Source organism: Citrus clementina, unplaced genomic scaffold (assembly GCF_000493195.1).
Source record: "Citrus clementina cultivar Clemenules unplaced genomic scaffold, Citrus_clementina_v1.0 scaffold_7, whole genome shotgun sequence".
NCBI classification, from domain to species: Eukaryota; Viridiplantae; Streptophyta; class Magnoliopsida; order Sapindales; family Rutaceae; genus Citrus; species Citrus x clementina.
The window spans coordinates 8,611,926-8,732,908 of record NW_006262075.1 but is presented as its reverse complement, the minus strand read 5'-3'; the positions used below and the strand labels follow the sequence as shown (position 1 = coordinate 8,732,908).

Here is a 120,983-nt window from a genome sequence, read left to right as displayed (position 1 = left end):
GACATAAAATCTTTAAAATTAAGTTAATAGAGAATCTTAATTTATTATCAACTTGCTCCCATTTAACTTATGGCTAGTTAGCATATGAATAAATTAAGATCACCCATTTTCTTATCTTTTATTATATTTTTTTACTTTTTTTTTTAGGTTAAAAGATAAATATATGTACAGTTAATTTATCCCTCTTCGGAGTGTGTGTGTATAAAGTTTTGGTGAATATTAACATTAAACTATGTGACCAGTCGAATTATTAGTTTGAATATTGGGTAATAATCATATATACAAGAGTTTGGTGTTAAATAACACTGAAGTTTAGGTGAAAGTTCATAAACCCATATTTGGAGCAGCAGGAGGTGATAATTGGGTACATAATTGATTGTGAGAGGGTATTGTTCTGTAATTATGTTGCACATGTGATAAAAGTTTTACATACGAAAAATGACAAAAAGAAATAATAAAACATAACGAGATACTATTTTACAGATTTATAACCTCTGTTGTGCCGACATTGTGGGGTAAATCGTTGAAAGAAGAAGACTCTACAGTCTTCTTGGAGTTGAAAATACTGCAGTACCGAAAATTATGGGATTGACAATTTTTTACTCAAGAATTATCTTCATCAAACAGTAACAGATTCTGTTCTGGCCGTGAATAATTAAGCTCAAAAGTGGGCCCACAAATTGGATTAGAAAGATCTTAATAGTAATAGTATATACTTAAGAGGGTGCGTTTGTCATATTGTATTGTGTTATATTGTATTACATTATTTTAATATAGTTGTATTGAATTAGAACTGTATTAAAATAATATTGTACTGTATTAATTTTTTTGTGATTAAGATAAATTATATATTTAGAAAATAATATTTATTAGTACCTAGAAAAATAGTAAATATAGAAGTCTTAAATTTTAGAAATTTAACATTATTTTTTAGTATAAATGTTAAAAAATATCATAACTTTTCATAAAGATGAAAGCTTATAGCCTTATATTCTATTTTCAGGATTTTCTAAATATATAACATGTGAAATAAAGATCAAAATAAATAATTTAATCGAATAATCTCTAAATAATATCATAACGTAATGATATTTTATATTTTTATTTTTATTAGTATTAATTTTAAATTAATATTATTTAAAATTATTCATATATAAATATTTGTTATTAGTTATATTAAATTGTTAAATAATAATCAATTTTTATATATTAATTACTATAATATAATAAAATAATGTAATATTATATTATATTCTTATTTTTATATATTATTTAAGTACTTATTGTTAATTATATTAACTTATTAAATATTAATCAATTTTATACATTAATTATTATATACTTTAGTAATATTTTTAATTTAATAAAAATTTAAATATGACTAATAAATTATTAATTTATATTAATAATTATGATGTAAAAATACAAGAAAATAAAAATTAATATTATATTAAATTAAAAAGTTATATTTATTTATTATTATAATAAAAAAACAAAAGTAAAAAAAAAAAAAAAAAAGAGTTGCTGCATTAGCATACCTCTTAATCCCATGCAAATTTTTTTCTAAACATTGTATTGGTATTAAGCTAAAGTGAACAATATTATAATATCCCATAATCCCATATTCCAAATACACCCCAAGAGCATTGAACACACCTTTGATATCATTGAACGTGTATATAATTCGTTAAAAAGCTTTTCATTTATTTTAACTTCGTAATTTAGTGAATAATAATGTCCATTATAAGTAATTTTGGGCGAATTAGAATTTTCTATCTTCATTAATTTAGGGATAATTATATGTGAATAAAGTTTCATATCATTGTTTAGAAATAAAGTATATGGTACTATATCCTTACAAGTGATTCGGTTTTTAACCGATATTACTTTAATTCTTTTAAAAAAATAGTGAAGACCACTCATTATAATGACAATTGGACCCATCCCACATAAATTTTTATTCCCATGCTCAGGACATCAAATTTGATACTTTTAATTATTATTTTTCAATTATTACCATCCACTGGTTTATTATAATCTGGGATCTACTAAAAATTTAGATAGATACATAAATGATAAAGCCTAGAGATTCACTAAGCAGAGCTTAAAAATCTACTACCATATCAATCTTTTGGAAAAATCGACACTTCTTTTTTTTTTTTTGGTCGAAAGGAGAAGAGCTCCGATGGGAGCTCGATCCGATCGATTTTGATGGCATGCTTCCACTATTAGTCGACCCTAAAACATTTAAATATTGTTAGATTAAAGAAAAAGAATTAATGAATAGATATCCAAAAGAATACATCATCATATTTAAATACTTAATAACAATTATTCGGTTGACTAGTCTTGATTATTTGATGAATTAAATATTTTTCATATTTAGCATATGGGTTCTCTTTTGTGCAAAAGCTAGGGTAATAAAGGTTCAAGTTGGTAGAAGATAGTGACTAGCTTGACTTGTTTTACTCCTCTCACATATCTTTTTCTACAATCATTTTATGTCAATGAACGAAGAAAGATGGTCAATCCCTAGTCTTAAGAATTTGGATTCATATTACATCATGTCCTTGGCATGAATCACAATGATTGGGGCTTAGCTATAAATTGACTAATTTAGAGTATAATATTAAAAAAAAAGTTGTACCAATATTGACTCATAATGATATCAGTTCAGCACTTCAAATGAATAATTTTCTGCCGAGAGAAGCAGAAAATAGCCTGTTTAAATGATAGAATGATGATAAGGAATGAATCCCCATTTAATACTGGGGCAAAAATGTTTTAGACGGAAAGCCACAACGCTTGATTGATTTGTATGCCGAATCAGGCCCTTTTATACCATAACACTAAGTTGATACAGCTTTTCTTCTTCCTAATACAGTATAAGTATCATTGACTTGAAATTTTTGGGTTGATTACACCATGCCGCTGCATGGCAATTACAGGTTCGTTGCATCTGGAACACCGGAATGATGGAGATGCGGCACAGCGCGTCCTAAGGCAGTAATAACAGTACCTGTCAACAGGAAAGAATCACTAATTGTAAGCAGAGTCATATTGGTTTCTATAAGTCAAAAAGAATGTGGAGCTGTGCGAAAGATAATTCTGCAAATAATTTTTTCACATTGAATGTGTTAGTTCGCAATGAAGTGAGAAAATCAGGCTGACAATAGGATGTTAAGTAATATACCTATGTTGACAGGGGAGGGCAAGAAATGGAGTGGTTGGACTTGCTTGGCAGATGGGACAAGTAGTGACATCCTCTTCAGAGCTTGAAGATTTATCCTTTGAAAATGGGCCAAATAAGCCTTTAACAGTTGACGAGTTAAGAAGAGGAAGAAGTAAAAGTAGCATTTCCTGCAAATCATAGAAGAGGAAAAACTGAGTGAAAATAAATTACCTCAAGTATTAATCCATAACTGGACAAAATTTCTCCCACATTGATTGCCAACATGCAACCTGTTAACTGATTCTAGATCTTCTACTTTCAAATCCTTTTGATTGAGTAAATTGACTTTCAGATGATGTAAAATCAATTAAGAGAAGGGAAAACAATTACCGAAAACTCATTCCACACTAACTGGCGATTCATGTACTCGAAGCTAACAGCTCGATTCATATTAGGGGTCCCATAGACAAGCCTTGCTCTTAAAGCTCTTTCAATGAGGTTCCTATACCTGCAACAGAACAAGACATGTTCAGCCATTCCAGAATTAGTATGTCATCTTAATACCCTAAACATAAGGCAAATAGGTGTAAGAGGCTACAAAATTGTTTAGAAGCTTGTGCATGCAGTCCACAATCCAATATTTATTTTGATAGTCTTGTCCAAACCCCATTAAGTGGGTACATAATTAGCCATCCATGAGAATTCTATCCTATGTGGCTATGGACCATGTTAGAATAAGGCTAACCATATATCCTTCCTTGAATTGCCAAGAGATATGCTTGAAATATATAATTCCTAACAGAAATATTATTCAAGCATATTCTACCTTGTGAGATCAGTTGACAATTTTCAATTATATCAGTATCCTTAATATCATCCCTTTACTTATATGGAAATAATGGAGACAGTCCAACAATCATTGTTCATATTTCTCACTGAACATGTAATTGAGTAATCAACAATCAATGAAATGAAAAATACATCATTAATGGTACTACTGGAAATCCTTCTGTCAGCAAATATGTAAAGGGAAATCAATAATCACTAATATGAAGAAATTACTGTTAAATCAGCCAACTCTAACTGGCGTTCTCTCTAATAAATAATAGATAACTTCATCTCCATAGTACTAATTATATTCATAAAATAATATATCATATAAAGACGTACCTTCCGGTGTAAAGAAATATGAGTAGGTTGCCAAATGAGGCAGCCTTGTAAAGTGCTTCAATCCGCTGTATTAAAATCCATGCTCGCCTAGCCAATGGCCTCTGAATAACATGTAAAGAAAATCAGTAACCCATACCTCCACCATCATGCATGTACCCATACAAACACACAAATCCTTCCTTCTAGGATAACAGTGGGTAGGTAAATTGCTAATATAAGCACTACCTGCTCAGAGTCTCCCCATCTGCGGAAAGCAGAGAATGATTGTAAACGAGCCCAGAGGTACTGTCCACCAACAGTGGCAATGCAATACCAAATCTTCTGGGCATTCGTAAGTCCAGGTCCCTCCAAACCAGTTCTGACTGCAAAAACAAGTTTGAACTTAGTAGGTTAGGTAGCTGAGCAAAAGACACAACAAAATAAATGGTTATTGAGGAAACAAAATTTTTCTGTTCTGGAATATGAAAACATGAAAGAAATCCTGGTTGTTATGATACCCACTTACTGGGCCCCTTTTGACTTTTTTATCTTGAAAGAACTACTTTCTAGAACGAACAAAAATACTGTTTATATATTCAAATGGCAAAAAGCTCATTTAGAAATGCATGCTTTAATTTTCAAATTTCCCATTTGGGCCCAAGGATTGAAACAGATACTATTCTCCCAATAACTATAGTCTATTCTGAGAAGGTTCCAAAACAAACAGCAAATAAAAATTAACAGTCATATTCATCCATTACATTCGTCTCAAGAGCATCCATCAAACTCAAAGGTTAGAGAAGTTCTTTGCAAATATATTTCAATCAACCAGCAACAAAGCCCATGACAAGAAATTATAGGCGGGAAGCTTCATCTTTAATTAATCATCTCAAAACAGTGAATTAGATGACATAACAAGTGCATAACCATCCTTCCTCCCTAATCCCTATAAATCAGTCCCAAGGTCATCAAATATCTCCAATCTACTTAAGATAGAAGTTTTGAGGAACCCAGGAATCTCAAACTGTCAACAAGAACTATCACATTAGACAAAGAGACAATTATAGGTTCAGACCTTACCTTTTGCTCTTGTTTCCACAGCACGTTCATCCCTGTACCTCAAATTCATTAGAGCATTTCCAGGAGTCGGCTTATCCACCCAAATTGAAAACCGCCAAATTAAAAACTCTAGAAAAGCATCGAGCTCAGGTTCATATTGAAATAACATTCCTGGCTAATCCCAACAAATTAAAGAAACATAATTAAGAAAATCGACCAAGTGAATGCTAATTCAACAATACACAATAGATTCCTTCAGAAACACAACAAAGTACCTTCATCAGAGAGAAGACCTTAACCAACTGTTCTTTTAACATGGCTGACATTTCAATGTCCAATCTTCCAGCGTCAAACTGATTAACCCTCGATATCGAAATGGGTATAATTGTCTGTCCAGATAACATATACATGAAAACCCAATTGCAAGGTTAACATAATTACTCAATAATAAATTTCATAATGAAACATATGATTTCTCAGCTGCCCAGAAAACAAAATCAACTAATTTTGACTCTGATAACATGCGAATCAACATAAAATTAGCATACTCAGTCTCAATACAAGTCAAAAGTTTCAAACTTTGCTACAAAAATATCCATCAGCTAATTCAAATAAAGATAAATTACATTTCTTGGGGACATTCGCATTGCATTTTAATTAAGCTAAGTCAAACTTATTTCATAATATTCATCAACCAAAAAAATTTCCCACCGAAATTTTCCTATAAATTCACCACCAGAGAAATGAAACACAAAAATGAACAAAGTACAAAGCCCTAAAACATAGGTGACAGGAAGCAAAAGTTAAGGGAAATTAAATAAACTTGAAAAATAAGAGCTCAAATTTAAAGGGCAAGTCATATCAAGCTTACCTGATGAGAAAGAGCAAGAGATTGCCAATGAGGAAGCAGTTTTTTATATGTATCAATCCATTCATCTTGTGGTGGAGGTATTGAGGCCATTTTTTCAGCTTTTTCTTTTTGCAGATGATACAGATTGCTAGGGTTTCTTCTAAAGCTCTAATTTTTTTATTGATGAATCTTGTTAAGAGATATATTAAGATTTGCTTGGTTCAAGTTCTGGTCACAAACAGAAACAGTTGAAGTGGTGACCGCACCGGGGAATTTGAACTAAGTTGCAAATTTTGATCCTTTTTTTTTAATTTAATTTTTAAAAATTAGACAAGCCTATGCCTACGAAATACTCTGAGCAATTTTTGGCTTGATCAGAGGGTAGTTTGGTCTTTTGACGGGATCTTGATTCCGAGGATGATGACTTCAGTGTTCAGTTTTTCAGAGATTCTCAATGCTCTCGCTCGCTCAACCCATCATGGGCTGTCTCTTTTTCACGTCACAACCCATTTAACTAAGATTGGGTTCGGGGTCGAGTTAGGCACATCCGGCCCAATAATAACGGTCCAGCCCAATAAAATTACTTTGATAATCTAGTAATTTACAGCCAATTTGCTAATCCTTGTCCAAAATTTAAATAAACAAGAAGTTTGCAAAATCCATCAATTAAATCTCTTTTGTTTTTCTTTTGTCACTTTTGTTGTTTGACTATTTTTGTCACTTAAGTTGCTTGACCATCATTGATTGATATTTTCAATTATTTTTAAACGAACTCTTAATGACAATATTATAAGAAAATCAATTAGTGACACGAATGAGATGATGATACGACAAAAAGGGTTTGAGAATATGAACCATATTGTGATCTTTCACCTCACTGCGATTCATTTGATTGGAAAAGTTATTATTATCTCAAACTGTTACTTGAATTTACTAATCAGACTTATATTTGATGTGGTGACAAGAACAGTGGGTATTTCGGTAATTTCGGATACTTGTAGCCCATATTATAGTAATTTTAGAAAGTTCAACAAAATGGAGAATTCACACTCTATACATCTATAACATAAATTACAGAGGATGATCAAATTACCAAAAACTTTATATAATACATAACAAGATAATGAATTTTACACACTCAAATTCTCCAAACTACCCCCAGGAACCCAACAAAATTCCCTCTCAACCTCATTGGCCAACTCCTCTTCACCAAACCTCCTCAACCCCTTGCTCAAAACCTTACCCGCATACTCATCCACTTTCCAACTACACCCCACCCCACTTCTTTTCATCAGCCCATAAATCCTGACCGTCGATTCCTTTGACCCGGCCTCAACCACAGCCCTGACCACCCTCGACAGACCCCTTCCATCACCACCATCGATCTCCTCCAACTCGCCGATCAAACAGTCAACCTCCCCTGTCAAACCGCTCTTCGCCAATGTATTGATCAAATCAGCGAGCAAACCCAAGTCTTGCTGCTGGTACTCTCTCTGGATGGTGGAGAACACGTGGACGGCGACGGCGCACTCGCCCTGGCGGATGAGCTCGCGGAGGGCGGCGAGCAGATCGTGTTTGATGAGGCGGGAGAGGGGTGGATAGGTGGGATTCTGGGGATTTTGTTTGTGGGCGCGTTTTAAGAATTGGACGGCTTGGATTGCTTCCGTGCTCAAGATTCTGCCTTTGACTAGAGGTCCGCGATTGCTTCGTGGGCCGCACCGTATGGGAAGACGATGATGAGTGGTGATGATTGTTGGCTTGTGTTTTGGAGAGTGGTGTGATGGGAGAAATGTTAGGTTTGAGTGAAGAGAGGTCGCCATTTTTGCCCCCCAAACAAAAAAAAGAAATTGGTGGCGGAATAAGATAACACTTAACCGTTGGATCTTCTCGTAAGAGTGGGATAATTTCAAGATGGTCCCATTCTTTTTGATAATTCGCCGTTTGCATGGAAATTGAGGGAGAAGGCCAGAAGGGTAATGTATAAAATGGGGAAAAAAAAAAGTGTTTCAAGCTCGTCGACAGCAGGATTCGAACCAGCGCAGGCGAAGCCCAACAGATTCGAGTCTGTCTCCTTAACCACTCGGACAAAATTAACAAAATTGCACAAATTGCTACTTGGCTTTCATTTTGACATCTTTAACAAGGCCCATTTAAGTTGGATTAAGAATCCACAAGTCATAGTAAACTAGCCCCATTTTCAGATTCAAAGATTGGATTTAGAGTAGGGATTTTTGACACCGATCTCAAGTACTTGTAATACCCCTTTTACTGGAAATTACTTATATGTCATAACACAAAATTAATTGGCTTTGAATGAATATTCAATTACCTAACACCAATTAAATTAATTCGCTTTGAATGAATATTCAATTAAACACTTATATGAATTATTCTTTTGATAAAATTTTTACACTCACCCATTTCAGAATGTATATTTAAATTCTAAATTTTAAATGAATTTTTTAAAGAAAATTATATGAGTTCAGAAGATAAAAAATTATATAATAATATGAAAAATTGAAGATAAATATAATATTTAAGGATTTGTACAAATTTAAAAAGAACTTTTTTGGGTAAAAATTTATCGGAAGATGGCTAATTTTGATATATGGACGTGTATTTTATCAATTAATGTTTTTTAGAAAATAATATTTAAAAGAAGCGTTATAAAAATTTAGAGGGGTTTTTAACACTCCACTCTTGGACAAATCATTATTACAACACCCACGTCTTTTTCTTTACAAAGTAACCTCATTAACATGGCAACTTGTTCAAGGTAGTGGTGCTCAAGTTTATTTAATATTTTATAATTTATATATTGCTGATTAATAATTTCGTTGAAGTTCATATTTCTTCATTTCGGACCCATTAATGATTGTGGGCTCTCAATTTTTGTGAACCATTTCACATATGGTTTTATCGCTTGGATATTATTGAATATTTATTCTGGAAAAGGTAGTAATAAAAGAGGCTGGTCCTTTGTTAGCTACCACTTAAATTTGCAGGCGCAGCAGTTCTGGCATTAAATTAGGTGCTGCCTCGTTAGATAAAAATGGAGAAACAGGCCCATGCACACTTTAAGGTCAATTTTTTCCAGAAATATGATAAGATCAGATGTGCAATATAAAGCCTGGACAAAGAAATTCCCAAAATGATTGACTCCTCATACGGTTTTGTTGCCACAAACATCCATGACTAGAATGTGAGATTTCTAAAATATCAGCTTTTTTTTTTTTTTTTCCCAATCCACAGAACAAATGAAATGCAGCTGCATGCAATTAATTAGGTGGTTTCAGTTCAATTAATTAGGACCGTTGTTATTTATGCAAATGATGACATTTTGAATGAGATGGGGTTTATCTATCTAATTTATTCTGCTATACTTATCACAATATTCTCATTAAAGACTATTTGGAGACAAACACTTGTCTAAATTCAATAGTGGTACTGGCAAGATTTGTGGTTTATTTTGCCTGGAATATACATGCCACAATTTCTGATACCTGTATGCAATTATTAGGTGTCCATCATTATCGTAATTAATTGAAAAGGCATTAAGGTATAAACGTGATTTCTCATTAAATATTACAACTACTGCACATATATTCCTTAATAGGCACTTTGGTTCATTATTGATTTGCCCACATTGAATGACCGGACAACCAACTATTATTCAAGCCTAGATTCTTGATCTGTAAATTCTTTTTGCCATATCATCAACGTCTTCCCTCTAGGTTTAAAAGCTTCACAGTGCTTGCTTTATTGAAGGCCTAATGGCCCAGTTTTAAAGGTAAAAAGGTCATCTTGATATTGAAAAATCTTTCTCAATGTACACCCCTTATGATCATTTTTATAATTAACTGCTGTGGCCTGATATAAAAGAGCATTAGCACATAACATATTCTTGGACAGAAAAGACTTCTACACACTAGAGAGAAAAGAATTATACACACTGTCGCACTATGCCAATTATACATTTACTATACAATCTGTAGACAGGTATTCTTCAAGGCCTAGCACTTAATTACATCAACATCAGATACCAATAATTTCAAAGTGATCAGCAACTCATTTTCCAATTCTGCTAGTTAGATTGACATTCACCCAATTGTGTAACGACAAATTTGGTAATTCTTTTTTATGATATCGTTTTCACTTTTGAGAACTTCCTGCTTAAAAATTCTGAAAAAATAATCCCACTGAAAGGAGGATATTATTGATCATGTGTTAACACGGCATGTAGATGACATAGGATTTTGCTTTTACGATCAATAAAAAATTAAAAATAATAATAATAACAACCAAAAAGGCTAGCTTTTACAATTTGGGAGGACCCATTAAGCTATGGTTGCCAATGAGAGTGGAATTTGATTCATTTCAATAACATTTGATGTGTGATTAAGGATGCACTAAATGTGTGCATGGAGAGAAATATGCATTCAAGATTCCAATCAAGTATGGAGAAAAGCTCAGATTGTGCCCACCATGAAAAGGAGAAATGACTGAAGTTTCATTTGAATTGAAACCGCAATGGAAGGTGAAAATTGTTTGTTAGTTTATCTGTGGTTCTCATTAGAATTGTACACTTTTTTCTTTTTTCGAAATATATTACAAACTACTGACATTACAATCAGGGATCTATCCAAAATTTAAATTCCGACAATTACATAGCTCGAAAATCTACCCCAAATAACGGCAAGATATCATCATGTTGTTTAGCATGCCATTATTTTCATTCTCCTACTGCAATATAATTAGGTTTCCATCGTTGTCCTTGAGCTTTTATGACAAAACATGCTCTTTCATTGGTCAAAATGTGAGTTGTGGTTCGAGAACTTGTGGTTAATTGATTCCACGTTAAATCATTATATTGGAGCTAATCACTCTCAAACTCTTAAACATGTTACTCATTTAATTTGCAATGTGATATATAATAGTTGAAATAATACAGCTGTAGCCATGATGAATCGTATCAAGATCTACTTTCTGCAAAATTGAAATCCTATGAGTATCATCTGGCTTAGCTCAAAAAGGAAAAACAAAGATGTTTGGTTATAAGCATGTCTGATACGTTTTTTCTTATTCTTGAATTAAAAAAAAGAAAATGGCAGAAACATTTGAAATCTAACTCCGTGGCAGCTAATTTCTTGGGACCTACCATCATTGGTTTCCTCTGCAGCTTCAGCTTCACCAATAATTCAATTCTAACTAACAGTGTCATGCATACAGATCAACCACAAGCACATGGAGTATCACCAGTCCTGTGGGCTTAAAGGGTACATGAATGTTGAAAAAAAGAAACCAAGAAGCCAAGTGATATCGAACACAGAGATGGCCAAGATTTCAAACTTGTGTTTGGTAATGCTGTGGCCCTCTGTGTCTCGGTTCTTTATCTGCATATCTTGTTCTGATAAGCTGTAATATTCATTTTGGACCCAGAATTTGCAAATTTACAAACTAATGATAATGTGTTCATAATAAACAGGCTTTACGAATTGTCACACTTGCACGTACAAGTTTTACTAATGGCTAATGCTTGTTCATGCATGGGACATTAACAGCTCCAAGAAGCTTGGATTGATTATTTTATCACTTGCATTATTATTCTGAGAATCACATTCTTAAGCTCTGCAACTCCTACGAGTAGCGATCAAATAAAGAAGAAAAACACCATGATTTTTTTTTTTTTTTCTAACGGAGCTAATGCTTATTTTAATCTTCAAAGTGACTTGAATAGAATCAATCAATCAATATTCAATAGCGTGTTGGAGACGTTTGTTTAAGCGAATTTGGAACGATAATGGTTCCAACATTATTTAGGAGATATGTTAAATAATTTCCACATGTCTTTGAATCCGAATTTTGTCTGTCTTCATATTGTTCATTGATGGAAACAACTCGGAGAAAGCTTCAACACTTGGTAGTAAGCTACAAACGAGTCCATTGTTCCAACTTTGAATTGGAAATATGCTTTCCGGATTTTACCTTATCCTAACATTTTATACCTAATAATTCAACACGTATTGCTTGTTTCATTTGGGACATGTGAAAGTTTTTCCAATTCATTATAATGACCTGCCAAATTAAATTCATTTACTTGGCCACGTCATGACAAGATGTCTGCTCTATAATTCAAGTTTAACGTGTCAGATTATTAACTTATATATTTTTATATATTGATATAAAATTCAATGTAAATCTCAGAATTTTGAACCCAACCTATTAATTCTGTATTACATTTGCATCGGTATGATAAGTTTGTGTCACAAATGACCACATCTATTGGTTGTTGTATCTTTGTTTCACTGCTTTTTCAGCTAGGGTTTGATAATGCTCCTTATGAACCACATCTTTTTTGACCTTTTTCATCACAACAAAGTGAGAATGTTAGCTTGGCTTCATGACAAAACAGAATTTTTTAGATGGGGATATTGGAAAGCAACTTGAATGATGAAATCTCTTTAAGATCATCGAGTTAGATGCAACTTGTGCTCACTGTAGCATTGGTGGGCAGCAAGTGAGACCCACCAAAGCATATATATCAACACTTTAAACACATGATTTATAAATAGAAAAAATGAAAAAAAAAATAAAAAAGACTGAATTTTCCTCAGGTTTGATAAAGATCCTGATAAACTTTATTTTCTTTAAAATTTGCTATAGGAAGTTGCTCTAAATTTAACGTTAATGTGCAAGGATTAACTGACTTTTAAGGGCGGAATTTTTTTTAAGAGAAATTTTAGAATACACTAGATGTATTATGTTAGAGATACAATAAATAAATAATATTATGATATGTGTGTATTTATTTTAAAAAATCATCATATAAATAATGATTATATTAAATTCAATTACACATGTCATGCATGCATTAATTTATTATAATACATGATAGGTATTATATAATTTTTCTTTTTATAGGCGGTGGGTGTCCCTCAATCAAGAACACGTGCCCTTAATCCTATTTAGATCTTTTGTGGGCCGATATCTCGTGTCTGGCACATCGCCATGTGGTTCCCAGTCCATATCAACGGTGATCTTTAATTCTTTATTTAGCTTTACACTTGTCAAGTCAAACAAAGTTGTGATGAGAAGGTCTCTCACTCTCTCTTACTGGTGTTGTGCAACTGAATAACAATTAAATGTTTTGTGTAAAAAATAAATATTTTTCATTTTAATAGGGTTAATTTTAAATTATCATTTGTGAAATCATATTTTAAAAATATTTTTAAATTATTATAAATATTTTTATCTTTATTTTGTAAGAAGATAAAAAAAATTTCATCAGCTCGCTTTTATTTTTCTCTTATCTTTTGAAAAAAAAAAAAAAAGAAGGTTGAAGATTACAATAATTTGATAATATTCTAAAAGTTATTATATCACGATAAAAGTTATTCTAAAAGTTATAATTTGATAATCTGAAATGTATTCTTCTAATATTTATCAATTAAATGAATCCCTATTTCAATTTTTTTTTTCATCTTAAACATAATTGTTTAGATGAGACCACTTGCGTATGCATTGCACTATTTTTCCCACAAGAAGTAATCCTCATGGAGGGACCGAGTTTTTATTCTTTGTAATTAAAGTGGAAGTAGGCCTATTCAACTTTTAAGTGAGGCGTGGGAGACAAATGGGACACCTTGCCCATTCATTAATTCAACTTATTACTGCTAATGCTTGTCTTTGCATAATTTAATCTCAACAAATAAAACATCATATGGATAAGAAGAGAATGAAAAAAAAAAAAAAAGGAATCGATCGATAGCGAGGTTACAACTCACCAAGGACGACAAATTGGAGAAAAAGAAATGATTAAAAGAAATAACACACAAATCATAATCACATACTATGAATATACGAAATGTGATTATAGTAAACAACCTAATTTATCGGTTAAATATAATAATACGAAGATTGAATTGATCAAGGTAAAGCTAGCTAGCTAAAATAAACAAACCCTAGCAACCAAAGGAAGATTCTTGAAATACTCAACCGAAGAGATGAAAAATTAGCCACAATTAATGGATATGAATGAAGTTCACAGTAAGCCATGTGGGTAAAGAAGCGAGTGTGCAAATTGGCATAAAAAAAGCAATAATAAAAAGTGAGGTATTCCTTTGGCCATTTGGTGCATAATTTAATTTACATCTTCAATTTGTCTATCACATTCTCATTTTTTTTTTTAACTTGATCCCAAAAATATTTGAAACCCTTTAAGTCAGTGCGACGAGATTTTTTTCATGAACTAAAGGGAATTACTATGTTAGAGGTGCTATAAGTTAGAGCATCCATTATAGTCATTAGATCTAAGGTTGAAATTAATATTAGTTCTTTCAACTTTAGATCCAATGAATGCAATGGATGCTTTAAGTTAGATCATATCCAATATAGCTGGATCCCTAAATTAAAAGAGAAGTATATAATTACGGTTCAGAAGTCACTAATTATATGAATAGATAAAGGTAGTTAAATCTTAACAAGATCTATAGATATATGCATGGCATCTAATTTTTTTAAAATTAAACAGATATAATCATCTAATTATGAGCATGAGCAGGTTGTAATTGAACATCACTTTTAATGCTGTTAACTACCAAAAGAGTTATGCGAATTAGGAAGCCTAAAAACAAGTGCTTACTCGTAACTGTTAATGATTTGTCTTTTATATCAATAGAAAAGGAGCTTGAAATTGAATATAAACTCCTCTTTAAAGATAAGTGCTTAGTACCCCCGCAATCAATTGTTACGCGACAAAGAACGAAGAGCGTCCCCAACAATGAATTATAGTCTTAAGTGCTCAATTTGTCCATCTATTTTGTCAAGGGGGGAATCAAAATTAACCCAAAAATTTATTCTGAGTAATCATATTTTTAAAGTTATAGTTGAGAGACACTATCATATCAAGGTGATTATAAGCATGCTCAACTTAGGATTTTCAACAAATTTGATTGGTCCATTCTGATCTCACTTTTCTTGGTGGATGAGACAACATCTTGTATGTGGAGATTATGGGCAGTTTCTGATTTTAATATTTTAATAGTCAGATTAATCTTTAAAGGATATTTATTGTTTGCTAATATATTATTTAATTGAAGTAAAAAGTTTTCAACTATGCTATTATGTTATTCAAGAAGCAGCCCGTTTGCAAATGGGGGGAAAATGAACAATAATGATTTGTGCCTACCTACCAATTCAATGTCTAATCTTGTGCCATTGAGTGGGCGGCTTTCCAAGTGATGCAATGTACCGCAAAGGGGAAAAATAAAAAAAAATAAAATAATTCTCCCTTTTTTTTTAATTTGTTTTCTTATTATACATTTATATCCAATAATGATTACATTTTGATCAAATAAATTTGTAGGACATATGAGACTATTTTATAAAATAAAAAAAAATTGTTACAAAATGTTTTCAATAAGCATATTACATTTATTTGATGTATTCTTTCGGTAAGAAACAATAAAAAGAGAACATAGAATAAAAAGTTTCAATGGTTTCACGAGTATAATTACAATAGAATTCGTGAGTTGTAAATAAAATGTAAAATGTGCACAATACGATGAGCATGCGAGTTATTAGGAGATTCAAAAATTCGTATATAACCTCTCATGATCAAACACATCTTATTATTCACGAGCTTTTTTTTTTTAAAAAAAAAAAAGAAGATAAATAAATTAATGAAAGAGGAATTTTTGTAACATAAACCATTAGGAATTATTTTAGACCGCTGAAGTCTTGATTCAAGAAATAGAAAAGAAAATTAGGAGAAAAAGACAAAGACTTAAAAAAAAAATACAACCAATAGACTTCGTTAATTTTAGTTTTAGAAGGCCAAGGAGTAAATGGTCAAGTAACTGATTTACTACGGCGGTCAACGAGTCAACGATCGAATCGTGTTCCGTTGAATTCTTCCAGCACCAACAACGAAACGCCGTTATGTCCCCCAACCACTATGACGTGTCACGTGGAATAATCTCATCGGTTTATTTTGAGACTTGTTATGCACCGTTGGATTTGGCACGCGATCCCTCTTTCGGTTTGCGCAATTATTACAGTGGATCCGGGCGTGGTGAGAAAAGATTCACCCCGACAATTCACTGCAATGCGACAGCAAAGAATAATAATTGTCTGATTAAAATAGAAAATGCCAAAAATGAAAAAAAAAAAAATTATGCATGTCAGTTAATTGATTAAATTAAAATTTAAGGTTTTTTTTTAATTTTAAATAAATGGTCCAATTTTTAAATAAATATGTACGACAATTTATAAAATTTTCGGAATAATTTTATTTTAACATCTGTCAGTTGACTTGTCACTGCATTTCCTTTTGATTATTCATTTTCAGCTTTTTGGCAATTTCCAAATTTGCAGATTTTTTTGGCACCATCCTGTTTTTTTCTTGAATTTCCAAATCGTACCCAATGAAAGAAAAAAAAATTCACTAAAAAGCTTTAAAAGAAAATCCCAAAATAGGAGTAATCATAACAGACTTGAAACGTTTGGTTTCAACTCTAATAAAAAATTAAAAAAAAAAAAGGCAAAACATTCGGTCAATTATTTTAATTTTGTTTTTCTGTCCTCATGCAACTGTTCTTCATCGCTAACTTGATCCGGGGATTCGGCGCAGGTTAGCAGGTGGGGGTCTAATTGATTAGGAATAAAATTGTACCCGAAAGCAATAGTGAGACAAAGAACAGTGTGCAAAAGGTTGCCGGGAATACTCAGTAATGCGTCGGTGCAGTTGATTTAAAAAAAGTTGGCACAACAACAACAGCGACAGCGCAAATCCAAAGCAAATATAGAAAGGCATTTTTTTGCGTACCATTTTTTTGTTTGTTTATTATACAATAAACTTTTATAAATATCTAAATAATTTTCAGTATTAAATGAAAAATTGATTCCGACACAATAAAAAAATATTTTTACTTTTTTAATAATTGATTACATGAGTAAAAAATTTACGTACTTTTTTTTATAAAAGCTTTTTACGAAGCTCAGCTTTAGAATACCTCATGATATACTTTTATTAGAAAGAATAATTAGCTGTTTAATTTGCCGAATAATCATTATTAACTTGGCTAAAAATTTATGTACATTAAAATTTGCCAAAGATACTTTTGATGAGCCAACTTTAGATTTTCAAACAAAATAATAAAGTAAGTCATAAAGGTAAGTTTTTGCAGTCCAAAATTTAAAAAAAAAAAAAAGAAAGAAAGAAAAAAGAAAAGAAAAGAAAAGAAAAAGAATGATTCTTTCAAGAAAATAGTAAGACTGTAAGAGCCATAAACAAGTGGCAAAGTAGCTACAGAAAGGCCAAGGAACCTTCTTTTTTGCATCAAAAAGACCCATCACTTGCATCTGTTGCATAAGCCTCTCCTTAACTGTCTCTAGTGTTGTGTGTCTCGAAGTACTCCATTTTTTATCTTCACAGTCACAAGAACAACTCCTTTCAAAGTCTTCTTCTTTGAAGCATTTTTCTGGAAAAAAAGGTCGAAAACAGTTGGTTCTTTTATTTGAGTAACCTTTGATGTCTACTACACCACTTGAGCATGATTACATAGGCCTATCAGAGTCTTCTTCAGTGCCAAGAAGCTCTGACAAGCTTTCCTATTCTTCCTCTTCTTCTTCTTGTACTGAAGAAAACTACACGAGTAGCAACAAAGCATGTCTCAATTTCAAGGAGACTGAGCTGAGGCTTGGCTTACCAGGGTCTCAGTCTCCAGGGAGGAAACCATCACATGGGCTGTCTCTTTTTGGCAAAGATATTGAGAACAACAACAGCAACAGCAACAACACTAACGGGTATGCTGCTCCTAGCCCTTTGAAGAGCTTAGTCTCTGGTGCTAAAAGGGGTTTCTCTGATGCCCTTGATGGAGCTTCTCGCAACTGGGGTTTGTCCATTAATGGTAAACCTGATGCCGAGTTGGGTAAAGGTGCTGTCTTGTATTCTCCTAGAGGTGGGTTAGATGATAAGTGCAAGATCGTGAAGGAAGTTGATGTCTTGCCTCTGTCTCCTAAGCCAGTTCAAGAGAAGAAGAATCAAGTCCCTGCTTTAAATGAAAATGAACCAACTAGTGCCCCTGCTGCAAAGTAAGCTCATCTTCAATTTTCTTTTTCTTTCATGGGTTGCTTTTGTTTATACCTATTACTTTTTTTTTGTTTTTTTTTTGCCTCAAGGAATTGACTTTTATGGGCAGAACTCAGCCTTGATTTTGTTTGTATGAAGTTCTGCTTTCCTGTTATGTATCTTTTTTACATTATTGTATATTTTTAATTAATCTTGAGTATATGTGTCTCGTTTCTTTAGTTTCGAATGTCTTGGTCGATTGATGCTCGTTCAATGCTTACGCTTTTGTTTTGAACTTATTATGTCTTTACTTTGTATATGATTACCACCTCATTTTTTTTAATTTAAACGTTTCTCTGTTGTTAGTCTATTCGGTTTAGTTAGTGTTTTGGAGAAGAATTTCACTGAGCTGCATATAAAATATCTTCAAATGGAATAATCGGCCCTTCTTTCACAGCTAGATCATAAATTTGTTTGTGCACTATTTATATTTGCTCCCTTTTAGCTATTTTTGCATTTTCTTCTTATGTTGTATTCATAGATGTATGAGCACAGTTCATGTGGATGCATTATTGAGACAAATCTTTTCGTGACAGGGCACAGGTGGTGGGATGGCCACCAATTCGATCTTTCCGGAAGAACACCATGGCCTCTAATTTGGTAAAGAACAATGATGCCGCTGAAGGCAAGTCGGGATCTGGATGTCTCTATGTAAAGGTTAGCATGGATGGTGCTCCATATCTAAGGAAGGTTGATCTCAAAATCTACAGCAATTACATGGAACTCTCTTCAGCTCTTGAGAAGATGTTCAGCTGCTTTACCATTGGTATACTTTCTTCCTCTTTTTCTCACATATATGTTTTTGTCAGTAGTCACACACAGATAAAAAGTCAATCTGTTTTGAAACAATACTTGCGTTGTTGGATCTCCATTAGTCAGAGTAAGAGCATTGCCTTCTAAGAAGTATATGATCATTTTCTACACTGTGATGCAATGGGTATAACAAGTTTGTGATCTCAATTTTATGCGTGCTATATTAGAATTTCTTTCTTCGGATTACTATTTTCGAGTAACTCTCCTGCCAACATTGACTTTTAAGGCATAAGTACCAAAATTGGCATTTTATGGTCAAAGAGCTCTAGAGAAAATTCATGAATATTCTAAGATATCTCAAACAGGTTTCAACTTATGTTTATGATTGGTTGTGAATCAGGGCAATGTGATTCTCATGGTCTTCCGGGGCAAGACGGCCTAAGTGAGAGTCGTCTGATGGATCTTCTCCATGGTTCTGAATATGTGCTTACATATGAAGACAGGGATGGTGACTGGATGCTTGTTGGTGATGTCCCTTGGGAGTAAGTTCTTTTCATTACTTGTGGCATTTTTATGAATTCATTGGCTTCTAGTATTGAGTTCTTAAGTTTGTATCCATGAACTGGACTCTGCAGTTAGTTGATGTAAATTTGCCTTATCATGAATTTAACACAGTAGCAAACCACCAATTTTGAAGTTTATGTTAATCTGGAACCATTTGAAAGTTGGTACTTTTTTTGCCCATGGATAGAGAAATCACTTTGTTGCACTTGCATCTAGTAAACAACAGGGTATTGCGAATATCGAAGTTGGTTATTAAATTTGATCTAAATCTTCCTATATGATGTATTACAGTTATTAAATTTTATAATAAATACATAGTTGTAAAAGTACATCATTCTAATGTTATTGTTGTTTGTTATCACAGTATGTTCACTGAGACGTGTAGAAGACTTCGCATCATGAAAGGTTCAGAGGCTATTGGACTGGGTATGTATCACTCATTAATGTACAAAGTGACTTATCTTTGATGGTTAACTTCAAATCCCATTGCACTTATTCTTTTGGAGTCTAATGTGTTTGAATCCAAATTAAATTCTTTCCTCAATATTCTATAACTTTTGTTTCGTTTTTGCTGGTATTCTTGAATCTGACTCTAGTATCTACTTTTTTGCAGCTCCAAGGGCCATGGAGAAGTGCAAGAACCGAACTTAGTGTCGCAAATATCTTGAAAGACTTAAAAAGGGAGAAAATTTGTTTTTTTCAGAATCCAAACACGTGAAAAGATGTTAGGCATTTTGTTCAAGGACCCTATTATTATATAAATGTTATCAAATATCATAAGTTTGCTGTATTTAATTAGTTAATATGGGGAAAACATCCCTCTAGACAAAGATAGCACTGCAGACATATCCGTTCTACGTTTGTTTTAGTATATTATTTTGTTCCTCTTTACTTTTCTGTGTAATTTTTTAGTTTGTGTACAAAATATAAATGGATTGCTTGTTGGTTGCAAGTTTGCAACTCTTCCTGCTTATAGACATTTGTGTCGTGTTCCTTATTTTAAGGAGTGGAGGTCAATAATTTACTCACCAGTCTTCCATAAAAACAAGAATTAGGTGAGAGGAGTGGACTTCAAGCTTGACATTGCTTCATTGGTTTCCAAGTTTAGAACCCAAAACTTGTGTGCTAATGAGTTGTTGGTATTAGTGAACAGTTAATTACCTTGTAAGATTGTTACTTGACATGTATTCTTCAACATGTTTCTTTAGGGGAAAAAAAAGAAGTATTCTTATAAAATGCTTGGGCATTGGATGTGTCTGTTCATAAAATACTTGTAATGTATTTACAACAATAAAACAATTGAAAAAAAAAGAAGAAAATGACCCTTTACCCCAATCTGATTCGAATGGAATTGGATCCCAAGAACCTCTTGTACATTTGCAGGAGACCTTTCTGCTTTAATGAAAATCCTGGATGAAGATCTGTCCATGTTGGGACCTTCATCTTCTGAAGCAACCAACTCTTTAAGTTATTAGCAAAAGTGACTTGGCGGTGCCCCCAATTCAGGAGATGGACTAATCTTCCTCATCCTCACCTGCTTCCGCATCTTCCTGATAAAAAAGAGAAACAAAAAACGGAGATGAAACTTGTAAAGGACCAGAGAAATGTATCCACAGAACCTATGAAGCTAAATACCAATGAAGGAGAAACGAAAATAATTAGAACAAGATGTCAACATTCAACAGTAAGCAACCAGTGTCTTATGGAAGAAATGCCGTCAAAGCCAACATGCACACAGTAACTCAGACAGCATCCTTCAAACAAATCACAGATGTTGCATTCTCAGTGCTACGCTTGTCAACCGATACCTAATCTCTTTTAAAAGTGAACCAATGAAGACCATGTATGGATGGCTCACTCACTAAATAGAAAGAAATACAACTTTTTAAGTTGGCCCCAGACACCATGCGAAAGGGCAGATTACAATCGATAAGCTTATGTACATTCTTAACCTTCGTTATATTATTAGTTTTCCGTAATCTGACTTATAATTAAGTAATTAACATAGTTTAGATTACAAAGCGCTATAATCAACCAAGAGATCTGCATTGTAGCCTCAACCTCCAAAAAAGCTTGAAGGAAAAATATTGACCATGTAGCTTATATAAATGAGGACACTTGGTCAAAAAATCACTTTGTCACACATTCAAAAACTCACTTTGTCTCTAAAAAAAAAAAAAAAAAAAAACTTCACTTTGGGTGTGTTTTAGAGTGAGGTGCTATATCTCTTAAGCTGCAGCTGCTATGAAATAAAAGCTACAGCTGTAAAATAAAAGTTGAGAAAAAAAATTTATTAAACTACCAAAATTCAGCTACAAGTATTACTGAATACCTTAGTAGCTGAGTTTTAACAACTCAACTACCTCACCATACTTTCAAACGGACTATTTGTCATTTTATACTAACAGCTTTCTATTCAAAAGCCAACATCAGTGGAAGACACGATACAGAGGATGAGAACAAATTGTGGTGAGAAAAAAAAATCACATATTAAAAAAAAAAAAGGAAACCACTCATGGATGCCGCGTAAGTAAACACATTATGTGTTGATTGGTGCCTTCAATTAGAAAATTAAAGCTTCCTGGTACATTTTCTAAATATGTAATAACTAATAAATAACAAAACATTATTGACATTTTGACTTGGTTTACTTGACGACCAAACAGAAAGTACTTGGGGTTCCTTTATGCCATAGTCGGATTTCGAAGCAAACACATCAGAGTATTGTTGATAAGGTTGATCAAAGGCTTTCTAGATGGAATGCCTCTCACCTGACATTAGCGGGTCGTATCACTTTGGCGCAATCGGTTCTACAAGCTATTCCTGTGTATACGATGCAAACTACAAACCTACCACGAAGCATAAAAATGAAAATTGATCAGCTATGTCGGCGTTTTATCTGGAGTGGGTCGGCTGAAAATAAAAAAATGAGATTGGTAAACTGGGACATGATTTGCACTCCGAAATGCAAAGGGGGTCTCGGCTTTAAGAAGTTGGATATTATGAATCATGCCCTCCTTATGAAGAACACTTGGAGTCTAATTACGGAACCAACGAAGCTTAGTAATCAGGTACTATTAACTAAGTATGGGGTTCATTTGGATGAGGTTCCTACAAGCCTGCCTACTCGATATGGGTCTCATTTGTGGAAAGCAATGGGAAGCATCTGGGAGCAAACTCGAGTGGGAATGCGATGGAACATTGGTGATGGGGAGAGGGTTCGGTTTTGGTGGGATTGCTGGGTGACAACCTCAAGCCCTTTGGCTGCACATACGTCACAACCAATTCCGAATACTCTACTTAGCAAACGGGTAGCAGATTTTGTTGATGAAATTGGAAACTGGAATTGGTCTTTGTTTAGTCACTTATTGCCTAATAATATCCTTTTAAAGATTGCTTCAGTTCATCCTCCTACAGCTTCTCACGGAGCTGACAGTTTCTTTTGGGGAGCTTCCTCTAATGGAAATTTTTCTGTAAAGTCTGCTTATGAGCTGTTGGATGATCCTATTGGCAATGGAGATCATAGCTTTTGGTGTTTGGCGTGGAGTTGGAAGGGCCCTCATAGCATCCGAGTTTTTCTTTGGCTCCTCTTGCATGGTCGGCTGAAAACGAGGAAGGAACTTAATAGGAGACATTTGATTGATTCCACTCAATGTGATAGATGTGGAGGGCCGGCTGAGGATATTCTTCATACACTCCGTGACTGTGTTACGGCCAAGAGAGTATGGTCTCATCTCCTGCCTAACCATCACCCCCATAGCTTTTTTCTATGCCCTCTTAGTGATTGGCTGCAGATGAATCTGATAAGAAAGAAAAATAACACAAGTCAGGAGTATTGGAGAGTTTGTTTTGGAGTAGCGGTGTGGCGATTATGGTTTTGGAGGAATAATTTTCTCTTCAATCATGGCTCGTGGGAGAGTGGTTTTATAGCCACAGACATAAAAGCTCGTACGAAGGAGATTTTACGTTGCATTCACCAACCTTTGCATGGGAAACAATCGAGAGTGGAGACAATGATTCGTTGGAAAGCTCCTATTTGGCCGTGTGTCAGTCTAAATACAGATGGTGCCATGAAAAGATTTGGATATGCTGGGGCTGGTGGATTGATACGTGATTATAATGGAAATTGGCTCATGGGTTTCACAGTCAACCTTGGAATGTGTTCAGTTCTTTCGGCTGAATTGTGGGGCCTCTTGCATGGCTTGAAAGTGGCTTGGGATTTTGGCTTTAGACATCTTCGGGTGGGTGTGGATAATAAGAGCGTAGTGCTTCTTTTGGAAAGCGCTCATCCTCCAGCCAACGAAAATGCAATTCTCGTCAAAACTATTCGGGAGCTATTAGCACGTGACTGGATTGTCCACATGGAGCATGTGTACAGAGAAGCAAATAGTGCTGCAGATTTCTTTGCTTCCTATAGCCTAACTAAACCCTTAGGCTTGCATGTTCTTCATTCTCCTCCCTCTGATATTGTTGGTTTACTTGGTAATGATGCTTATGGCATTGCACACTCTCGTTTAGTGTTGCATTAGCTCTTCGTGAGCCCTTCATTAATCAAAAAAGAAAGAAAGTGAAATTAAATAAATAAAAATTACAATGAGAATTGATTACATTTCGGAAATAAGCCATGCCGTAGACGAAACTGAATGTCTCTGTCAAAGCTTCCAAATTTCCAAATTGAATAATTCTTTAATGATGGAAATAAATGTAAAACAACAGGATCGGCATTCAAAGGAAATTGTTTTGTTAAGCATAAATAGTACAAGCTTATGGTTTTGACGGGCTATTTATTGCATGAAACCATACTTACAGCTGATGAATTGGGCGAGAATTGAAAACTTCAAGCCAATTACTCTACGAGATTTTAAGAAAATTGAACAAAAATTTCGAAGAAATTCAAGAGCCATGGTGAAGGGAGTTAAGGCTTAAGGGGTTATGAAAGTACGTGCGCACGAATACGGGTTTTGGCATAATGACAATTTATAGGTCACTGCCACTTCTTCGCTTTAGTTTAAACCGATTTGTTCAATTTGGTTCGTTAAACTTGTTTTACTTATCTAATTTAAATACAAAATGCTAGGATTATACATTACTAATATCCCACATAAATTATAGACATCGTAATCGATTTTTGATAGGTTACATCTACGTATATGGAAATCATAACATAAAAGAAAAAAAGCAATCGGCAAGAATGGTGAAGTAAAAAGAACTGCTCTGAAAGTATGTGATTCAGTTAATTTAATGAACCCCACCCCACCCCCCCTCCCCCCCCAAAAAAAAAACACACAATAATTCACGATTATCTCTAATCTGAACAGCTACAGCAAAATACATGAATATTAACACATCTCATAATTTGTGATCTTGTGTAAAGCTAAAAAAGGTGCCAGTCTCATCTATTCCTCCGCGTTTTTATGACTCTTGTTCTGAAATTTGCAGATATACCATCTGGGTATATCCATTAAATACAGAGGTCTCAAGCCTACTTAAACCAAGCCGCTGGAACAAGCCATAGCGGCCATCTTCAACAATTGGACTGGGTGCACGAGCAGGGTCATATCGTGTTTGATGGGTGAGGGAAGGGCCAGCCACAGGAGGGAGCTCCCAATAAACCTCTAAAATTGATTCAACGTACCGGCTGTTCTGAAAATGTTCAGCATAGGAGATAGGCTTATTACTGTGGTTAAAGTTATCTCGCATCTCCCCTTTGACACCCCACCAAGTTTCACCCGTCCCACATAGTTCTTCTACATCTACTGCCTTCTCCCAGAATTTCTTCCTTCTTGCTCTGATCCTTGCTTCATCGCTATCTCTGAAGCAGCTATGGCCACCTCCTGGATAAAATATATGCAAGGCGAAACAAGTTAAATATACCAGTACTTACCTCAATCCATGAATATGATCCATCTAGTACATAAGAGTATAAGACCAATAATTGAGAAAAGGACAAAGGTAAAATGAAATAAAATTGTTGCATACAGCAACATTTATAACTGTTGACTTTTTCTGATCGCATGTCCACCAGCAAAAAAGCTGAAAAGGGTAAGGATTAGTTCCAACTATGGGAAATTTGAGTGGGACATTCCAATCACAGAGTCAGTGTCAAGGGTACAGTCACAGTCAAACTTATTGATAGCACATCAGACAAGAAACACAGGCAAAGGAGAGGGCCATAATGCAGATAAGCCCCTGCTTTGAGACATGCCTTTTTTTCTAAGCCTATTGGCAATGCAAATACATCTTGTAGATAAAATATCATACACTTCTCAGTGGTAAAAATAATCATCGAAATTGTTTGAAAAGTTCAATTATGTCAAATTCACTTCCTTGAGAGACAGCCAATTGCAATTTCTAGTACAAACAATTCTGAGGAAAAGGAAGGGAAATTCATTGAGTTTAAAGATCATAATGGAGATACACATCATAGGATTTGAGGCAAATATTCGCATGTATCCTATAAAACATTAAACAAAGATGGGAGAGCATGCACCTCTTATATAAGATTGATCACATATCTGCCTCAACGAATAATGGTCTCCAGTTCCAGTATCATAATTATCCTCAAAAACAAGATGTTGAAACCCTGCTTTCAGAGCCTGTTTCAGTCTGTCATGAAAGCATGAATTAAGACGAATCCACATTGAGAAAATTTGGAGAAGCATGCGTAAAAACTACAATAGATAGAACAAGGAAGTGCAAAGGTTTCTTAACATCACATAAGCCAGAAAGTGAGTACCTTTTCAATTCATTCTGATGGTCATCAAAGAAGATTAGGACTCGGCTGAGATTGGTAATCCCATGTCTCTTCATGACAGACCCCCAATCGATACTACCAAAATCCACAAAATCTTTTCCAGCAAAATAAGTACAGTTCTCATCAACATAAGCAGGCCCCTTCTGTAGGTACTTTGCAGGATGCCGGGGCGAAATTGAAATAATTGGTTTATCTGGCATGGCCTGCCGCAAAACCCAAGTTGAATGTCCCTTGAAAGCACCACTCTCAATCATCAGATCCGGCTTCAGCCATCGAGCAATGAACCAAAGCCCAAAGCTGTGGTCAAAACCCATCCCGTACATGTTGTTTTTTATTGGACGAGTTTCATATATCCGCACAAACTCTTCCAAACCCTTGATTAAATCCTTGGTTGTCCATTCAACTGTCTTTCCATGTTTCGATCTGCCTTTTGACAAGGATAATAATTAAATGACGTCGACTGTAAACAACTAAAAGAAGCGGATTCAAACTTTAATCTTTCAACAAAATCTAACAGATAAAAAATATTCGTTCTTTAAGACAATACACAAGACAACCAAAATTTTTCAATTTCAAGTTGAGTGACAATCAAGAAAGGAAGTAGAAGTTAACCTAAAATATACTCATTCATTTGAAAACCAAAGATGAAAGTAATTAAAAAACGTGAAAAATCTTTATAAAGAACATATATCAGGTCATATCGAGGTTCCGCACAGAAACTGACAAACTCCACTAAATGAACAGAAGCTGATTCCAAATTTATGATTTTAGGGCATGCAACAAAATTCGAGCACACCCATAACCAATCTATTTCTCGATGAAACTTATAAAGCACAACACAAATTGACAACAAAATCCATTGACAGTTTAAGACCTAACACAATTCCAGTGATAACAAATAATAAAAAAGAAGCTAATAAATAAAGTGCATACTAAGAGATCCCACTTAAATTGAAATGCTACTTTATCTTCAAACTTGTCATCTTGATTCTTAAACAGCCACATTACAGATACTACCATTCATAAATATATAAAAGATCAGAACAAATTCATAAATTTTCACTAACTAGCTCTCTACAGGATCCAAAAACTCTTCAACATCATCAATCCTAGCTAATTTAAAAAAAAAAACTGCAGCTTCGTAAACTATTAACATGAAGTGAAGCGAAATACAAATCAGTTAATAGTATACGCAAATTGAATATTAATTAAAATGTAGATCTGACTTCATAAAAGCTTTTTGGATTAGAGACTTACACCAGGGAACACCGAGGTAGCCAAAATCCGACTCGGCGGCGTCTGGTCGGTAAAGCCCGGGCCCGATCCGAGAGTGCGGATCGTAAGGGGAAATACAAACGAGGTTACGAGAATAATGAAAGATAAACGAAACGACGCCGAACAAGGCGAAAACACAGATGACAAGATAGGGTGACATGTGGCTGATGCGGGAGAGGTACTTAGAGGCTAAGAGGGAAATGTGTTGCCGTTTCGTCTTGGACTCATCGTCGTCGGAAGATGGATCAGGAGTCGGCGAGTCGGCGACGGCGTCAGATTCGGCGGCATGACGGCGCGAGGAGACGGAGCGGTCGAGCATCGTGGTGCCCGGAGTGGAGGAGCGTGGAGAGTGAGGGTGACGAAGTAGTGTTGTTGTGTTGTTCATAGTGAGTGAGTGAATGACGGAGTGAGCGCCGGTCGAGTTTTTATCGTTAGATTTATTTTAATTCAAAAGGAAAAATAAAATTATTAACATTGCTTTTAAATTAATTAAAACAGAGAGCTGCTAAGTTGGAGATGCAACAGAAAATTTCCAAATGCAATTGAAAATTTCAGTGCTTATAACATTTTGGGATATTCTCATTTTATTATTAAAGTTATACTTACATATCATGTTAGTATCATAATATATTTTACTATCAAATATTTGCGCAATTATCAATTTACTACAATTTCATTAAAAACGGTAAAAATTTATTGATATCTTGTTGATGTAATAAGGGCATAAAATATATTTTCAGATATAAGGGCATTAAAGAAATTTCGAGTTGAAGCTAAACGACGTGTTTTAGTGAAATAATTAAAGATGAAAATCGACCAGTCCTCTCTCACTGTGAAACCTCCGTCTCCGATCTCTCTCCCTCGCTACTGAGGGACAGCCGACTCCACTATTGTTTGCGCTCTCCACTATGAGTTGTTGACTCTTCTTTTTTATTGGCTTATTGTTCATTAATTTTTTCGTTAATTAAATTGTTATTGTTTTTTTGTTGTGAATAATACTTGAATTTCATAGATTATAATATTAATTTTGTAGCATAACTTTTTGTTAATGTGTTCTTTGCCGTTTGCTATGGTACTGACATTAGAATTTTGTTAATTTTTTGTTAATTCTATTATTGTTAAAGATCCAACTTTGAGAAATTTTCATTATTTTTTGTAGATCATGTTATTAGTATAAGTATGTAATTTTTGTTCATTGTTTGCTTTTTATAGTTAAGTTGTGAATTGTGTTATGTTCCTATTACCAGAATTAACGTTACCAATTTTTGTTCACTGTTTGCTTTTTGTAGATCATGTTTAGGGTTGGCAAAAAAGCTCGGGCCAGCCCAGGCCCGCGGGCTTAGGCCCGACCCTCACCCATGAGGGCCTGGACAAGGGCCCAAGAAAAAAAGCCAGGATAAAACCCAAGTACACTACTTTTTTAAAAAATAATTTTATAAATTAGAATAATATAATTAAAATTGAAAAGTACTTTAAAAATAAAAAAAGAAAACTTAAATTCTTAACTTATAAATCAATTATGATTCAAAAAAACTAAAATTATGATACTAAATTCTCTTTTTTGTGTCAATTAATTAAGAGAGCGTTTGAATTATAAAATCCAGTATTAAAGAAAATTAAAGTTATGAGTTTTTATTTGCTTTATTAATTATTTTAATTTGAAATATTGATTTTCTTTAATTTATCTATGATTGTAATAACTTGTTGATCATTAATTTATTTCAAATTTATAATAATTTAAAAATTTTTAAATAAATAACTAAAGCCCGAGCCCGGCCCAGGCCCATACACTTAACTAACAGAGGGCCTGGACATGGGCTTGAAAAAGCCCGGCCCAGGCCCGCTGTTTGCCATCCCTATTCATGTTACCAATACAACTACATATAATCTACAAAGACAAAAAAATTGTAAAATGCCAAGAAAACAAGTAAGGTGGTGAAATGTTTATGATTGAAGTTTTTGATGTCGAATATGAGTTAGATTGAGGATTAAGTTAAGAAATTTCCTTTTAATTTGTTGACCCTCTTTTCACTCTTATCGAAACTAATAAGGCTTGGTTGTTTTATAAAGTTAACTCAAATTTTGCTCTCTCTTCAATCGTGAACATTTCACTGGGCAAATTCATAAAATTGACCACTTCTATTTGCATTTTTGGTATTGTTGTTTCCACCATTGTAAATGGCTCACTTACTTCATGTACTCTTTACAACATAAGAAAAAAGTGAACAAAACATTAAATAAATACATTTTACTTTTTTTTTTATTATAATCATTGGTTGCTAAAGTAATTTCACATAGGTATAAGTTCATTTCAACTTACTAAACATTTATTTAGTAATTAGCATATCGTATACTTTGTATGATTATTTATTCGTTCATTTTATTTGATATTGATGCTTGAATTCTTGAATATATGATTGCAATAAATGTAAGTAATTTCACCTATAAGATCATTTTAATTGAGTGTAACACTTATAGGCGAGTTATGTGTCGTATACATGCCTGATCACTTTTTAAATAATGATTTATATGGATTATAATGTTCTTTTGATGTTATATAAATTGCAAAAATGGCGGAAAAAATGATAGGGTTGAGAAGTTAGGTCACTTGATGTCATCTTATTTTCTAATAAAACTTAAAGTAATAATCTTTTAGTGTATTATCAAAGGCTAACCTTCTTGTGCTTTGCCACTACTTCTTTTGTTTATCTTAAAACGTAGGAAAAAGAAATAAAAAAACTTATGAAACACTTGAAGAATTTTCATGATGAGAGAATGTCCTAATAAGGAGACTTGTTAAACCAATAATAAGATCTTATGTGTTACCTCTAACATTGAGCTTAATGTAAGGTATACCTGAGGTACCGGTACCATGTATACCTCACTCTCAAGTTTTTCTATTAAGCTTACATTCTCTATAATTATAAATGATTCTAACATTTTTGTGATTTTTCCCATTAATGACCTAATCTATAGGAAGTTTGGCAGTATTGTGTATGCTTTTATTATTCCAAGCAAAAATGAAGTTTGCATGGGTACTTATTTTGCATATATGTAAAAATTGGACATGGCCCATGTAAATGGAGTCAAAAAGGAAAAATTTTACAGAATAACATAAGTTGTCATATAACATAGAATGATGTATCTTTTTGTATGTCATATTTACATTAAAGTAAAGTTTAATTGTATGATGTCTTCACAAAGCTTATGCAATGATATACACAAAATATTACAAGAAAAATGTAGAAAAGAAAACCATTTGATAACATTTTTGTTCATCAAATATTGAAGTAACTTGAATTTACTCTGAGTTTTTAGTCAATTGACAACACCTTCATTTCAACTAATGCTCAACTAATTTTTTTTTTTAAATTTCATTTACACTTAAATTTATTTTAAAATACCTATATTGCATCAAATATTAAATAAATTTTCAAAATTAGCATCAAGTTTATAATTGTATGAAAGAAATTACATTTTATAAAAAATTCAAACAATTTTCTGTAATTTACTTCAAACTAAAGGCTACTTCAAAGCATATGTATTTAACTAAATATTCAAGCTGATTTCAAGAAATTTAATTTAATCTATTAAAATTACAAATTTACTCTCGATGTAACCATTGGATTTTGCATTTTCATTACACGGTTTTTGCTCGAGGCATTCTAAATATAGTCCCACATGTCCATTGGGCAAAGTAATCATTAGGTTTTGTCTTTTCACTACACATTTTTTCTCAAGGCGTTTTGGATGTGGTCCCACCTTTTCTTCGTGTTTTCTTTAATAACGAGAGCCAAGCTTATTATTTATTTATGATTGAGATACATATCTTTTTCACTTTTACGTTTGTTGATTTTTTTTTAAAGCAAATGGACGTAAAAAAAGATAAAGTGGCCCCTGTAAGACTGTTAAGGTTGTGAAGAAGGCAATGTGCAAATTTCAACCTAAGACACAAATGAATCAAGTGACCAGCAATGCCACTGAAATCTCCATGTGCTGAAGCTTTCAAACATGAATATGAAGAGCTCAATGACTTTAAATTTTCTCTGTCATAGTGGTAACCAGGTCCAGTAACACTAGCAAATGATTTCTCCTCAGTTCCACTCTAATTTTGATGGACTGGAAGAGAAGTAAACTAAAACGATTAATTTCGTTTTTCATGTATTATTTGTGTCATTTGTATGGGCTAATTTTTTCTTCGTAGTGTGAATGCGACCGCATAGGGATTATAACGATCGTTAATAGAATGAGTGGAACTGTTACAACTAATGCTGATAAGCCAACCAATATTGGCTTGATTAAAGTATCTAGATTTGAATTGGTAACTGATGCTGTCATTGTTTCTGGACTCAATCTTTGCTGTCACCGATGTAAGTTTTTTCTCTATTGATTGATGTTTAGGTTTATGTTTTCTCTATTGATTGGTGTTTAAGTTTATGTTTTCTCTATTGATTGATGTTTAGTTTTATGTTTTCTCTATTGATTGGTGTTTAAGTTTATGTTTTCTCTATTGATTGATGTTTAGTTTTATGTTTTAGAGGTGGACTATCGCTACCCCTCAAATGTCCTCATAGAACCCCTTTTAAAAATAATCTCTATTTAATTCCACAAATAACCTTCTGATTACCTTTCTAAACAAAAATTTCAGTAAAGCTCATTTCTCTCTCTCTCTCTCAACGAAACTCTTCTAAGTTCAATGACATTTTTGTTTCATTTTAAATTTATAATGGTTGTATGTATTCAACATCGTAAGTTCAGTACTTAAACCTTTTAAATTTAATTTTGGAGTGATTTCTTTTCAAACCATTGAATTTATGATTTAGGCTTTAAATAAGAGTGAAACCTTATTCTTCTTCCTTTTTTTTTTCCACAAACAGTTGTATACTTTTAAAGTTATTTTACTTTTACATTCGTCTTTGTCTTTTATTCAAAATTGTTCTTTTGAATAATTCATTTGATGCTATTTAATGAATGGTTTGTAAATGAGATTCTACATCTGAGTCATAAACAACAAATCTGATTGTTGACGATATTGTTGTTGAAGTAGATGGGTGTGACTAATTAAGTTTTGTATAAAATAATTCAAATTAAGGTTGAAATTGTAAAATCATAAACAAATGGGTTTGATAAGAGTTTTAAAGGGGTGCCAATAGCTCCACTTCTAGTTTTATTAGCCTCAAGCATTATGTTAGTTCAAAATTGAGATTATGCATTTAAATTTCAAGAACAAATTTTTTACATGCTATTGCAGAGGGACAAGAAGGTCAGCAAGATGTTTAAACTTGCTGTTTCAGGACAGGCAATCGAAGCTACATTTCCAGATGGGGAGGACGTATGACGTACACGTCATGTTGTGGTTCGAGAGCGCGAACTAGCATGCCATTTTTTTGCTTATATATTTTGACAATTTGTGGTTGTATAGGGTTTGTCTTTTTAGATATTATCATTAAACTACTAAACTTTTCTTGACATATCATTTTATATCAAAGTTTTTATATAATTAATTTTTATGTCTAATTTTTTAATTTGCATTATTTTACCACAAACTGTTAAAAATTAACATAATTTATAACAAATTCTATAATAAAAGTCTATTTTACCCATAAAGTGTATAAGTACAATTTAATCCTCTGAATTAAAATAAAATGCGAAATTAATTATTTACAAAGAGATAGTGCTTTTATAAAAATTGATTGTTTTTATAAATTGAATATTTGTATATCTAAAATAATTGATTAATAAATTGTATAAATATTATAATACTAAAATTTCTAAAATACTCTTATGGCATCAGTAATTTTTTAACAAAATTAATGGTTTACTACTAGTTATCCTTATAACATCAAATGACCAAATTACCCCTAAAAACTTGTGTTGTTGTATCTAATGGTTTAAAAATTAGGTCTCATTTGGGATTGAAGTTGAATGTTATAAGTAGCTTATTTAATAAGTTTTGACAATTTAAACTTATATTTATTTTGATCATTATATAATAAAACAACACTTCTATTAAAATTTATCAAATGCATTACTCTATTTTTCAAACTTAGAGCAACCGTAACAAAATAATTTATCAAACACCATGCCACTTTTTTTTAATCAGCAACTTTTTTCATCCGTACAATAAAAACAACTTATTTCAACAATCATTGCAATCTCAATTGACCCTTAGTTTTATAACTTATAATCTAGCCTTTTTTTAAGAAAATAAAACCCTTGCTTGAACATTAGTAATCATAATAATATGTAGCACTTATACATAATTTACAAACAATTTTTTCATAAAAAATTAGTAAAGTTAAAGTAAATTTTTTGGGTATTTTGGTACTTTTATCATATGAGTGTAAAATGGTCAAATTAAACTTATTATAGAGTAACATTAATGTTCAAATACAATAAAAATATAAGTCACAACAAAATAAATTAAGATGGATTTAATTGATTAATCCTCCAAAATCTTCTTATTGACCACATTTTTTTATTATAGTTGTAAAACTCAATTAATTTTTTTTATATAAATTATGTTATATAATGCCAAATTTTTTTACCAAAGTGTCTCCAGCATTATTGCATTAGAATTTAGACCTACGTTGGTGAGAAAAAAATCAAAAAGTGGTGAGAAAAGAATTTAACCCAAAATTAGGAATAACTCAAAAAGAATTTGATTAATTCCAATTGGAAGTAGGGATTCAAAAAGTAGACTTGAAATTTCCACCAAAAATATTGAAATTCAATAAAAGAAGTATGAATATAAAACTAAAAAGTGGTGAAAACAAGAGTTAAAGAATTTACCTAAAAGTTGGAACAATTTACTAAGAACTTTATAAATTGCAATGGAAAGTAGGAATTTAAAAAGTGAACGTGAAACACCTGCTCAAAATATTGGAATTCAATAAAAAGAGCATAAATAAATAACTAAAAAGTGGTGGGAACAAAAGTTGAAGAGCTTAACCCAAAAGTTGAAATAATTTACCAAGAATTTGATAAATTTTAATGAGAAGTAGGGATCTAAAAAAAATCTTGAAACATTCACGTAAAATGTTGGATTTCAATAATTAAAAAAAGAATATAAAATGCAGAAAGAAGAGTTAATGAACTTAATCAAAAAATTGGAATAACTTACTAATAATTTGATAAATAGCTTGATGAAGGCAAGGCCTAACCTTCCAGATTGATCTCTTCAGCTGCATTTGGAATGGTGTTTCGATGTACCTGTTGAGAAGGCTTAAGATTTATTTATTTTTATTGGTTCTATGAAGCTATAAAAGCATGAGAGGGTGTTGTTGGTTTGGGTGGAATTGGTAGAAATTCAGCAAGATATGCCATGGATGCTGCCGCAACTCGAGAAGAGACTTCTTTGGTGATGTGGAATTTGTAGAGGCAGAGGCTATATTCACTGGGTCGGCTTATGCTGCAGCGACCTAGGTGGTTGAAATCTCCATCACATGAAAACCATCATGGTGCAGAAGAATATGCCCAATTGTTTTTCTGTAATTGTGTATCGAATTCTCAAAAACTTTTTAATTCTCAATTTTTATTGTTGGTTAAACGTAATTCTAAGTTATTCACCAATTTAATAAGCGTTGAACAAGTACGTAAAAATGTTTTTGCTACATTAAATAAAATTTAACGTAGCCCACGCATTGCATCAAAAATAAGCGTTAGTAAATAAATATAATTTAATTCAATAGTCTGGATAATTAGTTCCATCGATTTTCAATCATTTAAGCCCCTCTTTCTTAGCCCAAACTTGTTGCAGATTCAATGATACTACTTGCAAATTGTATACCGGAATACTTGAAGAGGCTTTTGGATGATGTATCTAATTTGTCATAACAAATCCAAAACAGGCTGACCAATGTCGTATGATGTCATTGAGGCTCTATATAAAGCCTTGGTATCTGGGGATTGGCTCATTCTGTAAGCCACTATTAACTCTGCTAATTGCTTTGTGTTTGCTGTTTTTGATTTTTTTTTTTCCTTTGATTGTTTGTTTGCTCTTGAATGATTATCACAGTGTTCAGCCGTGGGTGAGGTGAATTTTGAGGAAGCACAAATTGGAGACTGGAGACAAATGCGTATTTGAGTTTGGATCAACAATTTCATTTCTTTGAACATCATTGCTGGATGCATTGATTTTCATACCTCTGGCACTTCAGAGATATTAACGCATTTCTAACCTCAGCAGTAGTTTAAAAAAAAAAAAAAAGATGTTCAAACAAATTGCAATCACTAGTAAGTTTTTTGTCCATCCCATTCATTCGCACATCCTTCACATTATATAGTTTCTGAGTTGAGTTATAGGATTTGTTCAATCACCTTACCAACCCATCTTCTGTTTTGGATCTTCGTTGTGATTAAACTGATCACATCATCACCATCGGATTCAATGATCAGTAGTGCTAACTTTGATTCAACGATCAGATACGTTGAAACACCAAACCCAATGAAGCCGAGGAGTTCCTTGCGGAAGGACAGGCCATGCATTCATCAAGCTATTCGTATCGAGAGGCTTCCGGCTTTTAGTTGTCATAAAGCTCTTAAATATGACAGGTTCCAGATGATGTCGCCAATATTTGACACTATGAAATTTACAACAATTGGCATCTCTCTTCTTCAGTTCCTTGTAAAGCCATTGTATTTCAAGCAAATGCGAAATAGATCGTTTGATAATAAGGGGCATATTCCATGTTGTATGGAAAGTAAATATAAACACATTTAGGAAAAAGATAAGTCTTAATCTCAAAGATAATCCCTGATCAGTGTTATTTTGGTATTACATTAGCACTAATTGAGCTGAAAGATATGGATGAGAGTATAATATGCTAATGCAGACAATAATCAAGATATTGGACAACCATGCAAAGTACATCAAAATGATTGCTAAACAAAAGAGCAAACTGGTCATATCAAGATTTTTCTAACACATTTATTTCATCTCATATGGATCAAAGAGTAGCAATATCAACGCTTAAGGGCTTCCCCAGCTTTGACAAGGTCTTCGAGTGCCTTTGTGATCTGTGCCTCATTCAGACCATCCAAACCAATGCCCTTCTCAACACCCATATCTGTGTAGATATGAAAGGTCAATTGACGAGATAACAGCATAAAGTTTCAAGTAAAATGCACAACACAAAAGTGGCAAGGGATAAAAATGGGTTAGTGTCATGCATAAATGAATAGGGAGCAATCTTAATCAGTAATGAAATGTAAGTTGCCTAGTATGATGTTTTAGGCACATAAGTATAAGACAACAACGTTCATCCAACAATAAAAAAAAAAAATTAGAAAAAACATATCAAGACTCACGCCCAGCAAAACAAACTTAATATTTTTCGAACACTAACGTGGATACCAGGGGCCAATATCGTGAAATGAATACAAAGAGTTGGGATCTCAAATGAAAACTTAGTTAAAAACTTTTGGTCATTGTGCAACACAAAACAACTCAATAAGGAGCTGGATCTTTCAAATTCTTAAATGTGCATCAAAATTTAACTCAGCAGGCCTCCAGAGTAAACAGGAAAGAATGACCATGTGCAGCTTCTTGATTTATTTAATCATTAAAACATAAGAATTTTGTTTTTTGTTTTTTTTTTCAAATGCACTCTGTTTTCAAGAGAAAGTAGGTACAGAAATTATTTAATAACTTTGATTACTATTCATACCTAAAGTAGGAAAGTCTTTGGTTTCCTATGAATGGACTTATATATCCGACATGTTCTGACCATTAGCACTCATTTCATTTGAATGTTTGAAAAGTTAGAAGAAGATGGATAACCATGACACAGCATACAACAGCAGGAGGATTATCCAAAGGGAAAAGTTTCTTAGCCATTGAAGATGGTTGGATATGTAGCATATGGTGATTGGGACAAAAATCTGGCCATGATACATTTCTTTGACGGTAGAAGCTACAATATTCCAAAAGAAATAAACAGCTACGTAGAGTAAAGATGGCTTATGGATGATTCCTATCCAACATCAACCATGTTTTCTTGTTCTAGACGACTCAAATCAGCTATGTCTTTTTTGTCCTAGAAGACTCACACTGCCCAAAGAACACAAATACTACACCAACCTACTCAGATCTCTAAGAAGGCTTTTTCATCTATAAGATATTGAAGCATTTTTTATTTGAGAGAAATTTTTTCTGGTTGCCATGCAGTAAAACAAAAGAGTTCAAAATGCAAAATCAATTTCAGGTCTGGGACCTCTTTCAGCTGCAGTGGTGTACAAAAATCAAATGAATATCTGCTTTCATACTGTCACTATATATAAAATACTCATAATATGAAAGGGAAAATAGTAACCATGTTTAACTGAATGAACACAAGACCTCCTCCTTTCATCTTTAAACATGTCACATAAATTCTATTGTTTCTTTTTGTTTTATTCTCAACTAAACCAGCATTTGTTTGGACATAGAAAGGCCAAAACAAATTATTAGCAATATGGAGTACTTGTTTTTCTCTTTTCAACTTTTCTATAATACCCAATCGCACCCTATCCCCAGAGAACCAAAATCAGGACCAAGACCCCTTGTACATCCTAGGAGAACTTAATAGCAGAAGTCACTAGGAGCACCTATAATATTGAAGCTCAATACCATATCAGCCTGACATTTGGAAACTATTGTAGATGGGTTATAATTAGGCTCTAGCCTACAAATATTTGTTGAACTTTCTATAGTAATATAAAATTTTGCAGCAGTGAGACATGACCATAAACTTTTCAAAAAAGCAAAGCAGAGAGTAAAAAGAAAGAAAAAAGACCTTCAAATGCAAATGTATAATGGGGGAGGTAACAAAAAATGACATGAAGAAATCAAAGAGCAGGAAGAGTAGATATACCATATCTAGCCCATAACTGGGGCTCAATCCCACTGCACTCACGAATCAAGATAGGAAGTTTGGGGTTTAAAGTCTTCAACTCCTTGTAGTTCCTCTCTACAAAGGATCTGCAATTCATTTTAAACTTATGAGAAAACTAATTAGTTTGTACTAGTTCTTTCTTGCGGATTGATTATCAATTATTAAACAAGTTTATAACTTATTATTACTCAAAGTTATAAAGCTTCCAAAATTAGTTAACATTATTAAAACACCAAACACAGAAATAGTCAGTATCATTCAGTAAAGCTGTGAGCATCCAATGCATAGTCTGCCTTCATTCTCATTTTCCACTCCCATGAATATGGTAATACATACACATATATATGTAAGTAAAATTAAATTTTTAACCCCTTAATTTCTAAATCATTGGATATCCCAAGAAATGCTACTGAAAATTAACAAACTAATCAGAATCCGAAGGTATCCCAATTCCAAAAATCGTTGATTTGAAGAAACTGAAATAATGCTAATTCATTTCATCTATCAATCAAACAAATTCAAGAGTAAAGGGTACACGTATACCTAGTGGAGGAGCTTGAAGGAGAAGTCTGGCAGAGTAAGATCCTCAGTTCCTTCATGCTCCGAGATAATTGTCCTCTCCATGCCATCTCTCTCTCTCGCTCGCTCGCGCTTCTGTCTTGAAACGGATGAATAAATTAAAGGGTCTACAAATAGGATGGTTGCTTTATTGGGCCTTGAATGAACCCGCGATCCAGATAGACGGCCCAAAAATGTTCTTATAGTATACTTAATTTTCAAAGAAATTATTAGCGTTTACAAACAATTAAATATTCACTAAATAATATCTTTCATGTTGCTTACGACTTTTGGCACTATTTGATAGCTAAGGGCGTCTTAACAGAAAAAATATATTCGAATGCTTGATTCTTGTAATATGTACGGATTCTACTTGGTTAATTTTCAGTAGCATTAATTCCTAATTAGGATATCCCACTCCGAAGGATTTAGAAATTAATTATGGAGTAAAATATATTATGTATATGGAGCCGGCTGTATATGTATATTACCATATTCAAGGATTTACTAGTTACCCTCTATAGTTTTTATAATAATATTCCATTACCCCTTAATTGCAAGTTTCATTGACAAAATCATTTCGATCACCAAACAAATATTTTTCATTGAAACTTTAACATCAGGAGGTTAAGAGGGTATTATGAAAATTGTAAAAGAATAATAATGATAACTTATGAAACTTTAAAATTGCAGAATCAAAAGCACTTCTGGCAGCTGAGTAACATGCACATATCAGCTAGCATTTATGTTACGAACCCACCAAACTATGAAACTCATTACACCATATATTATTAAACTCCACCGTATATATTCAACCAATATCCTTGTCCTGTTGAATTTGGGAGAGAGACAAGAGAAGCAGCAGAGAGAGAAAACAATGTCTTCTCTAGACTCTCCAAATCCATCTTTTGCTATAAGAGAGACAACACCAACTGGAACAGCGCCAAGCACGTTCTTGAGAAGCATATCAACAAAGGAACCTTCATTCTCCACATTTCCATACTCACCACCTCGCTTTTCCTCTCCGATAAGCCTCCACACTTCTCCTCTTTCCTCTCCTCGCCACCCTTTCAACCCCACCGCAGCGGCGGGCAGCAGCAGCCCAGAAACCTCATCATCATACCGTTGCATATCTTCTGTTCTCAAGAAAGACGGCCAGATACTGTGCATAGCTGTAGGAAATGGGTTTATCTACACGGGCTCTGACTCAAATGTGATAAGGATATGGAAGCAGCCGGAGTTCACTGAATGTGGGCGGCTGAAGGCGAAGACAAGTATGGTAGTTGCAATGGAGGTGAGCCATGATAGGGTTTATGCTGCTTATGGGGATGGCAAGATTAGGGTTTGGCGTAGCACTTGGGATAGTGGGGTGAAACATGTTAAGCTGGCAACGATTCCGAAGACTGGTGGCGCTGTTCGGAACCTCATCGTCGGCAAAGACAAGATGGTAATGTGATGTTAGCTACTATATGAAACTTTTTAACTGTTTTGCATTAATGGCATTATTTGTTTTGTCGTTGAAATACATTCATTTGTGTGTTTGAAAAATGATGATGATGAGAACCCGAGTACTAAACAGTTTTGTGAAATTATAACACATGGTTTAGGATTTAATAATTACTTCTTGCTATAGCCTATATATATGGATTTCCTTACTGTGATATAACAATTAAAAATAATAATAATAATAAAATATTAATTTAAGTATTTCCTTACTGATATTAGTGATTCTAAATACTTTTCAGCCTTGAATTAGATTATATATTTGAACCAAATTTTGAATATGAAACAGAGTATTTTCACAAGAAAAGAAACTAAAGTACTTTGACAAGAAAAGCGAAACTAGCTGGGGATATTATTAATTCATGAATGTTGCGACAGGGAGAGGCACCGACTTTCAAACGTAATTTATTGAATATCGAGGGATATTGGTAAGTTCTGTTGTGACCTATTAATGTTAACTTCCCAGAAGACAAAATTTTTAGTGAAATAATAACAGTAGAGTGGAAAAATAGTAAAATTTAGTTGACGTGGCATAATTTTAATTAAATGCTTCTAGCAACTAATTAAAATAGAAAATGAGTATATATGGAGATATAAAGGCTTAAGCTTCTATTGGCTTTTGTTCCCATAAATGATTCAGTGGCCTGCAGGACAAAAATTTATTTGTGTTGTGAGAGAAACAGTTCATAATTTCAATAATGGGGGACACACACCAACTTGTTATGCGACAGAAAAGAAAAAAAAATTACAATCTTTCTTCATAATTAATATGTTTAGACAGAAATTGATTGAAGTCGGGGTTATTGTGGCTTTTTGTAAGGCTTGGCTGAAACAAGAAACTAATTTTTCAGTTTCTTGGTGGACTTAGTAATGGGAATAGATGCTCTCGTTGCATTAATTCTCTTTGTTTTATTGATGGTATATAACATTTTAATAATCAGTTTATAAGTATTTAATATTGTTCCAGCATTATATAAATTTAAGTGACAAAGAATTGGATTATATTGTGTTTTGTATTAATGTATGTTTAGCAGATGAAGCATATGGGGCCAATAACTTCAATAGCAATCAACGTTTCTGATGATACCCTATACTCAGCTTCCCTTGATAAAACAATTAAAGTATGGCGCATAAGAGACTCCAAATGCATTGAGACCATCCAAGCACATTCAGAGCCAATCAATGCTCTAGTTGTGGCTGACGACGGAGTTCTTTACTCCGCCTCTGATGATGCCACTGTCAGAGTTTGGCGTCGTTATTTCTACAGTGAAAACCAGCTCCACACGCTCATTTTAACCCTAACAGCAAAGTATTCACCAGTGAAAACCCTAACCCTAACCCTGGATGATGGGTTATTGTACGGTGGCTGCACCGATGGCTACATACACTACTGGCATAAGGGCTGGTTCTCGAGCCAATTGCAATACGGTGGTGCACTTCAGGGTCACACTCACGCCGTGATGTGCCTTGCTAGCGTGGCTAATTATGTGATCAGTGGCTCTGCTGACTCAACTAGTAGGGTTTGGGCTAGAGAACAAGATGGAAGACATACAATGCTAGCAGTTTTGGTGGGACACAGAGGGCCAATTCGATGTGCCATTGCATTTTTAGGGCGTTTCGGGGAAGAGACTGAGGATGAATATTGCACAATTTGCACTGGCAGCCTTGATGGTGTCCTTAAGATGTGGCGTGTGACACGACCAAAAAGTTCTTGTGGGCATTTGAACAAGACTAATGGGCATGAGTATTTTGAGCTACAAGAAGGTTAGTTTAAGTAACTAAATGCGTGTTGGTGCAAAGAAATTAGTGTATATTAGTTAGCTTCAGTTTAGTTTAATTGTTTAATTAGGGATAATGTGGACCATTAATAATATGGTTTATATGTAATTAATTATGCTAGGAAGAATTAAAGTTGATTTTTCTTAATTTTCTCGTAAACTAGCTGGCTAGCTAGCTAGCATATTTTAGATGAATATTTAAGTATTGAATTAATTATTCTTTGCGGTCTCTTTAATTTATCAGTAGAATATAACGATAATGCTATACATCTTAAATTTTTTATCTAAAAAAACTAACTCAAATAATATGGTATTCATCAATTGATTGGTGAGAAGTATAATTAATTCAGTTAAATCTTATAAAAAATTATCAACCACTAAATAAATAACACATCTATAAAATTAGGATAAAAAATTTAAAATATCTATCATTACTCAACACATCACATTTGAACCAATTAAAAGTTTCTCATTTCATGAGTTTGGTGCTTCGTAATTTGAAAAATTGTAAATTGAATTCGATTCTTGGACTGATTGCCACACTTTGCACGTAATTATTTTAATTTGCCAATTTACCATGTAAAAATTTATTATATTGTCTTAAAGTAAAACCATGAAGGCTGTAGCCAGCATACAATATCTCGATACATATGTGAAAGAATCAAACAGCACGTGCTAAATAAGTAGCAAAAGCGACAGTTGGGTGAAAATCAATATCAAGGTCCCGAACGCGGTCGTTTTCGTTATTGATGTTCCTCGGACTCGTCAAATAAGTCCCATGTGCTTGGCACGTGCGTCACTCCTTTTGATAATAAAAAATAGTACCGGAAAAGGCAGCCGCAGTTTGTTATTATTAGGCTGGTGCTACTTTACGTTTAACGTAACGTACGCCACACACAACAACAATTGTGGACTCTATCACGAAAATTGTTGCTGTGTGTGGATGTACGTTACGTTAAACGTAAAATAACGGGATCCTTATTATTATGGTTTTGTCAACGGAGCTTCATAAAGTTTAACTGATCGACAGTGGACTTTGTGAGGTAGATTTGAGAGAGCTTTTCTTCTTCAAGTTTGTTCTCTGCAGTGTTATAAAATGAAGCAGCAAAATTGCTTCTTGGATGAGTGAAAGTCACATACTGACTGAACCGTGTATTTTTAAGACTAATAATCAATATTTTTAATCCTTCACTCATACTACCTAATTAGAAATTGTATGCATATTCTGGAATTGTACTGGATCTTTATCCTGAACCCGCAAAACCTGAAAAATAATAAATTAACAGAATAATAATTATAATCCATCTCACACAGTTGAGAATACAGGTATCTACATATGCTCAAGTACTGACCAGGAGAATTAATTCACTTTTTTCTAAATAATTTTGCCTCAAATGAAAGAGAAACACATGCTGTTGTTACCAAGCATACAATTTCATACGCCCATATAGGAATTAAACACAATTACTTTTGCATTTCACGGCTTGAGCCACTGGCTAGCGCTGGCGCATTTCCAAATTCCAATCCATCATTTGAATCTTCATTACGATCAGAATTCTCCTTCTTCGACAAACGACAAATGGAGTAATAAAGTAAACGCAAACCGGAAAGAATGGCAATGATCGCCAAAGCTGATACAACGTAGTCGTTGATTGAACGATGGGCACGTCTGCACCCGAAGAAAACTCCAAGGCACACCATGGCTGATCAAGTTGCAGTGCCGCAACAAGGCGTCTTGCATGTTGAGGGAGATATATAATTAACGTACGAGAAGAATTTTGTCTCTTAAGGTGTTCTTTGTTTATTGTTCAAGTTTCTTTGGGTACTCTTCAATAGAGGCTACATGGCTTCATTTCTTTGTCTTTGAATGAGTCTTTTTCTGTTCACTTCTTTGTCAAGTATGGTATAAGATAATCCCGAGGGCTTCCGGGTTCTGCATTAATTCCTATATGGAAAATTAATTTTTTTTTTTAAAAAAAAAGAAAAGGCAAGAGTTTCATTCTTTTCTTTTTTTTTTTGTTTTTCAAATTCCTTGAATCGATCTTAAATTTTCATTAAATTAATTTTACATAAATTGTAACACATTATTTGATGTATAATGAAAATTGAGTAAGCGGGAGACAAATTATAAGACCAAATAGTGATATATAAAATATGTAAAGGGGTTTCGATTTTTTAATTTAATTAACGCATAGATTACTTGGCTAAAATATTGTTATCTAATTAACCAATAAATTAAAGGCTTTTTATTGATGAAAAGTCATTTTGTTACTGCTTTAAATTTCTGTTTTTGTCCAATAATATTAGATTGAAAGAATTAAGAAAGGTACATAAGAATCATAGAAAGTAAATTAGCACTGTATCGAATGATAAAATGAAAAACTGAAAAGAATTTTTTTATTAAAAATTATGATTGATATTTCGTCACAAAACTCACCACTGCAACACAAATTAGTGACACGAAATGATATTACAACAAAAACATATTGGATTTGTATAATCTATTTATTAATTTTATTTAGTTTTGAGATTTATTGAAGTGCTTGACACTCAACCTATTTCTAACACGATTAATTATTCAATTAGTTATATTATGTTAACTCACGATTTAAAATAAGGACATGGTTAAATTATGTAATAATATAACTTATATTCATCAAAGAGTTGTTCTCTCAATAATGAGTGTTTGATTAAAATGTTAATAAATGGGCTGCCCAAATTAAACAGAAGCCCACTTAAATGGCCGCAAGTAAGTAAATAAAATAATAAATTAGTCATTCTCCTGTAATGAGTCATCACTTGCACACGTGTGAAACAATTATCCTTCTCACACTTTCTGACAGCGTGCAGGGGAGGGGGCTCGAATGTTAACTTGCAGTTGCAGGGCTCACTTCAGGTACACTCATCAGTTCTGTCCAGTTTCTTTAAACGCATCTAATAAACCAAAAGTAAACTATTATATATCTGTATTTTTCTTTTCTGGGTATTACTGGTTATTGAATTTAAGCTTACTATGCTTGCACTATGCAGACTTGACCGGGTTGACCGTTTGCTGAAGTTTACGAGTACTTATGTGAACTCGAGGCCGCTTGATCACTCTCAGGTTTCAAATATGCTTATTTCTTTTTGCTAATTGTTAATGGATGTATTGCTTATATGATACTTTATGAAGTTATATTACCTTATTTTGTGAAAAATGATACTATCATTTATATAGATTATTGAGTACCCTTTTCTAGTTTTTTGCTGTTTGGCCATGTTTGCTCTTTGATTTGTTGAAAGCTTGACAGAAAAGAGACTATTTGATTATATTTGCTCTTTTTTAGTACTTTAATTTCTAGAATCCTTTTTTTTTTTCAAAAATGACCAAAAAAAAAAATCTTTTCAGTTCTCCTAGATAATTGTTTTAATTTGTACAGTCTTATTACTATTGCTTGTAAGCATCTGAATTGGAGATTTAGAACCATTTGCTTGTTGTTCTGCTCTCATGACAGGGAGGCTGTTCTTATTATAGTTTAAGCCGTGACTGGAAAATGGGTGGAGCAAGAGATAATCAGGGAGCTGTGTACGGGGACAAGAAGCAGAAAATAATTAACCCTGTGTGGAGACCTGTGTCTACTCAAGCCAGTGTCAATGAAGGTCTTTGGTTTTATTCTTTCTTTTTTCGTCTTTATCAACATGACCTATGATACTGTTTGCTATCACAGATGGATCATTTGTTGGATTCTTTTGTTTGCTAATCCTTGTCTAATGGTCATAGAAATGCTACACGGTGCAGATGCAAACAAACTAGCTTGATTGTGGACCTTAAATGATAAAATACCTATAAGCTGGTGACACATTTCTTGATTCTTAAACTGGAAACGGTTTCTTTTTCCTCTCATATTTCATTCTTCCTTTGCTTGTCAGTCTTTTTTTTCTCCTCGCTTTTTGTCCGGAAAAACAGTTTTCAGATTTTCAGATATGACCTAAGTTCAAAGCATTGACTCTTAACTCATAATCGATAATTGCTATAAATACCCTGTCATTTTAATAGTTTCTGATTATCACTATACAATATTTATCTCCTTTGGCAACATTGGATGGTGTTCTGCTGATTGTGGATTGGCCTTTTATATTAATGTACACTGGTCACATTGTAGATATCATATTTTATTTCTAACAGTTGATTTTTTGTTTTAATTTTTTGTAGAGATTGAAACTGAATTTTGTATTTCACTCTCAAACAGAAATAATGCGATTTTTGTTGGTTTAGTAACATTTGATGTTGCTGATGGGACCTTTGATGTCAATTTTTAGAAAGCTTGGTAAAGGATGTTTCGGAAGATGGAAGTCAAATTCAAGAAATGCACTGCAGTATATCAAGCAATGTTTCAGATGCTCAACTGGGTGTGGAGGTTGCTGAAGCAGTGAATGAAGGAACTGACTTGACTCTGAGTTCTAGTGCCTCGCTGGATGACATCAAGGATGAAACTTTGGAAGGAGAGCCAGTGCCTTCAGCAGAAAGGCATTCACTTTCAGTTGAGGTATTACTTTAATTATTAGGTTTTGGAAAAAAGGGGCAAAAAAATTGGTCTGTCAGTAATAAGCCTCAAAATGAGACCCATTTGCTCAATGGCTGGATTTTCTCATTATTCCTCTTGAGTATAATTCAGTTGGCCCTTTCCCTGCTGTTATACTATTTTTGTTGGGCTTAACTGGCTTAGTACAGATGAACCAGATGCTTTTAGAGATCTTCTAGGAAACCATTTCCATGTATTTACTATTTATCTATAAGATGTTTTTACCAAGACATGCTTGCTTGGTTAAAATGGCTGCTGAATCTGCTAGATGTTGTCTTTGCTTAATTCAGCATGTCTTTAAACAATTAGCATAATAGAAAAGGTTATTGTGAAGACCATGTATAGGGTAATGTTAAAACCAAAGTTCATAGATTTGATCTCACTGTCTGTGCTTGATATGCAGGTCGGTGCTTCTGTAATTCGTTTTATTAAAGGAAAAGAGTAAGAAATTCTGCATCTAAACCTCTTTTAAGACTCAAATAACATGTAGGTTCCTTATTCCTTCAATCTTCCTCTTCCAGAGGATCTACGCAGAAAAAATTTGAAAAGGAGATGGGAGTTAAGATTATATTGCCATCATCCAAAAAGGAGGACTCTATCAGTAAGTTGTCTTGGTCTTTGATAATTAATTTAAATCTGGTTAATATGATGTTATTTAAACAATTTTTCACAATATATTACAACATTTTGAGTTTCAGGTATTCTAATTTGAAAAATTTTCACTCTGTTTCTAGGGAATCTGATTGTTATCTGTATGCTATTGTATTGTATTTTTTACTTTTGTTGCAGTCATTGAAGGCAATTCAACAGATAGTGTAGCTAAAGCTTCAGAAAAGATACAAGCTATAATTGCTGAGGTTAGTGACACATCTTTATGGTTTATTAAAATTGTAACGGTGTGGTGTATATTATTTGTTGCTGAAAAAACTCAAGTACTAGTTTACTGGTCAACCTTTTCTTTCGCACACTTTTTGTCAGTATTGAACTGGGCCATGCCTGTGAAAAATTATATAATGGAGAGGGATGGGTAGCTAGGGTCAGTAATGCCTTAGCTGTTGTTTATCATGCAAAAAAAAATAAAAATTATACTGGTAATAGAAGAATCCCGTTATTACTTTTGTCAGCTACTCAATTATTCCAAAGGTTCTCTGAACTTCTTGTTAGGAATTTTTTCCCATTGTTTAACATAAACTTATTAAGAACTATTTCATAATATATAGAGCCTGTGATTATTTTACTTATTTTGCTTTCCTATGTAAGTCCTACTTATTATTGTTTCTTCCTCTTTGATATCTTGCTATCAACGATATCTTAACACTTCTCTTGTATCACAGGCAGTCGAAAGTCCAAGTCTTGACTACTCTCACTTTGTATCTCTTCCATTGGCTGTACATCCGGAATTGGTTGACAAGCTTGTTAATTTTCAAAACACCATATTGGGAATTACTGATGTATGCCTAGATGAGAATGTGGGTAGCAAATCAAATGAAGATGCTTCTGACAGTGAAGAAAAGGAGCAACAGGTAGACCAAGAACATAAAGTTGCAGTTGAACTTAACATAGGTGACAACAGTGAACGTGTTAAAGTGGATAGAACAAGCATACCTATTGTTGGCTATGAAGCTAAAGCATCCAGGCCTTCTACTTCATCTGGTGAGAACCATTGTATTTTGTGATGCATTAATGCTTTAAATCTGCACAATCCTTTTTGTGGTATGTAGAATCTACAGTTAATCTGTGGAAGTGGATATAGATATTCATATATGCCCAAATAGAATGGTTATACTGAGAGAGTAATAAGGTAGAATTTTCAGTTTATTGGTAGCTTCTCTTTTCATTGAATCAAAGGCACACACGATGTGATTTGCAGGTGCAAATGTTGCATGTTTGTGATGGGATTTATTCACATATGTAAATATTGTCTTCCTTCAAATTCATTGAAGATCATTTGCATTAGTACTTGTCAATGACATCAGTTCTTTCTCTTTCTTCGACTGACAAAAAATCTCACTGTTTGTGATTTCAAACAGACTTGGGAATTGACAAATCCATATTTATTAAACCAAAAACATTTCACTTAACTGTATTGATGTTGAAGTTGTGGAACAAAGACCGAGTTAATGCAGCTACCAATGTCTTGAAGGTAAATTCTATTAAATTATATATTTATTAGTCAATAGTGGGATTCTTGATAGTCTAATTTCCTGTGTTTTCTCCAGAGTATTTCCTCAAAGGTGATGGATGCCTTGGACAACCGTCCTCTCTTTATAAGACTGAAGGGACTGGTAAGATTGTATTCCATTTTGGATGCAGCTTGTAGAATTTTTTAAGTGCTTAATGCTTATTGAGTATGAGGTGTTAGAGGTGCTATCTGACTGTATTAATCTATGAGTCCTTAATCTTCAAAGTTTCTAATCACTATGCATAATTTGCTTTGAGCATTTTAATGATGGCATGGGATTGTATGATCTTCTGTCAAGAGAGAGACTAGGATCAGTGTGTGGAACTGTCTTTTATCTACATTGTGCATCTTAGCTGCTTTCTTCAAGAGGGTTAAGGGAGGAAGCCACTTATGTTTCTTATAATGTTACTTGTTTATGATTGACCTTATGTGTTTTCAGGATTTAATGAGAGGTTCCAAGGATAAAGCTCGTATACTCTATGCGCCTGTGGAAGAAATTGGCGATGGTGATCGACTTCTCCATGCATGTCGTATCCTGATTGCCTTTGTTTCATCAATTTTTGCTCCACTGTGCACTTCACTTATAATTAAAATGAAACAATATTACATCATTTCATTAAATTTAATTGTTAATTTTATTCAATGGAATCTTTTGAAATTTCTTGAACCATCGTAGAAGTCATCATTGACGCATTTAACGAAGCTGGACTTGTGTTCCACAGAGATTATAACAAAAAGTTGAAGGTACAGTATATGACCTTCTAAAATACTCACTTTTGGCCTCCAATATGTTTATCTCGTGTTATTCTGGATTTTGGTATGTTATTATGTATTCTTAATTTTGAATTAATAATATTTTGATACTATATCTTTCTAGTTTCTACTACCTATTGAGTTGAGTTATTGCATAGAGGTTGATGAAAATATTTTCTGAATGATTGCATTCTAGCTTATCTGCATGAAGGACTATAGTTTATTATTCAGCCTTATCTGAATATTATATTGATTATATCTGAAATACAAAAATGTTGCTTCAATTTGCCTTCATTTTGTATGGGTACTGTGACCTAATCAATTTAAATTACGGTTTCTAAGAGTGATAATTAAACTTCTTTCTGTACCAAAACAGTAAGCCAGTTTTAATTATCCATATGCTGCGAGGGGATTATATTTTAAATTTATTTCTTACCATATTTAGTCCCCCAAAGTGGCTTCGCATTGCTTTTGGGTCTTTTCATTTTAATTGTTAGATTGCAGTTTGGTTTGAAGAAAATTATCGCTAACAGTTGGTTGTTTCCCAAATAGCAGCTGCATGCCACTCTGATGAATATAAGGCATAAGAAAAGGCAAGTTCCATTTTTCTCTCCTCTCCCCCACCCCCACTCTGCCCCTCCTTTTATTAGTTATTAACCATTTGGTTTCTCTTTATATCTGGTTGGGCTGATAAGTGATTCTTAACTGGATTTTGCAGGAGAAAAGGAACAAGAAGGGTTGATTACTTTGATGCACGAGACATTTTCAAGCAGTTCGGATCCAAGGAATGGGGAGAGTATCTCATTAAGGAAGCTCATCTTTCACAAAGATTTGTGTACGATGAAAGTGGTTTTTATCATTGTTGTGCTTCAATTCCTTTTCCTGAAAACATGCAAGTAGACTGACTCATTTAAGTTGAAGCTTCCCAGTGGGAATCAGTCAGTAGATACTCTCTTAGGGTAATGAAGCCGATGTATTTAAAATTTGAGTTTTAGCTTCTGAATTTATAAATCTTGTCCTTTGCACCTTAGATATTACTGAATAAAACGGGCTTCGAACTTGTTTAGAGAGAATAATATTTACCCTTGATGCTCATTATGAGTAATAAACAAGATGTGTTACTCATTCAAAAGTGAAATTTGTAATCAATGTGCACTCTTAATCAATTTGTTTCTTGAAATGTTCTTCCGTCAAGTGATTAAGGAGAAATAGTCTCTCTTAACATTAAATCAAGGAGGAAAGCAGTTCAATAAAATCACTTTTGTCGGAAAATGAGGACGCTTGGGTTGGCACTTTTAGACTTTCTTTACTCCTCTCTGTTATCTCTTCTGTTTTATCAATTACTCTTTTAAATAACCCATGTATCTTAATTTTACCTAATTAGAGTGAAGTGAGAAGTGATGCAAATACTTGCATCATCATGTTCCAGTTAATTAACCAAAAGCAAAGTGGGAAATAAAAAAAAAATCCACACCTTTTTCACTAAGTGAGCCCACCACAACTTAAGGAAAAGTTATTATCAGTCACCCTCAAAATGGAATTGCTATGATTTTGTTGTCCCTTGATAATTGAAGATATTGGACCCCAGCTATGACTTTTATAGTTTATTTATGTAGAAAATTTTGGACATGGTCAATGCACGAAGCAGGCAACAGAACATGGGCGGTAAAAAGAAATGAGAATTATCTGCTGCAGCATCCAAATCAGATAATAGTGTTGAATCATATCAACATTCCCAAGCAACATCATTGAAAAACTCTCTCTCTCTCTCTCTCTCTCTCTGAAGTAGCATCAAATGGAAATTCTTACCTAATTTTGGAGATTTTATCAATGTAAATAGAGGAGGCAAAATTAGGTATGAAATGCATAAAGAGTGCAAAGTGTTTAGACTAAAATTCTCATTCATCTCGGTAGATATTGCCATATCGGTCTATGTTGAGATGCTGGGACTAAAATTGGCATATGACAACCTCGAAAGACAAAAAATGAGAATCCAGCAGTGAAACTTTTGGCTAAGTGTCCAAATTTTATCGACCGTTTGAAGTATCAATTATAGCCAATTCACCTTTCATAGCCACCCACCTTTCGGCCTGTCCCAAAAGGACAATAGAATCACATAGTTGATATACAAAACCTCTTTACAAGGAAGAAAAATTCCAATAAAGAATTAAATCAAACAACCCATATTTTTAAAATCATTAATGATGATACAGTTCATCAAAACCACCTCTTTTGCAAAGTTTTGCTTAGTAAACCAACAGCCAAAATACAAAAAAGGTTCTTAAGATTCCTTGCTATCATCTCCATTTTAGCCGGCCACCTCCCTCATAATTCAAACCCAAAACACAAATAATTGTATCTTAATTCGTTAACCTCACTAATTTTGATCACCAAACAATCCTATCCACTCATTAGTCATTTTCAATCTGAAAGACCAATTTTGCTCGTGGTCGGTGCATATATGTGGCCCAAATTAAATGGAGCTAGTCATGATTTCCCGCACCTCCGTTTTTTATATCTGGTTAATTGCTCACACGACCCCATCACCCTTTTTTTCATTTCACCACTCTCTCTTTGGCTCACATGGAATTATAATTGATTTGCGTCTAGACATTTCCATTAAAGCACGTTATTGACAGCTAGGACTTCAGGGAGAAATTTTGATTGGACATGCATGTATGGATATACTTGACCTCTTTCCATAATTATTCTCCTTTGATGCCCATTACATGATCATGTAAACAGTATTATATTACAACAACAACATACATACAATTCTACAATAATAATACAGTATGAAACTTATGAACGTATTTAATAAGCACCTTATCTATCTAAATAACAATCTTATAAAATTCATGTCATGTTGTATAGGCTTTATGGTAGTATATATACATGTGACCTTGAAAAGGGTTTTGTGCTCGATCGAGATAAAACCTTATCTTCTTCTTCTTAAGAAAGACTCGAGAGAGTTTTTTTTTCCCTATTCTCTAGCTCTTTCTTGATCAACAATGGCTATTGCCTTCGGCCGCTTCGATGATTCTTTCAGCTTAGGCTCCTTCAAGGCCTATCTTGCTGAGTTTATCTCAACTTTGCTCTTTGTTTTCGCCGGCGTTGGCTCGGCCATTGCTTTCAGTAATCTTCCATCTTCATTTGCTCTTAAGCACATAATTAAAAAACTTTGTTGTAACATAAACCAACCCTAATTATGATAACTAATAGATGGCCATGCAAACACATTGACTGTGATTTGATTTTTTTTTTTTATATATTTTTGGTTTTTGACAGACAAGATGACAGCAGATGCAGCACTTGATCCATCAGGGCTAGTAGCCATCGCTATTTGCCATGGATTTGCTCTATTTGTCGCAGTTGCAATTGGTGCTAACATCTCAGGTGGCCACGTCAACCCAGCCGTCACCTTTGGATTGGCTCTTGGTGGCCAAATCACCATCCTCACTGGCATCTTCTACTGGATTGCCCAACTTCTTGGCTCTATTGTTGCCAGCTTCCTCCTCAAAGTTGTCACTGGAGGCTTGGTATGCTTCAAAATTTATTCCACGTTTATCTTTTTGGTTGCGTTATTCCTTTTAAAACAATGCACTATTTTATTGATTAGAGTAATATTCCCATTTATCGTAAAGTCACCGGATCCCATCAGAATTCCATCGTTAAGCGCGCAATGCTTGGGTGAGAGCCATACTAAAAATGGGCGATGTCTTCATATTGACAGAACCAGAATTTAACTTGAATGGGATCATTACGGCGAAATAACAAATTTAGATCGGTCGTATCATAAAAATTAAAACTTGCCGAGGCAAAACGCAAAGGGTCACAACTTTTTCTTTCGGTCCCCCAACGTTTTTCTTCTGTTCCCATGATTCTTTTTAAAATAATGCTACTTTATTAAGGCAATTAAAGGAACCATAATCTTGAAAGGGTGATGACATAAGAGTAAATAAACTTGAGGGGGGGCAAAACGTAAACTATTATAACTTGGTTTTTGTTACGTGGATTATACAGGCAGTTCCTACCCACAATGTTGCTGCTGGAGTTGGAGCCATTGAAGGAGTTGTGATGGAGATCATCATCACATTTGGTTTGGTCTACACGGTCTATGCCACGGCAGCTGACCCCAAGAAGGGATCATTGGGCACCATTGCACCCATTGCCATCGGTTTCATTGTCGGTGCCAACATCCTGGCCGCCGGCCCATTCTCCGGTGGTTCCATGAACCCGGCCCGTTCCTTCGGGCCTGCCGTTGCCAGCGGCAACTTTCAGGACAACTGGATCTACTGGGTTGGCCCTCTCATTGGCGGTGGCCTTGCCGGGCTCATCTATGGCAATGTGTTCATGCACTCTGAACATGCACCCCTATCTAATGACTATTAATTAATTAGTTAAACTTTGTTTAAAAGTTTAGTTAAATCATTTGATCACCTGCTTTTGGCTCTTTCTTTTTTGTAATAAAAGAAGGAAAAGCAGCTTTGGCTCTTTCTTCTTTTCTTCTTTAGTTTCTTGGTATCCTTCTTTTTAAATCATTTCTTTTGGAGGTTGTAAAAAGTCTTTGTTGTGGTGGTCCATTGCGGCTTTTCTGACGATAATGGATGGATTGGGAGACATGCTTGAATGACACTCTTTAGTCTTTATCTTCTTGTCTATATATGGTTTGCTTTTTCTGAGGATTTTTATTTTATTTTGTTTTGGAGAGGATATCATATTTAACAAAATAAGTTCGACGGATATTCTTCCATACATTTTTTTCATGTGGTGGGGTGTATGAAAAAATGATAGATTAGATTATTATAAAATTTTCTACGGGTTTAACGTAATGGGGCTTCGTCAGATAAAATGAGGGGGTCAAACATAAATATTACCATTATTGAAAAATAGAAAATCCAATGTTAATGGATTGGTTTATATTATAGATTTATGGTTTAAATCCAATCAATTATTTTTTTTATTTACTTTTAAAAAATGCTACGTGTCACCTATATATTTAATTTGCTAAAAAAAAGAACCTTAACTTTCTAAAAATAAGAAAACCTAATTTTGTATTGTAATTACTATTAAAATTGAGAAACATATCTGCGAGATGGCAAATAAGTAATTTTATGCATTATAAAACTCATAATTAAATAGATTAAGTAACCCGCAAGAGTTGGGACTAAAATTGAAACTTAAAGTTGGATTCACTATTTTTTTTATTCTTTTACAATTACAATTGTAATGATTATAATTCCATGTAATTGTAAAAAAAAATCTATTTATTAAAATCACACGGAATTCAACATGATAGATAATGCATCATTTATCAAGAAATGTGATAGATGTTATATCATCTGCATTCTTTATACATAAATAACAACATGTCGTTAGTAATTATAACATAAACAACCAGTCATCTAATATATGTGCCGGTGCATACTACTTACGCAGGTCGATTACATGAATGAATCAGACGAATGACGATCTGTCATTTATACATTTTTTAAGAAACAATATGTCGTTCTCTACCAAAACTATAAACTACAAATCATCTATTATGAATATCTAAAAATACCATTTATATAGTAATGGTTTTTTTTTTTTTGTTTTTTCAAAAGCCACCAATGATACAAAGAGAAAGAGAAAGATTATTATAGTTTATTTTCTTTTTAAATAGATTTAAAAAAAACTATGGTGGGGGTGTATGGATAAATGATAAATTAAAATATTTTAAAATTTTCGATACTATATATTTAGAACTAAATAAGTGATTATGTAAAAGCAGTTTGTCACAATTTAACATAAAATATGCATACGATATAAGTAAAGTATTCTCATCCAATCAAATGAAATGAATTAATGAAGGGAAGCTATTATTATGCGATTTAATGATCTGCATTTTTATTTTAAACATAAAAAGACATCATACCCAATGACGCATCGATTAACTAGTAGCCTCCAGATCTTGAAAAAAATATAAGGGTGAAGAATCTTGAAGCCCAAAGAATTGAAAGCAGACAAATGGGCCGAAGGCCCACTTCTACAAGACTGGGGCTTCAAATCCCGTTTTTGTAGAAAAAGTTTAAAATAAGAGTAATGATACAACCACAAACTCTTGTACAAACTTATTTTGTACAAACTGATGTGATATTAATTCATTGGTTGAATTAAAATATAAATTAATAAAAACAAATTATGTGGGCCAAGTGATATTTAATTCAACCAATGAATTAATGCCACATCAGTTTGTACAAAATAAGTTTGTACAAGAGTTTGTGGCTGTATCATTACTCTTAAAATAAATGAAATTTCTCAACTCAAAATCAGGACATTTTTCACTTCTCTTTTCTTGTCTCTGGATTGTTAAAATGAAATCTATCATTATTTTTTCTTTCCTTTTTATTATCATGATGAGATCGCGCCGTTGTGGAAAATAACCCAAAGATAGAAGCAACAAGCGTAAAAATTGTGATGATTTCTTTTTTTTTTTTCTCAGGACATAATTTTGATGACTTAACAGTTCTATTTATGTTTTATTTTCCAACAAAAATACAGTCATGAACATAATAAGTGAGCTAGTTGAAATAAATGGATAAATTTCGAGGACAAGGTAGACTTTGAGGTAGCTGCTGAGGATTTTAGAATTTCCAAATACAAGCACAAGGTAGACTTTGTTGTAAAAGACAATAAATAAATATTAATTTTACCTATCGGCCTTAATAATGGTACATTTAAATGAGTAGAAAATTCCATTAATTTGAAACATAAGATGACCCTTTCATCCTTTGAAATAAGAATTAAGAGTAGTGATATTTATTAAACTTCTCTATTTATCTTATTCTCAGCAGCCCTCACTTTTTAAGTAGCTCATCTATTTTTTAAATTACTCTTATTAAAAATTAAAAAATGATGTAAAGTTTTTTTTCATCCCTCTCTCATGCTCTCTCTCTCTCAATTTCTTAGATTATCAAATTATGAAAATGAAAGTACGTTGATTAAAAAAAAAAAGCCTGTAATATTCTAGTAGATAAAGAGGTTTATATCAAACTTGCAAATGAATCAATTTGATATTGTTGGATACGAACCATTTAAAACAAAAAAAAAAGAAAGTAAAAATGGAACGATATGTACAAATATAAAACAAAGGAAACAAAAAAGAATTAAAAAAAAAATCACCCTCTACTATTTGAAGTGATTTAAGTTGTTATTGAAATCGATTATTTTTTTTTAATTTTTTTCTTTGTTGACATGGAAATATAATGGGTTTATTTGATTTATTTATCACACAAATTCAAAGCAATAAAATTAATAACAACAAAACTCACAATTTATTATGAAATTTAATGAAACCCAACAACAAAAACTCACTGTATACCGTAATCGGCGATGTGTTGATAAACATAATAAACATAAAATGGTGGTAGTGATCTTAATGGTGAATTTGGTTGGTGAAAATATATAGGGGACAGGAGGATTGATGGTGATTCTTGTGAGAGAAAGAAAATAAAATAGAATTAACTTTTTCTATTTTTTTAAAGTGACTTTAGAAATAAATAATGTGAAGTGAAATTGGAGGCTACTGAGATAAATAGAGGAAACATGTGTCATTACTCAAGAATTAATGATCATTTGCTTAATTTTATGAAGAAAATATGTTGATAAACTAATTATATAAGTTGAATATTTCCAAACAGAAAAAAAAAAAAAGACCATAAAAAATATATAATTAGTTACTTACAAGAAACAAGTTGTCGAAAACAAAACAGGAATCAGCAAAACTTCAAAAAAATACAACGGTTGCTGACTTGCTGGCGGGAGATAAACCCTAGGCGGCAACTGCAAACAGCCAGCACCAGCTCGCCAATTCAATATTATTTTTTACTCTCTCTCTCTCTCTCTGTGCCTCGATGACTACGCTTTACTCATTATCTGGTTCTGTACTAATCAGTATTATTTATACTTTCAACAACTCATCCTCAGATCTTCTTCTTTTACTCTTTCCATTCCCTTTGCCCCATTCATGGTTTCCCATTTGTCTCTCCGCCTGCCCCTCCTCCACACGTAAGCTCTCCCTCCCAGTCTATATATATATATATACATATTGCGTTATTGGATGTGGGTTTGTTAAGATTTTAGTTTTTTATTTCTGCAATATTTGATTTTAAGGTCCCACAGTGGGCACTTTGTTAATGTTAGATGTATCAGTGATTGTCATTCTTGATTAGATTCTTTTTTTTTTCTTTTTTGTGGGATATATTATAATTTAGAGCAAAAACTTATGTGGGTTTGCTTTTTTATTTCTTTTAATTTATAGTTTTTCAGTTTTTCATCTACATATCATTCCATTGTTTTTGTAAGAACAAGTGAGCTCGTGGGTCTCAAGTCCATTATTTTTTTCGTTTTGAAAATAAGGTTTTCAATGAGGATCTTTAAAGATACAAACGTCATATTTGGTTGTGGGTGCCAGTTACTTTAATATAGAAGAGATTTGGGGTTCAAACGCCGCTCAATGGCTTTTGTTGTATATAATGTTTGGTCAAATAAAGAAAATCTCTTACTAAGTAGACTTGACTTTATTTTACATTCATACGAACATGATTGATAAGCAATATTCACTAAAGCTGATCATCCTAATGTTTTATCTTTATTACTCTTTTCTATTCGACTGTTCCATTTTTCTTAGAATTCCAGATTTGTGAAGCTTGTGATTTAATTGCTGTCCTTGTTTTTCTTACAGTCAATCTTTTGGATCAGAAATCAGACGCAATATAAATACAAATGTACTCAACTCATCTGGGTTTAATGCAAAGGAACAAGACAAATATCTCTTTTCAAAGAATAAGTCTTCATTTAAATTTTTGTTTAAATATTATACCACTTCTAGTCATGTATCGTTGAAGGCGTTCTCATCTACAACTACTTCTGCTTCTGACCAAGCCAGTAATGAAAGTGATTCTCCTATAACTGAAGCTGAAGGTGATGAAATGGAATTTAATCGGGTGAATTGTCTTGTATGGGTACTGCATGAATCCGCCGGGAGCTTTTCCCATGCAATTGAGTCACTTGAATTGCCTGGAAGCGGTGCAGAGCTTGCAATGGCTTGGAATGGGAAGGATGTCCATGAATGGCATAGACGTATAGCTTATAGAGTATGCACATACCATGTTGCAACACTAACACTGTTTTTGTAACTTGCAAAAGAAGAGTCCAAATAATTGTGTCTATTTTATATAGAAGAGTCTTGATATCATCTGGTTGGTGATCCATACTCATTTTGGTAATCTAAACATTTACATGTTTCTGTGCATACCTCCCGTAATTTGTTTTGAACAACCATTACAGTGTTCTCTAAGTTGAGTCGAGGTGGAGCATTCTTTATCAATTATTAGAAGACATGAGAAAATGGAACAAGAATCATTGACTCGTATGGCTCTTCAGGTAGCGGTTTATGCTTTATTAAAAATGGCAATTGAAGTGGAGAATTTGCTCTCTCAAGATCGTCACAACATTCATGCTCCAGTTAAAGAGATGTGAGTGCTCAAGAACTGGAGAAAAATTGAATTAATTATTATTTTTTGTTGATATTTCATTTTTATGGAATATTATTTCGATGAGCAGCTTCATGGAGTTAATATAAATTGAGAATATAAGTCTGCCTTAACATTTGACTATAATGTCTTAGTATTTTTGTGCAGTTATCATTTAAATGCTGACTATTAGTAACTATTTTTCCTATTTGTTTGCTTCAGCTTGTTCCCTAAGATGATGGCGGCAGGAGAGTTCATTGAAAATCAATTGAGCATGAGGCATTCGGAATTGTTACAATGGTTTAGAATTGTGGAATTACCTCGTATTGCAGGATTTTTCAGTTCTTTATTAAAGAAGTGGTCTATAGAATACGCAGGAAGGTTTGCTCAAAAACTTCAGCCTTTAGCATAAACTTTTTGGTCTATCAGATGATAACCTCCTTTCCAATCAATAACATATCTTTACATCTGCTGATGATATTCCAATATTTGTGCCTGTGCATGTGAGTTCATGTTTTTTCAGATTCTATTTATTTATTATTCAACAATCAGGAATTTAAGCTAAACAGAAAAACATTCAGTGGTGTTGCAGGGATAATAGTAGCGATCAGCTGCTGTGTTGCAATAGGGAAACTGGGTCCTGGGCGTATTTCCTGTCCCATGTTTAAAATGTCAATTGAGGATGCATCAATAGAGCTAATGAATATTTCGTATAGTTTCGTATCCGTGGACAAGCTGCATCAATTAGCGACCGAGGCAGGATTTGAACCAGACTTTCTCTCTCATTTTGGCAAAAAGGTCCTGCCCTGCAATAACGTTGAGGAGCTAGAATTTTGGATTGGGTTGGCTCAAAAGAAACTCTTGGTCGCATTCCACAGAGAGAGTGTACTTTTAGAGACCAAAACTTTGCATGAAAAGGTTGGTTCTATTTTTCACTCATGTCACTGCTTTTAAGGACTTTGCTAAGTGTTCAATTTGGTCCATGTCTTTCATTCAATTGGAATTGCCTTCCCTCATACTCACTTGTCAAACAGGATGTTATGGATATGAATTTGTATATTCTATATTTGATCATTTGACTTGAACTTTAAATTGTGACAGGTTCAAGCGGATAGTTTGGTTACTTTAGGACTTTTTGCATATTTGGGAAGAAAGACTAGAAAATTCTTGTCAAGTAAGGGCATAAATGATCTTGATGAGATGCTCAAGGATTTCCTCAGGTAAAATAATTTATAAGTTTGTTGGATTCTAGATATTTTGGTATATCTCTAAAACTAAGGAGCATGAAGATCAAAAAATGCTTTGCCTACAGCTATTTGGAGTGTGGCAGTCTTTTCATTTACCCAGAGTTTTCTTCAATATCAATGTATCAACTCTTCATGGAGGTAAGCTTCCACCAATTTTATTGGAACTGCAAAGTGTAAATTATTTGAATGTGTTAAAAATTCATTTTTACAGGTAGTAACTGATGAAATCGGGTGGCTTGACTTTTATGCCGCATTTCCTTCCTTCTGCAATCAAGAGAGAAGGTCCAAACATCATGCTATTCAAGCAGAGAAAGAAATTATTCTATCAAACGTTTTTACTGTTTGCTATGATGTGTTCTCTGGGTTTGCTCACTTCACTCGTTCTGCCCAACAGCCCTTGGAGGCTGAATTGCTGGCTTTCTTGCTCCGGAGGTAGCCAAAAATATCTTGTTCACTTTGAAGCTTTACGTGTTCTAAATTTTGCATTCCAGTGGCCCCATTATTTTCTAAGATATGGTGCTGTCTCTCTCTCTCTCTCTCTCTTTTTTTTCCCAGCCAAAGCCTGCTAACTGTTTGCCTAGATGACTACTGGGCTGCTTATGATATATCAAGGTATGTTGGTGCCTGGAGTGATGTTTTGTCTAATTGTTCAATGACTGAAGATGGGTAGTGATTGCCTTTCTGTTGATGTTCTCTAGTAGCGGACTGCTAAAGAATTCAGAAACAGGGTCTTCTGATCGCATACCATCTTTAGGAACTAAAAGCACAAGCAGGTTCTCTGCAGCTCTTGAAGCAAAAGAAAAGCCAACTGAGTTGGTGACGCGGGGAAATACAAACAATAAACCTCAACATCCATTTAATTTGAGAAAGGTACGGCTAACTGGTAATGATAGTTCATGTCAGGTTGGTATATATTACTTTTGCTAACCCAAGCATCCATGTGGAGGTGTGTTTTCGAGCCAACATAAATTAGATGTTTCTTGTGGAGCTAGAAATAATTTTAATTGAAAATGGGGACAATCAACGGATGCCGTGAGATATAAGAATGAGGGAAGAATTAGAAAAACATGTACCATGGTCAGTTGTATTGGGATGATAAAGAAATTTGGCATACAAGGATGTCTTCTTGAATCACTGCATTGTGAGAGATAGGCAAACCAATTTGTGTTGGTCTTGTGTTTCCCTCATGCTCAGATTTGTAATGGCAGGACAGCAGCTCAGCAGGGGGAGATGCAATAACCTTTGTGGAGGGGACCAACGCTGCCAAATCAAATGCCCAGCAAGAAGGTTTAATTAAGAAATACAGCATCAAATTGATGTCTACTAGCATGGTAAAGACTCTGTTTCCTTGCTTACAGTCATCTGATTTTTTTTTTTTTGAAAGTTCATAGATTCAATGATCAGTTTTGCAATCCGAATTGTTTAATAGGATGTATGGATGGGGACCCAATTGCTCTTTATAGATATCATGACGTGTCTGGAATTACTTCTAAGGCAGTTGGAAGGTCACAAGATTACAGAGAGGGAAAGAAGGAAGATAAAAAGAACCGTAAATGATATCACTACACTCATCCCAATCACAATTCTAATGCTACTTCCTGTAAGTGCTTGTTTTATTTTCTCTTTATCATAATCACCGTAGTTAATCACCAACGACAAAGACAAAAGGAGCTAAACAAACATTTTTCCCTTTGTTTTGCCCTAATGAATTGCAAAGTGAACTAATATCTGACCGTTCATGTAAGAATTTTTCACAATCAAGCTGCCTTTGCTGGGAATGTATCATGTCTTAGTATATTTATAAAAGGCTCAACATTGTCAAATTTGATGATATGTATAAACGGAGATGTGTGTTAGGAAGCTTTACAAGAGACTCGTACTCATACCTATTTGCCTCATTCTGCAGAATCATCATCTCGCTAGTTATCACATCTCTTTTTTGCCTTGAAATAATTAAAGGATCCATTGAGGCACAAAGAGCAAGGATAATTTGTCCCCAAGGAAATGATGTTAAATTAACTAAATTTTTTATTCTATTTTAGTTTTTCCTTATTTTTTCTTTCCCTTTAAAGATAATAATCCTCGTATGTCATAAGAGCTGTCATTGGTCCCTGTTTTCCTTTTCCTTTCTAATTTTCTGGCTAAGTTGCAATTGACCACAATGGCAGTGAAAGTATTGCAATCATTAACAAGGAACTGCAGCCTTCAGTGAATTTAAAACCCGAATTAAGGCCCTACTTTTCATTTGGCTGTGACTTCTTTCAATGATAGACACAAAGCTAGATTATTAAATTGTGATAGATTGCATGTCTAGAAGCTCACTTTTATTGTTGCATCATCTTGTTGTCTCATTTACTTGAACCTTTTTAAAAAAATATATATATATTTGTGCCTCACCTCAAAGGCACATTTTGTGTTCTTCTTTTCAATCCTTAAATATGTGACAGCTTCTATTATGAGGTTATATTAAGAAGCAGAGTTTATCACAGCATCAAGAAAACAATTATTGAAGATCTGACTGCATCTTCTCTCCTTTTTCATGACTAGGTATCTGCCGTAGGCCATGCTGCAATACTAGCAGCTATCAAGAGGTATATGCCATCTATGGTGAGTCTTGTTCTCTTCCAATTATGGAACTCTCTTTGGCTCTCTTTCTATCCTCCTAATTCTGTTTCCACTGTCTGTTATTAGATCCCTTCTCCATATTCTACAGAGCGGCTGGATGTTGTGAAACAACTAGAGAGAACTAAGAAGATGGAAGTTAAGTCATGGGGCAACCTGGAAGATCCACCTACAATGCCATGAGTCATGGTTTGTACAAAATCCTGTTGCCTAATAAATTTCGTGCAATTGCTGCTTATTCTTTGCAATTTGCACGGAATTATTATAAGTTCCCGCTTTCAAAATATTGTAAATATGTGGATGCATGCATAAATGCCGGGAAATGGAAATGCAACTTGTATATACAGTTTGTTAAATCCATTTGAAGATGCTCCAAGCTATTCAAATTCGATAGTGCTGTAGTAGATTATTATAAGTTCTTGCCTGTAATAAGATGAACATACTTCAATGATCTTTTTCTCTGTCCAAGATTCATCGGCAGAAAAAACCTTAGGACTACAAACTGAGAGATTGCTATTGACCGAAGCCTTATAATTTGATGGAGGAGTTTCTATATAGAGAGATAAATTCTCAACTTCACAAGGGAATGGGGGGCAAAGTTTCTCCGAACCCCTCCAATCTAAATGAAATCTTGATAATTCACAAAAAAATCATCAGAGGGGACAAATTGTTGAGAACAATAAAAAATTTATTAACAGTGGTTAAATGTTAATAATCAATTATAAGGGATTTGTAGACAAACTTTGCCAGACTTGAGATAGATGCTTGAGATCTTCAATTCGATTGGATTGTGCAAGAAGTTTATTCACTTTAAGGTACCAGAAAGTGTCCACAACAAGATAAGCTGATTTTTCAACATCAAGCGGACATATTGATAGCCTAAACTTTTGAAGCGACCAATCAACATATCTTACAAATTCCTCCATACATTTCCGAAACATCTTTTCTTTGTCCATGTATGAACAATTAATATTTAGGATCCAAAGCTGTTCCTATGAAGTCGGTTATGTCAAAATCCAAGATTGCGTATGATTTCTGCACTAAATTCCATCTCTTCGATAGTGTACAGGTTTCAGCTACCTCTTTAGTGCGCATGCGGGACATAATCATGATGTCGTGAATAATATTAGTAGGCAACTCCGAGATTCGATCCGCACCATCAGTTTTCTCATCCATCCATATTCTTCTTCAAATCCGTAACATATTATAAATTATCATCAAATTTAAGGCACACAATGGAGTATAAAACATATGCCTCTGATCATACAATTTCCCGTTAATGTGAAAGAATGCTAAAACAAACAAAGAAAAACAGATATTGCTAGAAAATTTAAAAAAAAAAGGGTTCAAATTTTGCACTTTACTCTAATTAGAATTTTCTGGATGCAAACTCAATTTCTGATTCATTCCAAGGCTTGTAAAATAAATAAAAGATACAGAGGATGATAAAAGAAAGTAAACAGAACCTTTCCGTAAAAGCCTTTTATGGTCAGAGCATGCACTGAGGACTGAATAGAAAATTTCTTTGAAAATTCCGAGAGATGTATATATAGGTTAAGGTAGTGTTTACTTGCTGGAGTGGGAGTGTGGAGTGTGGATTCCTCCCACTCCAGTGTTTACTTACCTTAAAAAAAAGAGAATAGGAGTGGGAATCCGTGAGTCCCACTCAATTTTAGAGTGGAGAGTGGGATTCTCACTCCCATGGGGGGAGGTGGGAGTGGGAATCCACTCCCCCCTCTTCTCATTTTATTCTTATAATTAAAATTAAAATAAATAAATAATATTTAATAAAATAAATAATATCATATTTATTAAAAATAATAATTATATCATATTTATTTTATTAAATTTAATAAAATAAAATAAATAAATATTATATTTAAATTAATAATATTAAACATTAATTTTAATAAATATTAATTATTTATTTAATTAATAATAATAAATATTTTATTCTAAAAAAATATTAATTTTGTACTATATTATCAATAATAATATTTCATTTGTGTTGCTATTATTAATAATTTTTATTCACATAATTTAAATTAAAATTAATAAAAAATTATGATTTACATAATTAAGAATATTAGTAATTATTATTAATTTATAAATATAATAAAATATTTATTTTATTTTCCAAATATATTTTTTATTAATTTTTTAATTACAAATTATAATTCTGTACATAAGGATAAAATTGTAATTTAAAATAATTTACCCTCAATCCAAAACAAAGTAAATAAATAATTGGGATTCTAATTGACAATTTATATTTTTATTTAGTCTAAGTAAACACCCTATTTTCACTCCCATTCCACACTCCTAATCTAAAAATTCATATTTTTCAAGATTCCCACTTCAATTCAAAAAGTTAACGCAACATAAATGGAGTTTAATTTTGGGAAGTGAATCTTCCAAGTGAAGGGTGAAAAGTTCCTTCTTTTTTCGATTCGGACAAAGATTCTGTTTGACAGCAAAAGACAAAAGTGAGTACACTTTGTGTAATGAAAAAGGTGACGTGTTAATTCCCGCTCACAAGTTTATTTAATTAATTTAATATTTGTAGTACCAACTATTGGGCCTGGCCATAGGAAATCGAGGCAAAGCCCATTTCGAAGACCGGTGAAGGATCAACGTTTGTAATTATATGTTATATGTGAATTAATCTTTCAATGTATAAATGAAATTGGATAATTATTGAAACTCTATAATAATTTTGATTCTTTTTGGGAATAATTTTAAGAAGTCTTAAGAATGGAAAATTCCTTGTTACGAAAACAATAAAGGGGTTCGTTACTATTTTTGTTTGAATTTCGTAAAATCATAATATATTTTGTTAAGATTTTGGTAAGAAACAAAAATAATAAGGTGGTTCATTACTATTTTGTTTGAAGTTTGCAAAATTATAATATATTATATACATGTGGCTAAGTTACAAAATATTGTATCTTACATCAACCTAAAAATTATGGTTAATAACTAAAAAGTATTTGACAACTAAACTAAGAGTTTGTTTAAGCAACTGCACTGCCGCATTTGCTTTGTTTAGAACAATTCTTATATTGATGTATGTTACATTATTATGTAACTTAGTAAAACCTACTTTATACATATTTTAGTATTAATAATTTTACGGATCTGAACATTTGTGTTAAACTTAAATCCTAATGTTATAGATCATTTATTTATTATATAATGAACATAAATTACTATTCTACCAATAAATAAATAAACACCACATCATTTGATAATTTTCCTAACCGTATCCTTTTTACTAAATCACTTCATTTTTACACATACCATGCTTAAATTACGTAATATATACACACACACACCCTGAGTGACTATAAACTATGAAGCTTTTTTTTAATTTAAATGATTATTAAAATAATAAAGCAAAATGATGACTAATAATAATTTTCTATAAAATAAAAGAAAAATGCTAACGTGCGCAAGGGCAGAACTAACCAAACACTCGAACCGAGGCCAGAAATGACACGTCGGTGAGTCATCCAGCAAGTCATCTCCTCATTAGGCGGCTACATGTCTTTGATTCCCCGAAACTGGCTGTACTGTTTCTTTCTTCTCGGCATTTATCAGTAACCCACAATTTCTCTCGCTCGAATTTCTTTTCAATCAATTTAAGAGAAGAAATCCCCTTTCAATTAATACTGAAGAAATCCCCTTTCAATTAATACTCAATCCATCGAATTTGCTCTATAACCAATCGGTTGAAGAAAGTTGTATCAATTCATCAAAGCGCTGTCGTTTTGGTTCTGTTTGGGATAATAATTATTGAATCTGTCATACTGATTAATTCCCTTGACGATAAAGAGTGAAAAAAGGGGGAATTCAAGCTTTATTTTGATTGATTTGAAGTCAAGTGGGATTCCCAGATTCAGGCTTTTTTTTTTTTTTGTTCTTTTATTGTGGGTTTGATTGAATTGGGGCTAATTGGATTTTGTTATCTGGATTGAAGTGGGTTTGATCAATAGTTTAGCCAAGCGGGTTTCCAAATCCAGGTCAGTTGTCAAGTGGGTTTGTGAAATTGGGGTTTTTTAAAAAATGGATTCGAGTCGAAGAGCTGTGGAGTCGTATTGGAGATCGAGGATGATCGATGGTGCCACGTCTGATGAAGACAAGGTGACGCCTGTGTATAAATTGGAAGAAATTTGTGAGCTTTTGAGATCATCTCATGTGAGTATCGTCAAGGAGGTCTCTGATTTTATCTTGAAGCGGCTCGAGCACAAGAGCCCCGTTGTCAAGCAGAAGGTATATATTTTATGTTGTATTTTAATGTGAATTCAAATAAGATTGAAGAAATATTCAAGTTGTTAAATGCATTGAATTTTTTGGTGAATTAAAGTTATAATTATTGTGAATTCTCTGTTTGGTTGATAAACCTTTTTTTTCAAGTGGCTGGAAACATGAAAGTTTGTGCAAATGTGAAGTGTATGCTTATGCTTCACTAGATGTGTCAACTAATTGAACTTTGTGTCATCCCCAATTTCTTTAAATATTGCCATCCATTATCATTAATGAGTTCTTTTGGAGTGATAGACTGGTAGTTTCCAATTGCATGTTTATTTATCTTTGTTGGCTTGGATTGGAGATTTATATTTTTGGAAGTGGGAAGATCTTCTAATAGGTATCCATATTTACCAACATATTTGCAGGCACTGAGACTGATAAAATATTCAGTGGGGAAGTCTGGTACCGATTTCAGGAGGGAAATGCAAAGACATTCAGCAGTTGTGCGTCAGTTGTTTCATTACAAGGGGCAGTTGGATCCATTAAAGGGGGATGCACTGAACAAGGCTGTGCGGGACATGGCTCATGAAGCTATATCTGCTATCTTTTCTGAGGAAAATAAGCCAGCACCTGTAGAAGACCTTAGTCTTAACAAACGAATACAAGGATTCGGGAATACAAACTTTGAAATGCCATCAGAAGACAAGAAATCATTTCTTAGTGAGGTGGTTGGCCTGGGCAGTGCATCTATCAAGCAGGGACTCAGTAGTTTTGCTCAAGGCAATTCAATGAGAAAGAATGAAAATGGAAGTTATAGAAGTCCAAATCTTCGAAGGTCGTTGACAATAGAGAATGATTATTCAGATAGATATGAGCCGGTTGAATTACGCAATGAAACTCAGGGTGGTTATGATATTTCAAAAAATGTGGCAGGTGGATCTTGGAACCAGGATTCAAGGGTTTTAAAAGAAGACAGGTTAAATGGGGACTCTAGTGCAAGTTATACTGGGAGTAAGACACGTGAAGAAAAGTTGTTGGAGACCATTGTGACATATGGTGGTGTACGTCTCCAACCAACTCGAGATGCCATTCAGGTTTTCCTTGTCGAGGCTGCTAAGTTGGATGCATTGGCTATGAGTCGGGCCCTTGAAGCAAAACTTCAATCTCCATTGTGGCAGGCATGCACTTTCCTCTGACTCATTGGTGTTATGATATGAACCACCGGCTCATCCCAGCTCACTAAATAAATTCATGCACCCACTGACACTTTCTCTAATTTTTTTTTTAAAAAATAAAAAAGCTAATGTTTCTATCTACAAGTTCTTAGATTTTTCTGGCACCTTTTTTTCAGGTTCGAATGAAAGCTATCTGTGTCCTTGAGTCAATTTTAAGGAAAAAGGATGACGAAAAATTCTCAATTATTTTGTCTTACTTTTGTGAGAATAATGATGTCGTTGTTAAATGTCAGAGTCTCTCAATCTCTCTGAGGGAAAAGGGCTAACAAGGTATGTGTTTTTTTTCTTTTTACCGATGAATTTAGTTTGATGTCCTGTTTTTAGTAACAGAAAGGGATTTCAGGCTTAAAAAAAGATTAAGAAAGGGGTCTTCTGGTATAGAACCAGAACAAGGGCGGAGGGTGCTGTTTTCCATTAGCTGGAATATCCTGGTTGTAGGGTATATAAACCAATAGAGGGGTGGATGGCTGAGTAGTTTCTCAAATCCTGAGAAGGTTTGTGGCCTGGGAATAGATAAGCAGATGTATATCAATGTCTTAGTGTGTGTGTGTGGGTGGGTGGGTGGGTGTGTATTATAAGCTACTGAGGTTATCATTTGAGCACATTTTATTTTTCAGTCATCATAATTATTGGTCTCTGCTGAACAGGTTTTGAGCCTTCTTGGTGAAGAGCAGGCAGGAGGCTTGGTAAGTGGCTCAGAGAGGTCAGTTAAAGCTGAGACAACTACTGTTGTTCAGATGCCTGACTTAATAGACACTGCTGATCCAGAAGATCACAGTGAAACAAATAATTACGCAACGAATCCAAGTGATCAAAACATAAGTAATCTGTCAACATCCTCAACCCCTCTAATTGATGATTTATTCACAGACAGTCTGGGCACTGGTGCCAACAACAGTGAACAAAAAAATGCTGATGACCCCTTTGCAGATGTCTTGTTTCACACCAGTGAGGGTAAAGAGCATGTTGAAGATCTCTTTTCTGGGATGACTGTTGACAGTAAGCCAGTGGCAAGTGGAAATCTTCTGGCAGCAGATAAAAGTGGATCTGAACCATTTGATGATATTTTTGGGTCACACACTGAAATTCTGCCAAAGCAAGAAAACCAGAAAAACAATTTTAATGATTTAATGGCCGGTTTTTCCATTAATGAAGACCAGTTGAAGCCAGAAGGTTCCTCTGCTGGGGTGCCATCTGAAAGTATCTTTTCGGATTCAAGCAGTAACCCTAGCCAGCAGCTGTCTAGTGATGCTTTGAGCAGCCTACTTGGTTCTCAATCAGCAGGGATGAATGCCAACCCATTTCCATTCGGTACTATGCCATATAATATTCCAGCTGGCATGACATTAAATCCATCTATTGCATCTCAGCCAATGAATTATAGTGCCATGGGGAATTTATTTGCCCAGCAACAATTCCTTGCTGCAATGTCTAACCTTCAACATATTGGTAACCTGAATGTTCATAATTCTGGTGCCGCCAATTTGGTTGGAGGAAATGGAGGCTCACCACTTCCAGATATATTCCAACCAAACTTTCCAACTCAAGCTTCCATGCCTGCCCTGAACAATTCAAAGAAAGAGGACACAAGAGCATTCGATTTTATCTCAGTAAGTTTGCGTCCTGGCTGCTAATCTAATTCTTATTTTTTGAAGGTTACTTTTACAGTTGCATGGGATTGAACATGTACCCTTGTGCCTGGAAAGTGAAACCTTTTTTAAAAAAAAAATTAAAAGCTTCTTAATTAAAGTTTTTGCTTTATATCATACTTATGGTGCATTTCTATATTACCTTTCATTACTTGCATCTATATTGTGGACATTTGTACCTGGAGGGAGTTACAGCACTAACACTTGTAATGTAATTTTTTGCTAAACTTTTCTTGTTACAATTTTCTTGTCCTGTGACGACTGTCTCCATGGTTTTGACATATTTTCTTGTGAAAATGAACCCAGTTTGAAGAAGTTAACATCCTCTAGTTATTTCTTTTGATTTGAGATGATAATTCTTGATCATGTTGTGCATCTGTCTATCATGTAGGACCATCTTGCATCAGCTCGTGATTCGAAGAGGGTTGCTTAAATTTTGGTGTTTATTCTTGCTGAGGCTTTATTTATACGAGGCAAGTAGGTCGAGAGCAAGATGTTAGTCTTAGTACTGAGATGGTTATCTCTTTTCATCACACAAATGGAAGGGAGGTGTGGTTGAAGAGTAGAGTGAAACAGCTCATTGGTTCATAGCATTGTTGGTATATGACATGGAGGACAAGAAATGGCCATGCAGTTAGCTTTTTATATTCTTTTTTTTTTTTTTCTAATTTGTACACTTTGCCAGTTATCCTGTTGGTTCCTTTACGATGAATTTGTCAAGTCTTTTCTATTGTTAATTCCCGTGACTGCATAAAATGCACACCATGAGAAATGCTTCTTTGTTGGACAGTAGTCAATAATAGTCAATATATTGTCGTTTTAGTTAACATTCGACAGAAGTGGAGTAATATAATCTTGTGAAATAGTGTTTTTTTTTTTTAAAGTCATGTGAGGCATACTTAGTTGATATATCTATCTGGGAAGAAGGTGATGTTAATGTCCTTTTCCCTAACCATTGAGGTCTTTGTTATTATGTATGCCGAGAGAATTACTGACATCAATATCACTGGAAATACGGGGCGCTCCAAGAACAGTTAGATTTTTCAGAGGCCTACATGATGGAAATGCATTTTTTATACGTGGAGATTGAATACGGTTAAAGAGAATCATAACACTTTTTTAATGGGATATGTACAATTAGACACATCGATATAAAATCAATTATCATTTACTAAGAAGCTGCACTTACAGCATCAACGACATCATCCGACTCATCAACTGGCATCTCATCTTTAAACAGCAATTTAAAGTAGGGAAGAACTTTAGGAAGTATTGGCAAATCTGCTAGGTTAATGCTCATCAAGTCAAATGCAATGCATGTTTTATGCATGTGTGTCTCATCAACTACAGGAATTTTAGGGTATCTTTGGCTGAAGTGAGTGAGAATGATGCGATAAACACCCGCAGAGGAACCCACGTCTATGGCTTCCTTGGTTGTGCTGTGGTTTTTCGCTATAGCCTCTTCCATCATGCCATCCTCGAACGTCGCCTGCACTAAGTCAGAGAAACAGTAGTCATATTTTAGTGGCACTCTGTTCTCCAAATTCCTCCTTATTTTAAGAGCCTTAGAACTATATTAAGTTTCAATTTCTGAATCACCAAATAATATCATCATTGTAGAAACATTTCTTATTTTGCGACATTACATTACCAACTAGAAACTTGAATTTGATTACACAAATTACCTCGTGTATAAGAACAGTTGCTCCTCGAGATGCTTCTACTAGTTCTGGGCAGGGCCTAGTGTCACCTGAATACACAATCTTCCACCCAGGTATCACTTTTCCAACACTATTGATTCTTTCTGCTGCCTTCAAAGCGAAACCAAATGCCTGTGGACAGTGGACAACAGGAAAACTAATCAACGTCTCCAACCCTGCTTCATTTAGCACATTCTTAAGGTTCTTTAGCAATGGGAAAGCCGCATTGTTGTCAACTGGAATGCCAGGTCCCTTCCAAACACTCTGCATACAGCTTCCTTTAGCAAACAAATTCGCCTCAGTTTTATTGATCAGCCCCTCAGTACTAAATGGACTTCCAGGAGTTGATAGATTCTTAACTGGTTCACCATTGCCCTCAAAATCATTCCATGAAGCTTCTCTAGTGTACCTACAGTGAAGGAACTGCATGTCTAGATCTTCAAGTCTTTCATATGCATCTAGGTACCTCTTAAGAGGCCCAGGGCCTACAACAAGCAATGGCTCATGTGGCACACCCTTCAACAAATCACGTCTAAGAGCGAGTATTCTTGCCAAACCCGCATGGTGATCAGCGTGAATGTGAGATATCCAAATACACCTTAGCTTTCCAACTGCACTGTCAGCGCCCTCTACACCATATCTGTTCTCAAGAGGCACAAATCATTGTGTATTAGAAAGAATGAATAAGATTCCTCACTGAAAAAAGAAAATAAAAGGAAGAGGATGGGAAAATGTTGCAAAATAATTTTGTTTTCTCATGCAGTTAACCCACCCTCAAATTTAACCCAAAAACCTCCTAACCCCAAATTGAGTGGGATTCAATTCTAAGATCTCTTGTACACTTAGATACTTACAAGAGACTGTACTAACTAAATCGGTTGATATAGAAAAAGTAAGATATAATTCGAAGTAAAAAAAGTGTTACCTTCTTTTCAGTTGACCCAGGGTTCCTTCACCACAATCTAGGAGCAAACTTCCTTTGGAGAAAAGATTAACATATATAGAACTAACATTCCGGTATTTAGAAGGCTGGGATGAACCAGTTCCCAGTAGAACAATCTCCAAGTCATCTCTTCTTACATTGTCCAAACAATTGGGAAGTCTATTCTCGTCCAACCATGACTCTTCAATCATGACTTCATTGTCTAGCATGGGACAGTCATCCTTTAACTCCCTAGGCCCTTGCCAGAACTGGCTGATCTGATGTGCTGCATCTACAACTTCTGGAACTTCTGAAAGTAACTCATTCGTTATTTCTGAGGGAGCCTCTAGACTTGGGATATTAGTTCTGTCGATTCCAAGATTAGCAAGAGGTCGCAGAGTGAACTGATCAATAGAAACAAAAGTTCCTTGTTATTTAACCAAATGAGCAGTTGCTGAAAAAAAAAGATCAAAAAGGAAATTACTATTTCCAGAAACAAACATTGATCATGCCAATGATGAAAGAAGTCATTGCACATGGATGCTACATTAGGATAACAAAGTCTGATTTCTTTAATTTTTTTTTTCTTCCACTTCTGAGATTACTAAACTGAAATCAAGGACATAAGTCATCATTCAGCCAGAGAAAATGATAAAAGTTTTCATCAAGGTAAAACAGAGCACTGAATTAAGGGGGATTTTCACACTCAAAACCTGGAATACTAAGCTTGAAGAAATGGAGATCTTTCTTACCTTGAGGAGATTCTCAGCACAAATGCTTGGAACAGGACCCTGGTACGATGAACAAAATCAACAACTCAGTTACCCCTAATATTTCAAACAATAACTTTTGACCTCTGACAATAGAGAACTTATGACATTTAGACAAACCTCGCTTGCACTAGACTCTGCTGCTGAAGTATTAAAGTGCGGAAGAGACCAAAAACCTGAAGCTGGAAACAACTGCGGACACAAGTAATTAAGTCGTGTTGTTATTCTTGCGCTTGATTTCAGAATTGGGATTTCCACATTCTTCCTACAAAACGCAAAATACAGGACTGGTCAGCAAAAGGAAATGCAGGAACAGCTATTGCTAACAAAGAAAAAGCAATGTCAAGAAAACTCTCACATTTCATGTCCAGCCATAATATGTTGGGCAGAACCAAATCTCTTCATCCACTTCTGGTAGTTGGAAGTGCCTGTGACAGAAACAGGACTTAAATGAATGATACAATTCACTGTCTTCGCACATTGTGGGTCACCCGAGAAATCTGCATAGTAACTATTGAGAGATTCTGCAGACAACAACTCCAATACATGAGATTCTGTTGGGCAGTCAACAAGGAGTACAATCGGGCCAGGAAGAGAAGGCCCCAAAACATCACTTGGATGAACCTAAAATTAAGACAATTAAACCTAGATGTTAGACCATATTGAAAGTGGCATATATTGCCATGAGCATATAAGAATAAATTCCCCTTCATAAAATAACTTTAAACTAACCATAATATCTAGGGTATCTGACTTCACTGATTTCCCAGATTGCAGTTCTCTATATTTTGGCCCAGGTTTTAGTCCAAGAGCAACAGCTTTTTTTGGGTCAAATTTTCCTGTAATTTCTGGCAATTCACAAACATATATCACCGATGTCTCGCCGGGCTTCACAGGAGACCCATCTGAGCAACTCGGTTTCAGGAGAATGGCTGATATTTTGGCCAACTCATTATCAACAAGAATAATGTGGTTGGCTGACTTTGCTGAATCAGGCAGAGAAGCATCAGAGGATGGAGCTGGTCCAAAACAGTGTGTATGAACCATGGCAGCATGTGGAATGAAAGACTTCATTGCATCAACTAAATACTTAAGATCTGAGGGACCCCATACATTGACCTTCAAATGGAAGAGACTACAATTTTAGATAGAATTCATAGACAAGCAAATAAAATGTAAATAAAAATTGCGGGAAGGAAACCAATCGCATATGAAGTCGAGCTGACACTCACAGACAATCCTTCATCTCCTATGCCAGCCAAAGTCAAAAGCAGACCTGCAATGTAAAGTAATAACCCAAGGTGTTTTAACAACCATCTCTTTGCCTGAGCAGACCAGTTATAATATTAGTGCATGATACTAATGCTAAAAGCACCCTATCTTTCTTATGAATTCACCGAGTTCAAAACAGGAAACCACTGCCAATCCACAACCTACAGATTAAAGAAATTTCTGGGAAATAGCATCCCAAGTTGATGCTCTAAAGGGTTTTCAATTTCTAACCTCTTGGTTTGGAAACAATGATCTGATTTACCCTCCCTAATCCTAGGTGTTTCAAACCAAGTCTATAAGCATTTCTTTTGCTTATAGAAAATACTAACCGAATGAGAAAATTCATAAATACAATAATTCTAAGTGTTTTAAAACAAGTTTACAAGCATTTCTTTAGAAAATACAAAATGAAAGAGAAAATTCATAAATACAACATCATAGTTCTCCATGAAGGTACTGACCTGGCAGTCCACCCGCAGTCTCTGAGCAGACACGAGAAAGAAATATGTGGTCTACCTAAAAAAAGCTCCATAATATAAGTACATTATCTTCTACTAGATCATTTTCGTAAATTCAAGATGAAGAAACTAGGAAGCATATATCATCAGAAGACAGAAATTAAAGGTTGCTTCTGAATATTCCCTACCTTTGACAATTTAATCTTATGCTCTGTGCAGAACCGTTGCAGTCCCTGAAAAAAAAAATACAACATATAAAGGCTAAATGAAAACCTTGGTAACAAACAACAGAGAATAATGAATTTCTCATTCGCACTCAATGATGCTTACCTCTCCAGCATTGAAAATAAACCTTTGGTTGTCAAAGAACAGCAGGACCGAAGGTGAAGTATCCTGAGTATCCATCCCGGTCCCCAAAATCTGTGATAAATAAAATTGGAAAAGATATCACAAACCAATAAGCCAACTGAGAACATTTATTTGTAATACCAACACGAAATTTTCAACTCATAGTCCAATTGCACACCATAAAACCAAAAAATAAAATAACCCCACTTCAAAAAATTCCATTATTAAACAAACTGCAACAACCAAGACCAATGATTTGAAATCCACGAACAAACAATATAGCCTTAAAGTTTTATCAGTCCCGCGATCAGACACGTTAATCTCAAAAACTAAAACAAACCCAGTTCACAAAAATACAATTAGAAATACCCCAGAATGCTAAAAAACTTACCTGAACATAAGATAGTGTATTGATGGGATTAAGCTTGCGAACTTTCAGCTGAAGTTTCTTCTTATCGTGAACGTCCTTGTCTCTGCCCTCGGCCCTTCTTTTATTAAACCCGAAAGATGATTCCTTAGCGCTTTCTTCCATTGAATGATCCTCTTTATCTTTCTCTTTCTTGAATGTGCTTCTGTTTCGCCTCTGGTTCTGTTGGGGGAACGGAGTGGAACGCTGTCGTTTTGAGTAAGAGAGAATTGTAAAGAGGGAGCGGTGGCGGTTTGTGGGCTTAGTGGATAGTAGCGGAACTGAGAGTTTAAGTGGAAAGAGAGAAGAAGAGGAGGAGGAGAAAAGGAGGCGCAAATTTGGTGTAATAAAAGGCATTTTCCGTTTTAGTTTCTATTTGTTGTATTTGTACTATTCGTCAGTTGAGGGTTTTAGCAGGGGAGAGTTTAGAATGAATAGAAAGGAGAAAGATAATGGTACTCTCTTTTCTCTCTTCCTCTTAGGGGGCCAAATCCAAAGTGGCCCAAAGCACTTTTGAATTCTTAAAAATGCTTTTTTATTTATCTAATAATATCTTTATAAAAGATGATTTTACATTATAAGATTGTAAATATATTATTTTTTAATAAAATATTATGCAACCGTGGATGTTGTTTATTAATTATTTACTTATTCATTTTTACTTTGCCCTAAATTAGAAATATTCAGTTAAGATTGTTGGAAAGCGGATTGATCTTGATCTATCATCTCATATTTTATAAATTAATTTACCTTTTATTTTAATTTATGACTTCCTATTTCTTTATATATTAAGAATATTAAAATTCATGAACATTTTATGATTCTAAACTATGAATCTTTTATTATTATTATTATTATTATATAGTTTAAAAAAGAATTTCATCCACTAAAATAGGAAAATCGTTAATGTCATAATTCATTGATTCCGAGGTTGCTATTGACTGAAAATAATATCCATTAATGACAAGTGATTTTACAACACTCAACGAGCCTGCTGGAGTAGCTCAGTCGGTTAGAGCGTGTGGCTGTTAACCACAAGGTCGAAGGTTCAACCCCTTCCTCTAGCGGCTTAACTTTTTTACATGGGCCCGGTTAGGTTTTCCCGGATTTTAAATGGGCTTCAATGGGCCTCCATTTCGGGCCATGACGAGCCTTAGCGCAGCCCAAAATATTATTAGATAAGATGAAAAAAAGCCACCACACATAGCAACAATTAAAAAACCCATGCAAGTGTTTTTATTTGTTTGTATGCAAAATATCCAATTTCTTCTACAAACAGTCTAATAGTTGTACGAAACTTTTCAATCATCAAATATCAGAAAATGGGCAGTCTCCAACTAAACTCTTACAGATTGGCTTCTCACTCACTACCTTACAACTTCAACTGCACTACCAACTCTCACAAGAGCCTTAAATTCTATAACCGTGTTAGCTTCTCTAGAAGCAGAATCAGAGCCACTGCCACAATCCCAAAAAGTGATTCCCAAGCAAATGCAGCTGAAGAACCACCTGTAGTCAATTTTGCTTTTGTTCATGTAAGTGAAATATACTAAATATCAACTTTACAATTAATTACTCAAGGACAGAATTAATTTTACCTTAATATAAACGTCCCTGATTTATTCGAGAAAATTTGGGTGATCCTTGGTGAGTGATATGTTTATTGTAATTTAATGGCACATTGTTTTGATCGTTTTAGTCAGTTTTACTCCCGGATGGAACTCCAGATATACATTTTCGGACGGCATGTGGAGGGCAGAAACTTAGGGATATAATGTTGAATTCTAATATTGATTTGTATGGCCCGTATGTAAGTGTTTCCCCCCCCCCCCCCCCTTTAAACTCTCATTAATGGATAAACTATGTTCTTAGCATAGTAGAATTGAATATTAATGCATATTACAAGATTATTCATACCTTTCATTTGCAGGCTAGACCTCTGTCAAACTGTGCAGGAGGAGGAACCTGTGGTACTTGTATGGTGGAGGTGAGACATTATATAGTTTCATGAGACGTGTGTGCGCGCATGATTTTAATGGTGATTTGCTTTTTTCATATATTCTAGATCAGTAGTCAGCAGTACTGCTATTTCCAAGTGTTAGGTTTCAGGTTTTTTTGGCCATTTCCAGGGCCCTTAATTGTCAGTGACACAGTCTAAAGCTGTGTTCTCTGATCTGATCGCTCATTAGTGATTAATCTTTCATCTACTGTAAGGTTATCGAAGGAAATGAGCTGCTAGGCAGTCGAACAGACAAAGAGAAGGAAAAGCTTAAGAGGGTACGTGTATAATTAAAGGCAGTATATGGTACTCTCAATATGAGAGCATAAGTGCTGATGCTGAACCCGAGATTTAATCATATATTAATGTTTCCCAGACTCAAATCGATGACTCTATTCTTAGTTATCGGCTGTCAGATACCGAGAGGATATGTAACATACTTCTTGAAGATAAATTGATTATGATATTGATTTGGATGCAATGAGATCACCTTCAAAGATGAGATAGCTTCTCCATATTCAAAAGAAATTCTTCTTTTGGAGATTTGCTCTGTGCAATATGTTTTTACAGTGTAATTGCTAATGTATTTTGTGCATAATGTATCAAATAGTTGAATGCTGAAGCTCATTTGTCGTATGCAGAAACCAAAAAATTGGAGATTGGCTTGCCAAACCACTGTTGGAACACCTGATTCGACAGGGCTGGTCCGTGTGTCTGTGTGTATATCTATATATTCTATCATACAGCAATTTTTTGTTTCAACGAAACTAAATTGAAATGTTTGATATTTGATGCAGGTTGTCATCCAGCAATTGCCTGAGTGGAAAGGACATGAATGGAAATACGAAAAAATACCGACTTCAGAGTTGCCACAATGACAATTTATTGTGAGTTATTAATTGTAAATCATTAACAGTTGTTTGAAATCTTAGTACTGCGACGGTGAGAGATCATCTTATACCAATGTTTAGAAGAAGACCTGCAGTACTGATTGCAATTAAAGCTTGAAAATAACTAGTAAAATGAAGCATAGCAACAAGTATATATGGCAAAAATGAGAATATAAACTGGAAGACAAAAATTTGACCATTGATTTCAAACTTGAAAGACAAGGGGAATACTTAGTACTGTGCTGGCTGGGAAACCATAGTTTAATGGAAGGTTCAAGGAAGTTTCAGGATAAGTTTAAGGATAGTTGTATCAGCATACACACAATTCAATACATCTGCACAGCTTCCAAATTTCCAATGAAAGTAGCTAGATCAATCCAAATGCAGGTAAATACATTAGAATTGAAAAGGTCTTTGTTTTCTGTACTTATCCAAAATTGAACAGACTGTCCTCCTACCAATGTCCATCATCTTCCAGTCCCATCATTCTTTTACAATTATTTTTAATATAAGTATCTACCATTCATGAAAAGGACCATACCCCAATAATCATCTGTGTTAAAAAAGCTCTTCTAACTTCAAAATTCTTCTGTCTTCGATCCCATAACATAATGTCGATCAGCTTCCATTTTCAATCCTCCCATTGTTCTCTTCTCTCAGATTTTCCAAGTCCCTTTCATTTCTAAATCCAAGTTCACTCAAGTCTTGTTTTGCCATTAAGTTTCTGCAGAAGACCAATGAAAGATTATTGGGATTAAGATATATAGAAATTCTTTTGAGCTTGATGCATATAAGTAAGCAATTCATCAAACATTCTCTAATTCAGCAGTGCCCAAATAGTGCCTTTGTTGTTTCTTTCCCAGTGAACCAAACTATGCATTGATTGGGCATTCCCGTCCAAACAACTTTTAAGGGATTAAGGTTATATTGGACGATGTTGTGAATGGCACAGTAGTAGGGAAAACCACAGAAATCACTAATTTCTGGAAGAAAGATTCAAAGTTTTGAGAAGATACTGTCAACTACCAAATATATCATCTAAGGTGAATCGTAATTTGTTTTGCACACAAAAAGACAATTTAAGCCATCCTTGCATTTATCTCAACCTCTCAAATTGCTATCAAAACAATTAACAAATACATGAACAATGTTTGATCCTAAGGTAATTAATCTCCTTAAACAGCCACACAAGCCGTTGGCAAATAAAATTAACTCCAACAAGATCTATAAATCATCTCTAAACTGCTTATGAAACTAATCTATTTCAGCTCTAGAACTTAGCAAAGACAGCCGTGAGTTGCGAAAACAAACAAGACATGATTTCATAACAATAATTACGATAAAAAAAGTACAACCTTTAGCGAAGCACTATATTGTTCTCCTACTAGCAGCATGTTCTATAACATAACAAGCTAAAATTGAACTTTAATCCAATTAGCAACCACAAGCTGATTTGCAAAATCTGAATAAGATTAAATAAAACTCACTTCGCCATACGGCATTCAAGATACTTCTTCGAGAAGATCCGACAGTTTTCAGATTGGTGCCCAGAAGATTTAAGGCAACCGATGTAATCTTTCTTCTCCTAAAATACAGAATAACAATGTTAAGACTAAGTAACTAAGCAAACCTAAGCTAAAATTCATTACTTTATTCATCCGAGAAAACCAAAAAGGAAGGAAAATACCAGATCACATTGATGCATATGATCTAAAGGGAAGACTCCTTTCTCAGGAGGAACGGGTCTCGCTCCCCTGTTACCACCAAATGCTCCACCTGCCAAAAATATTTGGTCTTTTATTTAATTTACTGCTAAAGCTCGCTAAATTTTTATTTTTATTTTTTTTACTAAATAAGTTATCTACTAAAATCAAGACTGCATTTTTTATTGTTGGTTCAAGTGCAGTCCCATAAGGAAACATGTGAAGCAATAACAGAAAATGGAAAAAAATAAATCATGGGTGGAGTTACCTGCGCTCATTTGATAAGGGTTTTAGTTGCTTTCGCTTACTGAGTTGGCTTTGCTGATCTGCTTTAAAATTCTCGCAATTATCGGAGCTGTTTTCCAGTAAGTGAAGACTAGAAGCTAGAGATAGCGCGTGCCCGGCAGAGAGATTGGGGACAAGAGAGATGTTTGTTTGTTGGCGGGAGCGACGGCGGTGGCCGCAGCTTTCGGGATTTCCTTTGCAATTGGAGTCCCTTTTTTTTTTTTCTCTTCTCCTCCTTCCCGAGTGGTTTTTGAGGTGCGAGTGGGAGACCGTGACAGGGGAAGGGCAGATTTCAAGGGGGTCATTGTAATTTCAAGTTTATTAAAGGTTAAATTTGTAATTTAACCTAAAATGCAAAATTTTCTGCGGAATTTCTTTGTGACCATCTCAAAACAAGAATTTTCTTTTCTTTGTTTTAAAAATTTAAGTTATGATGATGATCTATCAAAGGTGTATGGAAATTAGAACATAACTCAAAAATCGACAGATATATAACCATAAAAGACTCAAGAAATAAAAATTATAATCTCTACACCAAGTTTATGAATAAGACTCGTTTTCTTCTATAACGGATAAAAGAGTCTTTACCACTCGACTAATGACTGAGTTGGCCTAAACAATAAACCTTTGCTTGATGATTCTTGAAAATGATAATCTAGTATGAAAAGCTTCCCTTACTAAAGAATTTCGAGAACTGATCAACTTCAAAATTGTAAAAATCAAAATAGAGATTTTTTTTTTCTTGCAACAAGAATGTTTAAGAACAAGGACTGGTTGCAAAGAGTCAAAAAGTACCAACATAAAAAGTGGATCAAATGCCTATCAAATTCAAGACCGCACACGAGGGGCAAGAGGAATAGATGCTTGATCTTCTGCCAAAAGTCCTATCCTAGAAGTTATAAACCATAAAGAATAGTTATAATACAAATGTTAATGAGTGAACGCATTCCATAAAAAGGGAAGAATATACAGTTTCGATGGATCGATTGAATATTTTTAATACATATGAAGATTGGCTGGCTGTCGACTCTAGCCTAAGTGAATGAATCTTCACCCTTTTGTATTCTTTAAGCCAAAAAGAAAAAGAAAAAATCTGTGTATATAAGATAAAATTTGTTGCCGGCCTCTTGCATCCACAGATGGATGCAGGCAACGAAATTGCAGAAACCTATTCTGTCCATTGCCGTACTTGTATAACTCTTCTATTAACATAAAATCTGTACTTGGAGTTCAAAGCATAAATAGGAAGCTACACTGGCGATGTGCTCGGAGACGAAGAAGTGGTTGAACTTAGCCGATGTGCATTTGGATGCTGAATTATTACTAAGACAGACTCTTTTGAGCTTTTGTCATGAGAACGAGATGTCGGCTACATCAGCACAAAAAAGCGAGTAAATAGACGTGTTGACTGATGTACTGGTTTTGGAGGTTAATAAAAGTTGATGGAACTTGAAAACAGCTACATTAATCAATTCACTGAAACAAGCTTGAGTTTAAAATGCTTACCACACCAATGTGCCACTCGTGACGACTAAAATCTTTGAACGCTGCTGCGTCCATTTCCTGCAGTTAGAAGAATCAGCATTATAAAACTGAATGCCACAGTCCCCTTTTTTTTTTCCTTTTCTAATCTCCTGCAGGTTAAAGTGTCTTGCATGTATGTTTATGCCATGTAAATAAAATCAAACTCGGAGCAGAGAATAATAGCCCAAGTAAAGCTCCTAAAGGGTTTGATAGAATATCTTTTTGAAGAGGTCAAATGTGAACATGAAACTTACAATACTATAGATGGGAGGCACCATTGTATCCCCTTTAGACTTTGTAGTTGGCATAACAGAGAAACGGGGTGCCAGGTCTTGTGACCTAAATGTCCACCTGACAGAAGCCACCAAAAAAGCAGTTACCGCATTGAAAGAAGAATGGCAAATCAAGGAATATGTAATGATTTCTTGTAATTTTGAACTAGTCCAAGAATCCACATAATTTTAAAAACTACATGTGCCTTAGGAACAAAAACTCACGTAATTGAGTTACAGAAACATACCCAATGTACAGAAAAATGCAGAATTGCGCCCATTCTCGAACTAACAGGCGAAGCCAGTAATTTTCAGAAGAGTCATCCACATTAAGGTATATCTGGCATTCAAATAATTAAAAAATCTCAAAATTCATGTCCCCATTTGTTGCATCCAAACCTATAACTTTAGAAAAGAGGGTGAAACCAATAAATTCCTACCACAGTTTCTGCCATAGCTACTATCTGCATTGCTCCCTGAAATTTTCTGCACAATTCAAGAGAAACAAGCACATCAAGTTCAACAAATTATTCTCCTTGCATTTCTTTGGTAGAGAGTGGACTATTTACAGATAAGAATTTATGTTGTCAACATATTCAAACATTTCAGAACACATACTTGAACATAATATACTTTGTATATACAGCATCATGCATTGCCTGAACATCCTCATCCTCTATGAAAGCCAATTGTTCTCGCAACACAGCGAGATTTTGAGAAATATGGTGGAAAATCACATAGAAAGAAATGAAATAATTAAGCAGAAGCAGAACCTGCACAGCAGAAAATTTAAGGAATCGGTACGCTGTCTTAAGGAGATAGTTTAATGCTACTGAGAAGTTCATAAAATCAGAAAAATGTCGGAGATTGATGCCATTTTGACAGCCTAATGTATTAAGTAAATAAGAAACTCACTGTGAAGTAAGGTACAGAAGCTCTGTACCCAACAAGAGTCAAGTAAAAGACACACCCAAGTGCAGCTGTAGAGCGGCGCTCGGTTACTGATAGACGCTCACACATAATGCAGTAACCATGAGAGATTAACAAGAATGACACAAAAGAAGCTGTCTGAAAGAGTATTCCAGTAACATACACACCAAAGGACATCCACAGAGAGCATATCTGAAGATGAAAACATGAATACCTGCAAGAACGATGGCTCAAATTTAAACAATCGTTTTCCAAGAAAAGAAAAAAAAAAGTTTAGATAGCTAGAATTTGGAGAAGATAGAAACAAAAGCACTCATTCTCTCAAAACTGTTAACTTCACAACTCTCCACCTTCTGTTTTATAAAACACTCATTTTTTTTCCCCAATCACATCACATATACAAAAAATGTTGGATTATTATACCCACTTTGTTAATATATGGTTCAATAGATACTTTCAAGATGTTGTATGGAATACAACCACACATAATCTCATTAAAAGCATAGGAGTTTACCATTAGTTACCCATTTAACATGACAAGTCATGACTATGTATAATTAAACAGGTTCCAAAATATTTAACCTCCTCCATTTGATAAACTATGTATGCTCAAAATACATCTACATATTTTATGATTCCCATAGGGACCTCGCAATTCAATTAGACAATTGAACATCATACCCCAAATATAGTATTCTTTGAACCCTAAGAAATTACAGTCCTCTTCTGGTTATACATATCACCCTCCTCTAAAAGAAATGCAACACATTTGATCTTAACTCTACTAAAAAGGCAGACCACAGTGAAGAAATCAAAACAGCTGAAGAAGACAAACAATATAAACGCACAACTGTCTAAGAATTCACGCAACGTCTGTGATGAGTAAGCGCAAGCCATAAGATTGCCCAAAATGCTATAGCCAATTGCAGTTTCTTTTTGTTTGGACAATAGACATTATTATTATACACTTCAGTTGTCTATAGTTATTATTTGCTTAGGTTACAGAACATACCAGAACAGGAAGGATAGAGTAAGCTGCAATGCTTTAATCAACGGAACAGACGCCAGCGTCCACTGCAAATTATTTGCCTGCTCTAGTATAACAATAACACAATTCAAGACGTATCAACAAATGCAAAAGCCAAACCATTCAAGACGTATCAACCAATGCAAAAGCCAAACCAGTCAAATCATCATCTAAAAGAATAACACAAGTTCACAAAACTCAACGATCCCATAATACGCATAATCACAATAAAGGAAAACAAACCCATAAATTAAAAAAAAAAAAATCATTTTTAACTCTCACAGTAAGATCACAAGCCAAAAAGCTAACAAATTAAACACTGAACAAAGAAACCAATACCAACCCATCTAATCAAATCACTCTAAATTACGAAAAAAAATTACTTTTCAGATAAAATCAAATATAATCACCCGAAAATGGCGGTTTTTGTATGTGTTAATGGTCCAAGAACAAGCAGAGAGGAACCAGATCGACAAGAAAGCCAAGTACAGCGAAGGGAGCGGTCGAAACGACTCATCAAGCCCGACATGAACAGTTTTTGGTTCCATTTCGACGCTTAAGAAGCTCAAGCTTCGTAAATTTTAATGAATTTAAACAAGCGTTAGTTTCAGTTTTTCAAGCAGTTGCAGTTTCTGTTCTTTATATACGAGGGAAGCTCTGAGCGTGGGGTTTCTCTTTATTTTTATTTTATTTTATTTTTCAAAAATTGAATTTTTTTTTTTGGTTAATTTATTCAACAACTGTTCGAATAATTAATAAATGTATATTTGGTCAATGAGTTTCATATTTAAAACAAAAATTACAATAAAGTTATCAGGAATTATTATAAGGGTAAGGATTATTACTTACCTTATTTTTATGTGTATTCTACAAATAATGTTTGAAATTCTAACATTTGAGTGCCAACTTTAATTTCAATATTACTTATCACTTATTTATTATATGATAAATATAAAATTATTTATCATTCTATTATATCATTCAGTAGATGAATGCTACACCAATATTATTTATTTTTTAAAAAAAAAGTGTGATAGTATACCGTTATAATAAAATACACACGGGTAAAGATTATTAAAATGTTAATACAATGAGATGAATACTAAAAAATATGGATTTAATATGTTCATTTAAATATTGAAAGTATTACGAATATAATGAAAAAATTTCCTAACTATTGGTGCCTATTTAATATTTATGATATTTTTGGATCAGAAAATGAAAATTGAATGTAAAGAAGATGGGCCATGTTTGGAGGAAATGAAGTTAGTGGATAAAAATGCATGACGCTATCACACAACAAAACCACTTTTCAAGGTCCTCATAATTAGGCCTCAATTCGGGTGGATTAACTCAAATCATCAAAAGCTCGTTGAATTTGCTACGAGTCTTTGTTTATTGTAATTTCATTTGGCCTGCGTTTCATGGAAGTATTAGTTGTTTAAACGCCAACCACATTCGGGGCACAACGTGGAATCCACACACACACACCATTGTGAGGAGTTTTTTTTTTTTTTTTTTTTATAGTTTTCATTAATATATGTGATTTACATGACTCTTTGGGAGCCTTTCAATGGGATTGCCATTGATTTCATAAAAAACAATTGATATAAACCATCAACTTTTCCCCATACCTTGCAAATTTCTTTCAAAATTGGGTGGGTTGGTTATCAATTTGAATAAAATGAGTAAATGACAATACCTGGGAAAGGATGTGGTTTTAAAATTTGGTATGCATATGACCAACAACCAAGCTAGTTTAGGCAACTGGCTTTGACATTCTTAAAGGCTTAACACATTAAAGCCTCATTAAGAAAGGAATATTTGGGCAGCTAGGATTTTATGTGGCATGTTAGATTAAGTTATACATATAGAGTCATCACAACATGTAACGTTTAGGTGAACAAACTCACTAACAGAGCTAGATTCCTTCTATCCCACTCCATTTGGGAAACAAGACGATATAGATCGATGATCAATTGATCATAATCGGTACATGTTTTGCTAGTAATTGACTGGAAACTGGGGTTTATTTTCCTCTTATGCGATTATGCATGCATGCAATATATCGACCATTCATTTATGGATATTTGTTGCGAGAATGAGACAACGCAAAATGTAACCGACGACTAAAGATGACAAAATTTTGCTTGGGGTTACTCCAGGCCAGGCTGATCCGTCCCATTCAGGTCAAGATTCAAGCACGCTTTTGTGTTTCTAAAAACTAATCAAGTTGGGATCAAACCTTCCTATCTTTTTGTTTCGAATCAACTCCATTGATGACAATCACGACTTGCTACCAGATGATAAAATTTTTCTGTTGGACCACAGTGACCTGTCTCGTTCAAGCCCAGTTTGAGTCTTTATATTTCTGTGTGTCAGTGTAACTGAGAGATCAATTAAAGTAAGATCAAGATCATCTTTTTTCCTTTTCTGGAATATTTATAATTAGGACAAACTTATGGTACCACAGTTGTATGGTACCATAGCTAGATCCAACTATTAGATCTAGTCAACAGTTGTCACCAGAGTTAGATCCAATGGCTGAATCCAACTGTGGTACCACACAACTGTGGCACCATAGCTGGACCCAATTAATTAATTGTGATTTTTGTTTTTGTTTTTTGCCATTTTTTTCATGCTAGCTAGTTGCACCCTACTTGTGACAAGTGACAACGGTCACAGGAGTTGAGAACTTTTTTTTTGAGAAGAAAATCTCAGTTGAACTGGAAAGTCATTTGTCCAAATTCCAGGATTTTCAAATTCTAAAAAGCTGTAATTTGGGCTATTGTTGTGGGATGACAAAAGTAAGTTTCATCTGGCATATCCCAATAAAATTGGGCTGAATGGACCGGCGTTTTACAAATTCATGTGCTTGTGGAAAATGAAACAGAGACACCCACATGCATCAAGTGATCAAAGTTCATAATTTTGAAGTGCATGAACTCTTTTGAGTTCCCTCAACTTCATTTTCAACTCAAAAAGTCACAAAAGGTTACCGAATGCATTGTAACAAAAAGCCACTTATGGAGTCAAATTTCTAATTATCAATATTTTGGCTGTGCTCTTTAAATTAAAGTTGGTGCATGCATTTATAAAACTATTTTTTTAAAAAAAAAATAGAATAGAGTTTTATTTATTTATTTATTACTTACACGTCTTTTATAATCTCCTTTAAAAAAAAAGATCATATTAATAAGAGGGAATGACTGTGGTGTCCCTTTGAAAAGTTATGCCTGACGTAATATTTAATGATATACATCAAATTTGTAACCTAAAACTTAAAACTTGTAATGAGACTGCTGCTACAAACTTGAGTTGCAACATCAGACTTTTATATTTTACATGGCAAACGGCTCAGAAATCCTGAATGTGAATATTCACTTTTTGCTTTTGAACCAAAAAAAAAAAAAAAAATCCCTCTTTTCTACTTTCTAGATTGATTATCTTTTGGGTTTTTTTTTTTTTTTTAATGCTACTATCTTTATTTAAATTTTCTTCTTAGTTTTGACTCCATTGTCACAACTAACGGCAACTAGGAAGTGGCGTATACTGCAAAAAGATGCAAATATAAAACTTTTAAAAAGCAAATTACTTCAATTAGCGGCCAGTTCAATCATGAGTAAATTCACATCACCATATTTTAATAATCTCACAATGGGATGTTGGAAAAGAAATTAAAAAAGTTAAAAGAAAAAATCCAAAGGATATTTTCACCTTTTGATTTTTCCAAAAGTTACACCCCCCCAATTATTTTGATAGCCGTGTAAGGGTGACCAATAATTTATAGCGTAAGAACAGTCCATTTCTGAGAAAAATTACAAGCAAATTGTTGTACTTTTAACATCACTTAATTAACACCCTTTTGTTTTCACATACTGCGTGCGAAGACTCTGAAAAATATATGTACGTGAGGGTGTTCATATTTGATAGCTTCAACTTTTTTAGCTTTGGAGTTAGTGAGACGTGACTTGATATTGAGCCGCATTTGAAATATGGGTCCTAAAAAAATATATATATTAAAGCGTGTTTGAAAAATAATGAATTTACAAAATATCTCTTGATATTGTTTTTGTCAATTGTATGTTTGTTCATTCAATTTTCTCTCATTTTTTTTTAAAAAAAATGTAGCTAACTTGGTCCAAATTTAGAAAACAAATGAATATATAGATAAATTTCTTTCCGAATATATAATCCGACCTTCCGACGTAATTGATTGAGGAAACATAGTTTTTTTTTTTTCATTTCTCTTTTGTTTTTTTAATTCCCCCTCTAGGGTATTGTTTGGTCAATTGGTGATTCTAGTCAATTATAAGGTCTAAAAATATCACAGATATTTTAAAATGAGAAGAGAGAATGAAACTTCGAGAGATCATAAAATATTTTTTCTGATCCCACAAAATTAAAAAATTAAGATATGATAATGTTGTGGAACTGTAACATACACAATACAAAACAACATTGCACTTTAATTATTTCATTGAGGTGAATGAAAACAAGATCCTACATTGTGCTCTGGACTGGTCTTACGATATGAAAAGATTGTGTTGTGTTGAAATCAATGCTATTCTTGTGCTCTGGGCCAGATACAGTCATTTACAATGTGCCCATACTCTTATTTATTTTAAATCTCTTTTAAATTTCTCACTCTCTATCTTTTTATTTTCTTATTGTGAAAAAACAAGAAAATAGAACTCTAGTTTTGTGGGTAAATTTAATAAATAAGCCCCATACATATTTTGAGTAGATTAGGCATCTCAAACTTTCTATCTTAAATTTCATCACAAAATAATATGTAATTCATTAATTAGTTAGTAATTCTTTACGAGATCTAAGTATATATATATTTTTTTTGTGACCACGAGGTATTTTGGGGAGGGTCCTAACTGTGGGAGACACCTTTAACCCCGTACCACAATCCAGACTAAAAGTCCTCGCTCGAACCGAGAGGCACATGTTCTCTCAAACAATTAATGAATGTTACGTCATTTATGACAACTTTTTAGAAAAAAAAAATTGGAATATATAGCACTACTCGGTAAGGGTAATATATATATACACTTTATTGAAAGGGATTTTGAATTTTTCTGCTTCTAAATCTATGTACAAAGTTGTCAAAAATATATATATATTTAAAGCATGTTTTGTGATGCCTCTTGGTTAATAAATTTCCTTTTTAAAATTGTTTAATCTTTTAATTGAAGAGCTTAATTTTCATGATTCACGCATATATAAAAGAAGGCAATTCAGTGGATGGCGGTCTAAAACTAAGAGCTAACTGATGCTAATTGTATTTGGGGCATAGGATGGTCCCCGAAATAGAATTCGGAAAGCTTTGCTTTGAAAGCAATTGATCTTTAAATTGTATTCATTTTTTTTTTTTTCATTTAGTAACCTTTTTGACTCTCGTACAAAAAGAAGAAGAAGAAGATGATGATGATGATGATGATGATGATAAAAGATTAAAGGATGGGAGAAGGCTAACATTTGTCCAATCAGAGGCTATCATAAAATTCAACACAACCGTTACGTGCATTGGCTAATTAAGCAATTCAAAATCAACTTATCTTATATATATCTCATTTTGAATGATGGCCCTAAAATTTCCAAGCTAAAAGCAGGAAAAACAAAAAAAAGTTTCAATTATAAAATGTGTTTGCCGGTATGGACTTTGGAATGGAACTCCCACTAAAATTAAGCAATAATTGCTATAATAAAGATGGCATTGATCAAGATAAAGTAAATAGGATTATCTTTCATAAAAAACAGACAAATGAACAATCCTCAACGGACAAATATAATAACAAAGACATATACATGGTGTGGACACGAGAAAGAGAATGGTTTTTAAATTTTAGTTGAACGTTTGTTCGATATAATTTATATCTTGTGGAGACCATGGTCCCAAAGAAAAATGTCCCATTAATCAAAGTATCCAACCTTCTATTGTCTTTTTTGCTTTATTTTTTTCTTAATTATTATTATTATTACTATTTTTTTTATTAACTTTGCTATATGGGGTATGCTGTATACTGTAGAAGCATCTTAGAATAGTGTCTGATTTTTTTAATCTTAAAAACTAGGGTAATAGTTAAACTAATCTAAAAAGTTTCATCAGATAGGTTTTTTTTTGTTAAATTAGCAATTGATTTATTTATCCATATAAAAACATAAGTATATCCAGAATTTAGTTGATTACAATTTTCAATATTTTTCTTCTCTCTCTTATTTTCTTTCACTTTCCTTCGTTTTCTCACTTGCCAAACACCCACTATGACAATACAGTTTTTAGATTTGTTTCATTTGGAGCAGAATTCGTCTCATTGAGTGTAACTAAATTATGTTATGAAATTAGATATATTTGTGTCTACAAACATTGAAAGCAACAATTTATTGCTGAAAATTCCACGTGGAGCCCTTTGGCTCTTTATCCACAAAAAAAATTTTAATTTTCATTTTCAATTTCAAGTCTCAACTACTCAAACGTCAAATCCCCTTTAATTATTAATCCGGTTCGAACCACAATTCACGAGTGGCATTTGGGCAAAATTAATCGTCCTTCATCCGATCGCCAAAACTTTACATCACACACAGCAAGTATATGCACAAAACAAGTAAACGACCTATCAAAAAAAAAAAAGAAGGCGACCTGGTATTGTTTTTCCTTTGCATGGGAAGATCACGAGCTTCCCAAAACAAATAAAACAAAGGCGTGGGTTACATTGAACAATGAGATGAATTCTCAATACTAATCAAGTTTAAAACACCTAATTGTTTGATGTAATAGGTGACTCGTAAGTGAGAAATCAAGAAAAAAGTAGAGAAAAATAAGAGCTGACGTGACGAGAGCGGGCTTCGGTTGAATAAAGCATCATTAGGGAGCGACGCGTAATATTTTCATTAATTATTTTTACTTTTTAGTTAATTCTTTTACGTCAAGTAAACGGTCAATTAAGTTTGTATAAGAATATTGTTTGTGGTTGTATCATTATCGAAAGAAGTTGTTAATAATGTGAAAAATATTTAAAATCAAACCACAGATATTCTATTCCTAAGGACGAGGTTGCCTTTTTTTTTTTTTTTTGTTAAAGAAAAGAACTGAAATAAGGATATGACTCATCGGTGGATTTTTTTTTTCTTTTTCCTTCTTCCTTATGAAACGAAAAAGCAGTGTTTTTGACTTTCACTTAAATGCAAAAAAGAACTAAATAAACATGTAAAAGCAATTTCAGCATTATTCATTCTAAAACATACACGTACTCGTACCATCTCGCTTTATGCTTTTGTTCTTTTTCCGCAAACACAGTTGTACTTCTACGATTAAACACACACACACACACACACACACGCGCACACACACACACTTTGGTTTTTTTTTTCTATTTATTTATTTATTTTAATTAAAACTCTCTGTTAGTGAGTATTTGTCAACAGTGAAAACAAACGAAACGAATGGTAGGTTAGGCGTCACTGTGACAAGAAATTAAAGGAGCGTATTCTCCTTCACTCTTCCCTACAAAAACCCTCCCATTACTCTTCTTCCTCTACATAACTCTCTCTCTCTCCTCTCTCTCCTTCTCTTAAACAAATTTAAATGGCCTCATCATCAGAATTATCAAACATTTCATCAGAAGAAGCTGAAAGTGCCAGCACTAACTCATCCACTAATGACTCACTGTCGCAGCAGCGCAGCAGTAGTGATACCGGATGTCGTTCTGAAAACCATCCTGGAAGTTCCAGGCCTAAAAGAAAAAGAGAGAGCGAGTCCGGGACCAAGCACCCGGTCTACAGAGGAGTAAGAATGAGAAGCTGGGGCAAATGGGTGTCCGAAATTCGCGAGCCGAGGAAAAAATCTCGGATTTGGCTCGGTACCTTCCGTACTCCGGAAATGGCAGCACGTGCTCATGATGTAGCGGCTCTCAGCATCAAAGGCGACTCGGCCGTGCTCAACTTTCCCGAGCTTGTTGAAGTACTGCCGAGGCCGGTCTCTTTGCTGCCGCGGGACATTCAAACTGCGGCCACCAAGGCAGCTTCCATGATCATTGATCCTTCCTCATCGACATCCGACGAAGTTTCCGCGCAGCCTCAACAGGACGAGCAGGCCGAGTTGGGGGAGATTGTTCAGTTGCCTAACATCGAAGGAAGCTTTGATTTTGACTCGGCAGAGTCACACAACGAGTTGAATATTCCTATCCATGATGATTTGTTCGATGGGTGGATTTACCCACCAGTCGTACAGGATTTTGTTGCAGAATTTCCAGAGCATATTTTGGCTGCCGAGTCTTTGATTCCAGGCGACTTTGAAGCTTCCTCAGTGTGGGATTAATTGCTTAATTAATTAAAATGCAGGTGTGATTTTTCAATTTTTTTTGGGTTTATTTAATAAATTAATTAGTTGTTTGCTACTCTGTAATATATATAATTCACACACTTTACTTTAGTGCTAGTATATTATATACATAGTCTCTCTTTTTTTTTTTTTTTTTAAAATGTACAAACCACTAGCCAGATAGCAGATTGTACAACCTGCTGATTGAAAAAAGAAAAAAACTGTTGAATATTATTATTGTAATAATTATTATAATAATATTGAGAGAGCACAGCCTCTACCTATTACTGCAACCATTGTTTTATAGTTGTATGTTATTCTTATAATTACTGATTCAGTAGAACTTCCAAATAGAAATACTCTATATCCGATCAAAATTAATGTTATACTTAATTGGGGTTACCGTTAATTATTGAAAAAAAAAAGTTAAACCGGACCGAGACTGTTATTGATTGATTGATTGAAAAAAAAAGTTGGGAAAAAACATATTAACCCTCGGCTATTACCGTAATTTTTGTTAATGTATCAGAATCTTTATCATTTTTGTACTATTGCTATTATTATTATTATTATTATTATTCCTTTGTAGCGATCATTGATGAGAACAAAATTGCTGAATACGCTGAAGCTTGGGACGTTGCTGATGAAAAATATATGACATGTGCAAAATGAACCGTTGCAAAGTTTTTGAACTGGAGAGCGACACGAAGGAAGAAAAAAGCACATCAAACGCGACAAATTTAAATAAAATGCAAACACTTAGATGGCAATAAAAGCAAACTACTTTTCCCGAGAAATTTGAAATTTTTTTTTTTTTTCATAACCAACGGAGAGGAGATTTCTTAGAAGATTCCCCCATATATATATATATATATATATATATATATAAGCACATAGTTACCTTTTCCACCTCTGAAGACCATAAGCCCCAGTTGGTAATTTCCAAAAACGTTCTCATAGAAAAAAAATTGAAAAAAAAAAAAGAATCAAAGAAGGATTCTTTTCCCATATAATAACGAGATCAATACTATTTCTGATTATTGTATTAAAAGTATCCGTTAACTATTGGCTAATCCATTGTATTATATTTTTTTAGGGAGAAAATATACTTTATACAGAAAAATATAAACAAAAGTAATTGGGAAAATGACCTTCAAAACATCTTCCTAATTAAGGACATGGAAAACAAAACCCTTTTGGCAAACACTGTCTCAGTAGCTCTAATATCCAAACGATATCTTACTTAAGGGTTATTAAGTTGAATTTTAAAATATTCTTTCACAAATTTAGTCAAAAAAAAAAAAATGTATTGTTTGATTGAATGTACAAGAAGATTTTAAATTTTGAATCAATCAAACCTTAGGTCACCTCGTCACAAAAGTGACATAAGCTCTGTGTTCATCGTGATCCATGTGGGAAGTGAACTGTGGCCACCAATCAACCTTTGGAGTGTCCACAGCATTTAATGGAGGCTCATTATTTTTTCCCAAATGAGCCTTTTTTTTTCCTTTCTTTTCCCAATTTGTTAATCATATCATGTTTCAAAAAGAAAAAAAAAAGCCAATCATATTGCACGGAACCTAAACAAAATCAATAAAGTTGACGAAAATTGTATTTACCTTCGACATTTCATATGATCAGCCATAATCAATCATATCTATTACATTTTAATACATAATTTGAACTCAAAACGTCTGATTTGAAGGTTACTGTTACTACATCATCTCTTAAGTCTCGACCACACACCACTGAGCTTAAATTTGTTGATCACGAGTCACCGTCACGAAGCATAGCCCTAAAATTTGGGTTTACTTTTATGGAGACAGTGAGCCATTATTGAGTAATTGACATTTATGGACGTGACTTCTCCTGTAGGTGGGTCGAAAATGACACACTAATTTATAATTACAAAATATCGGCTCCTACACGGTATAATATTATCGTTTTGGGGTCTGAGTTTGTATGATTTTGTTTTTTGAATCCACTAAAAAAGTCTCTACTGTTTGAAACATGAACTGATTAACCATACAAACGTAATCAACATTTCTAGCCATGTGATGTAGAATTTGTGACGCTCTCGCCCTTGCCCTTGCGTGTTCCGCTCTGAATTGAACATAATTTCTCCTTGTGTCGATCGCCCGCCTCACTGTTGTTCGAAAATTCTGCCGCATAGCCCGCAGTTACGCAGTCAATTCTTTTGTAATCTATCAAGTTGCTAATTAACTTGAGGTTGGTTTTGTTTAATTGTTTTCACCTTCCATAAAATAATCATAACAAGAATACTAGTCTTTGTTTACATTTGTTATATATAGACGTTTACAATTGTAGTCTTTGTTTATAACTTTACATAATAATAATAATAATAATAATAACGAGGGAAATTATCAGCTATATACCCTTAAATGACACTCGTATCAAACGTGTGTGAATACTTTTTAAGTGTATCACTTGTATATCCTAAGTTGACAAAACATTTATGCCGTCCACCAATTCGTTAACTTTCATTTGCAAGCGCTGGCATCATAAGGGTAATTTAGTCTTTTAAGATTGACGAAACTTTGATTTTAAAAAAACGACATGTCATCCTATTTACCTAGTAAAACATGACATGTCATATGATATATATTGATAGAAATGACATGTCATCCTATTTAGCAAATAATTATTAATAATTGCTAAAAAAACTACTTTACAACCGAATCTACTCCTCTAAAATTTAACTTAAATTTTTGAAGATCTACTCCTCCAAGCTCCAACTGGAAATTTTTACGGTATAATAGATATAATTGTAAATAGGGTTAATTTTGTCCTCCCCCAACTGTTTCAACATTTTTCGCCACACACCCATATGTTTCGAAAATACTCACTCCACACCCAATTCCGTTAATTTGACCGTTATGTTTAACGGAGCTATTTGAAATTTAAGTAAATGTCCAAAATACCCCTTATCTTGAATTAGAGAAAAATAAAATGAGATAAAATATTAATTTAATAATTAATGTTTACATTAAAAAAATTTATTTAAAGGTAATTAATAATAATTTCATCAATTAAATTATCAAATAAATTTAATTTATCATCATCAAATAATATTTAGGATATGAATTTCCAAATTTGCCCTTTGACCGTTAGAATAAACGGTCAAATTAACGGAATTGGGTGTGGAGTGAGTATTTTCGAAACATATGGGTGTGTGGTGAAATATGTTGAAACAGTTGGGTGCAGGACAAAATTATCCCTTGTAAATAATATGTTGTTAATAATTTTTTATGGTATAATATGAATATTTTTAATGGATAATTGTTAATAATATGTACCATTAATAATTTATTTTTTAATAAAAAATGTATTTGTTAATAAAAAAATAAAAAAATTATGTATTGAAAATTTACGTTAATTTTTTGGGTAAATTTTTCTTTTTACCTCATTTTGAGTTTCAAGGGCAAAATAGTCAATTTGCTACAATTATGTTAACTTTCTAACGGAATTTAACGGATTAGTGGACGGCATAAGTGTTTTGTCAACTTAAGGTATACGAGTGATACACTTGAAAAGTGTTCACACACGTTTGATACGAGTGTCATTTAATGATATATAACTGATAATTTGCCTAATAATAATAACAACCACAATAACTTCTATGACCCACTAGGCACTAGCTATGACTATATATATATTGGTGAAATCAATAAATGTTAATTATTCAATTCAAAAGGGCGAGCTTTTATTATATAGTGTAGTTCTCCTAGTCCGAATGGACCGAATCCAAGTGTATGGGGATTATGCGGGGTGCTTGGTTTTGTTGGGAGGTAACAAATAAAAATTTAATCCATGCACCAACCGAGCCGATCAAATCTGTTAGCTAAATATTAATTGAATTTTTCGGTCAAATTCAATAAAACCATTGGGAAACGATCAAAATGTATTCAAATAGCTATTAATAAAAAAAATCATTTACCAACTAATGATTTGTCTTTTCCATCCGCAGCTAAATCGTGATTTAATTGAAAGCAGCTCTCGATTACGGCGAGCAAAGCAAGTTTAGCTTTATGCGTTCATCGCTTCCTGTGAGTTGCATACTTTCATTAATGTTCAATCAGAAGCAATCGAGTATTAATGATTAAAAATTGTGAGATTCATAATCTAGTTTCTTCGTAATGATTTGAAATCATCTGGACTCAAATGAATAAATCAAATCGACTCGACCCCATTTGTTGAATTTGCCTTTGGCTGCTTTGAGCTTCGAGGATTGCAAATCTAAAATATTCACATTAATGATTTATTGGAGTGGTTTTTAAGTAGTTATGTTTAATTGACCATCTATTCTTAAATTCTTTAAAAAAAATAATAAAAAATGAAAAAATCCCACTCCCAACCATAAAATAACAAAAAAAAACTTTGAATTTTCACTGTATACAAAAATCCAAATTATTCACCAGTAGCAATGTAGCAATTGAGAATTTCTTTTACACTTCATACTCTTGCCTTTATGAGTTCGATGATGGAATAATTACTCTAATCATTCTCATAAAAAGTCTTACAGTTAGCTGTTTCATTGCAATGGGGACACTCTTAATTATTAAATGTTATAATTGATCCAAAATTATTCTTATTAATTAATAAAATATATAATCTGAGTTTTGGTTGTTAAGATGGTTTAATCCTTGGCCTGTGATTCTAAAGCTACTATAATTGATTAGCTAGAATTAGACTATTGGTGACTTCCATTTTAGGCTTACTAGGATTTTGGAAGTTGTGATATGACATTTTGTATAATTATTTTTGGTTTTCTAACAAAAACGAGGGTCAATTTTTGCATATGATTCATTTTAGAGGATAAATGTATCTACCTCCAGACGAGTAACAAATAATATGAGAATTATGTACACAAATTACAACAACACTCTTAATAATACAATCTTTTTTTAATTTACAACACAATATATAATTTTTAAAAATTTTTGGCTATACATAAACACACATATGTGTTCCAATTCAAGGTTTAGACTTTTTTATAGTCCGAGAAAAGTCAGAAAACTATTAACCATATGCCTTAATAACTTAAAATAAATTTTATATATATCAATAAAATTATGTCACATATTTTAAGATTTTTCTATAATGTTTTATTCGATAATCCCATAAATGACATGATACGCGTATCCTACACAAGACTTTATCTGGTGATCAAACAATCAAAGTCAAAGAGATGCAAACATGCATTATGCGCGATACCAGAGGCAGCTTTGAATCAAAACCATTATTAAATATAAATAAGCAATAAAGAAAGCAGTAGCGCCCATGGCCTAATGGATAAGGCGCTTGACTTCTAATCAAGCGATTGTGGGTTCGAGTCCCACTGGGCGTGCACATGGTTTTATAATGTGAAACGATTTTTTTTTAAAAATATTTTATATTAATAATAAAAATCTTTAATTATGTTTCAAAAACAAAAATCTTCAATTAGAGATTTCTTGATATTGCTTTTCATGGTGAGGTAACCTTTTCTTTTTTTTTTTTTTTTTGATTTTCCTTTTTAGTGTGACCACCCAATCTAGAAAAAGAAGAAAGAGAACAATTGTGCTTTTGATAGACTGCCGTTCTGTCAACAATATTACGTGTATTCTTTTTGAAGATGCAGCTTTTGCTAATGCGAGGAGAAGGGCCGCCTATGACTTTGATATAAACAATCTTTTGTACGTGGGTGCCTTTTTAACTTAATTTCTTTTCAACACGTGGATTTAGACATTTTAACTAATGAAGGCTTTTGCATTTTTTTTAATTTTTCTTTTGGTTTCCTCTATCAAGGTCGCATATACAACTAAATAGACTCTCCGAACAATTAATTATTAATTAGGGGTTTCTTTAAAATTGTGCGGCTGATTATCTTTTGATTTACTAGAAGCAAAAGAAAAATTAGTGGTAGCAGATTATCAAATCGAGGGTCCGGCTACGGTGTAACGGTAGTACCGTGCCACCGTTGCATCCAACCGTTGGATCCATTTGAATTGATGAATCTATTGGGATCCAACGGCTGGGTGCAACGGTGGCACAATACCACCGTTGCACCATAATTTTCTCCTCAAATCAAATACTCAAGGATCAAATTTAGTTTGTTTTAAGTTGCTTTCTATCTAAATTTATTACTTTCCTCATTATTTGTAACAGTACTTTACTTGGGAGTTTTATTTTAATTTTTTTCAAATAGTAAAACGAAATGCCAATATTTAATAAAATTAATTTTTTTTAAATATATGAAAGCATGAATGTTTAGTAGAAGAATTTCCTTTAGGTATCCCCCAAAAAAAAAAAAAACTATGCTTTTCTTGATCAGTTACATGCATCTTGCCACCAACACATATTAGACAAATTGACGCAATTATACATACAATCAAATCTTAAACTTCTAAATTTCATCTTGTCAAATATGCAAGCACAGCTGTATATATGGAATTGAAACAAATTAAAGGACCTATAACAAATATCTATTTTTGCATGCATGCATATTATTGGCTTAATCAGCTAAACTAGCTAATTAATTAAGTAGTTGGTAAGGTGTAATATCATGATTGAGTTCCTTTTCCTTCAAGTTGTTAATTTTGTGTTAATTGTACATATATGCCTCCAAGAAGAATGAATTTGTGTGGTTTTCTTGTCTATGCATATATGATGAGACTTTATTATAAAATTGGGTCTGTAACAAGATATTTGCGATTGTCATAATGATACTTCACCTAAAATGATTTATTGAAAATGACCCATTTTTGCTACAAGCCACCACCATGATAATCTTATTTATTATTTGATAAATTATTGTTTTAATTTGTTTAGCAATCATTCGAATTGAAACCACCATCATATGCGCGTGTGTCTGTGTGTGAAAAGACACACTATATATTTTTTTGGTTTAATTCTTGAGAACTTCAATTGGTTAATGATTGAGTTCTTATTATTTTTTTCCCATTTTATAATAAAAAGATGATAGTAGAAAAAGCATTGAAATATATCAAATAATAAGAACAAAATTTGCAACATGCATGTTGGCCATATATCTATCTTTTACAAAAAAGATTAAAGAGATATCATGAAAAAGTTACAAGCTCTTTTGGGATTCAATTGTAATCTTAAAAATAGATTGTGATTGAAAGCGGTGGGTTCTTCTGATGATTGTACCACACCACACAATCCTTTTTATTTATTTATTTATTTATTAAATTTATTTAGATAATTATCATTATAGAAAGATGTCACAATGAGGCAGACAATAAATAATATACAAGCAAAATTGATTTTAAATAGCATCTCAAAATCAATGTCAAGTTAAGGAACAAAAAAAAAAAATGTTTATCAAATATTTGGGTGTCGTGCTTTTGAAAGTTAAGTAGTAGCAAGTAAGCTACAAACGTGTCACACAACCCAATTTTATTGGATATATTGCTTGTTAGTTGTTATAAATGTTGGATAACAAGGATCAGATCAAATGAATTGAAGTGTTTATGTTTTCACAAGACAAGATTATAATTGGAAGTGTTTGCTTCTCCAGTTAGTTCAAGCATAAATGATGTGTGGTGCCTGCTAGAATGCACGCACGAAGACATGTCCACATGAACACATCGATCCGTTTGATAATGATTCTTCTGTATGTAGAATTGCCTCTCTCTCTTTTTTTTTTTTTCTTTTTCCCTCCCAGAAGAAAGCTGTCGCTGTAAAACAACGATGAAAGCTGTAAGGATCCGATTGATAGTGACTTGTAAACTTTGTGTTTTTGGAAAACCGTTCTATGAAACAACATTAAAAAATAACCATCTCATGTTTTCAAGATACGGGTACTTCGGAGAAGTAAATTAAATAACAAAATAAATTAGCATGCGTTAAAGCTTCCGATACATTCTAAGAGCATATCCAAAAGTTTCTATAAATTTTACTATTCAAATATCTATTTGCTTACCTATGTGGCAAATAGAAGAATGAAAAAATATAGTATTCTCTAAAAAACTATTCAAATAGAAATAAGTTAATATTATTTTAATCAAATAATTATTTTTTTAAAGGAAAAGTCAAAAACAATTAAAACACTTCTCTCTCTTTTTTAAGTGAAAAGTAATAAAATATAAATTGAAGAGGAAGAAAACAACTCTCTAAATTTAAAGAGGGAGAATCGTTTTTTATTTAAAAAATTTTAATTGGAATGTCTTTTAGAATTTTAAATATTGATGTGACTTTTCAAATAAGTAATAAAATATGGGAGCCCCTATGTTACAATTAATGTAACATACACACTCAACAACAACCACACAAATAATGGGCCCACACAATTTGTGTGGTTGTTGTTGAGTGTGTATATTACATTAATTGTAACATAGCATTTGCCATAAAATATTATTTGAAGAGTTTTTTGGCGATGCTATGAGCTTTCAAAGTTAAACAATGGACTATTGGAAAAGAGTAGAAGCTAAGACCGAATAATAGAGAATGATGCAACTCTTTACTCGCATCGCATTATAAAACTTTGTGTCTTCCTTTACAAGTAAATTAAGTACAAATACAGCTGTAGTAAATGATCCTACGTACGGCTGTTAATAACTTCATCCTAAGATTATGGGCTACTGCTGTTAATTTGCAGGATCAATGCTCACTCTTCAGAGCAAGTCAACAATGCTTCCAGTTCATTGGGGAATTTTATCACACTCTTTGTTCGTTTCATCAAACATTTGATTCTGCCCAAACACTGAATGAGCAAGAGAACTCTAGCAAGCAGTGTATATCTGCAATGCAGCATGAAGTGTTTTATATGATATCTAACGAACTTCACCGGGATAGAGCAGTTTTTCTGATGTGCAATAACTTTGCTGATACACAAGACCTGGGCTTCAGCAGCTTTCCTGGAGCCAAAAATTCAATCCCACCACCCCATGATTGGAAAGAGGAGCAGGATAGGAGTTTTGTCCTTCGCTTCTTCCTGTCCCATAAGATGATGTGGCCTGGCCATACGGGTTGCTGTAAATAGTCTTCATGTTGACGTTTGCCTCAACAAGCTCCGCATGGAGCGCATCCATAACCTTATTACATGCAAAACCAAAAACGGTTGATTAATCAACTTAACGAGAGATTACATAGAAAAATCGTGAAGAAGATGATATCCAACCTGAAACTAATTGTACAGAAATATTTACAGCAGAACAAGAGGCAGAGAAGTTAAAAAGAAGCTGAGACAAGTTGTTAGACTAACTGCCAGTGAGGACGGCACTGAAGAACATGAAATCTATTAGCCATTGAGTGTCGGCAAACAAGATGCCAGAGATGCAACAAAAGATGTGGCAGTCAAATAAGATGCCATTTTCTTCCCAAAACCCGTAACTTTAAATAATAAGCAATATAATTTTTGTGGGCACAGAAGACTATATAGCATGCAGTCTCCTAAGTCCTAACTTCACGTATCAACACAACACGTCAGGCCTGCTTGAGAAGACAAGCTTTGGAAAATTTGGAAACTGATTAAACAAATTTAGAAAGCAGGACTTAGAACTGGAATACAATTTGATTCATAATTTTTCAGGAAAAGGAGTAAGAGAAGAAGTTACCTGAGGGTTGCAGCAGTAGCAGCCGTTTGATTTGAGAAGATTAAGTCATATATACCCCAATCCTCAGTCATATTTCACAAAAACTCCAATCAAGGTTATATATATCAATCTTAGGAATTCTTCGGTTGCATGCGACACGACAATGCATGCACCACCAACTACATTACCTTTCTCCAGAACCGCCTGAGAAAGTTTTTATATAATGAAGAGACTACAACTTAAAAAAAAATGATGGAATTGACCCCCCCCCCCCCCCCCCCCCCCACCCCCCAAAAAAACAAAAAGAATAAAAAAAATACCGGTGCTGCATTTGTAGCATTTCCAGCCCTCAATTTCTATTCCTTAACTCTGTTTCACTTTGTGTTCCTACCCAGATATGTAACTAAATAACCTTTGAAAAAGATGGAAATCGATTACTCTAAATCAGAGCTTGTACACAGTGAAAGCCCGCAAACAAAGAACTACCTTAGTCACAGCAACAACACTTGAAATTTCTGCAATTCTTTTATTAAGTTTTTCTTGGTCATAGTCCTGCTCTGCTGCCTGCAATATGAAGCAATTGATTACCAGCGAGTAGGCACCCAATGATGAAGATCAGTAGAGGAAATTTCAACGAAAAGCACCTCAGTAAGTTTCCTGATCCGTGCAACTCTTTTTTTCACTGCCATCACTTACAATGCTGTCAATTCCTTGTTTAGCTCTACTTCACAAGCAAGCCCAGGATGACTTTGCTTTTCTCAGTGAAACTCCAACCCCATCCCTTAGTACAGTTAATAACAAAGAGAACTTTACAGAAGAACAAGAAGCAGGCAAGTTTAAAAATTATACTGTCCGAAGTAACTATACTAACCTTTTCGAAAGTTCAAGTGCAATTGGCTTTAACATATAGCCACTAGATTTCCATGCCTTTCCAAGGTCAATGCCGTTTTGAAGATATCTGCTCCAAGCTAACAACTATTCACCAGAAGTCAAATTAAGAATCACGTTAGAATGACAAATGAATAATACAGATTTAGCAATGCATGCATTTACAACCTGTTACCCATCATTGTCAAGAGTATCTCTGATGCCATCAACTTTCACTACAAGCAGCCCCAGGATGTATGCACCACCAGCTACAATAACTTTCTCCAGTGCTGCTTAGGAAAGGCTAATATTATTATTATTCTGAACGAGCACACAAGTTACACAACTTCAAATATGATCACAAATGGTAGAATACCGATGTTGCATTTATAGCATTTCCCACCCTCAATTTCTTTTCCTTCAGCTCTGTTTCTCTTTGTGCTTCAATCTACATATGCAAGTGCAACTTAGTAGATATGCACTGAAAGCAATGGAAAAATGTAATTATGTAGATATGCAAGTGCAACCACATTTCAGTTTCACACTGTCTGTTGTCTGAACTCTTTCCATGCCGAAGAATCACCAGTCGCCACTCATACACTTGTCAGACCATATACCCTGAATCCAAATCTGTTTCCTACACTAACTGCACCACATTTGCTAGCTCACGGTTTTGGACCTGCGAAAAAGTGAACCATTGCATAATCGGTCATTCCAAATCAGTAAATGATGAAAAGCTATAATTCAGATACTATCTACAATATCAGCCGTCATAAAAGGTCAAAGAATAGTCGAAATATACCTCTTTAAACATCAAAGTAAGTCCAGGCACAAGAGCTGTAGTGGTTTTTCTAGATACCACTGAAAATTTGAATGAGATTGTAACACCGCAGCCTGAACTCCGAGGGTAAATTTAACCGCAACTCATATATAGGCTTAAACAACTCTTTATAATCGATAATAATCTAAGTCTCAAATACAAAAGGCAGCGGAATAATTTAAGAATTTGGCCAAACCATTTACCATCCTCAATTGAAGTTTTTTTTGCTCGTCACAAATCAATCATGACTTCTAGGAAATGAATCACAATAAATTATAATGAGTACAAAATTCAATAAGCAAACTAGTTTTTCTCATACCAAAATACATACATACATACTTATACATAATGCAAATGGATGATATGCCATGATCTTTTCAAAATACACTGAAAGGAATTCATCAAAACCCTTTTTTTTGTCGCTTTCAAACTTTCACATTTTTTTCAACAATATACACATGGTGCAATGTGGCGCTTTGCACCATGTGTGGCACTTCGCGGCATGTCGGCCCTCGAGAGGTGGCCTCCCCATAGTCTCAAGATGTGGCCCCCACACAATTTCAAGAGGTGATCCCCAATGCAAAATCTCATGAAGCAGAAATTTTATTTGTTAAAATCTACTTTCTCATTTATAGAAAACTTAATGAATTTTTGCAGATCGGCTAAGATGAAAAAAAAAAACGATAGAGAGGAAAAAAGAAGAAGAAGAAGAAAGTCTTCTTCTTTGGTTCTGCCGTGAGCAACACATGAGATCAAGTTGTGTCATTTGAATTGGATATTGTTGAGAGAAGATTGGAGGTAAATTTTAATTCTTAGTTTTCATTAATTTGTTATGGAGAAGCATGATTAGATATTTGCAACAAAAGTAAAAACCTAAGATTTTGCAGAAAATATGTTGGCAGTGTGTTATTTCGAAAGTCATAGTAATTTGTACAAATCGATTTTGATTCCGAACTTCGAATATGTTAAACTAGATATGAATGTTTTGAAATTTGTTTCAAGCGAATCGGATGAGATTTCAATTAATTATGATTTTTCAAATTCAGGTCTGAAGACCTGGCAATTTTTTATTTTTGAAATAACAAAACAGTACATGCTCTCCAATTTTTAATAAATTATTTCCTTATTGAAAAAATCTCAAAATTTACAAGCTATATGCTAACATATTGAAAATTTATTGATAAAAATTTCATAACTTAATTCCGTAAAAAACAATTGAAAATAATTTACGTTTCAGACATCATCAATCGCATAAATCTTAGACAACTTACTTAGAGTGACTTCTTCTCGTTTTCTATACCATAAATGTCGGACTCATGAATAGAGGAGTACTCTGGACTCGCTGTGGTCTCTCAACACTCTTAACCACATTCACCTTCACATTAAAACCAAACATATCTTTCGTTTTGGCAATATTACCAAGATTTTCATTGACTCCCTTTATCTTCAGAGCAATGTCCAGAGGCAAGCTGCCTTGTTTGGAACGAAAGCAAGTTGAGGTAATGAAGAAGCATTCCTTCTTCTGAGGAACAACAACAGCATTTTCATCCTCAGCTCCCTCTTCGATTCGCAATTTGAGCCTGGCAGTGCTTCCCTCGTCCAATACCTCTTCCATTTCATAGGATTCGTCTTTGATCCGATATAACCAAAGCCTCACTCGTTTCTCCTTCCCTTGCCTTTGCTCTGCATCACTGAGCCCAGCTTGACTGGCTTCAAAGTTGTTGGTAAGCCTTTTCGCTTCTTTTCTGGCACCCCTCACTAGCCTCGCCTCTTGTTGTACTTCTTCAGCCGTAAGTGAAGAAAAGAAATTGAAGCAGATTCCTCAACGCAAGGCTGCTTAGTAAGGATGTTCCCTTGGACTTGTGTTTGTACTTGAAAAATAATTAACATGATATAACTAACGTTCTCTCAAAGTGATAAACAATTTTTTTTTTATTAAATCATGTATCTAAAGGTTTCATTGGACCCCGACTAATCCAGATTCGAATAGTAGAGGACCACTAGGGCGGCAAAACTCTCTCAATAAGTATTTAACGTAACTGCATTCTCAAATATCGAACCGAGAACCTTGGTTAAAATAAAACAGTCTCATAAACAAAATTAATTAAACGTCTTTACAAATGCCCATATCAAAATAATTTTGGTTTTGAGATAGATATCTACTCATTTCTCCCCCCGGTTATTATATCCCTTATATTTATCGGCGGTGAAGGGACTCTTATGAGGAGGAAAGTTAGTTTCGTTTCCTGGCAATACTAATTTATATACTCCTAATGGAACAAAATATATTTTTAAATTTATTTCAACTAAATTCATAATCATGCACTTCAAAGATCGAAATCCCGAAAGTGAAAAAAATAGGATTTAATATGCTGTACTCATTTCTTAAAAAAAAATTCCTTTAATTCATGATATTATTGTATCTACTCCTGGTCGTCAAGCCTGGTGGTATTATACTTAATTTGTCATAACAAATCATATAACTCTTCTCTTGACTTTAAATTATTACTTAAAATTTTCATCTATTAGATCCATACTAACTAATGGTGGATGGATGAAGACTTAAATGCCACATTTTATTCTTTCGCAGGGCAAGAATCAACAAGAAGCTGAAGCAAGTGTAATGCACGAGAATGGAAAAAGGAAAGGAAAATTCCAGAAAGCAATATTAGAGGCAAGATCCAGCTCAATGCTGCTACAGGGGGTACAAACATTTACGCCGAGAATAAACTGTGATTTCCTTAAGCATCTATTGTCGTAGAGCATTTTAGCTTAGGCCGACCCTGGAGCGCTGATACATTTTTCATTTTCATATTAGTAAGAAAGGGTGTGTAACTAATCTAAGATAGCTCAACGCACTAAATTTTTGGCCATTCAAAGTCAAAAAGGATGAAGCAAATGTGATCAATAATCAGAAAACAGAAATCTCTCTCTCTCATTGATACATAGGGAACAAGTAGTGCGGTCATGGAAATTAATCCCTCACTCCCCACCACCTGAGCTGCAGCCCCGGTTGCAAGGATGGATAAAGTTCATCAGCAATTTAAACCTTATACAATATACAAAGGGGGTTTGGTAATTGATCAAATACTACTACTATACACAGGAGTGAGAAAGATCTAGCAATGTTTCAGGGTGTTGTAAACACAACGTTGATGACCTCTTTCAAGTTCTTGCAGCCGATGAATTCCATCTGCTCAAAACCCAGAGTTGCTAGAGATTTCTCTGCTGATTTGGGAACTATACATTTTCTGTATCCTAGTTTTGCTACTGTACTGACCCTTTTCTCCATTCTGGATACCTACAGCATTGCAAAAGCAAAAAGAATCATCATAAAGGGTAGCTAAACCAACCCAAAAAAAAGGGAAAAATCAGATGCTACGAAAAGCACTTCCTCTAAATAACTTTGATTTTAGTGACTTGACCAACATACTCACCATGCGAAGCTCACCACCAAGACCAATTTCACCAATGAAGGCAATGCTATTTGGAATAGGGAACTCCAAGAAACTGAACAACAAAAGTTATCGTAATAACCAGGTGTTGGGTAAACTGAAAAGTAAAAGAAGACAAGGGACACCTACAAGCTTATATACAAAGAAATCATTAATAGTTCAAGAGATAAAATACCTGCTACAAATAGCTGCTGCTACAGCAAGATCCCCAGCAGTCTCTGTTAGCGCCACTCCACTAACCACGTTTAAAAAAATGGCCTGGTGTTGAAAAATGTCAAATATAAAGTAAATGCAAGCATTAACCCCATCCAGTAATTAGGATATGAGAACATTAAATCATTTAGTATAGGACACGTAAAACAGCTATTGAAAATCTTTTAGGTCTACACTTAAAATATGCAATGCACTTTGGAGAAAAAAGAAAAAAAGGAAGTCATAAAATTAAAATGACCAATACAATTATTGAGTTTATGGGCATATAGCATGAATACAAAGTTCCAATCTCAAAACGTAAAGTATAACTATGAACATACTTATCAAAACAAGGCAAACAATCTCCATCATGTCACCATACTCATCATAAGGAACTTCCACTACATTCTTAAATATAGAAACTGGAAAATAGGAGATATCCTCTACTTGAAGGCCATTGTTAAGCAACAAATGGTCTTATTACCAAAAATAAAGACCATGACTATTTGAACTTAATTTACAAAACTATATAAAGGTCAACACCAGGGTTATCACCCCAATATTGCAATTTGTACAAACTGTCTGTAGAAGAATGTCTGAACCGATGCCTCTCCCATTAATTATAAAAGGGGACTTGTTTTCACTAGCAATTGAAATCCATCTATCATTTTTTTTTACATAAATCAATCATTCCAAAAGTTTTTGAATAATTTACACAACTATACCCCACTAATATGAGTGGCCGGGCATTTTCTATCTCAAAATCTGAGAATGAATTGACTAGTTTTGCATGAAAGTTGCAAACAGAAGCTTTAAATTATCATTCTTTTCTCAATATTTCCAATATCTAATTTGCATATCTCTAGTACATTTGGAAAATCTTCTTTTATCTTTTTTCTTGTCAAGAGGAAATTTTTGACCCCAGCAAACCAAAAAAAAAGAAAAAGAAAAAGAAAGCAAAAATCAAAATGAACAGCAGAAGACCCAACTGCATCCACAAATGACTTTTTGAAAATGTGGGGGAGAGAAGAAAGAGCAAATAATAAAGAAAACACTAAATTAGAAAGACTAGTAGTACGTAGACACCAGCGTACATTCTCTTGAAGTTTCAGACCAGCTTGCTTCATGAGAACCTATATTTTCAGACAAAAATGGTAATAGTTAGAGATTTTTAAATGCAATATGCTGAAGATTACTGGCATTCAATCAACTTAGAAATGATAAGAAACAACAAAAATGTGATTCCACAACATTCCCTTTTTGGGAATTTAAACTGATCAAAGCCGGAGAAGAGAAACGCAACAATTACAACATGCATGTGAAATACTAAAACAAACTAGCCAGTACTTACTGAAATAATCATGTCGGCTCGGCTTGCTTGGATTCCATTTACGTGTCTTGAAACTGTTGAGCCTGACACACATAAAGCCTACATGGAAATTTTGAAAGTCCATCAAAACGCTTCAGTAGACAAGGGAATGGTGTAGTCTGCGCTAGGAATTATGAGTCACAAAGAACTCTTAGGAAATTTGTTGTTTGGAATGTTAAATTACCATATTGTCAATAAGAAAATCCTGAACGTGGCCTAATTATGTATGAGAACTCTAGTTCACTAAACTTTAGAAATTCCCTCAAAGCATTTGAAACATACTGGAAATAAAACTTATCTGAAATGAATAAACTTAAATCCATAGTTCAAAGGAAGCCATTGCTTCCATTAAGTAACCTACAATAGTACACTAAAATACAGGATTACAGAGTAATAACCATAGACCTGTTCAGTGTATAAATGGAATCAATATAAGGGTTTTTTCCTGTTGCATAAAGGTTTTTTTTTCCTTGCATATATCCTCCTAAGGAAAGAAATTAACAGGAATCTAGATCACTATACTGATATTTAGCCAAAACCACATCAGAAAGAGAGGAAAGCATTCATTACCGCATCCAACAGTTATGCAGCATATATGCATATCATGATAAGTAGAATACATGTAATGTGGTTTTCTGATTGAAATCATAAATGGCCCATTTTTAACAGAAAGAACCATACTGCAACAGATGTTTGAGCCAAATTTCTCCAATAAGAAAGAAAATAATAATGATAAGTACAGCATCAGTAATACACAAATAAGAATTGCATATAACCACTTAAATACATCAATCATCATGTGATTGGGATATCTGGTTATCCTAAAAATGATTTTATTCCATAATAGATTTTATAACTTAGCAATTTTACTCATTAAATAGGACTATACCATTCAGTACGAAAATGTTACAAACAACAAAAAGTATACCTGAATCTCTATTAGGAAAGACCGAGATCCGTCCATGATAACAGCAACAGCAAGTCCAGCTAAAAACTCTGAATCTGAGTGCTGCTCACTTAGAAAGATCTTACTGGGGTTTGAGACAGCTTGCAGTCCTAATTGGGACATTTCAAATACTCCAAGCTGACAGTAATAGTAGATCCTCAGTAATGAGTAAGAAAAAGAATAAATTCCACTTATTAATGACTTCATTAAAACATTAAAATAATCAGCATCGTATAGCACCCATTACAAAAGGGCTTTAAGTCTCAAGCCAACATCAAAAAACTGCCTAAATCAAGGTGCACTGGCTAGATCTGAGCACATCTAGCCCAACTATCATAGTTCGTATAGATACACATGAAAGGTTGGACAAAATTATAAACAAGACCATAGAGTACCTCATCAGTAGACCCGAAACGATTTTTCACAGATCTAAGCAACCGATAAGACGAGAACTTCTCCCCCTGAGATTTACATTAAAAAGAACAAGAACAATCTCAGAATTTATTTAAGGGAAGCAGACTATTATATTATTTTACATGAAGTTAAATATATCAGATGTAGCGCTTCTGACTCTCAACAAGCCATTAGCATAAAAGTCCTTAACAAATATTAAAATAATTTCTAAAAGAAGCAAGCCAGGGATTAGCCCGTCATCATTTCTATTAAATATTCAAAGTTCCTTTACAGAGATGAAGGGGAAAAAGATTATTTTCATCATTTATAACATGAAACCATTGATAATTAGATCAAGATGGAGCCAATAGGGAGAAATGTAGTTCTCATGGCCTACCCCAATGTATAGAGAACATTCTCAACTAATAACACAAAGAAAGTCAATTAGCTTAACTGAAACAAGCTCCATATGATAATCTGAACCTCATTAGCAAATTAGTTCAAACAAAAATTGGTGGCAGTTTCAGAAAAATGGCATATCAAAGGGCACGGCACATATATTCCGGCGATGAAGAAAGAGGAAGGAGAAATCAAATTTTGAAATGCCAGGCACACATTAAAATATCTGCAGCTACCTAATTTGATGAAGTCCAGGACCATATATAATCCTAACTCAGGCCACTTCGTCAGGATAAGAAGCGACTCATAGTAAACTACATGCCCAAGAAAAAACAAGATAAATTAAAATGGGAACCTAACTATGTGAATCAACTATGAAGACAGGTAAAAAAAAAAAAAAAGAATTGTATTAAGGTACCAACTTCCATATATAAGACAGCATCAACAATGTGCTCCAAGACACGAGGCCCAGCTATGTCTCCAGATTTTGTCACATGGCCAGCCTGAAATACACCATACAGGAGAGAGAAGATAGCAAAAGTACAAGAGATCAGCAAACTATAGTGTTAACCATGATCAACAAATGCTAGTTGAACATGTTGAAAAACGATAGTCAATGGTAATAAAGACCTATAGACAGTCTATCAATGTACACCACTTTTTTGGGAAAAAAAGAAAGCATAAATGTATATGTTAAAGGGGAAGAGAATAAAAATAGAAAAGCCTGTGGAATAGAAAGAAAAAATCACTTTAATACTTTTGAACAAAAAAAAAAAGGCGATCTAGAGTTGCACATCAAAATTGAAAATTATTATGAAATCAATGAGGTCATAAATGGAAAACTTAAAACTTATGAAGCATATTATCAAATCTAGGAGGCGAAAATTAGCCAATATTTTAGGACATCTGACCAATTGATTGAGCACTTATGTAGGCAAACTGGGAACTTAGCAACTAGTGAATCCCATTTGTCCCCATATGTATATTAATAATTTTAACTTCTTTAACCATGAAGAATTACATTAAAGCTCTCCCCTAGCCTATCTAGTTCTGCAGTTTGACAAGGAAATTCAAAAGAGCACTATAACAATATTCAATTTAAATTACAGAAAATTTCTGCGAAGCATATACTCAGACTGCATTCTCACCAAAAGAACTGGAATGTTAGTCTTCTTTGCAAAACGTAGCAAGGCAGATGTGCACTCCTTTACCTGTAACAGATCAAAGCAGTGTTACACCGAGCAGACTCTATGATACCAGTCTACAAGTAAAATTATGATTCTAACATCACTAATGAGAACATTTTACAGACATTTGCAAGTAGATATAGGTAGTTACAATGAAAACAAAGCAAGAGATTCTTTGGCTTTAGGCATGTAAAAATCCCACCTGCATGAGCCCTCCGGCACTTCCAGCAACTCCCCTTAAGTACACTGTTTGAATTGAATCAATTATAAGTGCCCGGGGAGAAAGGGGCTGAACTTTTTCTACTATGTCCTGTAAAAAGACAATAATAGAAATTATTTTACGCTTCCCACCAATGTAGAATAGAAATAACATGATCAAGACACGGAAGACAAATCAAAATTTTATAACAAACATCTTGATGCCAATAAAGATGAGATTGCACAAGAAAAAGTATATTTGAGGTCAACCGGGCAACAATGCAAGGATGGATGGATATAAAGAAAAAATTGTTCCCCAACACTCACAAAGCCAAAGGAAACACGTTGACATGTAACTAAAACATTACAGGAAGGAGAATTTTCAATAAAGTGCTTATTAAATCAGTTGAGTCACAGGGATCTAAAATTATTACTACAGTACAGTGAGAAGATAAGAAACAGATTGATCCTTCACAAGATAAACATGAATAAAGTCACACACCTCAATATCAGTACTTGAATACAGGAAAAGCTCCTCTGTTGCAATCATCATGCGATCAGCTCTATTTCCAATTTGCTCAACACTCTGCCATAAGAAGAAGCAAAACTGAAAAATGTAACCCTCTAAATTCTTAAAGAAAGAGACAAAGTTCTGCATGCCCATAGTGAAACCACAATTGCAACTTTTAACAGCAAGAAAGTGCAAGATTCACTGTCTGTATGCTGGATGGTTAGCTTCCAGCGACTACCCTAGATTCAGTCAACTCTAGCCTAGTTTTCATATCATTTCAATAATGTATCCCATCTGATGAAGTTGTCAGCAAAAAGATAAAGTAAGAAATTAACATAACTGTAAAAACACTACATTTAAATTAAAACAAGAGTTAAGAAAAAAACGTTTGACAAATGAAACCATGCAACAAAAATTCTATCAGAAGTCCTATCCAAGTAGGAATTTGTTTATTCTAATGCGAAGGCTAGCAGACACCTAACAAACAAAGCAAAGTGTATGTCTCACAAAAATTAGAAAAAAACTAAGAAATCAATACAACGTATGCAGTCAAGCTCTGGAAGAAAGCATAATATATTGTACTGAAAACACAAACCTCTTCACCAGAGACATATACAACTGGAGAAGGTTCTCCAAGATCATGTACATCAGCAATTATTGCAGCCATCTGCCATTTCAATCATGAAAATTGGCAAGAGAAGACAGTTAGCGATAGACAAAAATGTATCATGCAAATCAAGGAAACGAAAGAACATTTCTAAGCAAGTTGACAGAAAATTTATATGATAGGCTATAAGTATACAAGACCAAAGTTAACCCCTATGGAAAATTCACACCTGCAACAACAGTGTACTCTTGCCAACACCAGGATCTCCACCAATCAAAACTAAAGAGCCTGCACAAGAAAGATAAATGATAAGAGGATACTATAAAAAATTGACTTATTTCAATTAAAGTTAAGAAATCAAACACTGTTTTAAGTTATTGAAATAAATTTACCACAGCCTAGATTTCAATACAATAAAAATCTCAGCTATATAGATTGTGCCTCATTTTGACAATCTATTATTTCATTCAGAAGCAAACTCAGTAGCAAATCATACAATACTTTAGCTGAGAAAGTACAGAACATTAAAGTAAAGTGAAGGATGATATCTCTTGCATTTCAACATTAGAAAAACAAGTAAACTGGACTTCAAGCTTTGAAACACAGACATAATTAATATACCTCCAGCAACTATACCAAATATACATTAGCCTGAACAAAGTAAAGGATAAAGACATTAATTTCAGCAATTAACCTAGAGAAAGAACGGAAAAAAATTGGACCAAACCTGGTACAAGACCACCACCAAGCACCCTAGCAACTTCATTTCCGAAAAGCCCAGATCTAGATATGAAGAGACCAAAAAAACATGTAACGTAATCGGAATCACAAATATCTTGTTTTATATGTTACATAGACTCCCCAAGAACATATTGAAGTTGAGGTAGTTTTCACCAACATGCTGACATAAACCTAGAAATAAAACACCTCCATACAATAGAATAATCCCTTAAAAAAAATCCACTCAATGAGGCCTAATAATCGAAGGATATATTTGCAATTGAGATGACCTGGCTTTTAATCCACAATTGCAGTGGAATAGAATCACTAGCTGTGAAGTGTAAGCAAGTGAATGATTGGTAAGCATTAATTGAAAAGTAAAAGTGGTTATTCGCCAACAATTTACTGCTAAGCTTTCAGAAGTAAGCTGAAGCAAAAAAATTACACACATGCGTGTATAAATGAATATCATTACTAGGGTTGAATAGAATGATACACTTACAAAGGAATTCGCCAATCTAACTGCTTCATCCCCTTGTTCACCTCCAGCAACCGGACGGGCTGCACCTCCTCGGGTTTTTGTGGCAGCCAAGTTCTTTGCACCACAGGTCCCTCGTCACTCTCCCCTGCACTGTACCTCTTCATAGTCCCCACGCTCTCGCACGCGCGGCACATGCCCCACCACTGTCCGTCCGTATACCCGCAATCTGAGCAGACCCAATTGGTTCTATTGGCCTTTCCTTTCTTCCTAGTTCCCACTAGGTCCCCAAGGCCCAAGTTGGTCTTCTTCTTCACTTGGGGTTTCTCAAAATCGCTCGAACTCTGACTATTCACATTCCCACTTGATTCCGGCACTCCATTGGCGATTGAAGAACCGTAAATGCTCCAAACGGGAGGGACGGTTTGGGATTCTCCGGCGGAGCATAGACGGAGGGTCGTGGAGTGAAATTGGCGGGAAAATTGGGGAAATTGACGGGAAAGGAAATGGGTACGGTTGAATAGAGGGAGGAATTGTTTCGGAGAATGGAAGAACCTGACTGATGATTTCATTTCTGGGAATTGCATGAACGTCAAACAAAGTATTATGGTTTTGTTAGGGTTTTGCAGGTGAATAACCCGCCAAAGTTTTGAAAATGAAAGGAGGGTTACGCATTCGTTATTTCGTAGATTTCTTTTTCTAAATATTGATTAGTACCGTATTACTATATTATATAGATATTTACACTTACTATCATAAAGCAAATCATTATTTTAATATTTACAATTAAATATATCATTTAAATTTTATGAAATATATGTACAAACAAATAAATCTTGGATAAAAATTTATTTAGTTCCTATATTTTGAAGTTAGTATTCGTTTAATTCTTATATTTTTTAAAATACATTAAATCATCCCTATTATTAAATTATTGACAGTCTTGCCATTATTTTTTATTTATTTTAACTTATTTTTATAATATTACCCTATTATAATAATTTTTTAGATATTATTAAAAAAAAAAAAATAAATTACCAGTTGAACACCAAAAAATGAAATAAATAAATATATATATAAATTTTGGTGGAACACTCTCTTGCGTTAAAATATTAATTTTTCTAAAAAAATTGATAATGTAATTTTTTACAATATTAATTTTTTAAATATACGTGAGCTTCCACAAAAATTAATATATACCTTTTTTGTTTTTATTTTATTTTTGAGTTTAAGTTGATAATCTAATTTTTTTATTAATATCTAAAAAAATTATTGTAAGAGTGTAATATTATAAAAGCAAGTTAAAAAGAATAAAAAATAATGGCATGAGTGTCAATATTTAGCAGCATGGACGTTTTGAGGTGTTTTTAAAAATATAAGAACTAAATAGACACTAACCTCATAAAATATGAATTAAACAAGCTTTTACTCAATAAACCCTTATAGACGAGAAATGTTTATACTTCATTCATATTTCGTAAGGGAAATATGAGTTAACGAGATAATGTTTTGAGCTATTATTTAAAAAATAAAGATAAAATGAGTTATTGTATGAAACTCTATAAATGACAAAGATTTTTTCCCAAAAAAAAACTTATAAATTAACTATACATAATTATACTTCATTGAGAAAGATTAAGGTGGCATTTGTTTTTTAACTTAATGACTTAAAGTGACTTAACTTAATTAATTAAGTTAATTAGAGGTGTTTATTTTTATAACTTAATGAGACTTTTTAGATAATTTTGACTTAATAAAATAAGTTAATTTTTTTTGCTTTTTACTTAATGGAGAAATCTGAATTAAGTTAATTACTTGTTAATGTCAAAAATATCATTGCTTTATAATTTATTTTTCATGTCTATCTCAAACTCACCCATAGACATTTACCCCACATAAAAATATTCTTGTTTTTTCTTTCTTATATTATATACGATAAAATTTAAAATTTATGGTATTTTAGCTATTAAAATTTCAAAATAATTATGTGTTCACTTGAATATAGTTTTACTTATAAATGTTAAAATATTATGGTATTTAATATATTATTTATTTGACATTCAAATTTAATAAGGATACAAATGTAAAAGTACATATTTTTAGCTTTTTAAGTTGAAAAAAACAAACAACTTAATATTTATTTTCCGATATTCAAACGAAAAAACAAACATATTATTCAGATTCAGACATTCAGATCTATTCAGAATTCAGACTAATTCAGGTCTATTCAAATTTCAGATAAAAAAACAAACGTCACCTAAGTTATAGAGGTTAGTCAATAAATTTTAATGTACTCATTAATGACACCCATTCATATGTGTGCTGTCAACTACATTATCGTATATGCCACATATTAATTGATTATGGATTAACATTCAATAATTTAATGAATAATTTAAGTGAGACGCTGGTCTATCATGTGATATCCTATAATAATATGTATTATAATTTATACCAATCATTCATCCTAATTAATTAGGTTTATTTTTCATCATTTAATAATTTTTTACACGACATAGCTAAAATTTGTGTTAATAAAATGTGGAAAGTTTAAATCAAATTTTTAATCTCTTAAAGTTTGAAGGTAGTCTGTTGAGATTTTCAAAAATAAAAATTTAGAAACTTCGTGTTATTGCAATTTTGATAACTTTCTTATTATTTGAGGGAAGAGACTATTTTACAAGAGTTACATGATACAAAATTGTTGCTATAGATCACAAATTCTTTTATTATTAATTAAAAATGAAAAAAAGACAAACTCACTATACAAAATATTGGACTTACAGATAGATCCTAACAACTTCTCCGTATACATCCTGATGTAAGATTTAGTAATAAGTTGGAACACAAAAAACTTTTCTATCCTCTTTAAAAAAAAAAGTTTAAAGTTTTCCAATTAAGAAAAGTCATGAGAATTTTCACATGATTTCTTTTTAAATCATTTTTGACCAATTCTTCTTTCACTTTATAAAGAATTAACATTCCAGAGCAAAACTACAAAATTTTAACCGCCACACCTTCGTGGCACACACACACACGTTCTCCTTAACGGTAGATAACTGCCTAAAACCGCCACAACCCACTCTCTTGATTGTCTATCGTATATATATTCATCTTCAGTCATATGTTACAAGTTATTACCATTATTGTTGCTTTGAAGTTTATAAGAGGAAAATTAAAGAAAATGAAGCAGACAAAAATGTGGTCATCGCTTTTGAGTTTCCATGGCACTTGTGTGCTCTTATTATTGACATTAGTCTCCATGAATGATGGGTTTGGTGTTGAAGCAGTGAAGGATTTTAAAGTGGGTGATGATTTTGGTTGGCAAGAGCCTGGCCACAACAATACCGCCACGTATTCTCAGTGGGCTACAAGAAATAGGTTTCATGTTGGCGACTCTCTTTGTAAGTTATTCTTTTATTTCTTCTCTTGATCATCTTCTATATTCAAGCATTAATTAATAACGCTCAAATTAATTCTATTGGGGGAAATTGTTCAGCCTTTGAGTACAAGAATGATTCAGTACTTGAAGTGGACAAATGGGGCTACTACCACTGCAATTCAAGTAACGCAACAGTTGCATTCAACAACGGCAAGAGTGTGTTCAAGCTTGACAGGCCAGGGCCTTTCTACTTCATTAGCGGCACACCTGATCACTGCAAAAATGGCCAGCGACTGCTCGTTGAAGTGATGGGTCTGCACCCGATCTCGCAATCACCGCCGGCAATTGCTGTCCCGCCGGACTCATATTTAGCGCCGGGCCCGCTTCCAAGTTCAGGATCACTTGTCTCAGTGACATTGCTATATTCAGTCCTTATGTCTCTTATTATTGTTACCATAACCTAGCTATATATATATTATTTATGATGTGATCATTATGATATTTGTTATTTGGTTTCATTTCTATTATTAGATTAATTCCAGTTGTTGGAATCATTTGTTTGAGAATTTATGATATCCTTATATTTTGAACATTTTGTTAGTTTACTGATAAAGTATTGAGATTTTCTTTACATATATGTTTGATTTATCAGTTCTGAGTGAAGATTTCCATTGGTCGTGGTGATCTTCTTCCCTTATTATCAACAAGTTGTTTTCCAATAATTAATTTCTTATAAATAGTTGCTAGCATAACATGTACATTACATATGCAGCTGCCTTTTATCCAACTATCTTTAGTTTCTGTAAATGATAACGATGCTATAATATTTTTTTTTTTTATTCAATGACCAGTTGACATTTGAGTAGCAGGTTGAGATAATAATCTGTAATATACCCAACACAAGTCAATCATTGGATCAATATTCAACTCGTATGATAATTTAATTATTATTTTCTTTTTCATATTTTAAACATAGCATAACGGCAATTTAAATTATTCCCAACTTATGTGAGTAGGATTCAAATCCTAAATTTTTTTTATTAAACTCAATAAATTTTATCAGTTGAACTAATCAATATGCACAGGAAATGTTAAAATATGCATGAATCTATCAATGGCCACTTTCTCGGAGCATAAATTCTTAAAGCAAAATTATAATATTGTAACAAGTAATTAAGCAAAAATTTCTGTCAGGGAAAAAAATAAAGCTGAAGTTCATTATGAAAACATACAGGAGAGATCAGACTAATTAATTTTACATATTCTGCTCGTCCACAATTTAAAAAAAAAAAAAAAACTCAAAGCCAGGTTGTCACAAATAAAACAATCAAAGACAAATTAGGTACAATATTCTGCAGTAGAATTTCCAGCCTAATTCAATATTTTTCATAGTTTTAACATGTTGAGAATATATATGATTGGAAAATGTATATGAATCTATCAAAGTGAACAAGGTCGCAGTGTTGATATATTAGTGTCTAAGAAGAATTATTTCTTCATCCTTATATTGCTTACCTGCTTCCTAAGCCTTGTGAAATAAAACTCAAACATATACGCAAATCAATCATTACTTCTTCATCCTTATTGTCTTTCCAGAAATCCCCTAATTGACAAATTACTATTGCAGGTGGATATTATTATATTAAACTCTGAGCACAGTATTAAACATTGCCGACAAGTATGGAAGCATCAAATTGGTAAAAGAAATTATCAAGCTGCTGCCACAGATGGTTTCTTCTAAGAATAAGAACTGTGAGACTCCATTGCATGAAGCTCGTCGCAGTGGGAAGGCCGAGCTTGTAATTCTGCTAATGGAAACTGATACATGGGTGTCTTGCAAGTTGAACTCCGAAAAGCTAAGTGCATTACTCATCGCCTGCTATCATGGGCATTTAGAAATAGTGAAGGTTTTGTTGAATCAGCCCTGGTTGCTGGAATCAGAAGAAGAAAATGTGGATCAAAATTCTCTGGATGTAGCAGTTTCTAAAGGACAAGTAGGTACGTACGTAATAAAATCACATATTGAGTTATTGGAGGAAATAGGACAGCGACGCCCTTGTAGTTGGTGACATAATCACGGAGACTTGTTTGTTTTCAGAAATGGTTATATTTAACTTTTGTGAGACATACATAACTTTTTTTTGGACAAATTTTGAGGGTCTACTCTTCCTTGCATTATGCTTGTATGAAAAGACATTTGGCGATAGTAAAGATGCTTCTAAGGCTGGACTTGGACGTTGCCACTTGCCATGCAATTTGATAACTTTGTTTACTCCCCGTTGCATCTTGCTGCCATGAAAGGAGATATTGCAATCCTCCAAGATTTTGGTGGCTTCAGCCCGCCCATCGTTTCTGGTCCTCACAAAGTGCGATTTGGGAACGGTGTTTCATCTTGTTTTAAGATTTAATCACTGTCATGCCTTTACATACTTGGCAGAGGTTTTCGGTAACAACCATCTCCTCCATGAATCAAACAGAAATGGTAACACAATCTTACATGTCGCAATCTCCAAGAGCCACTGTCAAGTACGTCGATCACAATCTAGTCTCTCTCTCTCTCTCTCTCTCGTTGCTTTTTTGTGTTTATATAATGAAGCTTCGGTAGCTCTTCAATATATGTATACACTAA

At 33.8% G+C, this 120,983-nt stretch overlaps 18 protein-coding genes and 2 non-coding genes across 28 annotated transcripts in view; 12 read left to right on the top strand and 8 right to left on the bottom strand.

Annotated features, from left to right (window-relative positions):
• Positions 1 to 2,652: 2,652 nt before the first annotated feature.
• Positions 2,653 to 6,646, bottom strand: LOC18037493 (peroxisome biogenesis protein 2). The gene is made up of 8 exons (XM_006426866.2): positions 6,252 to 6,646; positions 5,656 to 5,769; positions 5,402 to 5,555; positions 4,568 to 4,704; positions 4,343 to 4,443; positions 3,563 to 3,680; positions 3,194 to 3,360; positions 2,653 to 3,019 (listed from the first exon to the last, which is right to left on the bottom strand). The coding sequence occupies exons 1-8, from the start codon at positions 6,339 to 6,341 to the stop codon at positions 2,893 to 2,895; spliced, it is 1,008 nt and encodes a 335-aa protein (XP_006426929.1). The 5' UTR covers positions 6,342 to 6,646; the 3' UTR covers positions 2,653 to 2,892.
• A 560-nt stretch (positions 6,647 to 7,206) lies between these two features.
• On the bottom strand, positions 7,207 to 8,487 carry LOC18037497 (protein THYLAKOID ASSEMBLY 8, chloroplastic). Its single transcript, XM_006426865.2, has one exon. The coding sequence runs from the start codon at positions 8,048 to 8,050 to the stop codon at positions 7,361 to 7,363; it is 690 nt and encodes a 229-aa protein (XP_006426928.1). The 5' UTR covers positions 8,051 to 8,487; the 3' UTR covers positions 7,207 to 7,360.
• A 9,002-nt stretch (positions 8,488 to 17,489) lies between these two features.
• On the top strand, positions 17,490 to 20,650 carry LOC18036454 (auxin-responsive protein IAA27). 2 transcript variants are annotated; one of them, XM_006426863.2, is made up of 5 exons: positions 17,517 to 18,323; positions 18,897 to 19,126; positions 19,514 to 19,655; positions 20,042 to 20,103; positions 20,291 to 20,650. In XM_006426863.2, exons 1-5 carry the CDS (start codon positions 17,761 to 17,763, stop codon positions 20,326 to 20,328), a joined length of 1,035 nt encoding a protein of 344 aa, XP_006426926.1. In that variant the 5' UTR covers positions 17,517 to 17,760; the 3' UTR covers positions 20,329 to 20,650. The 2 variants fall into 2 exon arrangements, with proteins under 2 accessions (XP_006426927.1, XP_006426926.1); XM_006426864.2 differs by lacking the exon at positions 20,291 to 20,650 and having other exon boundaries at positions 17,490 to 18,323; positions 20,042 to 20,160.
• A 4,299-nt stretch (positions 20,651 to 24,949) lies between these two features.
• On the bottom strand, positions 24,950 to 28,142 carry LOC18037070. The gene is made up of 4 exons (XM_006426862.2): positions 27,689 to 28,142; positions 26,414 to 26,858; positions 26,168 to 26,283; positions 24,950 to 25,511 (listed from the first exon to the last, which is right to left on the bottom strand). Exons 1-4 carry the CDS (start codon positions 28,089 to 28,091, stop codon positions 25,090 to 25,092), a joined length of 1,386 nt encoding a protein of 461 aa, XP_006426925.1. The 5' UTR covers positions 28,092 to 28,142; the 3' UTR covers positions 24,950 to 25,089.
• An 8,281-nt stretch (positions 28,143 to 36,423) lies between these two features.
• LOC18037069 (NADH dehydrogenase [ubiquinone] 1 alpha subcomplex subunit 2) lies at positions 36,424 to 39,251 on the bottom strand. Its single transcript, XM_006426861.2, has 3 exons — positions 39,124 to 39,251; positions 38,560 to 38,666; positions 36,424 to 36,774 (listed from the first exon to the last, which is right to left on the bottom strand). The coding sequence occupies exons 1-3, from the start codon at positions 39,207 to 39,209 to the stop codon at positions 36,671 to 36,673; spliced, it is 297 nt and encodes a 98-aa protein (XP_006426924.1). The 5' UTR covers positions 39,210 to 39,251; the 3' UTR covers positions 36,424 to 36,670.
• Positions 39,252 to 39,983: 732 nt separating this feature from the next.
• LOC18037774 (protein JINGUBANG) lies at positions 39,984 to 42,633 on the top strand. 2 transcript variants are annotated; one of them, XM_006426860.2, is made up of 2 exons: positions 39,984 to 40,585; positions 41,676 to 42,633. In XM_006426860.2, the coding sequence occupies exons 1-2, from the start codon at positions 40,016 to 40,018 to the stop codon at positions 42,408 to 42,410; spliced, it is 1,305 nt and encodes a 434-aa protein (XP_006426923.1). In that variant the 5' UTR covers positions 39,984 to 40,015; the 3' UTR covers positions 42,411 to 42,633. The 2 variants fall into 2 exon arrangements, with proteins under 2 accessions (XP_006426923.1, XP_024036538.1); XM_024180770.1 differs by having other exon boundaries at positions 39,985 to 40,585; positions 41,673 to 42,633.
• A 2,596-nt stretch (positions 42,634 to 45,229) lies between these two features.
• On the top strand, positions 45,230 to 51,082 carry LOC18036916. 3 transcript variants are annotated; one of them, XM_006426857.2, is made up of 14 exons: positions 45,230 to 45,315; positions 45,450 to 45,522; positions 45,914 to 46,058; positions 46,719 to 46,945; positions 47,385 to 47,422; positions 47,503 to 47,582; positions 47,771 to 47,838; positions 48,316 to 48,634; positions 49,012 to 49,124; positions 49,201 to 49,266; positions 49,603 to 49,693; positions 49,840 to 49,907; positions 50,472 to 50,509; positions 50,635 to 51,082. In XM_006426857.2, exons 1-14 carry the CDS (start codon positions 45,284 to 45,286, stop codon positions 50,819 to 50,821), a joined length of 1,545 nt encoding a protein of 514 aa, XP_006426920.1. In that variant the 5' UTR covers positions 45,230 to 45,283; the 3' UTR covers positions 50,822 to 51,082. The 3 variants fall into 3 exon arrangements, with proteins under 3 accessions (XP_006426920.1, XP_024036669.1, XP_006426919.1); XM_024180901.1 differs by lacking the exon at positions 45,230 to 45,315 and adding an exon at positions 45,328 to 45,367 and having other exon boundaries at positions 45,934 to 46,058; XM_006426856.2 differs by lacking the exon at positions 45,230 to 45,315 and adding an exon at positions 45,328 to 45,367.
• A 1,712-nt stretch (positions 51,083 to 52,794) lies between these two features.
• LOC18036918 (aquaporin TIP2-1) lies at positions 52,795 to 54,565 on the top strand. The gene is made up of 3 exons (XM_006426855.2): positions 52,795 to 53,051; positions 53,205 to 53,455; positions 53,940 to 54,565. The coding sequence occupies exons 1-3, from the start codon at positions 52,928 to 52,930 to the stop codon at positions 54,306 to 54,308; spliced, it is 744 nt and encodes a 247-aa protein (XP_006426918.1). The 5' UTR covers positions 52,795 to 52,927; the 3' UTR covers positions 54,309 to 54,565.
• Positions 54,566 to 57,627: 3,062 nt separating this feature from the next.
• LOC18036223 lies at positions 57,628 to 63,839 on the top strand. 3 transcript variants are annotated; one of them, XM_006426853.2, is made up of 14 exons: positions 57,632 to 57,965; positions 58,642 to 59,053; positions 59,343 to 59,434; positions 59,654 to 59,812; positions 60,013 to 60,349; positions 60,533 to 60,651; positions 60,744 to 60,816; positions 60,890 to 61,110; positions 61,234 to 61,290; positions 61,377 to 61,548; positions 61,887 to 62,009; positions 62,108 to 62,278; positions 63,226 to 63,285; positions 63,370 to 63,839. In XM_006426853.2, the coding sequence occupies exons 1-14, from the start codon at positions 57,925 to 57,927 to the stop codon at positions 63,481 to 63,483; spliced, it is 2,151 nt and encodes a 716-aa protein (XP_006426916.1). In that variant the 5' UTR covers positions 57,632 to 57,924; the 3' UTR covers positions 63,484 to 63,839. The 3 variants fall into 3 exon arrangements, with proteins under 3 accessions (XP_024036508.1, XP_006426916.1, XP_024036509.1); XM_024180741.1 differs by lacking the exon at positions 57,632 to 57,965 and having other exon boundaries at positions 58,967 to 59,053; positions 59,247 to 59,434; XM_024180740.1 differs by lacking the exons at positions 63,226 to 63,285; positions 63,370 to 63,839 and having other exon boundaries at positions 57,628 to 57,965; positions 61,892 to 62,009; positions 62,108 to 62,198.
• Positions 63,840 to 66,772: 2,933 nt separating this feature from the next.
• LOC18037257 (VHS domain-containing protein At3g16270) lies at positions 66,773 to 71,264 on the top strand. The gene is made up of 5 exons (XM_024180749.1): positions 66,773 to 67,572; positions 67,977 to 68,729; positions 68,903 to 69,046; positions 69,425 to 70,396; positions 70,827 to 71,264. The coding sequence occupies exons 1-5, from the start codon at positions 67,366 to 67,368 to the stop codon at positions 70,866 to 70,868; spliced, it is 2,118 nt and encodes a 705-aa protein (XP_024036517.1). The 5' UTR covers positions 66,773 to 67,365; the 3' UTR covers positions 70,869 to 71,264.
• A 323-nt stretch (positions 71,265 to 71,587) lies between these two features.
• LOC18036116 (tRNase Z TRZ3, mitochondrial) lies at positions 71,588 to 76,754 on the bottom strand. The gene is made up of 12 exons (XM_006426849.2): positions 76,297 to 76,754; positions 75,888 to 75,977; positions 75,746 to 75,790; positions 75,561 to 75,615; positions 75,060 to 75,103; positions 74,560 to 74,946; positions 74,186 to 74,451; positions 73,948 to 74,092; positions 73,810 to 73,848; positions 73,061 to 73,461; positions 72,121 to 72,775; positions 71,588 to 71,924 (listed from the first exon to the last, which is right to left on the bottom strand). Exons 1-12 carry the CDS (start codon positions 76,666 to 76,668, stop codon positions 71,607 to 71,609), a joined length of 2,817 nt encoding a protein of 938 aa, XP_006426912.1. The 5' UTR covers positions 76,669 to 76,754; the 3' UTR covers positions 71,588 to 71,606.
• Positions 76,755 to 77,304: 550 nt separating this feature from the next.
• Positions 77,305 to 77,378, top strand: TRNAN-GUU. Its single transcript has one exon. It is a non-coding gene; the product is annotated as a tRNA-Asn (tRNA).
• Positions 77,379 to 77,590: 212 nt separating this feature from the next.
• LOC18036887 (photosynthetic NDH subunit of subcomplex B 3, chloroplastic) lies at positions 77,591 to 81,186 on the top strand. Of its 3 annotated transcripts, none has more exons than XM_006426847.2 (7): positions 77,591 to 77,846; positions 78,011 to 78,121; positions 78,242 to 78,298; positions 78,526 to 78,588; positions 78,952 to 79,014; positions 79,108 to 79,197; positions 81,102 to 81,186. In XM_006426847.2, the coding sequence occupies exons 1-6, from the start codon at positions 77,634 to 77,636 to the stop codon at positions 79,186 to 79,188; spliced, it is 588 nt and encodes a 195-aa protein (XP_006426910.1). In that variant the 5' UTR covers positions 77,591 to 77,633; the 3' UTR covers positions 79,189 to 79,197; positions 81,102 to 81,186. The 3 variants fall into 3 exon arrangements, with proteins under 3 accessions (XP_006426910.1, XP_024036516.1, XP_006426911.1); XM_024180748.1 differs by having other exon boundaries at positions 81,107 to 81,161; XM_006426848.2 differs by lacking the exon at positions 78,526 to 78,588.
• On the bottom strand, positions 79,374 to 81,489 carry LOC18036279 (cytochrome c oxidase assembly protein COX19). The gene is made up of 4 exons (XM_006426846.2): positions 81,172 to 81,489; positions 80,888 to 80,976; positions 80,688 to 80,785; positions 79,374 to 79,924 (listed from the first exon to the last, which is right to left on the bottom strand). Exons 1-4 carry the CDS (start codon positions 81,179 to 81,181, stop codon positions 79,819 to 79,821), a joined length of 303 nt encoding a protein of 100 aa, XP_006426909.1. The 5' UTR covers positions 81,182 to 81,489; the 3' UTR covers positions 79,374 to 79,818.
• A 633-nt stretch (positions 81,490 to 82,122) lies between these two features.
• On the bottom strand, positions 82,123 to 85,572 carry LOC18036278. Its single transcript, XM_006426845.2, has 9 exons — positions 85,352 to 85,572; positions 84,927 to 85,003; positions 83,900 to 84,128; positions 83,603 to 83,757; positions 83,425 to 83,470; positions 83,233 to 83,324; positions 82,967 to 83,063; positions 82,695 to 82,751; positions 82,123 to 82,557 (listed from the first exon to the last, which is right to left on the bottom strand). The coding sequence occupies exons 1-9, from the start codon at positions 85,487 to 85,489 to the stop codon at positions 82,438 to 82,440; spliced, it is 1,011 nt and encodes a 336-aa protein (XP_006426908.1). The 5' UTR covers positions 85,490 to 85,572; the 3' UTR covers positions 82,123 to 82,437.
• A 6,935-nt stretch (positions 85,573 to 92,507) lies between these two features.
• On the top strand, positions 92,508 to 93,285 carry LOC18036104 (ethylene-responsive transcription factor ERF036). The gene has a single exon (XM_006426844.2). It carries the CDS (start codon positions 92,536 to 92,538, stop codon positions 93,265 to 93,267), a length of 732 nt encoding a protein of 243 aa, XP_006426907.1. The 5' UTR covers positions 92,508 to 92,535; the 3' UTR covers positions 93,268 to 93,285.
• Positions 93,286 to 98,565: 5,280 nt separating this feature from the next.
• TRNAR-UCU lies at positions 98,566 to 98,638 on the top strand. The gene has a single exon. It is a non-coding gene; the product is annotated as a tRNA-Arg (tRNA).
• An 8,846-nt stretch (positions 98,639 to 107,484) lies between these two features.
• LOC18036103 (DNA repair protein RadA) lies at positions 107,485 to 115,655 on the bottom strand. The gene is made up of 15 exons (XM_024181362.1): positions 114,997 to 115,655; positions 114,502 to 114,557; positions 114,004 to 114,062; positions 113,763 to 113,834; positions 113,159 to 113,242; positions 112,661 to 112,768; positions 112,420 to 112,482; positions 111,694 to 111,774; positions 110,875 to 110,940; positions 110,462 to 110,617; positions 109,516 to 109,593; positions 109,259 to 109,297; positions 108,148 to 108,230; positions 107,955 to 108,027; positions 107,485 to 107,818 (listed from the first exon to the last, which is right to left on the bottom strand). Exons 1-15 carry the CDS (start codon positions 115,557 to 115,559, stop codon positions 107,648 to 107,650), a joined length of 1,752 nt encoding a protein of 583 aa, XP_024037130.1. The 5' UTR covers positions 115,560 to 115,655; the 3' UTR covers positions 107,485 to 107,647.
• Positions 115,656 to 118,234: 2,579 nt separating this feature from the next.
• LOC18037395 (mavicyanin) lies at positions 118,235 to 118,818 on the top strand. The gene is made up of 2 exons (XM_006426842.2): positions 118,235 to 118,376; positions 118,472 to 118,818. The coding sequence occupies exons 1-2, from the start codon at positions 118,235 to 118,237 to the stop codon at positions 118,816 to 118,818; spliced, it is 489 nt and encodes a 162-aa protein (XP_006426905.2).
• Positions 118,819 to 120,081: 1,263 nt separating this feature from the next.
• The window catches only part of LOC112096872, a 2,549-nt gene continuing 1,647 nt past the window's right edge, over positions 120,082 to 120,983 (top strand). Inside the window, exons 1-2 of the mRNA XM_024181070.1 lie at positions 120,082 to 120,352; positions 120,792 to 120,880. Coding sequence (XP_024036838.1) covers positions 120,082 to 120,352; positions 120,792 to 120,880 — 360 coding nt within the window. The remainder of the gene's footprint in view (positions 120,353 to 120,791; positions 120,881 to 120,983) is intronic.

Coding starts and splice junctions, on each gene's coding strand:
- LOC18037493 (XM_006426866.2), bottom strand. CDS start 6,341: ATGGCCTCAATACCTCCACCACAAGATGAATGGATTGATACATATAAA. Junction 3,681..4,342: donor ATATTTCTTTACACCGGAAG/GTACGTCTTTAT, acceptor GTTCTGTTGCAG/GTATAGGAACCTCATTGAAA. Junction 3,361..3,562: donor TAGTGTGGAATGAGTTTTCG/GTAATTGTTTTC, acceptor TATGATTTGCAG/GAAATGCTACTTTTACTTCT.
- LOC18037497 (XM_006426865.2), bottom strand. CDS start 8,050: ATGGCGACCTCTCTTCACTCAAACCTAACATTTCTCCCATCACACCAC.
- LOC18036454 (XM_006426864.2), top strand. CDS start 17,761: ATGTCTACTACACCACTTGAGCATGATTACATAGGCCTATCAGAGTCT. Junction 19,127..19,513: donor GTTCAGCTGCTTTACCATTG/GTATACTTTCTT, acceptor GTTGTGAATCAG/GGCAATGTGATTCTCATGGT. Junction 19,656..20,041: donor GTTGGTGATGTCCCTTGGGA/GTAAGTTCTTTT, acceptor TTGTTATCACAG/TATGTTCACTGAGACGTGTA.
- LOC18037070 (XM_006426862.2), bottom strand. CDS start 28,091: ATGAACAACACAACAACACTACTTCGTCACCCTCACTCTCCACGCTCC. Junction 26,859..27,688: donor CTACCTCGGTGTTCCCTGGT/GTAAGTCTCTAA, acceptor CCTTGTCAAAAG/GCAGATCGAAACATGGAAAG. Junction 25,512..26,167: donor TGATCAATCTTATATAAGAG/GTGCATGCTCTC, acceptor TATTTTATCCAG/GAGGTGGCCATAGCTGCTTC.
- LOC18037069 (XM_006426861.2), bottom strand. CDS start 39,209: ATGGCATGGAGAGGACAATTATCTCGGAGCATGAAGGAACTGAGGATC. Junction 38,667..39,123: donor CCTTCAAGCTCCTCCACTAG/GTATACGTGTAC, acceptor AATGAATTGCAG/ATCCTTTGTAGAGAGGAACT. Junction 36,775..38,559: donor CCAGTTATGGGCTAGATATG/GTATATCTACTC, acceptor ATATCTACACAG/ATATGGGTGTTGAGAAGGGC.
- LOC18037774 (XM_024180770.1), top strand. CDS start 40,016: ATGTCTTCTCTAGACTCTCCAAATCCATCTTTTGCTATAAGAGAGACA. Junction 40,586..41,672: donor TCGTCGGCAAAGACAAGATG/GTAATGTGATGT, acceptor ATGTATGTTTAG/CAGATGAAGCATATGGGGCC.
- LOC18036916 (XM_006426857.2), top strand. CDS start 45,284: ATGTTAACTTGCAGTTGCAGGGCTCACTTCAG. Junction 47,423..47,502: donor CGTTTTATTAAAGGAAAAGA/GTAAGAAATTCT, acceptor TTCCTCTTCCAG/AGGATCTACGCAGAAAAAAT. Junction 48,635..49,011: donor CAGGCCTTCTACTTCATCTG/GTGAGAACCATT, acceptor GATTTCAAACAG/ACTTGGGAATTGACAAATCC.
- LOC18036918 (XM_006426855.2), top strand. CDS start 52,928: ATGGCTATTGCCTTCGGCCGCTTCGATGATTCTTTCAGCTTAGGCTCC. Junction 53,052..53,204: donor TGGCTCGGCCATTGCTTTCA/GTAATCTTCCAT, acceptor GGTTTTTGACAG/ACAAGATGACAGCAGATGCA. Junction 53,456..53,939: donor AAGTTGTCACTGGAGGCTTG/GTATGCTTCAAA, acceptor TGGATTATACAG/GCAGTTCCTACCCACAATGT.
- LOC18036223 (XM_006426853.2), top strand. CDS start 57,925: ATGGTTTCCCATTTGTCTCTCCGCCTGCCCCTCCTCCACAC. Junction 59,054..59,342: donor ATAGACGTATAGCTTATAGA/GTATGCACATAC, acceptor ATGGCTCTTCAG/GTAGCGGTTTATGCTTTATT. Junction 62,279..63,225: donor CAATTCTAATGCTACTTCCT/GTAAGTGCTTGT, acceptor TTTCATGACTAG/GTATCTGCCGTAGGCCATGC.
- LOC18037257 (XM_024180749.1), top strand. CDS start 67,366: ATGGATTCGAGTCGAAGAGCTGTGGAGTCGTATTGGAGATCGAGGATG. Junction 67,573..67,976: donor GCCCCGTTGTCAAGCAGAAG/GTATATATTTTA, acceptor ACATATTTGCAG/GCACTGAGACTGATAAAATA. Junction 69,047..69,424: donor CAATCTCTCTGAGGGAAAAG/GGCTAACAAGGT, acceptor TTATTGGTCTCT/GCTGAACAGGTTTTGAGCCT.
- LOC18036116 (XM_006426849.2), bottom strand. CDS start 76,668: ATGCCTTTTATTACACCAAATTTGCGCCTCCTTTTCTCCTCCTCCTCT. Junction 74,093..74,185: donor ATTATGGCTGGACATGAAAT/GTGAGAGTTTTC, acceptor TGCGTTTTGTAG/GAAGAATGTGGAAATCCCAA. Junction 72,776..73,060: donor CTGGGTCAACTGAAAAGAAG/GTAACACTTTTT, acceptor TCTTGAGAACAG/ATATGGTGTAGAGGGCGCTG.
- LOC18036887 (XM_006426847.2), top strand. CDS start 77,634: ATGGGCAGTCTCCAACTAAACTCTTACAGATTGGCTTCTCACTCACTA. Junction 77,847..78,010: donor TCAATTTTGCTTTTGTTCAT/GTAAGTGAAATA, acceptor TGATCGTTTTAG/TCAGTTTTACTCCCGGATGG. Junction 79,015..79,107: donor CACCTGATTCGACAGGGCTG/GTCCGTGTGTCT, acceptor TATTTGATGCAG/GTTGTCATCCAGCAATTGCC.
- LOC18036279 (XM_006426846.2), bottom strand. Junction 80,786..80,887: donor ATATGCATCAATGTGATCTG/GTATTTTCCTTC, acceptor TCTGTATTTTAG/GAGAAGAAAGATTACATCGG. Junction 79,925..80,687: donor CTTGAATGCCGTATGGCGAA/GTGAGTTTTATT, acceptor GGTCTTCTGCAG/AAACTTAATGGCAAAACAAG.
- LOC18036278 (XM_006426845.2), bottom strand. CDS start 85,489: ATGGAACCAAAAACTGTTCATGTCGGGCTTGATGAGTCGTTTCGACCG. Junction 82,752..82,966: donor TGCCTCCCATCTATAGTATT/GTAAGTTTCATG, acceptor TTCTAACTGCAG/GAAATGGACGCAGCAGCGTT. Junction 82,558..82,694: donor ACGAGTGGCACATTGGTGTG/GTAAGCATTTTA, acceptor GTGCTGATGTAG/CCGACATCTCGTTCTCATGA.
- LOC18036104 (XM_006426844.2), top strand. CDS start 92,536: ATGGCCTCATCATCAGAATTATCAAACATTTCATCAGAAGAAGCTGAA.
- LOC18036103 (XM_024181362.1), bottom strand. CDS start 115,559: ATGCAATTCCCAGAAATGAAATCATCAGTCAGGTTCTTCCATTCTCCG. Junction 112,483..112,660: donor GTGCCGGAGGGCTCATGCAG/GTGGGATTTTTA, acceptor GATCTGTTACAG/GTAAAGGAGTGCACATCTGC. Junction 110,618..110,874: donor GTTTCGGGTCTACTGATGAG/GTACTCTATGGT, acceptor TATTACTGTCAG/CTTGGAGTATTTGAAATGTC.
- LOC18037395 (XM_006426842.2), top strand. CDS start 118,235: ATGAATGATGGGTTTGGTGTTGAAGCAGTGAAGGATTTTAAAGTGGGT. Junction 118,377..118,471: donor TCATGTTGGCGACTCTCTTT/GTAAGTTATTCT, acceptor GAAATTGTTCAG/CCTTTGAGTACAAGAATGAT.